Source organism: Ranitomeya imitator, chromosome 7 (genome assembly GCF_032444005.1).
Source record: "Ranitomeya imitator isolate aRanImi1 chromosome 7, aRanImi1.pri, whole genome shotgun sequence".
Taxonomy (NCBI): Eukaryota; Metazoa; Chordata; class Amphibia; order Anura; family Dendrobatidae; genus Ranitomeya; species Ranitomeya imitator.
Genome location: NC_091288.1, coordinates 169,702,554 through 169,846,732, shown reverse-complemented (window position 1 = coordinate 169,846,732; position 144,179 = coordinate 169,702,554). Strand labels below are relative to the sequence as shown.

General features: G+C 42.6%; 1 protein-coding gene across 1 annotated transcript; it reads left to right on the top strand.

Annotated features, from left to right (window-relative positions):
- The first annotated feature begins 72,778 nt into the window (after window positions 1–72,778).
- On the top strand, window positions 72,779–143,549 carry EMP2 (epithelial membrane protein 2). The gene is made up of 5 exons (XM_069734034.1): window positions 72,779–72,917; window positions 134,826–134,937; window positions 140,924–141,023; window positions 141,164–141,310; window positions 143,243–143,549. Exons 2-5 carry the CDS (start codon window positions 134,860–134,862, stop codon window positions 143,413–143,415), a joined length of 498 nt encoding a protein of 165 aa, XP_069590135.1. The 5' UTR covers window positions 72,779–72,917; window positions 134,826–134,859; the 3' UTR covers window positions 143,416–143,549.
- The last annotated feature ends 630 nt before the right edge of the window (window positions 143,550–144,179 follow it).

Here is a 144,179-nt window from a genome sequence, read left to right as displayed (position 1 = left end):
TTAGAAGCCAGGTTCTTGCAACAAGTGTTTAATTGGATGTTTTTGGTGGAAAGCCAAACCTTATTACCAGAAGCGATGTTTGAAACAGGCCGACAGTGTCTATCTTCACTTCTCGGCTCTTGCCAAAGCTGCTGCTAAATTGCATTGCACCTTAGTCTAAATATCACAAATGCCCTGAGAGACACTTTTCAGATCAGGGAGTACACTCTGATGAAATTATCAGATGAAGATGATGTTCATGACCACAGAGTGCCGCAAAGGGAGATTTTTGTAGAAGACAATGAAACTGAATTGTTCTGAGTGAATACAGTCCAAGGACTGTAGACATTTATCTCAATGGGAATTAGAGAAAATCCAAACATAATGGATTATATACATCGACTGATTAATCCTCTCAGCCCACTAATTTTCCCACTAATTTTCAGGTGCTAGTCAGAGGAGATGTATAAGGAAAGTTTTTGATTTTTGCAGAGTGGAAGAAAAAAGACATTTTTAAAAAACGGTCCACCTCCACCCAGATTGTAAAAAAGCATTGTGCCTTAGGAAGATCTGTAACAAATTCCATAGGAATCGTAGACCAGTTTTTGCGGAATAGTTAGAGGCCGAAGGGGATCAAGGGGTGTTTGATGTGAAGATTTCAACAGAGCCACAGAGGACAAGATGTCACAAACTATTCGATCTCTTGTTTCCATTTAGGTCATTAATAGAAATTGGAAAGGAGTTCGGCAGGCTGTTTTTTCCAGGATGGCTAGAGAGTAGAAAAGAATAAGCTAAAGTTAAGATCTACCTGTGAAAGACCTATACAGATGAAGGCATGTCCTTTAGGTAGCGAATTTCACGCTCAGACATGCGTATGTCCGGCGGACAACACAGCATATAAGTACAAAGGGATGGATAAAAGGAGAGGAAGGCCCTAACGGTCGGAAGATGGGACGCCTCCTGACACCAACCTGTGCCTGTACATAAGCATTTCTAATGCCCTATGAGGGTCCTTCCCCCCGCCTCCATCATATGCCTAGTTCCTGACTGTCACCTCTACTATCCCTGGCTAGTGCACTGGCCGTAAGGACGCTAGCCTCACCACTGTAGATGTTATAATACAGGGGAGAGACAAACAAGGGACAGACAAAAAGGATACTACTCAGCTCAGAATCTGCTGCTAAGCTCCGCAGCAGCAGCAGAGTAAACGGCACAGGATATCAGAACTCCAACAGCGGCAATACCACCGACACAGGAGAGCTCACACACCTAGCTGGTCTGCATAGAAGAAAACTCTTTAATTGACGATCAGCTGATGTATGATGTAACTATTTAAATTGAGGTTGGAGTCATTATCAACCAACATCAGCTGACCAGCCTAGAAGAAACTGTCAGCAAGAGACTGACATTTACTCTTACTGGACCAAAGGAAAAAAGCAACATTTAAATTCTAGCAGACCCACAGCGGCCACTAATCCCTTAAGAATTTGTGACAGTGAATTAGCAGATGGAGAAATACAGCAGAGGCAAGAATAAGTTCAGTCTCCATTACATGTGAGGGTATGTTTTCATTAGAGCAATAGTAAACCTTCCATGTAGTCCTCATGATTCATGAGCTGTGTATTACCATGCCAATACCATTGATTGACATCTTTCTGTGTACACTGTGCATAAGCAGGAAGCCACCAATCTATGGCGTGGAGTTAGGGTATGTGCACACGTTGCGGATTTGTCTGCGGATTTTTCCTCACTGAATCCGCACCTCTTTGCAGAAAACGCACCTGCGTATTTCATGCATTTTTTGGTGTGCTTTTTGCATGGTTTTGATGCTTTTTTTTGCTGTGGATTTGTATGCGTTTTTGAAAGCTTAATAAAAAATCTTTGATTGAACAAAAAAGATTTGTGACGTCATTTCTTGTCCAACCTCCTCTTTTACATTTGTCCAACCCACACTCCATTACACATAGATAGACAGAAAGATAGATAGATAATAGATAGAAGGAATGAGATAGATAGATAGATAGATAGATAGAAGGAATGAGATAGATAGAAGGTAGATAGATATATGTATAGTTAGATAGATATATGGATAGATATATCTATGTATCTATAGATATATCTGTCTATCTATAAATATATCTATAGATAGATAGATCTATAGATAGATACATATATAGATAGATCTATAGATTGATATATCTATAGATAGATATATCCATATTTATCTCTATACATATATCCATGGATATACACAGAGATATATTCAAAGATATCCATCTATAGATATATCCATAAATATCCATCTATAGATATATAGATATATCCATAGGTATACCAATAGATATATAATAGCAAGACCGATGCTTATTAATGAACAATATGTTTCATTTTCATAAAAAAAGGGAAAAAAAAATGTTGTGGGCTCCCATGCAATTTTCTGCACCAGAAGGGGAAAGCCGACGGCCGTGGGCCTTATATTTGTAACCTGGGAATGGGGTAATACCAATGGCCCCTTCCCAGGCTATGAATATCAGCACACAGCTGTCTGAATAGACTTTGCTGGCTATTAAAATAGGGGAACCCCAAAAAAATTATGTGGGGTCCCCCTATATTTTATAGCCAGAAAGGCTACGCAGACACCTGCGGGCTGATATTCATATCCTACAGAGGGGTCATGGATATTGGCCCCCCTGGCTACAAATACCAGCACGCAGCCGCCTCAGAAATGGCGCATCTCTAAGATGCGCCAATTCTGGCACTTAGCCCCTTTCTTCCCACTCCCGTGTAGCGGTGGGATATGGGGTAATAAGGGGTTAATGTCACCTTTGTATTGTAAGGTGATATTAAGCCCGGTTAATAATGGAGAGGCGTCAATAAGATGCCTATCCATTACTAATCCTATAGTAGTGAAAGAGTTAAAAAAGGACACAGCCAGAAAAAAGCATTTTAATATTCTTAATTTCACCATGCTTACCATACTCGATTGCCTGCAAAAAATTAAAAATAACAAACCAACTGTATACTCCCTGTCTGACGCAGTCCAATTAATAGCAAGTGTCCCACCACGATCTCCCCTATTGAACAGTCACATCAGATGATGTCACTGCTCTATAGGGCCTCCCAGTGATGAACTGACAGGAGACAATTACTGTAGAGGTTACTGTAGTTAATTGCTCTCACTTTATGGCAATGCTGTGTGTGAATTTTCCCACGCAGCACTGCCACAAGTGAGAGTATGAACTATACTCACAGCGGTGGAGGGATACAGTGCCGAAGGATACCTTCCATCATTGCATCCCGGAGCCCCTGGAGAGGTCACATCAGCTGGAGCCACTGGAGATTATCGTGGGACACTCAAATTAATTGGATTTCTGTGGATCAGGCAGTATAATGTTTGTCTATTATTTTAATATTTTTTACAGGTGATCAATGGCTTCGGGATCAAGGTGATTGGTGAGTATGTACTCTGTTGTATGTACTGTATGTTTATATGTGTGTACTGTATGTCTATATGTATGCTGTATGTACTGTATGTTGTATGTACTGTATGTCTATATGTGTGTACTGTATATACTGTATGTTGTATGCAGTATGTACTGTATGTAGTATGTACTGTATGTACTGTATGTTGTATGTACTGTATGTTGTATGTACTGTATGTTGTATGTAGTATGTACTGTATGTAGTATGTACTATATGTTGTATGTACTGTATGTTGTATGTACAGTATGTTGTATGTACTGTATGTTGTATGGTGTATGTAATATATGTTGTATGTACTGTATGTTGTATGTAGTATGTACTGTATGTTGTATGTACTGTATGTTGTATGTACTGTATGTTGTATGTTGTATGTACTGTATGTTGTATGGTGTATGTACTGTATGTTGTATGTATTGTATGCTGTATGTTATATGTACTGTATGTTGTATGTTGTGTATACTGTATGTTGCATTTACTGAATTTACTGTATGTTGTATGTACTGTATGTTGTGTGTACTGTGTGTTGTATGTACTGTATGTACTGTATGTTGTATGTATTGTATGTTGTATGTAGTATGTACTGTAGGTGGTATGTTGTATCTACTGTATGTTGTATGTACTGTATGTTTTATGTACTGTATGTTGTATGTACTGTTTGTTGTATGTAGTATGTACTGTATGTTGTATGTACTGTATGTTGTATGTTGTATGTACTGTATTTTGTATATAGTATGCGCTGTGTGTTGTATGTACTGTATGTTGTATGTATTGTATGCTGTATGTTGTATGTATTGCATGTTGTATGTACTGTATGTTGTATTTACTGTATTTACTGTATGTTGTATGTACTGTATGTTGTATGTTGTATGTACTGTATGCACTGTATGCTGTATGTAATGTATGTTGTATGTAGTATGTAATGTATGTTGTATGTAGTATGTACTGTATGTAGTATGTTGTATTTACTGTATGTTGTAAGTACTGTATGTTGTATATTGTATGTACTGTATGTTGTATGTACTGTATGTACTGTATGTTGTATGTACTGTATGTACTGTATGTTGTATGTACTGTATGTTGTATGTACTGTATGTTTTATGTTGTATGTACTGTATGTTGTATATTGTATGTACTGTATGTTGTATGTATTGTATGATGTATGTTGTATGTATTGTATGGTGTATGTACTGTATGTTGTATTTACTGTATTTACTGTATGTTGTATGTACTTTATGTACTGTATGTTGTATATACTGTGTTTTGTATGTACTCTCTGGTGTATGTTGTATGTACTGTGTGTTGTATGTACTGTATGTTGTATGTACTGTATGTTGTATGTACTGTATGTTGTATGTAGTATATAATGTATGTTGTATGTTGTATGTACTGTATGTTCTATGTGTTGTATGCTCTATGTTGCATGTACTGTATGTTGTATTTACTGTAGGTTGTATGTACTGTATGTTGTATGTTGTATGCACTGTATGTTGTATGTACTGTATGTAGTATGTACTGTAGTATGTAGTATGTACTGTTTGTTGTATGTAGTATGTACTGTATGTAGTATGTACTGTATGTTGTATGTTGTATGTACTGTATGTTGTATGTTGTATGTACTGTATGTTGTATGTACTGTATGCTTTATGTTGTATGTACTGTATGTTGTATATTGTATGTACTGTATGTTGTATGTATTGTATGCTGTATGTTGTATGTATTGTATGCTGTATGTTGTATGTATTGTATGTTGTATGTACTGTATATAGTATTTACTGTATTTACTGTATGTTGTATGTACTTTATGTACTGTATGTTGTATATACTGTGTTTTGTATGCACTGTCTGGTGTATGTTGTATGTACTGTGTGTTGTATGTACTGTATGTTGTATGTACTGTATGTTGTATGTAGTATATAATGTATGTTGTATGTTGTATGTACTGTATGTTCTATGTATTGTATGCTCTATGTTGTATGTACTGTATGTTGTATTTACTGTATGTTGTATGTACTGTATGTTGTATGCACTGTATGTTGTATGTATTGTATGTAGTATGCACTGTAGTATGTAGTATGTAATGTATGTTGTATGTACTGTATGTTGTATGTAATGCATGTTGTATGTACTGCATGCTGTATGTAGTATGTTCTGTATGTTGTATGTATTGTATGCTGTCTGTTATATGTACTCTATGTTGTATTTACTGTATCTATTGTATGTTGTATGTACTGTATGTTGTATGTACTGTATGTTGTATGTACTGTATGTTGTTTGTACTGTAGTATGTAGTATGTACTGTATGTTGTATGTTGTATGTACTGTTTGCTGTATGTAGTATGTACTGTATGTTGTATGCACTGTATGTTGTATGATGTATGTACTGTATGTTGTATGTACTGTATGTTGTATGTAGTGTATTCTGTATGTTATATGTACTGTATGTTGTATGTAGTATGCACTGTTTGTTGTATGTACTGTTTGCTTTATGTAGTATGTACTGTATGTTGTATGTACTGTATGTTGTATGTTGTATGTACTGTATGTTGTATGTATTGTATGCTGTATGTTATATGTACTGTATGTTGTGTGTACTGTGTGTTGTATGTACTGTATGTTGTATGTACTGTATATTGTATGTTATATGTACTGTATGTTGTATGTACTGTATGTACTGTATGTTGTATGTAGTATGTACTGTATGTTGTATGTACTGTATGCTGTATGTTGTATGTATTGTATGTTGTATGCATGTTTTATGCACTGTATGTTATATGTACTGTTTGTTGTATGTAGTATGTACTGTATGTACTGTATGTTGTATGTACTGCATGTTGTATATAGTATGTACTGTATGCAGTATGTACTGTATGTAGTATGTACTGTATGTTGTATGTTGTGTACTGTATGTTGTATTTAGTATGTACTGTATGTAGTATGTACTGTATGTTGTATGTAGTGTGTACTGTATGTTGTATGCTGTATGTTGTACAGTATGTACAGTATGTTGCATGTTGTATGTACTGTATGTTGTATGTAGTATGTACTGTATGTTGTATGTACTGTATGTTCTGTATGTTGTATGTTGTATGTAGTATGTATTGTATGTTGTATGTTGTATGTACTGTATGTACTGTATGTTGTATGCACTGTGTGTGCTGTATGTTGTATGTACTGTTTGTTGTATGTACTGTATGTTGTATGTACTGTATTTACTGTATGTTGTATGTACTGTATGTTGTATGTAGTATGTACTGTATGTTGTATGTATTGTATGTTGTATGTACTGTATGTTGTATGTATTTACTGTATGTTGTATGTACTTTATGTTGTATGTACTGTATGTACTGTATGTTGTATGTACTGTATTTTGTATGTACTGTATGGTGTATGTTGTTTGTGCTGTATGTTGTCTGTAGTATGTACTGTATGTTGTATGTTGTATGTACTGTATGTTGTATGTTGCATGCACTGTATGTACTGTATGTTGTATGTTGTTTGCGTGCGTTTTTTCCTCAGCATGTGCACATCGGATTTGGTTTTCCATAGGTTTACATGGTACTGTACACCGCATGGAAAACTGCTGCAGGGTAAATCCGCAACGTGTGCACACAGCCTTACTGTATACGGAGCTCATCATTCAGAGGACTGGTACTGGTAGATCTACAGCAGATAAAACATGATTTTATCAAAAATACAACCCAACAACATTGCTGGAATTGGGGCCTCAAAATAGGAAGCAAAACCCTGGTGACAGATTCCATTTAAAAGGACTTGAATCAAGACGTCAGAGAGGTATGCCAAGCTACCACAATAATCCGAGGCAGACTGGCACAGAGGGAGGCGAATATAGGGGATGAACGGAAGAGTTCTTGGTGCCAGAAGTGGGATAGGTAAGTAACAACATCCAAATTGGAATGTCAATATAGATCCTTCTCCACTTCTAGCCAAGGAAACTGGACTGGCATTATCAGTGCAGATCCACTCACTGACCAGCCAACTGGGAATCTGAATGGATGGGCAGATCACCAGTTTGGACTTGGATAGAACTGGATTTCTAAGCTAACTGGTTCCCTTTAAATTATGACCTTGCTTTTATTCTCAGCCAGTTCTAAAGTAGGTCACATGTTAGATATGCTTCCATGATGCCTTCATGGGAATTATTAAAAAAAAAGACTTTTTACAGCCCGGAACCAACTATTTCCTTTATGGAAAAACAATGCCAGAGTTTCTCACTTGGATACATGTAAGCTCTTTTCCTGAATATGTGAGTGTTTCACTAATGGAAGCTTGCTGGAAATTGCCGACAGCATATCCTACATATGGTATACACAAAAGTTTCTAGAAGCATGATGTAATGCTTTCATTTGTGTGTAATATAATGACATATATTATTATTATTATTATTATTATTATTATCTTATATGGCTTAAAATCCTACCAGACAGTTAAAGTTTCAACAAATGTCTGAGTGGTGCATGCCAGGTAAGAGCTGGCATAAGGAAAAGAAGCTTGGCTAACAAACAGCATGCACTATGCTGACAGATTTAGCATAGTTTCTACTCATTTTAGTCTAGTTTTTTTTGTAAGTATTAAAAGGAATCTGTCAGCAGGTATTTGCCATGTAATCTGACAATATAATAATGTTAGGGGCTAAGACACTGATTTCAGCCATGTATCACTTATTAGGCAGTGTACTGTTGTTTCAATACTATCAGTGTTTTAACAGCAGGAGATTATCACTGCTGGACTAGCTGCTCCTGTGCCTCCTGATCCAACCACACCCCCAGCACTGATTAGCAGCTTACAGTCAATTTACAATTTACACAGAAAGTTGCTATCCAGCCAACCTTAAGATGTGTTTCATCCACAGTGCAGCCTCCAACCAGTGAGCTGTAGACCAAATGTCCCTCTCAGAGACGCTGAGTTCACTGATTGACAGCCATGCGGTCGATGTCAGCGCTGCAGTCAAATGTGGACATAGGAATAAACAAAAAAACCCTGTTTGGGAGATAAGAACAGACAAAACGCTGCGCCCTAAGTGCGTAAATACAATATATATTAGTCTTTGATGGGTGAACAACTTCATGCACTTACCTGGTGGAAGACTGATATGGCTTTAGATCGTGTATCCTCAAAAAATTTCTCTGGGATACTTTTCAAAAAATTCCTCTGGGATACTTTTCAAAAAATTCCTCTGGGATACTTTTCAAAAAATTCCTCTGGGATACTTTTCAATGGACAGAGCTTGCAGCTTGCATCGGCTGGATCCAAGTGAAAGAGCCAAACATAGGCTTATACAGGACAAGTAAATCAAAACGAACACATCCAGCCCATGAACGGCAGCGCTTTCCAGGACTCACATCCAAAAATGATATTTTGAATTTTTTTCTTTTTTATTTATTTATAGACGATACAACACGTTTCAATCAATTGATTGAATTTTTACTAGTAGGAATTGTATTGTGTTTTTATGATACCTGAAGAAGGATATATACTGTATCCGAAACGCGTTGTATCTTCAAATATCGATTAATAAAAAAGAAAAAAATCAAAATATCATCTTTGAATTGTGGACATAGGGAATGGAGCAGCACAGATGTTTTTATGAGAAACTAGAGCCAGGGATGAAGATCTTTTGAAAGTAGACAAACCCTTTAAGAACCTCCTGAGTCATGAACACAAGACCGGCTAAAGGTATCTTCATTCCAAACCTGGACAATCTTTTCAAGTCAATGTAATCAAAAAAGGCCTGTACCCTAAGAAAATGATGGGTAAATTATGACAGATCCATGAAAAAAAATTATTTTGACACATGCTTTTTGGTTTTACATAGTTGAACAGAAAAGTTGCAAAAAGAAAAACCATCCATTCAGATCAACACTGTTTATCCTAAGGAAGGTGAGTGACCTAAAGGAGAGCTACCTGCTATATATCTTTTGCAGGTCTGATATAGTATATCTTTCACTTAGTGGGCATCCGAGTTTGTGTGCCGTTTTAGTCATATAGTACTGCACAAAGAAATGTAGGCAAGAGACAAAAAAATGCGGCAAAGTAGAAATGCTTTCAAAATTGAAGTATTTTATAAAGTTACAGTTAAATGTCTTATTTTTTATCAAGTGACAAAATGAAAAGTGAATGAACAAAAGAGAAATCTAAATCACATCAATAGTTGGCGTGACAGCCCTTTGCCTTCTAAGTAGCATCAATTCTTCTAGGTACACTTGAACAAAGTTTTTGAAGAAAAAAGGAAGGGATGGAGTTCTAAACATCTTTGCAAACTGGTCATAGATTTCTGTCAATGTAGACTTGTGCAAGTCCTTTTTTTCCTCATTTAATTCCAGTCAGTCTCAATGATGTTGAGATCAGGGCTCTCATATCACCATCACTTCCAGAACTTTGTTCTTCTTTCCTGCTTCAGGTCATATACCACTGAGCACAGCAACAGGACAAAAGGTACTGCATCAGGTTGAAAAAAAAATTAAAGCAGACTGGGGTTTTAAGATGGGCTGCTCAAACTGTTTTGAAGAAGCACCAATAACTGTTTAATTTGAGGACCGTAGATGCAGTGGTCAGCCAAGGAAATTTAGAGCAGCAGATAAAAGACACTTCATGCTTACTTACCTGGACTTACTTACAGATGTCCAGCAGTACCATCATCTTAAAACTGGCAGCCACCAGTGGGACCCAGGTACATTATTATTATTATTATTATTTATTTATATAGCACCATTAATGCCATGGGGCTGTACATGAGAAGGGGTTACATCAAAATACAAATATCACTTACAGTCCTAATACACCACAGGAAGAACACAGTCACTATGTCCCATAAAATATAAACCTTTATTCAATATATATATAAAACACAGAACATCAGAACAGGCACATTCAGTAAAAATGGGGCTGGTAAAACCAACAAAATTGCAACACCACTATACACAAAAAGGGCTACATGGTGCCCCCCATAGCAACAGCGCACAGAAGATAATGATAGTAGTAAAGTAGTTAATAGTACATAGTATATATGGGAATATAGGCCTAAATGCTAGTATCTCATAAGAATAGCCAATAGGGATCAGCGATGAACATAAACACAAAGTATACTGTTAATGCAGGTGGGCACAAGCGCCCAATATGTCCACAGTTAATCCCATGCAAACGCCTGTATATAAAGAAATGGCCACATATATAACCCAGATATTTACCTGGTAGTGCGCCAGCAAGGGGGGATCCAGAGCCCACCCCGACGCGCGTTTCGGAGCGCTACAACGGCTCCTTCCTCAGGGGGTGTGAAGGGTAGATGTCCATAGCGGTTTTATGTGCCATGGCGCCGGAAGTAGTCACCGGCGCATGCGCACCTACCGCGGACACCGCCAACCAAGACGCCGCCGCCATCCGGAACCGGAAACACGCAGGCCCACGTGTTTCCGGTTCCGGATGGCGGCGGCGTCTTGGTTGGCGGTGTCCGCGGTAGGTGCGCATGCGCCGGTGACTACTTCCGGCGCCATGGCACATAAAACCACTATGGACATCTACCCTTCACACCCCCTGAGGAAGGAGCCGTTGTAGCGCTCCGAAACGCGCGTCGGGGTGGGCTCTGGATCCCCCCTTGCGGGCGCACTACCAGGTAAATATCTGGGTTATATATGTGGCCATTTCTTTATATACAGGCGTTTGCATGGGATTAACTGTGGACATATTGGGTGCTTGTGCCCACCTGCATTAACAGTATACTTTGTGTTTATGTTCATCGCTGATCCCTATTGGCTATTCTTATGAGATACTAGCATTTAGGCCTATATTCCCATATATACTATGTATTATTAACTACTTTACTACTATCATTATCTTCTGTGCGCTGTTGCTATGGGGGGCACCATGCAGCCCTTTTTGTGTATAGTGGTGTTGCAATTTTGTTGGTTTTACCAGCCCCATTTTTACTGAATGTGCCTGTTCTGATGTTCTGTATTTTATATATATATTGAATAAAGGTTTATATTTTATGGGACATAGTGACTGTGTTCTTCCTGTGGTGTATTAGGATTCCTGGTTTACAGTTGTCCCTGTTACTTTGGTCCTTACATGCACACGTACCACATTACACTCCGCTGATGATATTAATTATTGGTATTCTCTGCATGTGATCTATGTGTGTAATATGTGTACTACAATTTCATTACCAAATATCACGTACAGTGAACAAAACAAACAATGACAGACTGATACAGAGGGGGGAGGACCCTGCCCTTGCGGGCTTATATTCTACAGGATTATGGGGAAGGAGACAGTAGGTCGAGGGTTGCAGTAGCTCCAATGGTGTTGAGGTGGCCGTGTGGTCTTTATAGGTTGTAAGCTTCTTGAAGAGGTGGGTTTTCAGGTTTCTTTTGAAGGATCCAAAAGTAGTGGATAACCGGATGTGTTGGGGCACTGAATTCCAGAGGATGGGTGATATTCGGGAGAAGTCTTGGAGGCGATTGGGTGAGGAGCAAATAAGCGTAGAGGAGAGGAGGAGGTCTTGGGAGGACCGCAGATTACGTGAGGGAAGATATTGAGAGATTAGTGTGGAAATATATGGAGGAGAAAGATTATAGATGGCTTTGAAGGTCAGTGTTAGTAATTTAAGCTGGATACGCTGGGAAATTGGGAGCCAGTGAAGGGATTTGCAATGAGGGGCAGCAGGAGTGTAGCGAGGAGAGAGATTAATTAGTCGGGCAGCAGAGTTAAGGATGGACTGGAGGGGTGCGAGAGTGTTAGAAGGTAGGCCACAGAGGAGTATGTTGCAGTAGTCCAGGCAGGAGATGATTAGGACATGCACGAGCAATTTGGTAAGAGTGTGGGTTGAGGAAAGGACGGATTCTGGAAATATTTTTGAGCTGGAGGCGACAGGAGGTGGCGAGAGCTTGGATGTGCGGTTTGAAGGACAGGGCAGAGTCAAGGGTTACTCTGAGGCAGCGGATTTTGAGGACAGGGGAAAGTGTGATTTCATTTATTTTGATAGATAGATCAAGTAGGGAAGATATGCGAGATGGAGGAAAGATAATGAGTTCAGATTTGTCCACATTGAGCTTGAGGAAGCGAGAGGAGAAGAATGAGGATATGGCCAACAGACACTCTGGGATTCTGGAGAGCAGAGAGGATTACATCTGGGCCGTAGATCTGAGTGTCATCGGCATATAGATGGAACTGGAAGCCATAGGACCTTATGAGTTGTCCCAGGCCGAGTGTATAGATTGAGAAGAGTAAGGGTCCTAGGACAGAGCCTTGGGGGACTCCAACAGAGAGGGGGCGAGATGAAGAGGTAGTAAGGGAGTAGGAAACACTAAATGTGCGGTTGGAAAGTTATGAGGAGATCAAAGATAGGGCAAGGTCTTTGACCCCAAAGGAAGAGAGGATCTGTAGTAGGAGGCAGTGGTCACTGTGTCGAAGGTAGAGGACAGGTCTAGGAGGAGGAGTATAGAGAATTGTCTGTTAGCTTTGGCTGTAAGTAAGTCGTTAGTAATTTTGGTCAGGGCAGTCTCAGTGGAATGGTGGGGATGGAAGCCAGATTGTAGGTTGTCAAAGAGAGAGTTAGATGCAAAGTGAGAGGAAAGTTCAGCATGGATGTGCTGCTCAAGGAGTTTGGAAGCAAATGGGAGCAAAGATATGGTGCGATATTTGGACATACCACTTGGGTCAAGAGATGGCTTTTTGAGGATAGGTGTGATTGTGGCATGTTTGAAGGCAGAGGGGAAGGTACCAGAAGTTAGTGAAAGGTTGAAGATATGGGTTAGGGATGGGATTAGTGTGGTGGTGAGGTTGGGGAGGAGGTGGGATGGGATGGGGTCAAGTGTACAAGTGGTGAGGTGTGATTTGGAGAGAAGATGAGCAAGCTCCCCTTCAGAGATTTTGGAGAGTGAAGTTATGGGGTTTGGGCATTGGTCTCTCATACAAAGGGGTTGTGGTGGTTGGCCAACAAAGACTTGCCTTGTTTGGTCTATCTTATTTTTGAAGTGCGTGGCAAAGTCCTCAGCAACGATTAGGGAACTCGGAGGGGGCAGTGGTGGGCGGAGGAGGAAGTTAAAAGTGTTGAACAGTTGTTTGGGGTTGTGGGATAAGGAAGATACGAGGGTTGTGAAGTAGGCCTGTTTAGCAGAGGAGAGAGCTGATTCAAATGCCAGTGTTGCTTGTTTGAGTGCTGTGAAATCTTCTTGTGAATGCGTTTTCTTCCAACGCCGTTCTGCAATTCTGGATACTTGCCGAAGCATTTTAGTGATGTTATTGTGCCAGGGTTGTCTATTGGTTCGTCGCACTCTGCTATGCATGACAGGGGTGACCGTGTCAATAGCTGATGCAAGAGTGGCATTGTAGAAAGCAGTGGCAGTGTCTGTTGTGGAGTGAGGATATAGAGGACAGTGGTAAGATAGAGTCAGAAAGTGTGTGGGTGTCTAGGTGTGTGAGGTTCCTGCGAGGGTGCACATGGTGCTGGACATGGGTGAGGAGGACAGGGATGAGAAAGTGAGTAGATGGTGGTCAGATAGAGGGAGAGGGGAGGTTGTGAAGTTAGATAGGGAGCATAAACGGGTGAAGACCAGGTCTAATGTGTGTCCATCTGTGTGGGTGGCTGAGGAGGACCACAGAGTAAGTCCAAAGGATGAAGTAAGGGACAGGAGTTTGGAGGCTGCTGACTGGTGGGTGTCAATGGGGATGTTGAAGTCACCCATGATGATGGTGGGAATGTCAGCAGACAGAAAGTGAAGGAGCCAGGTGGAGAATTGGTCATTAAAGGCAGTGGCTTGGCCCGGAGGTCGGTATATGATGGCCATTTGGAGGTTGTAGGGGGAGTAGATGCGGACAGAGTGGACTTCAAAAGAGGGGAGAATAAGAGAGGGTAGAGGTGGGATTGGGTTAAAGGTACAGTTGGAAGAAAGGAGAAGGCCCACTCCTCCACCATGTTTGTTGCCAGGGTGAGGAGTGTGGGTGAAGTGGAGGCCACCGTAACATAGTGCAGCAGGGGAGGCTGTGTCAGAGGGTGTCAGCCATGTTTCGGTGATGTCCAGAAAGAAAAGATCACAGAAAGAAAAGATCACTTTACATCACTTTACTGTTCGGAGAAGTCTTGCCAGAAGTGGTCTTAATTGAAAAACTATGGTCAAAAAGCCTTATCTTTGACACAGAAATATGAATTTGAAAATGGAGTGCGATGATGTGTCTTTTATGTGCTGACCAAGTTTACTAGGACCAAAGGTCTTAAGTTCTCAATAATGCACATTTCTTTGTGTCATCGATGCTAAGAATTACAGGCAGATGCTTATCCATAAGTACCATAATGGAGGTATCTGATTAGCTCTAAATTTAGTTTGAAGAAGGAGTAGTGGAATTGATGATATGACCCCCATGGAGCTGTCACAATCCATTTTTGGATGCGTGGCAGCTCTGGTTTCACTATGATTTCAATGTAGCTTTTTCCTTTCAGGCCAGCAGGGGTTAATGTCAGTTTCCCTTGCTGGCAGTGTACTGCAATTGCAGAGTTGCTAGGTCAGCTGATGTGGGTTGTGACCACTCCCACTATCCTTTATCTAGTCACCTGATACATCAGCTGACTGTCAATGATAGAACCATCTATGCTGCAGTGGTGAATCTGCTGGTTTCATGGAGTTCGTGGTCTGGGTGCCTTTCTTCTCCTGTGCATTGCTTTGCAGCAGAGAAGGCTATTAAGCTACACTTGCTATTTTTACCTTGTCTGTCTCGTGTTTGTCACTGTCCCCTGTGTTGTACTATCTGCAGTGGTGAGGCTAGCGCCCTTGATGGCCAGTGCACTTGCCAGGGCAGTGCCAGGTGACAGCAAGGGACAAGGTTCCTGACGGTGATGAGGGGAAGGACTCACTTAGGACGTTAGGGCCAGTGCAGGGACAGGCTCAGGTTGGAGCTCAGGAGGTGTCCATTCCTTATTCCCTCCCCATTTCCATCCCGTTGTGTGTGTCGTGCCTTCCGCTAACCGACCCCCTGGCAGAGTCGTGACAGGAGCTCTTATATCTACACTATTACGTATGTCTTGAATTATATGAAGAAACAGAAGGATTTTAACAAATCTGCATCCACAGAAGATCTAAAAATCTATGGTTAGTTCTCCAAGATCTTTGGAACTACATCCATAACAAGTTCCTTCAAAAACTGTATTCGAGTGTACCTTGAAGAATTGATGCTTTGTTGCTGTCTTCAAGGCAAAGGGCAATCACATCAAATATTGATTTGATTTAGATTTTGCTATTGCTCATATACGTACGAAGCAGCACTTTTCCACATCTGCCATATACTGTACTTTTGCCCTGCACTATATATATGCGGTATACAGTATATACATACACATATGAGTTGGTGTACCATGTAGGGCAGCACGGTGGCACAGTGGTTAGCACTGCAGCCTTGCAGCGCTGGAGTCCTGGGTTCTAATCCCACCCTGGACAACATCTGCAAAGAGTTTGTATGTTCTCTCCGTGTTTGCGTGGGTTTCCTCCGGGTACTCCACTTTCCTCCCACATTCCAAAGACATACTGATAGGGAATTTAGATTGTGAGACAATGTCTCTGAATTTCCAAGCAATAAATTTTGTATTTTTTCTGAAAAAGAAAAATGGTCAAAATTAAAAAAAAAACATTGCTTTCAGACCTCAAATAATGCAAAGAAGACAAGTTCATAATCACTTAGAAACAACAATACTAATGTTTTAACTCAGAAAGAGTTCAGAAATCCATATTTTGTGGAATAACCATGATTTATAATCACAGCTTTCACTGCTTTTGGTGCAAAAATTTAAGCAGTTCTTCTTTCTTTGATGGCTTGTGACTATCCATCATCCTCTTGATTACATTCCACAGGTTTTCAATGGGGTCCAGGTCTGGAGATTGGGCTGCCCATGAGAGGGTTTTGATGTGATGATCTCTTAATTTTTGCCAGAGCTGTATATATATATATATATATATAAATATATACAGGTCCTTCTCAAAAAATTAGCATATAGTGTTAAATTTCATTATTTACCATAATGTAATGATTACAATTAAACTTTCATATATTATAGATTCATTATCCACCAACTGAAATTTGTCAGGTCTTTTATTGTTTTAATACTGATGATTTTGGCATACAACTCCTGATAACCCAAAAAACCTGTCTCAATAAATTAGCATATTTCACCCATCCAATCAAATAAAAGTGTTTTTTAATAACAAACAAAAAAACCAACAAATAATAATGTTCAGTTATGCACTCAATACTTGGTCGGGAATCCTTTGGCAGAAATGACTGCTTCAATGCGGCGTGGCATGGAGGCAATCAGCCTGTGACACTGCTGAGATGTTATGGAGGCCCAGGATGCTTCAATAGCGGCCTTAAGCTCATCCAGAGTGTTGGGTCTTGCGTCTCTCAACTTTCTCTTCACAATATCCCACAGATTCTCTATGGGGTTCAGGTCAGGAGAGTTGGCAGGCCAATTGAGCACAGTAATACCATGGTCAGTAAACCATTTACCAGTGGTTTTGGCACTGTGAGCAGGTGCCAGGTCGTGCTGAAAAATGAAATCTTCATCTCCATAAAGCATTTCAGCCGATGGAAGCATGAAGTGCTCCAAAATCTCCTGATAGCTAGCTGCATTGACCCTGCCCTTGATGAAACACAGTGGACCAACACCAGCAGCTGACATGGCACCCCACACCTTCACTGACTGTGGGTACTTGACACTGGACTTCAGGCATTTTGGCATTTCCTTCTCCCCAGTCTTCTTCCAGACTCTGGCACCTTGATTTCCGAATGACATGCAAAATTTGCTTTCATCAGAAAAAAGTACTTGGGACCACTTAGCAACAGTCCAGTGCTGCTTCTCTGTAGCCCAGGTCAGGCGCCTCTGCCGCTGTTTATGGTTCAAAAGTGGCTTTACCTGGGGAATGCGGCACCTGTAGCCCATTTCCTGCACACGCCTGTGCACGGTGGCTCTGGATGTTTCCACACCAGACTCAGTCCACTGCTTCCTCAGGTTCCCCAAGGTCTGGAATCGGTCCTTCTCCACAATCTTCCTCAGGGTCCGGTCTCCTCTTCTCGTTGTACAGCGTTTTCTGCCACATTGTTTCCTTCCAACAGACTTACCATTGAGGTGCCTTGATACAGCACTCTGGGAACAGCCTATTTGTTGAGAAATTTCTTTCTGGGTCTTACCCTCTTGCTTGAGGTCTGTCAGGTCGCTAGTCTTACCCATGATGGGGGTTTTGAGTAATGAACCAGGCAGGGAGTTTATAAAAGCCTCAGGTATCTTTTGCATGTGTTTAGAGTTAATTAGTTGATTCAGAAGATTAGGGTAATAGGTCGTTTAGAGAACCTTTTCTTGATATGCTAATTTATTGAGACAGGTTTTTTGGGTTATCAGGAGTTGTATGCCAAAATCATCAGTATTAAAACAATAAAAGACCTGACAAATTTCAGTTGGTGGATAATGAATCTATAATATATGAAAGTTTAATTGTAATCATTACATTATGGTAAATAATGAAATTTAACACTATATGCTAATTTTTTGAGAAGGACCTGTATATACATATACTGTATAGTCAGGAAATACTGGTGGCACAGCACGGAAACTGCGCATGGGACGTACTTGGACGTTCCAACACGACAACGATGCAAAACACAAGGCCAGGTTGATCTGTCATTAGCTACAGCAGAAGTGAGGGTTCTGGAGTGTCCATCTGAATCTCCGGACCTTAATATCTTTGAGCGACTCTGGGGAGTTCTCAAGCGCGCAGTTCATGCTAGACAGCCCAGGAATTTACAGGAACTGGAGGCTTTTTGCCAAGAGAAGTGGGGGCAGCTTTACCATCTGAGAAAATAAAGAACCTCATCCACAACTACCATAAAAGACTTCAAGCTGTCATTGATAGAGGGGGCAATGCACAGTATTAAGAAATGGGGTATGTGAACTTTTGATCGGGGTCATTTGGATGTATTGGGACGTCATTATGATTTAAAAAGAGAAACCACAGTAGTTTGACAATAAATGGCTTCACCCAACCACTAACCAAGAGTGGAGAGAAAATTTTAGGCCATGTTCACACTTTGCGGTTTTTACCGCGGAACCGCGGCGATTTTGCGGGTCCGCTGCAGTTTCCATTGCGTTTACAGTAACATGTAAACCCTATGGAAACCGCAAACCACTGTGCACATGCTGCGGGAAAAACCGCGGTTTACAATCCGCAGCATGTCACTTCTTTGTGCAGAATCACAGCGATTCTGCACCCATAGGAATGCATTGATCCGCTTACTTCCCGCATGGGGCTGTGCCCACCATGCGGGAAGTAATGCGGATAATGTACGGTTGCTACCTGGGGTGGAGGAGAGGAGACTCTCCTCCAGGCCCTGGGAACCATATTTGTGTAAAAAAAATAATTAAAATAAAAAATAATGATATACTCACCTCCCAGCGCTGTACGCGGCTGTCCGGTCTCAGGTTGCTATGCGAGCAGGGCCTGCGGTGACGTCGCGGTCACATGACGTGACGTCACGAAGGTCCTTCTCGCATAGCATCTTTGGAACCGGACCGCCGCGTGCAGCGCCGAGGAGATCGGGACGTCAGAGGGTGAGTATATCATTATTTTTATTATTTTTAACATTACTATTGATGCTGCATATGCAGCATCAATAGTAAAACAAGTGCAGGATTAAACCCGCAACGGAACCCGCAACACAAACCGCGATAAATCTGCAGGGATAATCGCAGCGGGTTTGCCCTGTAGATTTATCAAATCCGCTGCGGGAAAACCCGCGGGAGAACCCGCAGCCCCCTTCCTACGTGTGCACATAGCCTTAGTGTTATCATTCATATTCTCTGAAAAAATGCCAAGAACGCAAAAATTATACCGGGGTATGTAAACTTTTGAGCACTATATATATATATATATATATATATATATATATATATACTGTATATATACCGTATATATATACCACATCCACCACATCAAAACCCTGTCATGGGCATAATCAAGAGGATGATGGATAGTCAGAAGCCATCAAAGAACTGCTTAAATTTTTGCGCCAGAAGCAGTGTGAAAGACTGGTGGAAAGCATGCCAGGACGCATGAAAGCTGTGATTAAAAATCATGGTTATTCCACAAAATATTCATTTCTGAACTCTTCCTGAGTTAAAACATTAATATTGTTGTTTCTAAATGATTATGAACTTGTTTTCTTTGCATTATTTGAGGTCTGAAAGCACGGTTTTTTTTTTTTTTTAATTTTGACCATTTCTCATTTTCATAAAAAAAAAAAATTGCTTTGAAATTTGGAGACATGTTGTCAGAAGTTTGTAGAATTAAAGAACAATTTACATTTTACTCAAAAATATACTTATAATGAGAAAAATCAGACAAACTGAACTTTTTGCAGTAGTCTCTTAATTTTTGCCAGAGCTGTATATATAAGCAGTGCCTTGGAAAAGTATTTATACCCAGTGAACTTTTCCACATTTTTTCACGTTACACCCACATAATTAAATTTACTTTATTGGGAGTTTATGTGGTATACCAACACAAAGTAGCAATATTTGTGTGAAGTGTAAAGGAAATGACATTGTTTCATAATTATTTCAAAAATATAAATCTAAAAACTTGTAACATGCATTTGTATTCAGCCACCTGTAGTCTGGTACCTCTAAATAAAATCTTGAGTGACCAATTGCCCCCAGAAGTCACATAATTAGTACATTTAGTCAACCTGTGTGTAATTTATTCTCAGTATAACTACATCTGTCCTGTGAATGCTTCCTAGGTTTGTTTGAGAACATTAGAGATCAACCAGCCTCATGAAAACCAAGGAACAAAATAGACAGGTCAGGGATAAATTTTTGGATGAGAGTAAAGCAGGGTTTGGTTATTAAAAAATACATGCGACTTGTATGAGCATGTTCATACTGGCCATTAAATAGTCAAAACCTAAGGCAACTTTCACACTTGCATCGTTTGGCCTCCGTCACAATGCGTCGTTCTGTGCAAAAAACGCATCCTGCAAAGTTGCTCGCAGGATGTGTTTTTGCCCAAAGACTTGTATTGCCGACGGATCGCGACGTCGTGCACTGGATGCGTTGTGTTTTGGCAGACTGTCGTATCGAAAAAACATTCAAGGGAACGTTTTTACGTACGTCGGATCCTGCATTTCCTACCGCGCATGCGGGGCCGGAATTCCACCCCCTCCTCCCCAGGAATTTACAATGGGCAGTGGATGCATTGAAAAACTGCATCCGCTGCCCACGTTGTGCCAAATTTTCACAACGTCCGTCGGTATGTCGCGCCGACACTTTGCGACGGCCCCGTACCGACGGAAACGTGAAAGCAGCCTTAGATAGAAACTTGGGCTCAGAAAAAGGAAAACACGATTGCCCATTACATGAAGGCTCTGAAAGAATTAACAACTCACATCACTGTAAAAAATGAAGGTCATTATAGGAGAATAGGCTCCCTGAATGAAGTATTACGGGACTAGCTAGCTATGGGCCTAAGAGACACCTACCTGAGGCAGGCCTTGAAAGAATGTCTATGCTACAATCCTAACATGAGCTTCCACAAGTTCAGAGCAGAAGCTAGTGTAACACCCCAGGTAACCTGTTGCTACAGTGATGTTGCCTTCCTTTTGGGAGGGCGATATTATTCTTGGAGGCAAGGAGGATTCCCTTTACCAGGTAAAGCTCCTACATGCAACACATTCTATATCCAGGCCAGAAAGAGGGAGCTCTGAATCCGGATTCAGTTTAGCTTCCCCAGCTTTATGTATTCTGGTCTGGAGGAGGAGTTAGACAGTTGTTTGGAGACAGAGGAAGAGAGAGGACTGAGAGCAGAGAGTGGGGCCGTGCAGCCACGTGTGAGCTGCAGCTCCAGGAATGGAAGATAACCTGAAGGGTTGGAATGTTAGTGAGCATCTGAGGGAAGGAGCAAAGGAGAAAGAATGGGCTTAGAGGGGAACTGTGACTGCACACCTTCTGAGCTGAAGCGCAGGAACCGGGCACCGGGAGCCCGAGGTTGTGTTGAACTCCAGGTCGCACAGCAGAATCGGAGGCAAAGGAATTTATGTAGTTTGCCTCTAACCACACCTGAAGGTGAAGCAGTACACAAAGAGCCTAGGTCGTGATAGAGACCCTATAATAAGGCTCGCACTGCCCACCATACGGGTAACTGTCACAGGACAGGAGAGGACTTTGTCAGGAATCCAAAGGCAGCAAGAACCTCGCATACGAGCGTGAGCAGGAAGGCTTATGGACCTCACCTGGGAGAGGGATCCACCATTGCCTCCAGGCCGGCTGGACCACATCACCACCTGTTGCTGGTACCCTGGACTGTGGCCTGATTCAAACAGTATACCAGGTAAAGATGTTACAAACCTGTGTCCTCCACTTATTTGCCGGCACACACCATCCCTGCCCAGCACAGAGGGAGCCCTGGGGACCCAGCTTCCCCTGTGGGAATCGTCACTATCTTTGGTGCAGTAACATCACCCCAGAGGACCCCTTTAAGCAGCGTCGGTCCCCTCTGACCGAGAACCACAGGCGGCATCACAAACACAAACTTTATTACAACTCCCTTAAAAGACTTTTCCCCTTTTACTTGGGCGCCTACCCCTTTAATTGCAACCTGACCCGGTACCGAGTATCCCCTAGCCCTGGAGGGCAACTCACTAGAGTCCAAGAACAAGAGGCACTGACTGTGGCGGGTATGGTTTAAAGCCATGAAGTAACGGTAGTATCAAACCAGACTGGGCCCGTGAATGACAGCAGGAAATGTGAGAGATCAGGGGGTAGCTACAATTATTACAATTACAATATGAAAGGAGAGAAAGTCAAAAAACGATTCCAAAAATTCCCCTAAAAACACATTGTATTGTACAAATATTAAAAATATCCGAAAAAAAACTAAAATATATATAAGGTGCTATAAAAACAAACAAATCTTTCCCTAAGGGCAAGTCCTACCTTAGTGGTGGAGGTTGACACCCTCAGATCCTGACAGTGGTGCCCCCGCTCGTCAACGACTGACCCCTATGAGCCCTAAGCTATCTATCACTAGGTTATAACCAAGGCCACCTGTCGAAAGTACATGCAAAATGACACGAAAAAAAGAGTGAATGGCCTCCTGATAAACCTAATACCATAAAAGGGAAACACATTGAGGCACACCATGTGGACAGTTAAGTTACTTTTGACTCATCCATTGTGAATTTGTTGAAGGAACAAGGATTGTTATTTAGACATGTGGACTTGATTTATCTATAGGACATTTGTTCTATGTTTTCTATGTTAATATATAGGAGAGTTTCCTGCCTTCCAAGAAGCTTCTGCTGTGTATAGTGTGATGATCCAGATTATGTAATCACACACTATACCATACCCTTTTGTTGACCCTACACATGGGGTATACCATTAGTTGCACTAATTTTTTGCATAATTTTGCATATGTTTTGGATTGGAGGCATTGGTAATAACCTCCGCGGCTTAGGTAGGAGTTACCCATAGGGAAAGATTTACTTTTTATGGGTCCAATTAAGGCCTAATCCCTTATGCTCTGAAAATGCCTCTCCTGACATCCTCTGTGCTGCTGTGGCAGGCTCTCCTGACATCCTCAGTTCTGCAATGGCTGCCTCTCCTGACATCTTCTGTGCTGATGTGGCTGAGTCTCTGGAGGAGGCTGTGTACTTATGATTGGTTGATGTAGATGGTACATAGTGAGATAAAAGAGAAAGCAAGCTCACAAAGAGTCCAGCTGACATAGGAGTCCCTGTATTGCCAGCAAGGCAATTCGCAGCTTCAGTACTGTGCAGCTCAGATTTAAATCAACTTATTACAGGGACCTGAGCACTCAAGCACTGCACGATACTCAGCACTGCTTGGTACTGTACTCATTCAAGCACCAAAATGCCCGACCGAGTATCGATCAATGCCGAATATGCTCGCTCAATACTAAGTACGACCCGAGGGAGAAGATGAGGCACCAGGATGAGTGCTGCACTGCAACATGATCTGTCCCTGTCTGAAGGGGAGAGAGTGGCTGAACCCCCACCCCCCGAAAGAACAGAGGAATACGGCATCAAGGAGGTCTCTGGATAAGGATGAATGATGGGTAGTACCTGCAGTGTAAGGGGAAGTGACACTACCATTCCAGGTTGATCCAGAGAATAAGTCAGAAGCTGAACCCACTGGAGGAGTGCCAGAAGGCCATAGAGTTTCCGAAGAGATAAACAAAGAGGGGCATCGTAGAACTGAGCGTGTTTCATTTTTTACTATTTGCATTATTTCCTGATATTATACCAAAGCCACTTTTTAATTTTGTTCATCGAATAAATAGTTGTTGGTTTAACCCCTTAACGACCGCCGATACGCCTTTTAACGGCGGCAGTTAAGGCTACTTAAACCACAGCGCCGTTAATTAACGGCGCTGTGGAAAAAGTGAATAGCGCCCCCCAGAGTCGGATTTTCTTTGGGGTCTTGGTTGACGGAGGTAGCCGAGACCCCAGAGAACATGATTCGGGGTTTTTTTACCGACCCCCGAGTTGCGATCACTGGTAATTAACCGTTTACCGGCGGTCGTAAAAAACCCGCGATTTCCCATTTAATTTCTCTGTCCTCCGATGTGATCGCACATCAGAGGACAGAGAAATGCGGTCCCTGATAGCCCCCCGATACTCACCTGTCTCCCCCAGTGCTCCTCGTGGCTCCCGATGGGCGCCGCCATCTTGTTCCGGCCAAAAAATGGCGGGCGCATGCGCAGTGCGCCCGCCGGCCGACATCGGGAAGATCTTCGGGCTCTCGGCTGCCAGGGGTAGCCGAGACCCCAAAGAACATGATCGGAGTCGGCTTTTACCAACCCCCTGTTTTGCGATCGCTGGTAATTAACTGTTTACCGGCGGCCGCAAAAAAAACAAAAAAAAAGCTATGTGTCATTGTCTGTCCTCTGATGTGATCGCACATCAGAGGACAGAGAAATAGGGGGATTCGAGGACCCTGTTATACTTACAGGTGTCCCTGGGTCCTCCTGCGTCCCCTCCTGTCCGCCAGCTTCTTCATCCGGTAAGAAAATGGCGGGTGCATGCGCAGTGCGCCCGCCATGATCTGCCGGCCAGCAGCTAGAGGAATTGGGGCTAAATTTCGGGTTAGGGTTGTGCCTGTGCCCTGCAATAGCAATCCCAAAGCAAAGGAATGGCTCAGAGAATAAGGTAACAGGACCCCTAATGCACATCCCCTCTTCCCCTCCAATGGGTTAGATAGCCAAATCTGATGCCACTTCAACTAGAATTGTTACCTTTTTTTTTACAAATAAGTCTACAAATAAGTTAACAAAAAACTAAAAGAGTTGTGTATTTTAGGGATGTGACTTAGCAGGGAATGCAATTTCAAAGTTAGATACAGAATCAAAAAATTTTTGCAGACCTTTTACACAATACAGGGGAAAAAATAGCTATATTCATCCCTCACATCCTATATTTTAAATGTAGAACCCAAGGTACCCAGTGTAGAGTGGGTACAGTGTTGTGAATTCTGTGGCTGAATTCACTTCTGTGGTCACAAGTGGTATTGCAGTCTCTGGGCTTCCTCCCTCAGGTGTTTTGGTGAGCTCGTTGGCTGCCTTGCTATTTAGCTCCACCTGAGTCTGTCTTCCTTGCTCCTTGTCAATGTTCCAGTGTTGGATCTGAGCTACTGCATCTTTCCTTGGGCCTGCTGCTCTGCTAGATAAGTGCTTCTAGTTTGTTTTCTGTTTTTTTTCTGTCCAGCTTGCTATTAACTTTTGCTGGAAGCTCTGAGAAGCAAAGGGGTGCACCGCCGTGCTGTTAGTTCGGCACGGTGGGTCTTTTTGCCCCTTTGCGTGGTTTTCGTTTTAGGGTTTTTTGTAGACTGCATAGTTCTCTTTGCTATCCTCGCTCTGTCTAGAATATCGGGCCTCACTTTGCTGAATCTATTTCATTCCTACGTTTGTCTTTTCATCTTGCTAACAGTCATTATATGTGGGGGGCTGCCTATTCCTTTGGGGTATTTCTCTGAGGTAAGTCAGGCTTGTATTTCTATCTTCAGGCTAGTCAGCTCCTCAGGCAGTGTCGAGTTGCATAGGTAGTGATAGGCGCAATCCACTGCTGCTTATAGTTGTGTGAGGATAGATCAGGTACTGCAGTCTACAGAGATTCCACGTCTCAGAGCTCGTCCTATTGTTTTTGGTTATTGCCAGATCTCTGTATGTGCGCTGATTACTGCACGCTGTGTTGCCTGATTGCCGGCCATAACAGTACAAGGAGCCATCCAATGATTCCCAATAGAGGGAAAAAAGAAATCCTGACATCATTTTTTTTTCTTAGCTCTGTCTTCAGTCTTTTTTTTCCCCTAGACATTAGAGTGCTTCAGGACACAGCTGTGGACATGGATATTCAGGCTCTGTGCTCCTCAATGGATAATCTCGTTGTAAATGTACAAAAGATTCAAGATACTATTGATCAGAAATCGATGCTAGAACCAAGAATTCCGATTCCTGATTTGTTTTTTGGTGACAGAACTAAGTTCCTGAGCTTCAGAAATAATTGTAAGCTATTTTTGGCCTTGAAACCTCATTCTTCTGGTAATCCTATTCAACAGGTTTTGATTATTATTTCTTTTTTGCGCGGCGACCCACAGGACTGGGCGTTTTCTCTTGCACCAGGAGATTCTGCATTGAGTAATGTTGATGCATTTTTCCAGGCGCTGGGATTGCTTTACGATGAGCCTAATTCAGTGGATCAGGCTGAGAAAAATCTGCTGGCTTTATGCCAGGGTCAGGATGATGTAGACGTATATTGTCAGAAATTTAGGAAGTGGTCAGTACTCACTCTGTGGAATGAATCTGCACTAGCGGCTTTGTTCAGAAAGGGTCTCTCTGAAGCTCTTAAGGATGTAATGGTGGGATTTCCTATGCCTGCTGGTTTGAATGAGTCTATGTCCTTGGCCATTCAGATCGGTCGTCGCTTGCGCGAGCGTAAATCTGTGCACCATCTGGCGGTATTGTCTGAGAGTAAACCTGAGCCTATGCAGTGCGACAGGACTATGACTAAAGTAGAACGGCAAGAACACAGACGTCTGAACAGACTGTGTTTCTATTGTGGTGATTCTACTCATGCTATTTCTAATTGTCCTAAACGCACTAGGCGGTTCGATAGCTCTGCCGTTATTGGTACTGTACAGTCAAAATTCCTTTTGTCCATTACCTTAATGTGCTCTTTGTCATCGTATTCTGTCATGGCGTTTGTGGATTCAGGCGCTGCCCTGAATCTGATGGATTTGGATTATGCTAAACGTTGTGGATTTTTCTTGGAGCCTTTGCGGTGTCCTATTCCGTTGAGAGGAATTGATGCTACACCTTTGGCCAAGAATAAGCCTCAGTACTGGGCCCAGCTGACCATGTGCATGGCTCCTGCACATCAGGAAGTTATTCGCTTTCTGGTACTGCATAATTTGCATGATGTGGTCGTGTTGGGGTTGCCATGGCTACAAACCCATAATCCAGTATTGGATTGGAACTCTATGTCGGTAACCAGCTGGGGTTGTCAGGGAGTACATGGTGATGTTCCATTTTTGTCTATTTCGTCATCCATTCCTTCTGACATCCCAGAGTTCTTGTCGGACTTTCAGGATGTATTTGAAGAGTCCAAGTCTGATGCCCTACCTCCGCATAGGGATTGTGATTGTGCTATCGATTTGATTCCTGGTAGTAAATTCCCTAAGGGTCGTTTATTTAATTTGTCCGTACCTGAACACACCGCTATGCGCAGTTATGTGAAGGAGTCCCTGGAGAAGGGACATATTCGCCCATCGTCGTCACCATTGGGAGCAGGGTTCTTTTTTGTAGCCAAGAAGGATGGTTCGCTAAGACCGTGTATTGATTACCGCCTTCTTAATAAGATCACTGTTAAGTTTCAGTATCCCTTGCCATTGATTTCTGACTTGTTTGCTCGGATTAAGGGGGCTAGTTGGTTTACTAAGATTGATCTTCGTGGTGCGTATAATCTGGTGAGAATCAGGCAGGGAGATGAATGGAAAACGGCATTTAATACGCCCGAGGGTCATTTTGAGTATCTGGTGATGCCGTTCGGACTTGCCAATGCTCCATCTGTTTTTCAGTCTTTTATGCATGACATTTTCCGTGAGTATCTGGATAAATTCTTGATTGTTTACTTGGATGACATTTTGATCTTCTCAGATGATTGGGAGTCTCATGTGAAGCAAGTCAGAATGGTTTTCCAGGTACTGCGTGCTAATTCCTTGTTCGTGAAGGGATCAAAGTGTCTCTTCGGTGTGCAGAAAGTTTCATTTTTGGGGTTCATCTTTTCCCCTTCTACTATCGAGATGGATCCGGTTAAGGTTCAGGCCATCCAGGATTGGACCCAGCCGACATCTCTAAAAAGTCTGCAGAAATTCCTGGGCTTTGCTAATTTTTATCGTCGCTTCATCTGTAATTTTTCTAGCATTGCCAGACCATTGACCGATTTGACCAAGAAGGGTGCTGATTTGGTTAATTGGTCTTCTGCTGCCGTGGAAGCTTTTCAGGAGTTGAAGCGTCGTTTTTGCTGTGCCCCTGTGTTGTGTCAACCTGATGTTTCTCTTCCGTTCCAGGTCGAGGTTGATGCTTCTGAGATTGGTGCAGGGGCGGTTTTGTCACAGAGAGGTTCTGGTTGCTCAGTGTTCAAACCATGTGCTTTCTTTTCCAGGAAATTTTCTGCTGCTGAGCGTAATTATGATGTGGGCAACCGAGAGTTGCTGGCCATGAAGTGGGCATTCGAGGAGTGGCGTCATTGGCTTGAGGGTGCTAAGCATCGCGTGGTGGTTTTGACTGATCATAAGAACCTTACTTATCTTGAGTCTGCCAAGCGCTTGAATCCTAGACAGGCCCGTTGGTCGTTATTTTTTGCTCGTTTTGATTTTGTGATTTCATACCTTCCGGGCTCTAAAAATGTGAAGGCGGATGCTCTGTCTAGGAGTTTTGTGCCCGACTCTCCGGGGTTATCTGAGCCGGCGAGTATCCTCAAGGAAGGAGTCATTGTGTCTGCCATCTCTCCTGATTTGCGGAGAGTGTTGCAGAAATTTCAGGCTAATAAACCTGATCGTTGTCCGGCCGAGAAACTGTTCGTCCCTGATAGGTGGACTAGTAAAGTTATCTCTGAACTTCATTGTTCGGTGCTGGCCGGTCATCCAGGAATCTTTGGTACCAGGGAGTTGGTTGCTAGATCCTTCTGGTGGCCGTCTCTGTCGCGGGATGTGCGTGCTTTTGTGCAGTCCTGTGGAATTTGTGCTAGGGCTAAGCCCTGCTGTTCACGTGCCAGTGGGTTGCTTTTGCCCTTGCCGGTCCCGAAGAGGCCTTGGACACATATTTCGATGGATTTCATTTCTGACCTTCCCGTTTCTCAAAAGATGTCGGTCATTTGGGTGGTCTGTGATCGCTTTTCTAAAATGGTCCATCTGGTGCCCTTGGTTAAATTGCCTTCCTCCTCTGATTTGGTGCCTTTGTTCTTCCAGCATGTGGTTCGTTTACATGGCATTCCTGAGAATATTGTTTCTGACAGAGGTTCCCAGTTTGTCTCGAGGTTCTGGCGAGCCTTTTGTGGTAGGATGGGCATTGACCTATCTTTCTCCTCGGCCTTCCATCCTCAGACTAATGGCCAGACCGAACGAACCAATCAGACCTTGGAAACATATCTGAGATGTTTTGTTTCCGCTGACCAGGATGATTGGGTGTCATTTTTGCCGTTGGCTGAGTTCGCCCTTAATAATCGGGCCAGCTCGGCTACCTTGGTCTCTCCATTTTTCTGCAATTCTGGGTTCCATCCTCGTTTCTCTTCAGGACAGGTTGAGTCTTCGGACTGTCCTGGTGTGGATTCTGTGGTGGACAGGTTGCAGCAGATCTGGACTCAGGTAGTGGACAATTTGACCTTGTCCCAGGAGAAGGCTCAGCTTTTCGCTAATCGCAGACGCCGTGTGGGACCCCGACTTCGTGTTGGGGATCTGGTTTGGTTATCTTCTCGTCATATTCCTATGAAGGTTTCCTCTCCTAAATTTAAACCTCGTTTTATTGGTCCGTATAGGATTTCTGAGATTCTCAATCCGGTGTCTTTTCGTCTGACCCTCCCAGACTCCTTTTCCATACATAATGTATTCCATAGGTCGTTGTTGAGGAGATACGTGGCACCTATGGTTCCATCTGTGGAGCCTCCTGCCCCTGTTTTGGTGGAGGGGGAATTGGAGTATATTGTGGAGAAGATTTTGGATTCTCGTGTCTCTAGACGGAAACTCCAGTATCTGGTCAAATGGAAGGGTTATGCTCAGGAAGATAATTCCTGGGTTTTTGCCTCTGATGTCCATGCCCCAGATCTTGTTCGTGCCTTTCATGTGGCTCATCCTGGTCGGCCTGGGGGTTCTGGTGAGGGTTCGGTGACCCCTCCTCAGGGGGGGGTACTGTTGTGAATTCTGTGGCTGAATTCACTTCTGTGGTCACAAGTGGTATTGCAGTCTCTGGGCTTCCTCCCTCAGGTGTTTTGGTGAGCTCGTTGGCTGCCTTGCTATTTAGCTCCACCTGAGTCTGTCTTCCTTGCTCCTTGTCAATGTTCCAGTGTTGGATCTGAGCTACTGCATCTTTCCTTGGGCCTGCTGCTCTGCTAGATAAGTGCTTCTAGTTTGTTTTCTGTTTTTTTTCTGTCCAGCTTGCTATTAACTTTTGCTGGAAGCTCTGAGAAGCAAAGGGGTGCACCGCCGTGCTGTTAGTTCGGCACGGTGGGTCTTTTTGCCCCTTTGCGTGGTTTTCGTTTTAGGGTTTTTTGTAGACTGCATAGTTCTCTTTGCTATCCTCGCTCTGTCTAGAATATCGGGCCTCACTTTGCTGAATCTATTTCATTCCTACGTTTGTCTTTTCATCTTGCTAACAGTCATTATATGTGGGGGGCTGCCTATTCCTTTGGGGTATTTCTCTGAGGTAAGTCAGGCTTGTATTTCTATCTTCAGGCTAGTCAGCTCCTCAGGCAGTGTCGAGTTGCATAGGTAGTGATAGGCGCAATCCACTGCTGCTTATAGTTGTGTGAGGATAGATCAGGTACTGCAGTCTACAGAGATTCCACGTCTCAGAGCTCGTCCTATTGTTTTTGGTTATTGCCAGATCTCTGTATGTGCGCTGATTACTGCACGCTGTGTTGCCTGATTGCCGGCCATAACAGTACAGAAAGTATTCAGACCCCTTTAAATTTTTCACTCTTTGTTTCATTGCAGCCATTTGGCAAATTCAAAACTGTTCAGAACCTGTGCAGAAATTCTGCTGTAATATTGGCCAAATCTGTGCCTTGCAACAATTCTGTCTCTGAGCTCCTTGGCTAGTCCCTTTGACCTCATGATTCTCATTTTCAATTTACTAAATGGCTGCAATGAATCAAAGAGTGAAACATTTAAAGGGGTCTAAATACTTTCTGTACTCACTGTAACTGTAATCAGGGTTGTTTGGTTTCAATTAAGGTGCTCAGAATTTGGCAAATTCCCTAATGGAAAATAAATAGACCCCCATTATAAATACAGGGATGCATCTGATGGTTTTGTGTCCGTCATGAGACAAGCACACCTTTTCACAAAACTGATGGTGGTTCTGGTGATGTATTCCTGTTTTGGTGATATATTCAGGTAGTGACGGTTGCTCTGGTGTTGGTGTATTCATATAGTGATGATAATTCTGGTGATATATTCATCACCAGAACCATCATCAATACATGAACATGAAGTCAAAATCATCATCAGTATATAATTAGAGCACCAGAGACATACAGTGGGGCAAAAAAGTATTTAGTCAGTCAGCAATAGTGCAAGTTCCACCACTTAAAAAGATGAGAGGCGTCTGTAATTTACATCATAGGTAGACCTCAACTATGGGAGACAAACTGAGAAAAAAAAATCCAGAAAATCACATTGTCTGTTTTTTTATCATTTTTTTTCCATATTATGGTGGAAAATAAGTATTTGGTCAGAAGCAAAATTTCATCTCAATACTTTGTAATATATCCTTTGTTGGCAATGACAGAGGTCAAACGTTTTCTGTAAGTCTTCACAAGGTTGCCACACACTGTTGTTGGTATGTTGGCCCATTCCTCCATGCAGATCTCCTCTAGAGCAGTGATGTTTTTGGCTTTTCGCTTGGCAACACGGACTTTCAACTCCCTCCAAAGGTTTTCTATAGGGTTGAGATCTGGAGACTGGCTAGGCCACTCCAGGACCTTGAAATGCTTCTTACGAAGCCACTCCTTCGTTGCCCTGGCGGTGTGCTTTGGATCATTGTCATGTTGAAAGACCCAGCCACGTTTCATCTTCAATGCCCTTGCTGATGGAAGGAGGTTTGCACTCAAAATCTCACGATACATGGCCCCATTCATTCTTTCATGTACCCGGATCAGTCGTCCTGGCCCCTTTGCAGAAAAACAGCCCCAAAGCATGATGTTTCCACCACCATGCTTTACAGTAGGTATGGTGTTTGATGGATGCAACTCAGTATTCTTTTTCCTCCAAACACGACAAGTTGTGTTTCTACCAAACAGTTCCAGTTTGGTTTCATCAGACCATAGGACATTCTCCCAAAACTCCTCTGGATCATCCAAATGCTCTCTAGCAAACTTCAGACGGGCCCGGACATGTACTGGCTTAAGCAGTGGGACACATCTGGCACTGCAGGATCTGAGTCCATGGTGGCGTAGTGTGTAACTTATGGTAGGCCTTGTTACATTGGTCCCAGCTCTCTGCAGTTCATTCACTAGGTCCCCCCGCGTGGTTCTGGGATTTTTGCTCACCGTTCTTGTGATCATTCTGACCCCACGGGGTGGGATTTTGCATGGAGCCCCAGATCGAGGGAGATTATCAGTGGTCTTGTATGTCTTCCATTTTCTAATTATTGCTCCCACTGTTGATTTCTTCACTCCAAGCTGGTTGGCTATTGCAGATTCAGTCTTCCCAGCCTGGTGCAGGGCTACAATTTTGTTTCTGGTGTCCTTTGACAGCTCTTTGGTCTTCACCATAGTGGAGTTTGGAGTCAGACTGTTTGAGGGTGTGCACAGGTGTCTTTTTATACTGATAACAAGTTTAAACAGGTGCCATTAGTACAGGTAATGAGTGGAGGAAAGAGGATACTCTTAAAGAAGAAGTTACAGGTCTGTGAGAGACAGAAATCTTGATTGTTTGTTTCTGACCAAATACTTATTTTCCACCATAATATGCAAAAAAAATGTTAAAAAAACAGACAATGTGATTTTCTGGATTTTTTTTTTCTCAGTTTGTCTCCCATAGTTGAGGTCTACCTATGATGTAAATTACAGATGCCTCTCATCTTTTTAAGTGGTGGAACTTGCACTATTGCTGACTGACTAAATACTTTTTTGCCCCACTGTAAATAGTGCATGAATATGGCACAAGAAACATAATCAGTAAATAAATACATCAATAGTACCATCAACATATGAATGTTACAAAAACTACCATAGTACATGAATATGTCACCAGAGCCACCATTACTACATGACTGCATCACTAGATCCACCATCAGTACATGAATACATCAACAGGTCACCATCAGTACTTGACTATGTCACAAGAAACATCATCAGTAAAGTAATACGTCACAAGAACCTCCATCAGCACATAAATACATCACCAGAACCATCATAGGCAAAAGAATACATGACAAGAACCAATAGTGCTTGAATAAAAGAACAAAGCTTAGTACATCAATCAATGATGACTGTTAGTAATCAAGTATGAGAATTAGTTAGTACTACAAATAAGTATTTACATCCAGGTACCTTATATATTACATACATTACATCGTCTTTGGAGTCATGTCTTTCTTTTTATCTCAATCTTGTCTAGATGCCATGATGACTTTTCACATCCACAGCTGCTTTCTGCAAATCTCCCTCTTCTCCGATCTTTTGCAGCACATCACCACACAGAGCCCTTAAAAATAAGTGTTATTAAAATGCCTTCTGCATAAACATATCTGTCCATATTATGCCCCTAAATAAGCCTCCCGTTGTACATGACCTCCAGACTCTCTACCATTATCAGCTATAACCACCACACCATCCGCCCTCATGAACCACGACCTACACCATAGGTGTCACATCTCTAATTTTCCATTACTCTTTCTATATCTCCACACTGTTCCCTGCCATGTAACCTTTTCCCCATATTGTGCCTCCAATTCTTGCTGTACCCTGTCCATATCCAATCTGTGCCCCTTATCACACAGGCACCCATACGGTGTGATATCCACAACAACCCCCAATATATAGTATGGTCACCATCACAGCCCCCCATATATAGTATGTTGTCCACCACAGACCCCCCAAAATAGTATGATGTCCAAAACAGCCCCAATGTACACTACGGTATGATGGCACCCACAACACCCCATATAAGTATTATGGCCCACAAACAACACTCCAAACAGTATTATATTCACCACAGCCCCGTATCCAGCATGGTCATCACAGCCCTCAGTATAATTACCTCCACAGTCCCATATACACCGTGTTCCAAATTATTATGCAAATTGGATTTAAGTGTCATAAAGATTTAATTGTTTTGTTTTTCAAATAAACTCATGGATGGTATTGTGTTCAGGGCTCAATGGATCACTGAAATCAATCTTAAACACATGTGATAATTAGTTTTCCAGGTGATTTTAATTAAAGGAAAACTACTTAAAAATGATGCTCCACATTATTAAGCAGGCCACAGTTTTCAAGTAACATGGGAAAGAAAAAGGATCTCTCTGCTGCCGAAAAGCATCAAATAGTGCAATGCCTTGGTCAAGGGATGAAAACATTAGATATTTCACGAAAACATAAGAGTGATCATCATAATGTGAAGAGATTTGTGACTGAAACAGAGCACAGTCAGAGTTCGTGCAGATAAAGGCATAATGAGGAAGGTTTCTGCCAGACAAATTCATTGGATTAAGAGAGCAGCTGCCAAAATACCATTACAAAGCAGCAAACAGTTATTTGAAGCTGCTGGTGCCTCTGGAGTCCCTCGAACCTCAAGGTGTAGGATCCTTCAAAGGCTTGCTGTGGTGCATAAACCTACTATTTGGCCACCCCTAAACAGTGCTAATTTCGAAACAGTCTTGTTTACTGATGAGTGTCGAGCAACCCTGGATGATCCAGATGGATGGAGTAGTGAATGGTTGGTGAATAGCCACCATGTCCCAACAAGGCTGCGACATCAGTAAGGAGGTGGAAGAGTCATGTTTTGGGACGGAATCATGGGGAACCAGCTGGTAAGTCCCTTTAGGGTTCCCGAAGGTGTGAAAATTACCTCTGCACAGTATATAGAGTTTCTGACTGACAACTTTCTTCTATGGTATAAAAAGCAGAAACGTGCTTCAGGAGCAAAATCATCTTCATGCATGACAATGCCCCATCTCATGCTGCAAATAATACCTCTGAGTCATTGGCTGATATGGGCATAAAAGGAGATAAACTCATGGTGTGGCCACCATCTTCACCTGACCTCAACCCTATAGAGAACCTTTGGAGTATCATCAAGCAAAAGATCTATGAGGGTGGGAGGCAGTTCACATCAAAACAGTGGCTCTGGGAGGCTATTCTGACTTCATGCAAAGAAATACAAGAAGAAACTCTCCAAAAACGCACAAGTTTAATGGATGCAAGAATTGTGAAGGTGATATCAAAGAAGAGGTCCTATGTTAACATGTAACTTGGCCTGTTAGGATGTTTTGGAGTTAAATAGCTTTTTTGATCAATGAATGTGACCTTCTAATGCTGCAAATTCCACAAATGAGAATTTTCAGTTCTTTAAAACATATCAAATGTTTAGAAATTCTACTGTGCCTAATAAATTGCAACAGTGCATTTTGAGTTTTTATTCATTTTGGAGATTATACTGTTATCATTGGGAGGTTTCTTCAATAAAATTCGATGTATACTCTAATGGGTGATAACTTTTATTAGACTGACTGTCATTTGCACCGACCACTTAGGAAAATCAGAGAAAAATATCATTTGCATAATAATTTGGAACACGGTGCATAGATTGGTCACCACAGCTCCTCCAATGCTTTGTTGTGCCCCCTTCCCAGCCCCTCATTTCATAGCCTAAATGCACATCCCCTCATTTCAAAGACCCCTGCACAGCCCCTCATTTCATGGTCCACTCACACTGCCTCTCAGTTCATGCCCCCTGCACAGCCCCTCATTTCATGCCTTTCTGCACAGCCCCTCATTTTATTCTCCCTTGCTGCACAGCTCTCAATTTATTCCCCCATCTGCACAGCCTTCAGTTTATTCCCCCCATCTGCACAGCCCCACATTTTATCCCCCCATTGCACACCCCCTCAGTTTATTCCCCCATCTGCACAGACCCTCTGTTTATTTTCCCCATCTGCACAGCCTTCAGTTTATTCCCCCCATCTGCACAGCCCCACATTTTATCCCCCCATTGCACACCCCCTCAGTTTATTCCCCCATCTGCACAGACCCTCTGTTTATTTTCCCCATCTGCACAGCCTTCAGTTTATTCCCCCCATCTGCACAGCCCCACATTTTATCCCCCCATTGCACACCCCCTCAGTTTATTCCCCCATCTGCACAGACCCTCTGTTTATTTTCCCCATCTGCACAGCCTCTTATTTTATTCCCCCATCTGCACAGCCCCTCATTTCATTCATCACCACTGAACAGCCCCTCAGCTTATTAGCCCATCTGCCCAGCCCGTCAGTTTATTCCCCATCTGCACAGCTCATCAGTTTATTCCCCCAACTGCCCTGCTCCTCTGTTTATTCACCCCATCTGCACAGCACTTAATTTTATCCCCCCTCTGCACAGCCCCTCAGCTTATTCCCCCATCTGTACAATCCATCAGTTTATTCCCCCATCTGCACAGCCCCACATTTTATCACCCCATTGCACAGCCCCTTAATTTATTCCCCCGTCTGCACAGACCCTCTGTTTATGCCCCACATCTGCACAGCCCCTGATTTTATTCCCCCATCTGCACAGACCCTGATTTTATTCCCATATCTGCACAGCCCCTGATTTTATTCCCCCATCTGCACAGACCCTCATTTTATTCACCACCACTGAACAGCCCCTCAGCTTATTAGCCCATCTGCACAGCTCCTCAGTTTATTCCCCCATCTGCACAGCTCATCAGTTTATTCCCCCAACTGCCCTGCTCCTCTGTTTATTCACCCCATCTGCACAGCACTTAATTTTATCCCCCCTCTGCACAGCCCCTCAGCTTATTCCCCCATCTGTACAATCCATCAGTTTATTCCCCCATCTGCACAGCCCCACATTTTATCACCCCATTGCACAGCCCCTCAATTTATTCCCCCGTCTGCACAGACCCTCTGTTTATGCCCCACATCTGCACAGCCCCTGATTTTATTCCCCCATCTGCACAGACCCTGATTTTATTCCCATATCTGCACAGCCCCTGATTTTATTCCCCCATCTGCACAGACCCTCATTTTATTCACCACCACTGAACAGCCCCTCAGCTTATTAGCCCATCTGCACAGCTCCTCAGTTTATTCCCCCATCTGCACAGCTCATCAGTTTATTCCCCCAACTGCCCTGCTCCTCTGTTTATTCACCCCATCCGCACAGCACTTAATTTTATCCCGCCTCTGCACAGCCCATCAGTTTATTCTCCCCATCTGCACAGTCTCTGTTTATTCACCCATCTATGCAGCCCCTCATTTTATTCTGCCCCCTCTACACAGTCCCTCATTTTATTTCCCCTCCTCTACGCAGCCCCTCATTTTATTCCCCCTAGTCTGCAGTCTGCCATTTTGTTCCCCCTCCTCTGCACAGCCCCTCAATTTATTTCCCCATGTGTACTACCTATTTTATTCCATCTCCCCTGCATAGCCCCTTATTTTGTTCCACTCCTCTTCAAAGCCCCTCAGTTTATTCCCCCTCAGCACAGCCCCTCAGTTTATTCCCCCATCAGCACAGTCCCTCAATTTATTCCCCCATCTGCACAGCCCCTCAGTTTATTCCCCCATCTGCACAGCCCTTCATTTTATTCCCCAGCAACACAACCTCTCCCCTCATTTTAATTCCCTATCTGCACAGCTCCTTGAACCACTTTATTCCCTCATCAGCAAAGCCCCTCACCTCCTTTTATTCCCTCCGTAAGGACAGCCCCTCCCATAATTTTATTCTTGTCCATCAGCACAGCCTATTCCATCACTTTATTCCTCCATTAGCACCACCCCTCACCTCATTTTATTCCCTACAACAGCACAGCCCCTCCCCTCATTTTATTCCCCCCAAATGAGCACAGCCCCTCCCCTCCCCATCTGCACATCCACTCATTTTATGCCGCCCTGCATAGTGATATAAGAATTTAAAAAAGCTCATACTCACACAATCCCGGCTCCCGTCAACTGTCTCCTCTTCTATGAAGTGCAACAGTGGACGCCGGAAGGCGTGATGTCAACCAACAATGTAGTGGCATGCGTCTTGCGGGAGATCCCAGCAGAGCAGGAGAGAAGACTGCTCCTATGCTTCTGTTCTTGGCGACGCACACAGCAATTGTATCCATGCCATTTGTGTCTGATAGTTGCGAATGCAATTGAAAGCAGGGAAGGAACGATGGCCAGGATGCAGATAGAGAGAGGTTTGAGCTGTGTCAGTGACTAATGTTGCTCTTTTCCGTGTCTGTGCCCCGGCTGTCACAAAGGTATCAGGCAACCACAAACAGTCAGCAATTTTTTTTACAAAGCGTTCCTCCCTCGGGTAGGCATATGGTAGCACCCTAGGCAGTTGACTACCTTACCTACCCCTTGTCCCAGTTCTGGTAAGCATGACCAAAAATTAAGAAAATATATGGCTAGTTAATTTTACCCATAGGAAGCAAGGATTTACAGTGCCTTTGCGGCTCCCTGGAACTTTTCAACCTTTTCCCACATATCATGCTTCAAATATAAAGATACCAAATGTAAATTTTTGGTGAAGAATCAACAACAAGTGGAATACAATTGTGAAGTTGAACAAAATTTATTGGTTATTTTAAATTTTTGTGGAAATTCAAAAACTGAAAGGTGAGGCGTGCAATATTATTCGGCCCCTTTAACTTAATACTTTGTTGCGCCACCTTTTGCTGCGATTACAGCTGCAAGTCACTTGGGGTATGTCTCTATCAGTTTTGCACATCACGAGACTAAAATTCTTGCTCATTCTTCCTTGGCAAACAGCTCGAGCTCAGTGGGGTTTGATGGAGATCGTTTCTGAACAGCAGTTTTCAGCTCTTTCCACAGATTCTCAATTGGGTTGAGGTCTGGACTTTGACTTGGCCATTCTAAGACCTGGATACGTTTATTTGTGAGCCATTCCATTGTAGATTTTGCTTTATGTTTGGGATCACTGTCTTGTTGGAAGACAAATCTCCGTCCCAGTCTCAAGGCCTTTGCAGACTCCAACAGGTTTTCTTCAAGAATGGTCCTGTATTTTTCTCCATCCATCTTCCCATCAATTTTAACCATCTTCCCTGTCCCTGCTGAAGAAAATCAGGCCCAAACTATGATGCTGCCACCACCATGTTTGACAGTGGGGATGGTGTGTTCATCGTGATGAGCTATGTTGCCTTTACGCCAAACATATCTTTTGTCATTGTTGCCAAAAAGTTCGATTTTGGTTTCATCTGACTAGAGCACCTTCTTCCACATGTTTGGTGTGTCTCTCAGGTGGCTTGTTGCAAACTTAAAGCAACACTTTTCATGGATATCTTTGAGAAATGGCTTTCTTCTTGCCACTCTTCCATAAAGGCCAGATTTGTGCAGTGTACGACTGATTGGTGTCCTATGGACAGACTGTCACACCGCAGCTGTGGATCTCTGCAGTTCATCCAGAGTGATCATGGGTCTCTTGGCTGCATCTCTGATCAGTCTTCTCCTTGTTTGAGATGAAAGTTTAGAGGGACGGCCGGGTCTTGGTAGATTTGCAGTGGTATGATACTCCTTCCATTTCAATATGATCGCTTGCACAGTGCTCATTGAGATGTTTAAAGTTTTGGAAATCATTTTGTATCCAAATCCAGCTTTAAACTTCTCCACAACAGTATCACAGACCTGCCTGTTGTGTTCCTTGGTCTTCATGATGCTCTCTGTGCTTCAAACAGAACCCTGTGACTATCACAGAGCAGGTGCATTTATACGGAGACTTGATTACACACAGGTGGATTATATTTATCATCATTGGGCATTTAGGACAACATTGGATCATTCAGAGATCCACAATGAACTTCTGGAGTGAGTTTGCTGCACTGAAAGTAAAGGGGCCGAATAGTATTGCACGCCCCACTTTTTAGTTTTTGATTTTCCACAAAAATTTAAAATAACCAATACATTTTGTTCAACTTCACAATTGTGATCCACTTGTTGTTGATTCTTCACCAAAAATTTACATTTGGTATCTTTATGTTTGAAGCATGATATGTGGGAAAAGGTTGAAAAGTTTCAGGGAGACGAATACTTTCGCACGGCACTGTACATTTAATCCTATTGATTAAACTGTACTTCAACTCTGACTCGGTTTTCAAGACCACAATTATCATTTTTATAACCTTAGGTACATCAGATATGTTTATTTTCCTGACCTTAAAATTGAAGCATAAGGTGTCGTACATAGACCACATGAAAACAAATAAGGAATACTGCTCCTTTATCTATGCAAATGTCATCTGGCATCTGTATTGAGTGCAAGCCAAGGAACAAATTATATTGCATGCAGACAGGATTGTGTGGATGTGGCTTTATGAGCAAACAGACTGAAATAACACAAAGGAAGGAATTCCTCGTCTGAAGTTACTTTGTCATTCGTGAAGAACTTTTACCATAGTGTAAGGATATATGAGCAAGGAAAGAGAGAAGGTTTTATATATCAGGACAATCAGCTCTGTAGCATTTACATACTGAGGTACAATTGTACAATACTTGGGCTGGGCTTTCACAAAACTATTTAGATCAAAGTAAAATGTATAATTAGAGATGAGCGAACTTTTCAAGGTTCGATCCCGCTATGTTTGCCGAACTTCACGATGTTCCCGAACATGTTGCGAAACAGTTCACGAACATAGCCAAACACCATTCAATTCAATGGGATGCAAAATCAAAACACATAGACAACACCTTCAGGGTAGGGGTGGGCAGGGCAAAATCTGCCAAAACAGCTCAAATTAATGGCAGACACCAGGAAAAGTGGCATCAATTGACCCATCAATTGCGCTATACATATATAATTTTAAAAAAAATTAATGTGGGTTCCCCTGTATTTTTGATAACCAGCCAGGCAAAACTGACAGCTGCAGGCTGCAACCCTCAGCTGTCAGCATTAGTAAGGCTGGTTGCCAAGAATAGAGGGGCCTTACATGCTGTTTTTTAAATTGTTTAAATAAATTCAAAAACAGCATGGGTTCCCCCCCCATTTTTGACAACCAGCCAAGCTAAAGCTAACAGCTGGGGGCTGGTATTCTTAGGCTGGTAAGGGGCCATGGATATGGCCCCCCTCCCTGCCTAACAATAGCAGCCTGCAGTGCCTAGAAATGGCACACCTATTAAATGCACCAATTTTGGTGCTTTGCCCAACTCTTCCCATTTGCCCTGTGATGGTGGCAAGTGGGGTTTATATTTGTGGGGTTGATATCACCTGTGTATTGTCTGCTAACATCAAGCCCATGCCTTAGTAATGGAGAGGTGTCTAGAAGACACCTCTCCATTACTAATCCTATAGTTATATTGTAAATATATGCACAGCCAGAATAAAGTCCTTTATCTGAAATAAAAACAAAACACACTTTCTTTTTTATTTAAAAATAACAAACACAGTTATATTCACCTATCCTTCATTCCATTCATTCCATTGAATCCCTCGTCTCCTTTAATAGAACAAAAATAAAAACAACCAACCCAGCCAGACCCCTGAACTGCAGTGACCTCAGCAGCGTGAGAAAAAGTTGGTGAGTTAACCGCAGTTCAAGTTCAGTGAGTTCATCACTGTGAAGAACTCACTAAGCTGAATTGCGGTAAAGTCACTGAGTAGAACTGCGGTGAACTTACTTTTCATCACGGTGCTGAAGTCATCACAGTTCAGGGACCCAGCTGGGAACACAGCCTCTGTGACTGTCAGTAACCTCGATGACGTCACTGCTAATCACTGACACTGCGCTTGTAGGAGGTCATTCCTCAGTGGTTCTCAGCCTGGATGGTCACATCTTGGCACCATCCGAGTTGAAAACTGCTTATACCCAGACATGGATTACAATGTGTGACAGAACGACAGTCAGGTGAGGAATATGTTTTTTTATTTATTTTTGTTTTGTTACACTAGATAAAGGCTTCAATGGAATGGGCGTTAGGTGAGTATAACTGTGTTTGCAATTTTTAATGAATAATGAAAAGCGTTATTTGTTTTTATTTTAAATAAAGGACTTTACTCTTGCTGTGTGATTATTTACAATATAACTATAGGGTTAGTAATGGATAAATGTCTTATAGACGCCTCTTCATTACAAAGCCATGGGCTTGATGTTACCAGACAATACAAAGGTGACATCAACCCCACAAATATGAATCCCATTTGCCACTGCTACAGGGCAAGCCTGAGGATATCAGCACACAGCTGTCTGCTTTAACTTGATGGTTTTCAAAAATGGGGGGACACCATGCCTTTTTTTAAATTACCGTATATACTCGAGTATAAGCCGAGATTTTCAGCCCAAAATTTTGGGCTGAAAGTGCCCCTCTCGGCTTATACTCGAGTCACGGTGGGCGGTGGGGTCGGCAGGTGAGGGGGAGAGGGCGCTGAGGCATACTCACCTAGTCCCGGCGATCCTGGCGCTCCCCCTACCCGTCACACGGTCTTCGGTGCTGCATTTCTTCTCCTCTTCAGCGGTCACGTGGGACCGCTCATTAGAGAAATGAATATGTGGCTCCACCTCCCATAGGGGTGGAGCCGCATATTAATTTCTCTAATCAGCGGTGCCGGTGACCGCTGATAGAGGAAGAGGCTGCGGCACCGAAGACCGTGTGTCAGGCAGAGGGAGCGGGACGCCGGGAGCAGGTAAGTATGTAATATTCACCTGTCCGCGTTCCACCCGCCGGGCGCCGCTCTGTCTTCGCGTCCTCTTGCTCTGACTGTTCAGGTCAGAGGGCGCGATGACGCATATAGTGTGCGCGGCACCCTCTGCCTGATCAGTCAGAGCGGAGAGACGCCGGGACCGGACGCTGGGAGCTGCGGCAGCGAGGTGAGTATGGCATTTTTTTTTTATTGCAGCAGCAGCGGCGGCACAGCTTTTTATGGCACAGCTATGGGGCAGGAATGGACGGCGCAGAGCACTATATGGCAGCTATGGGGCAGGAATGAACGGTGCAGAGCACTATATGGCAGCTATGGGGCAGGAATGAACGGCGCAGAGCACTATATGGCAGCTATGGGGCAGGAATGAACGGCGCAGAGCACTATATGGTAGAGCTATGGGGCAGGAATGAACGGCGCAGAGCACTATATGGCAGCTATGGGGCAATAATGAACGGTGCAGAGCACTATATGGCAGCTATAGGGCAGGAATGAACGGTGCAGAGCACTATATGGCACAGCTATGGGACAGGAATGAACGGTGCAGAGCACTATATGGCACAGCTATGGGGCAATGATGAATGGCGCAGACCACTATATGGCACAGCTATGGGGCAATGATGAACGGTGCAGAGCACTATATGGCAGCTATGGGGCAATGATGAACGGCGCAGAGCACTATATGGCACAGCTATGGGGCAATGATGAACGGTGCAGAGCACTATATGGCACAGCTATGGGGCAATGATGAACGGTGCAGAGTACTATATGGCACAGCTATGGGGCAATGATGAGCGGTGCAGAGCACTATATGGCAGCTATGGGGCAATAATGAACATGCAGAGCACTATATGGCACAGCTATGGGGCAATAATGAACAGTGCAGGGCACTATATGGCACAGCTATGGGGCAATAATGAACAGTGCAGAGCACTATATGGCACAGCTATGGGGCAGGAATGAACGGTGCAGAGCACTATATGGCACAGCTATGGGGCAGGAATGAACGGTGCAGAGCACTATATGGCATAGCTATGGGGCAGGAATGAACGGTGCAGAGCACTATATGGCACAGCCATGGGGCAATAATGAACGGCGCAGAGCACTATATGGCAGCTATGGGGCAATGATGAACGGTGCAGAGCACTATATGGCAGCTATGGGGCAGGAATGAACGGTGCAGAGCACTATATGGCAGCTATGGGGCAATAATGAACGGTGCAGAGCACTATATGGCAGCTATGGGGCAATAATGAACGGTGCAGAGCACTATATGGCAGCTATGGGGCAATGATGAACGGTGCAGAGCACTATATGGCACAGCTATGGGGCAGGAATGAACGGTGCAGAGCACTATATGGCACATCTATGGGGCAATAATGAACAGTATGGAGCATTATATATGGCACAGCTTTATACAGAGCATCTATGGGGCAATAATGAACGGTATGCAGCATTATATGTGGCACAGCTTTATATGGAGCATCTTATGGGGCAATAATGAACGGTATGGAGCATCTATTTTTATTTTTGAAATTCAGCGGTAGCTGCTGCATTTTCCACCCTAGGCTTATACTCGAGTCAATAAGTTTTCCCAGTTTTTTGTGGCAAAATTAGGGGGGTCGGCTTATACTCGGGTCGGCTTATACTCGAGTATATACGGTATTTACTTACATAATTAAAAAACACAGGGTGGGGAACCATCTATTCTTGATAACTAGCCTTACTGACGCTGACAGCTGAGGGTTGCATCCCACAGCTATCAGTTTTGCCTGGTTGGTTGTCAAAAATACAGAGGAACCCTACGTCATTTAAAAAAATATATATTTATTTTAAGTGCAGCCATCGCCTGCTCTCGAGCAGGGGACAGTGATGTGAGCTGTCATCACTTCAGCACCCAGCGCCAGAGAAAAGCGTGAACAGTACTGCTGATTCCCAGGTGCCGGTACATGTCACACTGATGACACACGCATGCCATCAGTGTGCACATGTGTGGGATGTTTTCCAGCTTGTACTGCTACCGGAAGCACCGACGTCTGAAAGAGGCCTTAGTGAAATCAATCATTAACCGAACTTTTGCTAATTTTTAGGGATAAAGCTCGGAATCTGAACACAAATCCGAATGTGCAGCGTTCATTCCGAATTTAAGATTGGCAAACATTTTACAAACAAGTTCACTCATCTCTATTTATCATTAGGTTTATATTAAACATATTGATATTTGGTGTATACAAAACTTTTATTTAAAGGATTTACATAATTGCAGATAAAACTATCCAATTTACTTAATGTATTCAATCAGAAGTAAAACTACTACTATGTCTGGTTGAACCTACCATTTAAGATCCTAAAAGCTTCTGTAAGCCGCATTTGCCACTAGGCACCAGAGCTCTATTGCCTGGGGTGGCATATTGAAAGAAAAAAAAATATTGTCTTTAGTCTTCCTTCCCCTTCAACAAACCAAATAACCAAATGACATCATTCCGATTGAAAGGGGGGGGGGGGACTATAGATTCCCTGAATTTATTTGCATTTGGGTCTTTAAGGAGAAAATATTAATGTGGTTACGAGCACGACAACGTTTCTGGGGTCAGAAGAGCACCAGTCAGTTTCCCACTCAGTACACCAGTCAGATTAAGGTTCAGGTGCCAAAGAGTGATAACTCTGACATCACTGTAGTGCGATGAGGTCACCTCATCACGTTGCTCATGTTGCTGTAGGGTCGCATTGGCAGCGAAAATGCAGAAACAAGGAGAACGTAAAAGCTCCTTTAAGCTGAAGATGTTAGAGACTGTTACTATAGAAGCATGGGTACAGAGGGTCAGTATGCAGATTGAGAGACATTGTGAGGGCACAGTTTAAGTAAGGGATAGAATGAGGGGACAGTGTGAACAGGGGGCATAGAATGAAGAGAGGGCCGCATGAAGTGGAGACAGTATGAAGAAGGACAGTGTGAAGAGGGGGCACAGCATGGAAGAGGGCAGCATGGCGAGGCAGTGTAGAGACAAAGAGAATGAAGTGGGGGGAGTGTGGAGGCCATAGTTCATCAAGGAGGATGGTGTGGTGAACATAATTCATAAGGTGGGTGGTGTGGTGGTTATAGTTCATAAGGAGTATGGTGTGGAGGCATTATTTTAAAGGAGAGGACAGTATGAAGGCCATGTATCTTAAGAAGGACAGTATGGAAGTCATTCTTTTTTGCAGGGATCGCATAGAGGGGCAATTATTTATCCAGGGATACAATGAATGGTGACTAGGGTTGAGCGAAACGGGTCGAACATTTTCAAAAGTCGCCGACTTTTGACAAAGTCGGGTTTCATGAAACCCGATCCGACCCCTGTGCGGTGTCGGCCATGCGGTACGCGACTTTCGCGCCAAAGTCGCGTTTCAATGACGCGAAAAGCGCCATTTCTCAGCCAATGAAGGTAAACGCAGAGTGTGGGCAGCGTGATGACATAGGTCCTGGTCCCCACCATCTTAGAGAAGGGCATTGCAGTGATTGGCTTGCTGTCTGCGGCGTCACAGGGGCTATAAAGGGGCGTTCCCGCCGACCGCCATGTTACTGCTGCTGATCTGAGCTTAGGGAGAGGTTGCTGCCGCTTCGTCAGAAGCAGGGATAGCGTTAGGCAGGGTCCATTAACCACCAAACCGCTTGTGCTGTAGCGATTTCCACTGCCCAACACCACCTTCAGTGTGCAGGGACAGTGGAAGCTACATTTTTTTTTTTTCCCCCTCAGCGCTGTAGCTCATTGGGCTGCCCTAGAAGGCTCCCTGATAGCTGCATTGCTGTGTGTACGCCGCTGTGCAAACCAACTGCTTTTTTCAAAGCACAAATCCTCTTGTTCCTTCCTTTCTGCACAGCTATCTTGTTTGTTTGTCCACACTTTTTATTTAATTTGTGCATCAGTCCACTCCTTATTGCTGCCTGCCATACCTGGCTGAGATTACTGCAGGGAGATAGTAATTGAAGGACACTCCCTGTTTTTTTTTTTTTTTTGTGGGAGATTAAGATTGACATTTCTGCTAGAGTGCCATCCCTGTCTGTGTCATCTCTCACTCAGTGGGCCATAGAAAGCCTATTTATTTTTTTGCTTGATTTGGGTTATAAAATCTACCTGAAAAAATCACTACATCAATCAGTGGGAGAAAAATATTGGCCTCAGGGCTTGTGTGCCACTCTTGACTCCTGTGTGCATCATCACTCACTCAGTGGGCCATAGAAAGCCTATTTATTTTTTTGCTTGATTTTGGTTCTAAAATCTACCTGAAAAAATCACTACATCAATCAGTGGGAGAAAAATATTGGCCTCAGGGCTTGTGTGCCACTCCTGACTCCTGTGTGCATCATCACTCACTCAGTGGGCCATAGAAAGCCCTTTTTTTTTTTTTTTTTGCTTTATTTGGGTTCTAAATTCTACCTGAAAAAATCAATAAATCAATCAGTGGGAGATTAATATTGGCCTTTGGGCTTGTGTGCCAGTCCTAAGCGTGCCATCTCTCTCTCTCAGATAGTGGGCCATAGAAAGCCTTTTTTTTTTTTTTTTTTTAATGGGTTTATAAATTTTCCCTGGAAAAAAAAAAAAAAGTGGGAGATTAATATTGGCCTCTGGGCTTGTGTGCCAGTCCTGAGCGTGCCATCTCTCTCACAAATAGTGGGCCATAGAAAGCCTATTTATTTTTTTTTTTTTGGTTTTATAAATTCTCCCTTAAAAAAAAGGGAGATTAATATTGGCCTTTGGGCTTGTGTGCCAGTCCTAAGCGTGCCATCTCTCTCTCTCAGATAGTGGGCCATAGAAAGCCTATTTATTTATTTTTTTTTTTAATGGGTTTATAAATTTTCCCTGGAAAAAAAAAAAAAAAGCGGGAGATTAATATTGGCCTCTGGGCTTGTGTGCCAGTCCTGAGCGTGCCATCTCTCTCACAAATAGTGGGCCATAGAAAGCCTATTTATTTATTTTTTTTTGGTTTTATAAATTCTCCCTTAAAAAAAAAGGGAGATTAATATTGGCCTTTGGGCTTGTGTGCCAGTCCTAAGCGTGCCATCTCTCTCTGTCTCTCAGATAGTGGGCCATAGAAAGCCTATTTATTATTTTTTTTATTGGGTTTATAAATTTTCCCTGGAACAAAAAAAAAAAATTGGGAGATAAATATTGGCCTCTGGGCTTGTGTGCCACTCCTGACTCCTGTGTGCGTCATCTCTCACTCAGTGGGCCATAGAAAGCCTTTTTTTGTTTTATTTGTTTTCTAAATTCTCCCTGAAAAAATCATTTTATTTTCTTTGGTTTCTAAATTCTTCCTGAAAAAATCATTTTATTCTATTTTTTTTTTCCTAAAGTCTCCCTGAAAAAAAAAAAAAAAAAAAAATCAGTGGGAGATTAATATTGCCCTTTCTGCTTGTGTGCCAGTCTTGACTCCTGGGTGTGCCATCTCTCTCTCTCTCTCTCCAATTGTGGGCCATAGAAAGCCTATTATTTTTTTAGCTTGATTTGGGTTCCAAAATCTACCTGAAAAAATCACTACATCAATCAGTGGGAGATAAATATTGGCCTCTGGGCTTGTGTGCCACTCCTGACTCCTGTGTGCGTCATCTCTCACTCAGTGGGCCATAGAAAGCCTTTTTTTGTTTTATTTGTTTTCTAAATTCTCCCTGAAAAAATCATTTTATTTTCTTTGGTTTCTAAATTCTTCCTGAAAAAATCATTTTATTCTATTTTTTTTTTCCTAAAGTCTCCCTGAAAAAAAAAAAAAAAAACAACAAATCAGTGGGAGATTAATATTGCCCTTTCTGCTTGTGTGCCAGTCTTGACTCCTGGGTGTGCCATCTCTCTCTCTCTCTCCAATTGTGGGCCATAGAAAGCCTATTATTTTTTTTAGCTTGATTTGGGTTCCAAAATCTACCTGAAAAAATCACTACATCAATCAGTGGGAGATAAATATTGGCCTCTGGGCTTGTGTGCCACTCCTGACTCCTGTGTGCGTCATCTCTCACTCAGTGGGCCATAGAAAGCCTTTTTTTGTTTTATTTGTTTTCTAAATTCTCCCTGAAAAAATCATTTTATTTTATTTGGTTTCTAAATTCTTCCTGAAAAAATCATTTTATTCTATTATTTTTTTTTCCTAAAGTCTCCCTTAAAAAAAAAAAAAAATCAAATCAGTGGGAGATTAATATTTACATTTGTGCTTCAGTGACAGTCCTGCGTGTGTGGCATCTCTCTCATTTGTTGCCACCAACAACAGAGTGTGTAACATTGTGCCTGATTTTCGTTGTGGTCTCACTCACCTGTAAAGGGGTAGCTAAATCATACTGAAGTTATAGCTCACCGTGTAATTTGTGTGACAGCAACATATACCGTTAGTTTGTTTACGTTTTTAAAACAATGAGGAACTATGGTGGAAGAGGTCGTGGCCGGGGGCGTTCATTGTCAGCTGGTAATGAGGGTAGTGGTAGTGGTGGAGCATCAGCTGGTCGTGGGAAAAAAAATATTGCACCTAAGTCTGGAGCTGTGGAGCCAGGTTCGTCGTCTGGCTACACAAGGCCTCGAACGCTCCCTTTTCTGGGAGTAGGAAAACCGCTTTTAAAGCCGGAGCAGCAAGAGCAAGTTTTGGCTTATCTTGCTGACTCAGCCTCTAGCTCTTTTGCCTCCTCTCGTGAAACTGGTAAATGTCAAAGCAGCGCGTCGTTAGTGGATGTTCACGGTCAGGGACAAGTCGCTTCCTTGTCCTCTTCAGCAAAAACAACAACAGAGAAGAATGCAGCAGGCGACACAACGGGTTACTCCATGGAGCTCTTTACACATACCGTCCCTGGCTTAGAAAGTGAAGCAGTTAACAGTCCATGCCCATTACAAGTTGAATCTGACATGGAGTGCACTGATGCACAGCCACAGCCAGACTACTATGCTGGTCCTTTGACTCAGACCACAACATTGCCCTCGCAGGGTGCTGATCAAGAATCAGACCCTGATGAGACTATGTTGCCCCATCACGAACGCTATACCACCGACCGACATGGTGACACAGACGAAGTTGCACACGAGCTACAAGAAGAGGTAATAGATGACCCAGTTCTTGACCTCGATTGGCAGCCATTGGGGGAACAGGGTGCAGGCGGCAGCAGTTCTGAAGCGGAGGAGGAGGGGCCGCAGCAGGCATCAACATCGCAACAGGTTCCATCTGCCGGGCCCGTATCTTGCCCAAAACGCGTGGCAAAGCCAAAACCTGTTGGAGGACAGCGTGGCCATCCGGTTAAAGCTCAGTCTGCAATGCCTGAAAAGGTATCCGATGCTAGAAAGAGTGCAGTCTGGCATTTTTTTAAACAACATCCAATTGATCAGCGCAAAGTCATCTGTCAAAAATGTTCAACTACCTTAAGCAGAGGACAGAATCTGAAAAGTCTCAATACAAGTTGCATGCATAGACATTTAACCACCATGCATTTGCAAGCCTGGACTAACTACCAAACGTCCCTTAAGGTTGTAGCACCCTCGGCCAATGAAGCTAGTCAGCAACGCAACATCCCTTCCGGCAGTGTAGGGCCACCATTTTCCGCACCACCTGCAGTATCTGTGCAGGTTTCTTTGCCAGGCCAAAGCAGTCAGGGTCAGGGAATCACCAGTTTCGTAGTAGGAAACACTGCATCTAGGGCACCGGTGGCAACAATACCATCTCCCACTGTCTCTCAGTCTGCCATGTCCACCGGCACCCCCGCTAGTTCCACGATCTCCAGCTCTCCAGTCCAGCTCACCCTACATGAGACTATGGTTAGAAAAAGGAAGTACTTAGCCTCGCATCCGCGTACACAGGGTTTGAACGCACACATAGCTAGACTAATCTCGTTAGAGATGATGCCCTACCGGTTAGTTGAAAGCGAAGCTTTCAAAGCCCTGATGGACTACGCTGTACCACGCTATGAGCTACCCAGTCGACACTTTTTTTCCAGAAAAGCCATCCCAGCCCTCCACCAGCATGTTAAAGAGTGCATCGTCCATGCACTCAGGCAATCTGTGAGCACAAAGGTGCACCTGACAACAGATGCATGGACCAGTAGGCATGGCCAGGGACGTTACGTGTCCATCACGGCACACTGGGTAAATGTGGTGGATGCAGGGTCCACAGGGGACAGCAAGTTTGGGACAGTTCTGCCTAGCCCACGGTCTAGGAAACAATTGGCTGTAGCCGTTCGCACCCCCTCCTCCTCCTCTTCGTCCTCCTGCAGAAGCGAGAGCTCGTCCACAGACCGCAGTCGCACAACCACTCCATCCGCAGCTGCCACTGTTGCACACCAGGTCTCCCATTATGGGGCAGCTACTGGCAAACGTCAGCAGGCTGTATTGGCTATGAAGTGTTTGGGCGACAACAGACACACCGCGGAAGTTCTGTCCGAGTTCTTGCAGAAAGAAACGCAGTCGTGGCTGGGCACTGTAGATCTTGAGGCAGGCAAGGTAGTGAGTGATAACGGAAGGAATTTCATGGCTGCCATCTCCCTTTCCCAACTGAAACACATTCCTTGCCTGGCTCACACCTTAAACCTGGTGGTGCAGTGCTTCCTGAAAAGTTATCCGGGGTTATCCGACCTGCTCCTCAAAGTGCGTGGACTTTGCTCACATATCCGCCGTTCGCCCGTACACTCCAGCCGTATGCAGACCTATCAGCGTTCTTTGAACCTTCCCCAGCATCGCCTAATCATAGACGTTGCAACAAGGTGGAACTCAACACTGCACATGCTTCAGAGACTGTGCGAACAGAGGCGGGCTGTTATGTTTTTGTGGGAGGATACACATACACGGGCAGGCAGTAGGATGGCAGACATGGAGTTGTCAGGTGTGCAGTGGTCGAAGATTCAAGACATGTGTCAAGTCCTTCAGTGTTTTGAGGAATGCACACGGCTGGTTAGTGCAGACAACGCCATAATAAGCATGAGCATCCCCCTAATGCGTCTGCTGATGCAAAGTTTGACGCACATAAAGGATCAGGCGTCTGCAGCTGAGGAAGAGGAAAGCCTTGATGACAGTCAGCCATTGTCTGGCCAGGGCAGTGTACAGGACGAGGTAGCGGGCGAACAGGAGGAGGAGGACGAGGAGGATGATGGGGATGATTATATTTTTAATGAGGAAGCTTTTCCGGGGCCACTGGAAATTGGTGGCGCGGCAAGGCCGGGTTCTGTTTTTTTGAGGGACACAAGTGACGTGGATTTGCCTGAAACTGCCCCTCAACCAAGCACAACCGCAGATTTGAGAACTGGAACTTTGGCCCACATGGCGGATTATGCCTTACGTATCCTCAAAAGGGACACACGCATAACTAAAATGATGAATGATGACGATTACTGGTTGGCCTGCCTCCTTGATCCTCGCTAAAAAGGCAAATTGTAAAATATAATGCCACATGAGAACTTGGAACTAATATTAGCAACCAAACAATCAACTCTTGTTGACCGTTTGCTTCTGGCATTCCCTGCACACAGCGCCCGTGATCGTTCTCACACGAGCTGCAGGGGCCAGCAGACCAGAGGAGTTAGAGGGGCAGAAATCAGAAGTGGCGTTGGCCAGAGGGGTTTTCTGACCAGGTTGTGGAGTGATTTTGCTATGACCGCAGACAGGACAGGTACTGCAGCATCAATTCAAAGTGACAGGAGACAACATTTGTCCAGTATGGTTACAAACTATTTTTCATCCCTTATCGATGTTCTCCCTCAACCGTCATTCCCATTTGATTACTGGGCATCAAAATTAGACACCTGGCCAGAATTGGCAGAATATGCATTGCAGGAGCTTGCTTGCCCGGCAGCTAGTGTCCTATCAGAAAGAGTATTCAGTGCTGCAGGTTCAATACTAACAGAAAAAAGGACTCGTCTGGCTACCCAAAATGTAGATGATCTAACCTTCATTAAAATGAACCACAACTGGATTTCGAAATCTTTTGCCCCACCTTGCCCGGCTGACACCTAGCTTTCCTATGAAAAGGTCTTGCCTGTGGACTATTCTGAATGCCTTTTCCAATCTCGTAATTTTCTGCACCTGATTGTCCAGCATACGACATGTTTACACCTCACTAAATGGCCAAACTCCCCACACGGGGCCGTGGTATCGACACTTGGCGACAGCACCCGTGAGAGTGCAGTTTGTCTGAAGAGGTGGGTGAGCCCGCTTTTGGTCGACGGCACTGCCACTGGGTCCCTCCTAGTACAATAAAGTGTCTCTGGCGGTGGTGGTGCGCACCCAACGTCAGACACACCGTTGTAATATGAGGGGCCCTGGGCCTGTACCGCCGGCCACAAGACAGTTTCCCCCCACCCCAGCTCAAACAGTGCTCTACCACTTGCAAAATTATCTCACAGCTCCACCAATGTTTAGTCTATGCGCTGACATCCTTCAATGCCTGCCACTGACAATACCATTGTATTGACATTTTTGTTATGTTAGGCCTTCGATGCCTGTCTGTGGTCACTCCTTCCACTAGGCCTCCACTGACCACACCACTGCTGCCCGTGTACCCCTGTAACCAATTTAAAATTGCCTACAGCCATGTGTTATTATTTTAGGCCTTCGATGCCTGTCTGCAGTGACTCCTTCCACTAGGCCTCCACTGACCACACCACTGCTGCCCGTGTACCCCTGGAACCAATTTAAAATTGCCTACAGCCATGTGTTATTATTTTAAGCCTTCGATGCCTGTCTGCGGTCACTCCTTCCATAGGCCTCCACTGACCACAGCACTGCTGCCCGTGTACCCCTGGAACCAATTTAAAATTGCCTACAGCCATGTGTTATTATTTTAGGCCTTCGATGCCTGTCTGCGGTGACTCCTTCCACTAGGCCTCCACTGACCACACCACTGCTGCCCGTGTACCCCTGGAACCAATTTAAAATTGCCTACAGCCATGTGTTATTATTTTAGGCCTTCGATGCCTGTCTGCGGTGACTCCTTCCACTAGGCCTCCACTGACCACACCACTGCTGCCCGTGTACCCCTGGAACCAATTTAAAATTGCCTACAGCCATGTGTTATTATTTTAGGCCTTCGATGCCTGTCTGCGGTCACTCCTTCCACTAGGCCTCCACTGACCACACCACTGCTGCCCGTGTACCCCTGGAACCAATTTAAAATTGCCTACAGCCATGTGTTATTATTTTAGGCCTTCGATGCCTGTCTGCGGTCACTCCTTCCACTAGGCCTCCACTGACCACACCACTGCTGCCCGTGTACCCCTGGAACCAATTTAAAATTGCCTACAGCCATGTGTTATTATTTTAGGCCTTCGATGCCTGTCTGCGGTCACTCCTTCCACTAGGCCTCCACTGACCACACCACTGCTGCCCGTGTACCCCTGGAACCAACATCAGAAAATATAAAAATAAGTATTTTGCTTATAAAAAAGAAAATACTGGAGAGATATCAAATGCAGACATTTTAACATTAAAAACAAACACATACAACAAAAATCTGGTACAGTACTAAAAATGGCCACCAGCTACAATAACTTTCTCCTGCAAGTAGTTAACTGAAAGGTTTTTTCAATTTTAAACACAGATATGGCATCCACCGAGTGTTGTCCTGTCGCGTCTTCTTTATATTATTGCCAAGAAGATGCAAAACAATGAAAATAATAAAATCATTATTTACCAAAAAAATAGAGTAAGTCAAAACCACATTGCAAATAAACATTCATTACAAATAAAGAAGCAGGGCGCGTCCGAGGGTGAGTATATACCTAATAAGAATATAATCACCCTCGGACGCGCCCTGCTTCTTTCCGACAGCCTTCCTTCCTAAGAATCAGCCCTTCCGTGGTGTAGAGAGAGGGTTTGTTACACTCCAAGGTGTTCCCCAGGTTGCCTTTCCTGAGCTTCGATCTTCCGGCTCTCGTTTAGTAGTTGTTGGAAACTACACTGCATTGGGCCTACAAATTGGGTATGGGGTGTAGAGAGATGGTGTGTTCCACTCCAAGGTGTTCCCCAGGTTTCCTCTCCATTGCTTCGATCTTCATGCTCTCGTTTAGTAGTTGTTGGAAACTACGCTGCATTAGGCCTACAAATTGGGTATGGGGTGTAGAGAGATGGTGTGTTACACTCCAAGGTGTTCCCCAGGTTTCCTCTCCATTGCTTCGATCTTCCGGCTCTCGTTTAGTAGTTGTTGGAAACTACGCTGCATTAGGCCTACAAATTGGGTATGGGGTGTAGAGAGATGGTGTGTTACACTCCAAGGTGTTCCCCAGGTTTCCTCTCCATTGCTTCGATCTTCCGGCTCTCGTTTAGTAGTTGTTGGAAACTACGCTGCATTAGGCCTACAAATTGGGTATGGGGTGTAGAGAGATGGTGTGTTACACTCCAAGGTGTTCCCCAGGTTTCCTCTCCATTGCTTCGATCTTCCGGCTCTCGTTTAGTAGTTGTTGGAAACTACGCTGCATTGGGCCTACAAATTGGGTATGGGGTGTAGAGAGATGGTGTGTTCCACTCCAAGGTGTTCTCCAGGTTGCCTTTCCTGAGCTTCGATCTTCCGGCTCTCGTTTAGTAGTTGTTGGAAACTACGCTGCATTAGGCCTACAAATTGGGTATGGGGTGTAGAGAGATGGTGTGTTCCACTGTAGAGAGATGGTGTGTTCCACTCCAAGGTGTTCCCCAGGTTTCCTCGCCAATGCTTCACTCATCATGCTCTCGTTTAGTAGTTGTTGGAAACTACGCTGCATTAGGCCTACAAATTGGGTATGGGGTGTAGAGAGATGGTGTGTTACACTCCAAGGTGTTCCCCAGGTTTCCTCTCCATTGCTTCGATCTTCCGGCTCTCGTTTAGTAGTTGTTGGAAACTACGCTGCATTGGGCCTACAAATTGGGTATGGGGTGTAGAGAGATGGTGTGTTCCACTCCAAGGTGTTCCCCAGGTTTCCTCTCCATTGCTTCGATCTTCATGCTCTCGTTTAGTAGTTGTTGGAAACTACGCTGCATTAGGCCTACAAATTGGGTATGGGGTGTAGAGAGATGGTGTGTTACACTCCAAGGTGTTCCCCAGGTTTCCTCTCCATTGCTTCGATCTTCCGGCTCTCGTTTAGTAGTTGTTGGAAACTACGCTGCATTAGGCCTACAAATTGGGTATGGGGTGTAGAGAGATGGTGTGTTACACTCCAAGGTGTTCCCCAGGTTTCCTCTCCATTGCTTCGATCTTCCGGCTCTCGTTTAGTAGTTGTTGGAAACTACGCTGCATTAGGCCTACAAATTGGGTATGGGGTGTAGAGAGATGGTGTGTTACACTCCAAGGTGTTCCCCAGGTTTCCTCTCCATTGCTTCGATCTTCCGGCTCTCGTTTAGTAGTTGTTGGAAACTACGCTGCATTAGGCCTACAAATTGGGTATGGGGTGTAGAGAGATGGTGTGTTCCACTGTAGAGAGATGGTGTGTTCCACTCCAAGGTGTTCCCCAGGTTTCCTCGCCAATGCTTCGCTCATCATGCTCTCGTTTAGTAGTTGTTGGAAACTACGCTGCATTAGGCCTACAAATTGGGTATGGGGTGTAGAGAGATGGTGTGTTACACTCCAAGGTGTTCCCCAGGTTTCCTCTCCATTGCTTCGATCTTCCGGCTCTCGTTTAGTAGTTGTTGGAAACTACGCTGCATTGGGCCTACAAATTGGGTATGGGGTGTAGAGAGATGGTGTGTTCCACTCCAAGGTGTTCTCCAGGTTGCCTTTCCTGAGCTTCGATCTTCCGGCTCTCGTTTAGTAGTTGTTGGAAACTACGCTGCATTAGGCCTACAAATTGGGTATGGCGTGTAGAGAGATGGTGTGTTCCACTGTAGAGAGATGGTGTGTTCCACTCCAAGGTGTTCCCCAGGTTTCCTCGCCAATGCTTCGCTCATCATGCTCTCGTTTAGTAGTTGTTGGAAACTACGCTGCATTAGGCCTACAAATTGGGTATGGGGTGTAGAGAGATGGTGTGTTACACTCCAAGGTGTTCCCCAGGTTTCCTCTCCATTGCTTCGATCTTCCGGCTCTCGTTTAGTAGTTGTTGGAAACTACGCTGCATTGGGCCTACAAATTGGGTATGGGGTGTAGAGAGATGGTGTGTTCCACTCCAAGGTGTTCTCCAGGTTGCCTTTCCTGAGCTTCGATCTTCCGGCTCTCGTTTAGTAGTTGTTGGAAACTACGCTGCATTAGGCCTACAAATTGGGTATGGGGTGTAGAGAGATGGTGTGTTCCACTGTAGAGAGATGGTGTGTTCCACTCCAAGGTGTTCCCCAGGTTTCCTCACCAATGCTTCGATCATCATGCTCTCGTTTAGTAGTTGTTGGAAACTACGCTGCATTAGGCCTACAAATTGGGTATGGGGTGTAGAGAGATGGTGTGTTCCACTCCAAGGTTTTCCCGAGGTTTCCTCGCCAATGCTTCGATCATCATGCTCTCGTTTAGTAGTTGTTGGAAACTACGCTGCATTAGACCTACAAATTGGGTATGGGGTGTAGAGAGATGGTGTGTTCCACTCCAAGGTGTTCTCCAGGTTGCCTTTCCTGAACTTCTATCTTCAGGCTCTCATTAAATTGTGGTTAAACGGAACAACTGCATTTGGCGTACTAGTTGGTTTGGGGCCTACTATCGGTGTCTGCCGCTCCTTGCTGTTCTCCTGGTTTCCTGTCCTGAAATTCCGTTTTCAGGCGCTCGTTAAGTAGTTGTTAATGTTAGACTGCATTTGGCCTACTAGTTGGGTTGGGGCCTACTATCGGTGTCTGCCACTCCTTGCTGTTCTCCTCCACTGAACAAAGCTGTGCCGCCTGTTTACTACTGTTGCCAATTTTGAACTGCATTTCGACTACTTACTGATTTGGGCCTACTCTCTGTGTCAGCCTCTCATTCCAGTTGTCCTCCACTGCAATGCCCCCTGATTAGTCCTGTGTTACCAATTTTGAACTGCATTTAGCCCACTTTATTCTTTGGGTCTATATCTGTGTTTCCTCCTCATCCTGCCCATTGCCCAGCCAGTGATAGATGAGTCTGCTGGTACATTGACCCATAACGCAACATTTCCCGTGCACGCTACACTGCAAGATTGTGACCCTGCTGAAAGTCAGGTCCCCCTTCCCGCATACCATACCACCTTACACGGGGACAAACAGGAAGGTGCAGATGAAAGTGCAGGTTCCTTCATCAGGTGGGGGGAGGAATACTAGTTGGCGACATCACTGGCACAGGGCCTCTCATGGTACGCAAAAGTGTTGCTGCCGGTGGGAGGCGCCCCCGCCGTGCAAACACACCGCTGTACTTTGAGGGGCCCTGTGCCAGTGCCAATGCCAACGAGTGGGCCCCCCCTGCTTGCTCAGGTTCACAGCACTTGCAAAGTTGAAATACTTACCTCTCCCTGCTCCACTGCCGTGACGTGGTCCAGATTTCCTGGGCCCACTAATTACTTGAACCAGCCCTACCCCCCACAACTTTAGCCAAATGACCCCCAATTTCAAATGCCTTCCAATTATTATAAGGTAAATTACGCTTGACAAGCTTCATTAAGAAGAATGGATGGTTTTGACATTAAAATGGGCACTCTAGGTGTTTTCCTGGCCCCCACTCACTGCCGACTATGCTGCCCCATTGACTTGCATTGGGTTTTGTGTTTCGGTCGATCCCGACTTTACGTCATAATCGGCCGATTTCACTCGACCCGACTTTTGAGATAGTCGGGTTTCGCGAAACCCGGCTCGACTCTAAAAAGGTCAAGGTCGCTCAACTCTAGTTTCCATCTTTTGGCTTCAGTTGGAACTTCATGTCGACAGCACTGCAGCCAATCACTGAGCTCAGCGGCTCATGTTGGCTTCAAGCGTATAGGCACTGAGTTTAATGATTGGCTGCAGCAATGTCAAAATGACATCACGGCTGCAGCCAAATAATAGAAATGGGTTCTCTAGTAGCACTGGACCCTTAGTAGGCTAGTAATGCGTAGTTTGTTTTTTCAGCAACAAACTGTATGAATAGGGAAAATTTTTCTGAAAGGGGACAAATCCTTTAAGGAAATGATAAAGGAAACGTGTCATCACCAAATAACTTTTTGGCTTGATTAGGCTTTTTAGGTATATAAATTTTTAGGAATTTTCATAGGAGTAACATGTCTATCGACACTGTGATTTCCATACCTCCACAACATTTCCTTCCTGGTGCTGCAATTTCAATGTTGAGTGTATCATAGCATGATATGGTATTGCTAAATACCAATATTTTAAATTTTTTACTTTTCCATGAATCCCATAGCTCTTTACATACATTATCATTACTGTCAGCATTGAGGCTCACAATCAAAAATTGCTTATCAGTATGTCTTTGGAGTGTGGGAGGAAAACATAGAACCCAGAGGAAACCCACTCAAACACGGGGAGAACATATAAACTCCTTGCAGATGTTGTCCTTGGTGGGATTTCAACCCAGGACCCCAGCGCTGCAATGCTAACCTCTGATCCAACATGTTACTGCAAGAAATACATAGATCTCTCAAATTTGTAATTCATATTTAATAGGTATACAATATACCGTTAATCTCCTTTGCTGTATCACCAGCATAATCTCATACATCATTTGTACCATTATCAGGTATCGTCCATACTGCACCTTCCCCTTCTATTCTGTTAGTTGACGGCCAGTCTAGCTATAGCCAAACACTCAATCCATACTGTATTTAGGGATGACTCTATTCTTCCTCTATTCTTTCTTTATTGTTTCGAGTCAGCAAACATTTACATCAATAATGCAACACTTACAATGGAAGCAGTTGTGCATGTAGCCATGGACAAAGCTTATTTTGACATTGAAGTTATATCGTGTTCAACACGTTGACAGTTTGTCTCCATATTTCATGTATCAAGTTATTTCTCCCAGATTTACAAAGGAAACCAGTGTAAAATGATCTTTCAGTGATTTAGGCATCATAAAATACCTTGGAGTCAGAACCATATTGTACAAGATACTATACGCACTCTATGACATTGATGTTCGGTGATATAGGACATGAAGGACATTTATTGCACTCAAGGTAAGAAACTTTGTTACTACCATTGTGAAAAATATTTAGGCTCTGTACACATCTGTCAGAAGATGTAATCGGTCTCCACTGCAGTTTCCATCAGGTTTGACAGACTGAGTTAATTATTCTCCCTGTTAAAACTATGGAAACCACAATAATTCCATTGTTAGTCAACAATGGTCTATTTCATTCCATTGTGTGATAAATGTGTATTACTGTTTTCTTTGCATGAACCATTATAGAAACCATGAGGCATAATCCATGGTCATTAGTGTTGAGCATTCCGATACTGCAAGTATCAGGTATCGGCCGATACTTGCTGTATCGGAATTCCGATACCGAGTTCCGATATTTTTGTGATATCGGAAATTGGTGCGTTGGTGAGTGTGCGGTGCGTATGGTTCCAAGGGTCTGGAGGAGAGGAAACTCTCCTTCAGGCCCTGGGATCCATATTAATGTAAAGAATAAAATTAAAAAATATGGCTATACTCACCCCTCCGAAGGACCCTGGCTGTCACCGCTGCAAGCGTCCGCCTCCGTTCCTGAGAATGTAGGGAGTGAAGGACCTTCGATGACGTCGCGGTCACGTGAGCGGTCACTTGAGCAGTCAGGTGACCGGTCACCTGAGCGCGACGTCATCGAAGGTCCTTCACTCTCTGCAATTCTCAGGAACGGAGGCGGACGCTTGCAGCGGTGAAAGCCAGGGTTCTTCGGAGGGGTGAATATAGCCATATTTTTTATTTTTATTCTTTATTTTGTACATTAATATGGATCCCAGGGCCTGAAGGAGAGTTTCCTCTCCTTCAGACTCTGGGAACCATCGAGGATACATTCCAATATTTGTGTCCCATTGACTTGTATTGGTATCGGATATCGGTATCGGCGAGATCCGATATTTTGCCGGTGTCGGCCGATACCATCTGATACCGATACTTTCAAATATCGGAAGGTATCGCTCAACACTAATGGTCATAAAATAATGGGTCCTGCAAACTCAAGACATGGAGAAGTAGCCGTGTTACCTTCTCTAAGAAAATAATCCCAAAGCTTCAAAGGGTTTGTACAAAGTTTAAATGTTATCACCTATCCAAGTGATAGGTAATAACCTGCTAATCAAAAGGTGGTCTCAATGACCATTGGGTTTTAGAGTGTTTAGCCTGTAGATCCAGAAGATTTCTTTTCTTTTCAGATGCGGAATGACAAAAGTTAAGAAGCTCAAAATGTTTGTTGTAAAGGTGCTTGACTATTCAAAGTGCATATTGTGCTTTTTATAGTACTCCAACAGACAAACATCAGAACTTGCAAAAACAATTTGTTTAAACATGAATACCTGTCGCTGAATGAGCTGCCACTGCCAACGGTGGAGTCCCTCTGCCCCGACCCGCGTTTTTGCTTCGCTTCTTCGGGAGGTTGTATCATGCGACCCACATACTGTTTATCACATGGACATTCAATTATATAGATGACAAAATTAGTTAGACAGGTCAGATGTTATTTGATCAGGAAGGCAGTGTTCAGACTATTAGAAGTAATCAATGAAGATCCATGGCACATAGATGAGCAGTAAAGACAGTTTTTAGTGCTGCACTTGAAAATCCCACATGGTAAGGAATTAGGATCCAAAGTATTGCTGGTAAAAGATTGTAACCTACTTGGGGCTATAATGATCTTAATTGTAGGCGACTTTTAAACGCGAGAGCTAGATTTTTTTTTTTTTATTCACTAAGAATGGGGTCATTCAGCAAAATGTGCTAATGGTCACTCAAAATCTTCCTTATTTATTTGTGGTGCATACTATAGGTTGTGAAGAAGTTGAGTTCATAACTATTCTGCTAAGTATCATTCTTACGAGCTTCAATTAGAGTTTTTGATCATATTTCTTGCTGTTGAGGAAAGCCTGTTAAATTAGTTTATTATGATATTTTTGTTGCTCAAATCTTTCTTTTAAAATCAGGGATTCTTCATTAAAGTCAAAATTTAGTGAACAATTATTTCTAATCCTAAACTGATTTTGTGGAATATTGTCCAGCCATTTATTATAGTGACCACTATTGTAATGGATGTAACTTTTAGAATGGACTTTGTGAAGAAGGTTTTGGTTTGAATGCAGTCAATTGATATAAAGAGTGTAATGTCCAAGAAATCTATACATTGTGCGTTGATGGTGGGAGAAAAAGAGAGACCTCAATTGTTGCTATTAATTTCATGGAGAAAAAAATGGATGATTTTTTTAGAATCATCCCAAATAATGAAGAGCTCATAAAGATATCTTTTGTACATGATGATATTGTCCTTATGGTTGCTTTGATATACATATATATAATTCCTCAAGATAGCCCATTAAGCGATTTGAGTACGTGGATGCGACTTTAGACCTCATCACAGTCCCCCATACTTGATGGTATGTTAAACCTTGGAATGTGAAGAAATTGTTACAAAGAATAAAAGAAAGGCCATCATATATGAACCATTTTTCGTCTGAAGGGAGTCTAGTGTCATTCTCAAAATATTTTACGAAGCATAGGAGACCAATGTCATGCATGATATTTGAATATAGAGAGGCCACATCGAGGGTTACAAAAATACAAGAAGGTTTCCTGCAGACAATTTAAATGGGTGGAATTCCTAAGATAACTAGTGAGGTTGGGAACGTGAAACTGCATAATCCTATATCTATATATTCTGAGAGATTATATGAGAGATGCTATACCGGGAATTATAGGTCTCCCGGGTGGATCTATCAGGCTTTTGTGTATCTTAGGTAGATAGTAGAAAAAAGGGGATAAGACCCTATAGCGCTTTTCTCTCTTCCATAGTACCTAATCCAGGATCCTGACCCATCCACCTACAAAGCGCTGATGCACGCACAAGACGTCAGAGTCTCAACACGTCGCGATTACATCCCACTGGGACTCTGATGATCTCTGCCTGCATAGGCACTTCGGCCACTGGATCACCCTGCCAGTCTGTAGATCAAAGATCTACAGAACGGAGCGCGGAAGTACAGCGAGATCACATCTCCCTGCTCTATGGCACAGCTTAACTCACACGCCGTTACTGTTAAGGGAGTGGAAGCTCCAGGTGGGTCCCTCTGAGCTAAGGGCCCGGGGCAACCATCTCCTTTGCACCCCCAGTAGCTGCACTACTAGATAGATAGATAGATAGATAGATAGATAGATAGATAGATAGATAGATAGATAGATAGATTCCCATAAATTGTAGGCTAAAACCGGGAAAGACATGAGTGTTCATTTAACTGTAGGTTGATAGCCCGAGAGTGGCATATACAGTAGAACAGGGACCCATCAGAGGGAGGTCACCTTGCCGTGGTGGATGGGCACACATGAATTGGTCAATTTATTCGCTAAGAACCTTCATTTTCATTCATTTTTGTAAGTACATTTTTTTGAGTTGTAAAATCTGGATTCAATTTTTTTAATGTTTTTAATGTTATTCAGTGTTTTCACATGGCTTATACTTATACATAGTGGTGCGCCTGCTATGTTATTCTTTTTCCATATAATGCAGTCTCGCACATGTTCACACTTAGGAGGTGCTGATCAGATTTTTTCTGATAGATAGATAGACATAGAGACAGACAGATTGGTTTATACAAATGTCTTCAACCAGTTTTATTCTTGCACTCGGTGGTGTACTGAGCACACTTTTATCTGCCAGCTACTGGGAGCGACAGGCAGAACCACTGGATGAAGAAGAGAAGGATGTAGATTGATTGGATTTATTTACTTGTCACCGCCTGGGGTAAAGAAATCATCAACTCCACATGATGATTTATACACGTATCTAAAATGAAAACACACTACTAGACTTTAGGCAATATAAATCAATTAAGTAATGAAAATTGGCAGAGGGTTCCACATACAAAAGACACCAAGAAAGTTGTGATGTGATGAGAATACTCTGTAATGTGAAGCTTCAGCTACAGCACTTCTCAGGGTATACTGCAGTCTGCCTATATGATGGCACACTTCTGCAGTTGATCTTTACAAAGGTGATGATAAGCATTGCTCACCATGTTGTTCTACACCACTGAGACGAAGGAACACAACTTAATCTGGAAATATAATGAATAGGGATCCTGTGCATTTAACATAAAAGCTTCTTAAAGGGGTTTTATCATGCAATGCCATCAATTTCTGATCAGTAGGGGTCCAACTTCTGAGTCCCCCACAAATCCTGAGGATTTAGAGACCACATGATCATTTCAGGGAAATGTCCTCTTATCATGTGTACCTGAAGTGACTCACTTGAGGGCAGCTATACAGGGGCAAGACAATTAAATGGATCACAGTGCTACAGCTGAACTGCAAGCCCTTCATTCTGAGGTCTGGGGAGAGTCTAAAATATATTATCTATACCTTAACTTTAAAATATTGGAAAACCCGTATAATTTCCAGAGCATGGAGGTGTAACAACTCTGCTGGCATCACAGCATGGCCTCACATCTCTCACACAATCTTACCCACTGCTCCAGACCATGATGTGGTTCCTATTTCATGCCAGCTCCATGTTCTGTGTCTCTGCTCTCTGCAAGCCTCATGGCTATGTGTATAGGAGGCCGGCGCCTGAACTCTCTGGTTCTTATAGGAATCAGGTGCATCTGTCTAATCAGTTCCTGACCAATTACCAAGCGGCCTCCTGTATATAGTGCAGGTCCACCCTGTGGTCTGGGCCTGTGCAACGTGTTAGCTCAGTTAGTGTTTAGCTGCTGAGTTTGCCTGGCCTTGCTCTGAGTTACTCCCTCTCTGGAGGCTTTTCTCTGTGCTATTGCCTTGATCTTGTAGTCCGCCCTCCAGGAGGCAGAATATCCTGGTCCCTGTGTCTTTGTCCCTGTGTCTTGTTCCATTGCCTTGTCTGTACTTTGTCTTTTCTCGGTCTCCTTGTCTGTGGCTTCCTTCCCTGCTTTCTTTCCTTGTGTTCTCAGTCTGCTTACACTCCGCACTCTTGCGGCTCTGCACTTAGACCTTGCTTCGCACTCTCTGGCTTTGCTCTGTGGCTCCGCTCTTTGCGGTTCTATCTGGCTCCGCTCTTTGCGGTTCTATCTGGCTCCGCCTCCTGTGTTTCTGCACTTGGCTCCGTCTCTGCTCTTGGCTCCGCCTCCAGCGTCTCCGCTCTTGGCGTTACCTCCAGCGTCTCCGCTCTTGGCTCCGCCTCCAGCGTCTCCGCTCTTGGCTCCGCCTCTAGCATCTCCGCTCTTGGCTCCGCCTCCAGCATCTCCGCTCTTGGCTCCGCCTCCAGCGTCTCCGCTCTTGGCTCCGCCTCCAGCATCTCTGCTCTTGGCTCCGCCTCCAGCATCTCTGCTCTTGGCTCCGCCTCCAGCATCTCTGCTCTTGGCTCCGCCTCCAGCATCTCTGCTCTTGGCTCCGCCTCCAGCGTCTCCGCTCTTGGCTCTGCCTCCAGCATCTCCGCTCTTGGCTCCGCCTCCAGCGTCTCCGCCCTTGGCTCCGCCTCTTGCGGATCCGCCCTCGGCTCCGCCTTCTCCTTCTCTTCTCTTAGTTCCACCTTCTACTTGTTACTTAGTCCTCCTGTCTGAACAGGTTCCAACCTGTTTCACATACCTGCCTGCAGACCGGTCCCTACCGTTCCTTCCTATGTTCCAGCCATACCCGCCTGCCTACCAGAGAGCCAGCCGTGTCCGCCTGCCCACCAGTGTCTGTTGTACCCGTCTGCCTGCCTGTGTCCCAGCCGTGCCCGCCTGTCAGCCAGAGTGCCAGCCGTGCCCGCTCCGTTCCTTAGTGGGATCAGCAGCCACAGCCAGACATCACCCTGGAGTGGCACCTGGTAGCTTCCTATTGCACAAGTCTGACCTCACCATCAGAGGCTCCAGCGAACACCTAGGAAGCTACTTAGTTACGCCCCTTCCAGGGAAGTTTGGTCTGTGGTCCAGTGGGGCCACACCCCCGTATGCCTGCGCCAACCAGTCTGGGCGCGTGCGTGACAGGAGGATTTTATAAGTCCATCTAACAAATGTGAGAGCTCACGAGTCCAAGTGTATTTGATCTCCATACACCCAGGCTAATTGACAGCTGCAGCTTGTAATGGACCAGTGTGAGATTTCAGGCACCACAGGGAGGAGGAACACTGAGGAACTGCAAGGAGGAGGAACACTGAGGAACGGTCAATCAGACTAGGGGCACAAAGATTGAGTTTAATGTTTTAAAAAGGATTGTACAGAAACTATGAGATGTTTAATTGTTTATGCAATTTACATAGTGAAATCTGATGACAGATCTGCTTTAACCCCTTTACCCCAAGGGTGGTTTGCACGTTAATGACCAGGCCAATTTTTACAATTCTGACCACTGTCCCTTTATGATGTTATAACTCTGGAACGCTTCAACAGATCCTGGTGATTCTGACAAAGTTTTCTCGTGACATATTGTACTTCATGATAGTGGTAAAATTTCTTAGATAATACCTGCGTTTATTTGTGAAAAAAATGGAAATTTGGCAAAAATTTTGAAAATTTCGCAATTTTCTAACTTTGAATTTTTATGCAATTAAATCACAGAGATATGTCACACAAAATACTTAATAACTAACATTTCCCACATGTCTACTTTACATCAGCACAATTTTGGAACCAAAATTTTTTTGTTAGGGAGTTATAAGGGTTAAAAGTTGACCAGCAATTTCTCATTTTTACAACACCATTTTTTTTTAGGGACCACATCTCATTTGAAGTCATTTTGAGGGGTCTATATTATAGAAAATACCCAAGTGTGACACCATTCTAAAAACTGCACCCCTCAAGGTGCTCAAAACCACATTCAAGAAGTTTATTAACCCTTCAGGTGTTTCACAGGAATTTTTGGAATGTTTAAATAAAAATGAACATTTAACTTTTTTTCACAAAAAATTTACTTCAGCTCCAATTTGTTTTATTTTACCAAAGGAAACAGGAGAAAGTGGACCCCAAAAGTTGTTGTACAATTTGTCCTGAGTACGCTGATACCCCAAATGTGGGGGTAAACCACTGTTTGGGCGCATGGGAGAGCTCGGAAGGGAAGGAGCGCCGTTTGACCTTTCAATGCAAAATTGACTGGAATTGAGATGGGACGCCATGTTGCATTTGGAGAACCACTGATGTGCCTAAACATTGAAACCCCCCACAAGTGACACCATTTTGGAAAGGGGACCACCGTTTGGCTGCATGGGAGAGCTCGGAAGGGAAGGAGCGCCATTTGGAATGCAGACTTAGATGGAATGGTCTGCAGGCGTCACATTGTGTTTGCAGAGCCCCTAATGTACCTAAACATTAGAAACTCCCCACAAGTGACCCCATATTGGAAACTAGACCCCCCAAGGAACTTATCTAGATGTGTTGTGAGAACTTTGAACCCCCAAGTGTTTCACTACAGTTTATAACGCAGAGCTGTGAAAATAAAAAACCCAGACACACCCCTAACCCTAATCCCAACCCTATTCCCAACCGTAAATGTAATCCAAACCCTAACCCTAACTTTAGCCCCAACCCTAACTGTAGCCTTAACCCTAGCCCCAACCCTAGCCCCAACCCTAACCCTAGCCCCAACCCTAACCCTAGCCCTAACCCTAACCCTAATGGGAAAATGGAAATAAATACATTTTTTTAAATTTTTCTCTAACTAAGGGGGTGATGAAGGGGGGGTTTGATTTACTTTTATAGCGGGTTATTTAGTGGATTTTTATGATTGGCAGCCGTCACACACTGAAAGACGCTTTTTATTGCAAAAAATATTTTTTGCGTTACCACATTTTGAGAGCTATAATTTTTCCATATTGGAGTCCACAGAGTCATGTGAGGTCTTGTTTTTTGCGGGACGAGTTGACGTTTTTTATTGGTAACATTTTCGTGCATGTGACATTTTTTGATCGCTTTTTATTCCGATTTTTGTGAGGCAGAATGATCAAAAACCAGCTATTCATGAATTTCTTTTGGGGGAGGTGTTTATACCGTTCCGTGTTTGGCAAAATTGATAAAGCAGTTTTATTCTTCGGGTCAGTACGAATACAGCGATATCTCATTTATATCATTTTTTTATGTTTTGGCGCTTTTATATGATAAAAACCATTTTATAGAAAAAATAATTATTTTTGCATCGCTTTATTCTGAGAACTATAACTTTTTTATTTTTTTGCTGATGATGCTGTATGGTGGCTCGTTTTTTGCGGGACAAGATGACGTTTTCAGCAGTACCATGGTTATTTATATCTGTCTTTTTGATCGCTTGTTATTCCACTTTTTGTTTGGCGGTATGATAATAAAGCGTTGTTTTTTTGCCTCGTTTTTTTTTTTTCTTACGGTGTTTACTGAAGGGGTTAACTAGTGGGGCAGTTTTATAGGTGGGGTCATTACGGACGCGGCGATACTAAATATGTGTACTTTTATTGTTTGTTTTTTTATTTAGATAAAGAAATATATTTATGGGAATAATATATATATTTTTTTCTTTATTTAGGATTTTTTTTTATATATATATATATATATATATATATATTACACATGAGGAAATTTTTTTTTTTAACTTTTTTACTTTGTCCCGGGGAGAACATCACAGATTTGCACAGCACTCTGTCAGATCAGCGATCTGATTTACAGCGCTGCAGGCTTACCAAGCATCTGCTCTGAGCAGACACTTGGTAAGCCACCTCCCTCCCTGCAGGATCCGGATGCCGTGGCCATTTTGGATCCAGGCCTGCAGCGAGGAAGGAAGGTAAGAGACCCTCGCAGCAACGCGATCATATCGCGTTGCTGCGGGGGTCTCAGGGAAGCCCGCAGGGAGCCCCCTCCCTGCGCGATGCTTCCCTATACCGCCGGCACACCGCGATCATGTTTGATCGTGGTGTGCCGGGGGTTAATGTGCCGGGGGCGGTCCGTGACCGTTCCTGGCACATAGTGCCGGATGTCAGCTGCGATAGGCAGCTGACACCCGTCCGCGATCGGCCGCGCTCCCCCCGTGAGCGCGGCCGATCGCGTATGACGTACTATCCCGTCGGTGGTCATACGGGCCCACCTCGACGGGATAGTACGTCATATGTCAGAAAGGGGTTAACCAGGACTGTGAACTCGGAGTCGGAGTCGTGGAGTCGGAGCCCATTTTGGTGGAGTCGGAGTTGGAGTCGGGGTCATGGAAGTTGAGGAGTTGGAGTAGGAGGTTTGGCTTACCGACTCCACAGCCCTGGCTTTAACTGATTTAATAATTTGCAACATCCCAAAAATGTATTGATTGGAAGATATTAACAGAGATTGGGACCTGTGCAAGTACAGTATAATCCTATGTGCAAATTTGATGATAATGGGGTGCTATCCATCAATGAAAGTATTTGTGCCTCTCCACAAATTCCCTTACTGCTGTCCCAAGTTTGTTTATGCCATTAAATTCGTCTTTATAGGAAAACTGTGTCTACTGGTATTTTTTCAAGTAGCAATGCCCCACTTGCTGCAGGGCCCCTGTACAGCTGCACATATATTTGACCAAAAATCCACATACACGTTAGACGTTAAAGAAGGAGAGGACACCGACAGATTTGGGCCCCTGTGCAAGAAGAGTGTCTGGGTCCCTATGTTTTTATGGCGACAAAGCTACAGATTATATATATTCTATGTAAATGTCTATAAATACTTATGGGCGAAGTCTCATCATCTTTGAGTCATTTTTTATTATTTCTTCTCCATCTAGTCAGACCTTCATGTTGATGTCTTCCAGCCACGTGTTGTCACACTGATCAGCTCAAACCTGAAAATAATAAGGTCACATACAGTGGGGCAAAAAAGTATTTAGTCAGTCAGCAATAGTGCAAGTTCCACCACTTAAAAAGATGAGAGGCGTCTGTAATTTACATCATAGGTAGACCTCAACTATGGGAGACAAACTGAGAAAAAAAAATCCAGAAAATCACATTGTCTGTTTTTTTATCATTTTTTTTTGCATATTATGGTGGAAAATAAGTATTTGGTCAGAAACAAACAATCAAGATTTCTGGCTCTCACAGACCTGTAACTTCTTCTTTAAGAGTCTCCTCTTTCCTCCACTCATTACCTGTAGTAATGGCACCTGTTTAAACATGTTATCAGTATAAAAAGACACCTGTGCACACCCTCAAACAGTCTGACTCCAAACCCCACTATGGTGAAGACCAAAGAGCTGTCAAAGGACACCAGAAACAAAATTGTAGCCCTGCACCAGGCTGGGAAGACTGAATCTGCAATAGCCAACCAGCTTGGAGTGAAGAAATCAACAGTGGGAGCAATAATTGGAAAATGGAAGACATACAAGACCACTGATAATCTCCCTCGATCTGGGGCTCCACGCAAAATCCCACCCCGTGGGGTCAGAATGATCACAAGAACTGTGAGCAAAAATCCCAGAACCACGCGGGGGGACCTAGTGAATGAACTGCAGAGAGCTGGGACCAATGTAACAAGGCCTACCATAAGTAACACACTACGCCACCATGGACTCAGATCCTGCAGTGCCAGACGTGTCCCACTGCTTAAGCCAGTACATGTCCGGGCCCATCTGAAGTTTGCTAGAGAGCATTTGGATGATCCAGAGGAGTTTTGGGAGAATGTCCTATGGTCTGATGAAACCAAACTGGAACTGTTTGGTAGAAACACAACTTGTCGTGTTTGGAGGAAAAAGAATACTGAGTTGCATCCATCAAACACTATACCTACTGTAAAGCATGGTGGTGGAAACATCATGCTTTGGGGCTGTTTCTCTGCAAAGGGGCCAGAACGACTGATCCGGGTACATGAAAGAATGAATGGGTCCATGTATCGTGAGATTTTGAGTGCAAACCTCCTTCCATCAGCAAGGGCATTGAAGATGAAACGTGGCTGGGTCTTTCAACATGACAATGATCCAAAGCACACCGCCAGGGCAACAAAGGAGTGGCTTCATAAGAAGCATTTCAGGGTCCTGGAGTGGCCTAGTCAGTCTCCAGATCTCAACCCTATAGAAAACCTTTGGAGGGAGTTGAAAGTCCGTGTTGCCAAGCGAAAAGCCAAAAACATCACTGCTCTAGAGGAGATCTGAATGGAGGAATGGGCCAACATACCAACAACAGTGTGTGGCAACCTTGTGAAGACTTACAGAAAACGTTTGACCTCTGTCATTGGCAACAAAGGATATATTACAAAGTATTGAGATGAAATTTTGTTTCTGACCAAATACTTATTTTCCACCATAATATGCAAATAAAATGTTAAAAAAACAGACAATGTGATTTTCTGGATTTTTTTTTCTCAGTTTGTGTCCCATAGTTGAGGTCTACCTATGATGTAAATTACAGACGCCTCTCATCTTTTTAAGTGGTGGAACTTGCACTATTGCTGACTGACTAAATACTTTTTTGCCCCACTGTAAATTGTATACATGCATTTGTCTTCTGAACAAAAAAATCCCCCACGGTTCACCCCCTGAACACAACTATGGACCCCAACGATATACAATCTTCCACATACAATTCATAATATACATTGATAAGCAGCGCCGTGTTCCCAACAGCTATAATTAGCCATTTTTCCACCACACAATAAATAAATATACATTAGCCACTGTGACTCTCCCTCAAAATTAATTACAAATCCCTGTCCTGTGTCCTTTCTCTCAACCCCCAGTAGTAAGTCTCTCTCCCAGGGCATGTATTGTGGGATGTACACAGAAATTATGCCCCTAATGAAGCCCCTTTGCATTTTTACCCACAATATCCCTTTGGTATAATGCTGCCAAAAATGTCCACCCCCCCACATGGAGTGTAAGTTAATACAGTGAATCCCCCCCCCACACACAGTGTATGTTATTACAGTGAATCCCCCCCACACACAAAATTTTACCCTATAGCCCCTCCACACAAACATTATGATGACTCCATAGGGACTCTAGCAAAGTATAAAACTCCTAAAAGTGAACTCAACACAGTATAACACTAGTATAATACCCAAACAGCATAATCCCCTAAAGTTCCCCCAAACAGTATAATGTGCTTATAGTCCCCCCACACATTATGGTGGCCCTACTCAGTGTGATGGCTCCCACAAATCAACCAACAAACCAACACTCAGTATGAGGGCCTCACACAGAAGAATTAAAAATTGGATAGCACACGTCCAATTTTACGCATGTCTGGGTCATTCAGAAGTCCACGCAAATCGGACCGATCATGGACTGCAATCCACGGACTGGTCATGGCTGTCCCGGCCTGAGCGTGAAAGCTTCATAGAAATATATGAAGGTGTCATGCTACATTCATGAGACTTTTGGACAGCCCGTGCGTTGCAGCCCATGATCGGTCCGGTTTGCATAGACTTCTGAATGAACCCTTAGGGCTCATTTAGATGAGGGTACAAATTGGACGTGTGGTACCCTAATTTAAATCAGACAGTACACTGACCCATGCAATACAAAATTGCTTTTCAGATCTTATTCATTCAAGTCTATGGGGATGTAAAAAAACCAGGTCTGACGTAGAAGATCAGCGTTGCTTATGATTTTTACAGATGCATATCTATTATGAACCTAGGAAACTGTATTTGATCTTGTACATTTTTAATGCAGTTGTATGAAAACGGATTGCACACGGATAGGTCGTGAATGTAAAAAACGAACACACAGATGACATATGGATGAACATTTGAAAAAATAAATCACCCATATTTATGGATGAAGCTTGGACAATTTTCCAAACACAGATAGCTGCATATGCTGCAAAGATGTTTCTTGAGGGAGTCTATACTTCGAAGAAACTTTTGCAAAATGTACAGTTGATATTCCATCCTGAAAGCACAACCGCCTCTCTATCTACTACGTGGCGGAGATTTTCTTCATAAACGTTCAGCATCTCTGTAGGTGGCAGTGAAAGAACAAAAACAAATACTTGAGCCTCCTGACTGGAGACTGGATATGTGTGTGTGTTTTTCGCTCCATCTGTTTTGCTTTGCTAGGGTGGAGTTATTTGGATACATAGTGATCCTGCGAGTTTATCATTGAAAGATTGGTCTGGGTGCATTTTTTAAATTTGAACTCCGCTGCAGGGTGGGTAAAGATCTTCTTGCAAGGTTTTTTTTTTTTTAATGTGTAGCTTGCTTTATATAGAGAGAGTGGATTCTATATTTCTTTTTTTTTTTCTCCACACCCATCTTACGTGTGATCTCATAATCCAGGCATAGGAGAGAAGGGGAGGGAACTGGTGTGGTGCGAGGGAGAGGTTCAAAACAAGTTCCAGATTCATACAAACTAGCAGCTGTACTTTACTTCTAGAGTCGCCTGTGCTGCAATAACTGCAAGGACTTATCTCCTGGAAGTTCCTCCTAAGAGTACAGGTGAGTAAAACTCCATTTTAGCAAAGAAAGTAGCAGCAAAAGCCACTTATGTAGTTAGTAAAGTCTGAGTGAACATCTGCTTGTTTGCTCCTGGTAGAATGTTTACTTAGGCTGTAAGTAAAGTTGCAGAACAAGATTACCATGGGGACCTTTCTTTTTCTTGTCACATTGTCCTACACGTATTACATTGTGATTTATTTTACTTTTATAGGTATTGTGTTACATAGTTGAGAATAAAAAGCACATTCAAATATTTTAGTGTAAGTTTAAAGTTGGTTGCAAGACACCGGTATGTCCTGTCTTCTACAAGTAACTGATTATACAGGGTTAGTAAACAAAAAGATACTGTTCTGTGTAAGGTATGAGATGCAGGCAGGGTCCGGTAAAGTAAGCACATGTTAAGCTCTGGGGTCTTTTTTTGTCTTTCCGCACGTGCACGTTTAGAGATCACCTTCAGTAGTTTACTGTTGTTGAAGTACACTTAAAGGGAACCTGTCACCTGAATTTGGCGGGACTGGTTTTGGGTCATATGGGCGGAGTTTTCAGGTGTTTGATTCACCCTTTCCTTACCCGCTGGCTGCATGCAGGCTGCAATATTGGATTGAAGTTCATTCTCTGTCCTCCATAGTACACGACTGCACAAGGCAAGATTGCTTTGCGCAGGCGTGTACTATGGAGGACAGAGAATGAACTTCAATCCAATATTGCAGCCAGCATGCAGCCAGCGGGTAAGGAAAGGGTGAATCAAACACCTGAAAACTCCGCCCATATGACCCAAAACCAGTCCCGCCAAATTCAGGTGACAGAGTCCCTTTAATGATCTATCTCCTCCGATGCCTCAGGGGCTCAGGGCGGGGTGATTGCCTAATGAGGAATGTGCCTCAGGATGGATATGGTCACTTCATTTTAAAAAGTGAAGTCAAATTCTTTTAACTCTTCGAGGTGTGAGTTTAAAAGCGACGCGTCGGGGACAGTACGACGCTGCAGACAAAACCTGAAAGAGAAAATCAATTGTTTTTATATCTAACGCTCGTCTTGTTTATTTTTTAAAAATGTCCTAAGCTCCCTCCATCTCCGTCATATAGGTGTGGCTGTTCTCTCTCACTTTTTTTTCCCCCTTTTTATTTTAAATTGAGGAAAATGTTCCACCTAGTGGTGTAATGTTTTACCCATCGGTTACCAAATATTGGAAACTAAGCAAAATACAGGGTAAATTAAAAGAAAAAAAATCTAAAATTCTACTCAGACCCAATGAATGTTAAGGTGTAAAATTAATGCATTATTTAGAGAAACTGAAATGAGTTCATACCGTTTCTCTTAAACTAGGGCTATGCCTATACTTTCAGTCACACTTCAAAAATAACAAAAAATTGCAGTGATATCGCTATCCACAGCAATGCACTAAGTAGCTTGGAAATCTCTTCAAGATCACTGCAATAGTTATTGAATTTTTTTTTTTATGTACACATGCAATTTAAAAAAAAAATAGTATTTTTTTCCTTTAAGAAGTATAACAAAAATTGCTTCAAAACTTCTTGCAGTTTGCTCATAAATCCCTAGTTAAGCCAGAGTCACGCTTGCGAGTGTAATGCGAGAAACTCGCGCCTCAATACCTGGCAGTAGAAATACATGCAGCCGCACGCTCCGGTCCCGAGTGCTGGCGGCAGTTCCGGGTATTGAGGCGTGAGACTCGTGCGAGTTTCTCGCATAGCACTCGTAAGTGTGACCCCGGCCTTAGATAGTAGATATTTTGCTACGAAAAGTCCTAGTGTAATGTTGACTTTGTTCATGACTATACCTGTGATTTCCAAGCATGGTTCTCTACAACGTTGGGTTTTCTGAAAACCTAGTCAGTGTTTCCTCATAAGAAAACAGTAATAATAATAATCTTTATTATTATTATTAACATATTCCACAGCACAGAATTATCATCACTGTCCCCGATGGGGCTCACGATCTAAATTCCCTATGAGTATGTTTTTGGACTGTGGGAGGAAGCCCACGCAAACGCGGGGAGAACATACAAACTCTTTGCAGATGTTGTCCTTGGTGGGATTTGAACCCAGGACTCCAGCGCTGCAAAGCTGCTGTGCTAACCACTAAGCCACCATGCTGCCCCACTAAAGAAACCACAGCAGTCACATGTAAACCAGAGATGGAAAATTCAGCCTGTTCATGGATTCTTGCTGTAGGCATGGGCATGTATGATCTACCAAGAGGTTCTGCAGAAACACGTTTCCTATATTGCCAGGCTATACATACAATGACACATTTCAGACCTTTATGTTCCAAATGTGATGTGAGAACCTATTCAATCTACTTTTTTTTTAAATAAATGGCAAAATGTACCTTAGAGGGAATGTAGATCCAAAGTAATGCCTTGCTACAAAGTTTCCAAATGGACATTTCCTACTGGACATGGTCATGCAAACCTTGGAGCCAGGAAGCAATTTGTGTTCTCATTGTAAGAATTCCTTTTTTTTTTTTAAACCAAACTTGTGAGCAGGTTTAAGCACATGAGTAACATGACTCCTCGGATTTGCAGGCTACAGAATTGTTGATTCGGCACAAAAGATTGAAATAATGTGAGACACATCCTAATGACCTGACACCTTGTGCGAGTTTTCCAGCTGGAGGTGGCCCTATCCATGTCTCATGTAATAAATATATTAGGACAGTTGTTTACCAGGTAATAAAGACACTAAACACTTGTTTCTTCCAGTTGAACAAGGTTGATTGAAGTCAGACATTTCCCAACACACTGGTTGTGTTGGGTAGATGTATGCTAGGTTTACCTGTACCGACAAGTTTGGAAATACTTGGAGGTGGAGGAGAGGTTTGCCATTCTCTTATATATTCGCTGCGTGAATACATCTGCTCGACATGACGCATCATGTTTCCGATGATTGTCTTGCTAAATGACTCCGTAAACTGAAGCTGTTTGTTTGGGATTTGGGCTTTGTCGAGAACTGTGACATAACAGTTAAGTATATGGACATGTCTAAAGTACAGCAAGCACACAGAGATTGCAGAGGTTGTATTATCACAAACCCCTTTCATATGATATCTGCTGCAGTGATCAGTTGATGGCTGCAGGTTCGGTTGCTATCAGTAGCTGGTTTCCACATGCAGCAGTCAACCGGATGGTGTCCACATCAAACACGAGCAGATTTAGTTTACCAAGCAACATCTGCTGCTTGTTAGCGGCACCCAGCTCTGCGTAAAAGAAGGAGGTCCAGTAGGAAGCTCCCCGTTCCACCCCCCAATGATGCCTACATACTTTTTAGTCTGGAGCCATGAAGAAGGGTTGTTAAGATAACAGACTGTACCCGATTTATATGGTGGAGTTTGTTAGCTTTCCTTTTGGACAGTGGTTCATGGTTAGCACTTCTTCCATGGATACAGTGTAGACAGATATGAGACTATGAAAAAAAGGAGGACTTAAGTTGGACATATCTGTCTTCCCCATGAGCTCATTCCCAATAATGCACCAATATCCTGGAGTTTGTATAGTGTGCCATATTATCTATGTAACTACAGTATATCTATAACCAAGTCACAATGTCCTTTATCTTAGCTCCAATATATAACTGTAGATCTAGAATAACAAATTCCCTTTAAAATGAGTGAATGGTGCGCTGCATATCCCTAATATTCATATTGGTATATCTACTATGAAGAAAATCATTGGACACTGCTTCAGGGTCAGACTGGCCCACCAGAGTACAAGATCTGCTTAGATGTGATGGGCCAGCAGAAGCATTTTCCTTTGTGGGCTCAATGAACCCCTCTGTGATGCTTCCACAATATTCCCATTCAGTCCAAAGTAATGTACATATATATTAGTAACTAATACAGAAACTTAGTGGACATTGTAGAAACATCACCTTTGTCTTTAACCTGGTCATCTTTCCAAATGAGGTCTACTATTACAGCTCTTAAACTTCCAAGGTCAAAAGTCATCGGATTAGGAAATTGTTTACCTGTTGACGCCACCAGGTATTAGAAAGTACTTGACTGGGTGGCACTTAATTGATCTATTAACTCTTGAAAGCAACAGGAGAAAGTATCTATAATTGCTCATGGCTTCTACAGAGCGGCTTTAATATTTTTAATCAGATTAGCTCCAATTTTGCTAGGATTTATGCTGGTTCTTTAAATCAGTTTTGATGGTATTCTTAGTAATATACGTATATCTGGTCATTGAATGCATTGACAACACTGCTTTGGGGCTTATGCACATGGGTGTATTACAACTCTTTACAGGCTCCTTATTGTATGGAGTGTCATTATGGAAGCCATAGAAGTCAACTTGACCATAATGTACCTCCGTATTTTTCTGAATTTATATACAACGTAAATGCCATAAATGACATAAAGATAGATTCTAGGAGAAAGTCTCTCAATATTATCATGCCATACTCGGGTACAATATAGCTGCATGGTTCCTTAAGGCTCCAATACACATTAGGTTCAAGTTGTCCGCATTCACCGATATCGGATCAGCCTACCATCTAATGTTTATGGAGGTCTCCTAACTCTTTCCCAACAGATTATGTCAGTAGAGTTAAAAGAGGTTTTCCACCTTAAATTTTCTACCCTCTATTGGCCTCTGCTGTGCAAAAATACTAAAATCAGATGGTTCTCACCATCCCTGGGTCCAGCGCTGACTCTCTGCTACTGGTTGGGTTTATGTTTATTGACATCACAACAATAGTGCACAGCTGCAGTCAATCACTGAGCTCTGCTGATGTAGACGGTATGAGTCCCTGCGCTCAGTGATTGACTGCAGCGGTGTTGTGTGTTGTTATCATGATATCAGTGCTGCAGTCAATACATAGAGACTGAAACAGCAGTGGGGAGCAAGTGCTGGACCCTGGGAGGCAAATAGATTTGAAAAACCTGTTGGTAAAAACAAGTTAATAGGTATTTTGAATGCAAGTGTCGTATCTTTTTGTTTTCTTGGCAGAAGAGCCATTGCCAGGCATGTCTGGCAGCCAACTTTTACTCTCTCCCCCATTGAAAACGCATGAAAGCTTGTACCAGCCCTGTGTTCATGTGTAGAGGGGAGTTGGATCAGATAACAGACGGCTGACATCTATCTAAGGTGTATTGCACTCTTAGGCCAGGGTCACATGAGCGTATAATCTCTCATCAGAGAGCATCGGGTTGATTATGATAATCACACTCTGATCAAACTCCAATCAGAGTGTAATCATACTGTGATTCGATTCTCTCGAATGAGGAGTAGATGGAGAAAAAATGTCTCCATCTTCTCCATTCTGTCAGTCTGTGGAAATCGGGCTGCACTGACATGTCATCCAAGTGCAGTACGATGGTTTCCATTGGATCATTGACATACATGGCAGAGTGCGATACGAAAATCGGATCAAACTGCATGCCGCAATGTGATATTTTTTTTCCAGTATGATTAACAGCAAAGCGACAAAAAGAGTAATTAGAATTTCCCCAAAAATTCAAAAATTAACACAGCAAAAAAGGGTTTACCTGCCCAGGTCTCAGGACTAATGCACTATCAGGATGCAGCAAATCCATGTAGTAAAGATGGCGGCAACACAGGTACAAAATACTGATGAGACCACTCACAGCCTACCAATTTATGGCGGGGGTAATTGCTTAGTATTAAAACTGCACTACAAAAAAGGCTTGTATAGTGCGCTGGTCACACACAGGTAATGCACAGCCTGTGATGCCCATACTATTAGATCAGATGGGCTGCTCAGCCCTATGTAAGTGCACCCCATGAGAACAGACACTCTAGTTTACAAGGCCAACATTGATGGGCCCGGCTGCACCCCAAACACAAACAAAGTGCAAAAAATATATGCAATATACTGTATATGAGATATTGGTCAGTATTTTAGCCAAAATGCCAGCTCGCAACCCGGGTCAAGGATCCTCACACCTGCGAGTCCCTACACTAAAATGAAAAGCAAAGCCACGAAAAGAGGAATTAGAATTACTCCACTTTTTTTTCAGACATGTGCACGGGACCATAGAAAAACATTGGTCCAATTGCGATCCAGTGTTTTGTCGGATCACACGTGTGTGAGCCATTAGACTGATTTTTAATGGATCCTATAACGGGTTCAAGTTGACAAAATTGTGCAAAACAGGCTGCGTTACTCCTAATGAAAGTGACTCTTAAATATAAAGAAAAAGAGAAAAAAACTATATAGAAAAACAGAATAGATTCCGTATTGGAATGGTTATGTTGGTATGTTGTGATGCTTCACACTTTTCAGCATGCTTTTGCTGATCTACACATGTAACTTGTAGTAGTGAGTCACAGCAGTGTAGGGGAAGTTATGAATGAACAGTCATGAGAGTGATTAGCCGTAGATTCCCCCCTTGGCTTAGCAATGAACGTGGGTATATCCTTAGAGGTTAGTGGAATTTTATCACAATTCCTCTTGGCATCTATTCAAGTATGAGTGATGAATCCCAGCCTCATTCATCTCTACATTTTTTTCCCTTGTGCTCAGATTTCCTCAAGCATGTAGATGTACCTTGAAGGATTTAGAAAAATCCTAGAAAGATGATATTCAGCCTCCCACTACTGCTGCATATTATTTCTGCTTTGTTTAATGTGTCAAATTACATGAGGAAATTCAGTTCCCTGAAACTTTACAGATGTATCCTTCCTTATCTTTCCTCTCGTCTCAACATATCCTGAGATGAGTGTTGAGAGGTGACCAAGCTTGGATAAAAACTAAACTTAATGTTGTGATGCGGTCGGGAGTTGTTTTTGCTATAGGTGTCTGTTCGCGTGGCCATTCAGTGGTTGTGATGTAAGATGTTGTGCGGCACAAAGAAACTTCTAATCTGTAAATATTTACCAATCGTCAGTCACTCGACCTCTTCACCCCAGGGTCATTTTCCTTTTTTGCGTATGTTTTTTGCTCCCCTTCTTACCAGAGCCATAACTTTTATATTTTTCCATCAAGATGACAATGTGAGGGCAGGACAAGTTGTACTTTTGAACGACATCATTGGTTTTATCATTTAGTGTACTGGGAAAAAGGGAAAAATATTCCAAGTTGGGTGAAATTTTAAAAAAATGCAATTCCACATTTGTTTTTTTTTTTTTTTTTTTACCATGTTCACCAAATGCTAAAACTGACCTGCCAATATGATTCTCCAGGTCATTACAAGCGTGCAGATACCAAACATATGTAGCTATTTTTTTATTTAAGTGCTCAAAAAAAAAATCCAAAATTTATTTAGAAAAAAAAAAAAAAATGCCATTTTCCAAGACCTGTAGTGTCTCCATTTTTCATGAACCGGGGCTGGGTGAGGGCTCATTTTGTGTGTGTTGAGCGGACATTTCTATCAATACTATCTTGGCATAGATTCAATGTTTTGAACGCCTATTATTGCATTTTATTGCAATGCTGTGGCTACCAAAAAAAACATAATTCTGGTGTTTCTTTTTTTTCCCGTTATGTTGCCTACCGATCTGCTTAATTCTTTTTATATATCGATAGATCGGGCGGTTCTGAATCTGGCAATATCAAATATGCATATTTTTTTTTTTTGGTTTGTTTTATTTTGAATGGGCCAAAGGGGGTGATTTGAACTTTTATATTTTTTAATTTGTTTTATATTTTTCAAAACTTTTTTTTTTCACTTTTCATTTGCTTCAATAGCCTCCATGGGAGACTTGAAGCTGCGAACTTCTGATTGCTCTGTGTAGCAGAAATGCTCATCTGCTATGAACGCCAGCCACTGGGCGGCCCTCATAGCAGATTGGCTATGATAACCACAGGGGTCTTAAGCAGACCCGTGTTGTCATGCCAACGCATCGGCGCCCCGCTATCATGTGACAGGGGTGCTAATAGGTGTGGTTTGTGACGCGCTTCCAGGATGATGCGCTGCCGAGAATGATGACCTTTTGTGCAAACCAGAAAGGTCATTTTACCCGATGAATGAACCATTTGCCCATACGCCAGGTATCAGTACTCTGTCTAGATTGTACGATTATCATGTAACGAGCGTTCCTAGGATAATCGTGCAGTGTGAATGGACCTTTACTAACACATTGCAATAATGTACTGATTTTTTATTGTGATTGTGGAAAATGAGATGTTCTAATTAGAGATGAATGGCTAGTTTTACCCAGCTCTATTCAGGTCAGTAATCTCTGGTCATAGAGAGGAGCTGTGTGAATATCCTTACCCTTCAAGATCCCAGGCTCTACATATGATTAACCAGGCTAGTGTGATGACGTCTGTGCACTGCACGTCACACACATGATGTCACAGCAGGACAACGAATCAAATAGAACATGGAAGCTCAGGAAATTTGTGCAGTTCCTGTGCGTAGGCAGAGAGCACTGACCTGGACCATGGACCAGGGTTGCACTAAGCAATCTGCTCATCTACTGTTCAAATTTATGTCATGATATGTGAAGTGTGATCCTAGTGATGATTATTTTGTAATGTGCAGTGCAAGGCCTGATTGGGCAGTCGATGATACTGAGATTCTTTCTGTGGCACACGCTACCCCCTCAGTCCCTGCACTGGGCATAACACTGTGGACACTGACTTGGAGGTTTGGGGTTAAAAACTATGATTTGAGGACCACTAACTAACAGCAGTTCTTTTTAAAGAGTTTATTGTCATACACATGAGCAGCAATATTTAGGGCTCATGCAGACGAATGTATAAGGCCGGGGTCACATTTGCGAGTGCAATGCGATAAACTCGCGTGATTCTCTCGCATCAATTCCTGGTGGAGAAACTTTTTCTTCCCCCCTCTGAGAAAATCGGATCACACTCTGATCAAGCTCAGATCAAACTCTCATCAGAGTCTGATCAGAGCATAATTAGCATGATTGGACCCATTGTCTCTGATGTGGAGAAAACGGTCATGTAACCCTAGCCTTACCGAAAGTTTTTCTAGGTTATAACCAGGAGTGTAACTACAACAGGTGCAGGGGTTGCAATCGCACCCGGGCCCTGGAGTTTAGGGGGTCCTAATAGTCCCTTTGGCCTATAGAAAAAGACTATTGCTATTAAAGATTTAAAATATTTGGGCGCCCCATTGGTGCTTTCGCATCGGGGCCCATGAGTTTCAAGTTACGCCACTGGTTATAACCCTAATGGTCCACCTCTGTTGTACATTCTGTATATTATATTAGTTTTTTTCTACTTTTCTATCAATTCATTACCTTGAAGCCAATATGTTTCTTACCATTATTATTAGAGATGTATTTTAGGTGAATTTTGGGGGTAAATGAGTAAAAAAAATTCTGATTTATTTCCCTTTGTATAACTAAAAAGTTATGACAGCAACCAGGGATTCTTCAGAAAGGTGTAACAAAATATGAAAAAAGTGTTAGAAATTGTACAATTCCCTGACTAAATATGTGGTCCTTGTCAAGTTTTTCAAATATCTGATCGATTTAAAAAATACCCGATGTAGTCACAACTTTTTAGTTTTCCAAGTGAGTAACCCTTATGGATTCATGCATTTCGTCAAACTTGCATCCAACTGGTTTTTATGTTGGCAAACAATTGCTTCTATTTCCTGGGTCTTGCCATCTTCGCAAATATGGTTGATAGACAAGATGATGAAAATCAGGAAACCAAAGCCATGAATGCTGTGCAAACCGTTGGTCAGTTCAAAATGGAAGTCAACTTGACTTTCTTCGCTCAGATTTATCCTTTAGGTTCAGGATTGTTTCTCTAGTGTTATGTAACACCAGGAAATGTTTATAAAAGTACTGCAAAGTAATGGAAGGTTATGACGGTTTTAGTTATTCTTGGAAGCTGGCTGTTAAAATTTCCATTATGGGTTTGTGTTTTGATTTACGGCTTCTTCAAACTTTAATGCTTTCCGCATATTGTTCTGATTGGTTTGTTCACTTTCACTCCACGGGAAGGAAATATGGTGAACACTTATTATGGATAGATTTGTTTAGGTTAAATGAAATTTGCCATATCCTGCTCTTTTAGTCTTGTAAGAAAAAATCAGAGCTCAGCTTATATGCCTCTTGAAGGGTCATTTTAAATAACAAACTTCTCCTGTGAAAATAATGCTCCACTTGAGATGGCAGCTATGAGTGTCTAGAACAGTCTGGAAAAGGAAAATATAATTACCATGTCTATTATCTTCTCACATTAGTTGGAAAATTAATACTGGTGTTTAGAATACATGTCGAGGCCAGTGCATAACAAACCTTGAAGATGCTTGACATTGAGGATAATATTTATGGATTCTTCTATAATTTTGAGTTTTGAAGTTTAATGTTGAGTTAACATATTATTTTGCAGATGTTTTCATCATTTTGTTTTAACCTGTCATCCACTGACCCATATTAATAAAGAATATGGGGAAATTGAATAAATTGCCAATTTTATATGTTGTTTGGACACATGATTGCAATGACCAATCACCGTCTGCTGAAGTGAACTCGAAAAGTTAGTGCCGTGCCCTCAATTAGCCGTCATATTCATATGTTGGGACATTACATCATCCATTCAGCTGTGCAAATAATAATTTTCTAATGGACTGGAGACCTTAAATATGATTTTTCTTCAACACATATGCTTTGGGGAAGTATATAATGTTACAATAAGAGACCTAGAGGTGCTTCTCACAGAATTAGAATGCCATAAAATAGCTAATTTATTTCAGCTCTTCAATACAAAAAGTAAACCACATATATTGTATAGAGTCATTACAAACAGAGTGATCTATATGAAGTGTTTATTTCTGTTAATGTTGATGATTATGGCTTACAGCCAATGAAAACCCAAAAGTCATTATCTCAGTAAAATTAAAATACTTTATAACACCAGCTTGAAAAATGATTTTAAAATCTGAAATGTTGGCCTACTGAAATGTATGTTCAGTAAGTGCACTCAATACTTGGTCGGGGCTCCTTTTGCATCAATTACTGCATCATTGCGGCGTGGCATGGAGGCAATCAGCAGGTGGGACTGCTGAGGTGTTATGGAAGCCCAGGTTGCTATGATAGCAGCCTTCAGCTCAGCTGCATTGTTGGGTCTGGTGTTTCTCATCTTCCTCTTGACAATGCCACATAGATTCTCTATGGGATTAAGGTCAGGCGAGTTTGCTGGCCAATCAAGCACAGTGATACTGTTGTTTTTAAACAAGGTATTGGTACTTTTGGCAGTGTGGACAGGTGCCAAGTTCTGCTGGAAAATGAAATTTCCATCCCCATTAAATTTTTGAATGACCTATTCATAACAATCTTTTCAAGGCTGCGGTTATCCCGGTTGCTTGTGCGCCTTTTTCTACCACACTTTTTCCTTCCACTCAACTTAACATGGTTGGATACAGCACTCTGTGAACAGCCAGCTTCTTTAGCAATGACTTTTGTGGCTTACCCTCTTTGTGGAGTGTGTCAATAACTGCCTTCTGGACATCTGTCAAGTCAGCAGTCTTCCCCATGATTGTGGAGCCTACTGAAACAGACTAAGGGACTTTTTTAAACACTTAGGAAGCCTTTGCATGTGTGTTTTTGTTAATTATTCTAATTTACTGATATAACGACATCCAGGTTTTCATTGGCTCTAAGTCATTATCATCAACATTAACTAAGTCATAATCATCAACATTAACAGAAATATACACTTGAAATAGATCCCTTAATTTGTAATGGCTCTATAAAATATATGAGTTTCACTTGTATTGAAGAACTGAAATAAATTAACTTTTTGAGGATATTCTAATTTTGTGAAATGCACCTGTATTTAAAATGGTTGTCCACCACTCTTCAACCTCACATCCCAGACTGGCACTGGTCCTTTGATATCATAATTATGGATGTCCTCTTCAAATTTTGTTTTACACTTATAATACTAACTCACCCGCCATTATCTTGTAGTGTAATTTTCTTCATCTGAGTATTTTTACATACATACATTTTGTACTTTTTTTTTGTTATGGACAGCTGTGTTATACCAGTTTGGCCAACAGTTTGACACCTGTTTTCAAGTGGAGCCAGGAGTTTAGTGACTTCCTGTGAACTACAGGATGATATAATTTACCAAATGCCTCCTGGTAGCTTTCCAAACTTCCACCTCCCTACTAGCCTCTTTTTCATCTGGATGTCCTCTCTCTGTATGTCCTCTGATTAGTATTAAACTCCCCTGACATTCTGGCTGTCAACAATATCTTTAAGTGCTGTGTGCAAAATCTCCAGCTTATTCTATGAAATGAAGAACCACTTCACACTGATCTTCTCTGCCTCCTGCTTGTAAGGGCTCACAGGGAGAAGCTTATCACAAGCAGGAGACAGGAAAGACAAGCTGAGATTTTAGGAACAGCAGGAACAGGGCATGTATTGGGTATATTTTGAAAAGGAGGTGAGGTCTATCAAATGGAGTTATGTTTGTGCCAAAAGAAAACAGTTTATAAAAGTTAACAAGTTAGTTTAAGGTTTTGCTGCCAAAATAATTAAGTAAATACTACTGGGCTATTACTGTCCACTTCGTGTCACCTGTGCTGAAAAGCTTTTTTAGTGTTCACATTTCTTTGCCTACTTGCACGTTATTTACATTGTAGCAGTGGTGGTGGGTATTGCAACCTTGTCCTGTTGACTTCAAAGCTGGCATTCCACCAGTCTGATATTGATGGCCTACAGACAGCAGTTGGGCTGGTTATAACATGGTAAATTCCTTCAACCATAATTACTTAAATCCATAAAAGTACAATACTTTATTCCATGAAGAGCATAAATACAACATCCCTGCTGTATGGTTTCTTGCAGTCTCATTAGTTTTAAATGTTACATGTAATTTCCTTCCATCTTAATTGCATTTGCAGAGGTGTGGCGATGACATCTTTTGTACAGAAGTTCTAATTAGTACATGAAACACTTTGCATGCTAAGATATACTTTTTTTAAATTTTATTTCATAAAGTTTCTTCAAATCTGGGTGTGACTGTTTCACACTATTCCCAGTGGCCCACTGACCACAAGGCTTGTTTTGTTTCTTGTGATTCAATATAGCACAGCTGGAATCTGTATAAATGAACAGAGATGTCTGTTAAACACATGAACTTAATCTGTTTCTCAGATGTCTGGAGTTAGAAACCAAAGGCGGGTAGGAAACACAATCACTGCTTTTGTGATTTAACTATAAAGTATAGAACTTTCTCAGAGAATTTGTGCTTTGTGAGAAAATACTTTTTGCATAATTTACTGCTCCAGGGAACAGCATCACAGGCCAATCTCTTCAGAGACATACAGTATTTACTGCCAAACTAATAAAGCATATGTTTAAATTATTTTGTGTTATTATTAGACAGAATTATTCAAAAATATGTATTTTATACATTTTCACTATAATCTGTTTGACATAATATAAATATTTATTAAAGAAAAGCAATACATATACTGATAGCATAAGAAAATCCATTATTGGTGACTGTGCACATACATTCTTGTCCAAAAGTGTTGGCACCCTTGAAATTGTTTAAAAAAAATGAAGAATTTCTCACAAAAATTTTTATTGCACACGTTTTGTTATAGACATGTTTATTTCCTTTGTGTGTATTGGAACAACACAAAAAAAAAACAGAAAAAAGGCAAATTGGACAAAATTTCACACAAAATCCCAAAAATGAGCTGAACAAAATTGTTGGCACCTTCAACTTAATATTTGGTTGCACACTCTTGGGATTAAATAACTACAATCAATCGCTTCACACAGTGAAGACATTTTTGAATCTCCACCATATTTGACTGTAGGTACTGTGTTCTTTTCTTTGTAGGGTTCATTCCATTTTCGATAAACAGTACTGTAGAATGATATGCTTTACCAAAAAGCTCTATCTTGGTCTCATCTGTCCACAAGATGCTTTCCCAGAAAGATTTTGGATACTCATGTACATTTTTGCAAACTGCTGTTTAGCTTTTTTTATGTCTTTGTGTCAACAGTGGGGTCCTTCTGGGTTTCCTGCCATAGAGTTTCATTTCATTCAAATGTCTACAGATAGTTTGCGATAACACTGATGGCTCCCTAAGCCTGCAGGACAGCTTCAATACCTTAGGAACTTGATTGGGGATTAGCCATCATGCAGAATATCCTGTGTTGCAACTTTCATCAATTTTTCTCTGTCATCCACGTTCACAGAAATTAGCTACAGTGCCATGGGTTGTAAACTTCTTGATTATGTTGCGCATCTCTGGAGATGGACTTGTAACCTTAAGATTGTTGATATTTTTCCACAACTTTGGTTCTCAAGTCCTTAGATAGTTCACTTCTCCTTTTTCTCTTCTCCGTGCTTAGTGTGGCACGCACAAACACACAATGCAAAGATTGAGTCAAATTCTCCCCTTTTTATCTGGTTTCAGGTTTGATTTTCATATTGCTCATACCTGTTACTTGCCACAGGTGAGTTTGAATGAGCATTACATGCTTGAAACAAAGTGGTTTACCCACAATTTTCGAAAGATGCCAACAATTTTGTTTCTGCCATTTTTATGGTTTTATGTGAAATTATGTCCAGTTTGCCAGTTTTTTCTCTTCTTTTGCTTTGTTCTAAAAGGCACAAAGGAAATAAACATGTGTATTACAAACCATGTGCAATTGAAATAAATTTTCTGGGAGAAATACTTCATTTTATGGACAAATTCAAGGGTGCCAACACTTTCGGCCATGACTGTATGTATATATGTAAATCCGTAACCCTGTAGCTTTTATATGCATCACATGCACTTGCAAAGCAAAAGAACTGCACCACAACATTTTCAATTTATCGTAAGCTTTCTGCACACTAACACTACACATATAGGCATGCTAAACATCTGCTGGTCAAAATAATGACTAATAAAGGGTATACAAACCAATGGAGCCCATTATCAGCTAGCATTGGTCCTTATCAATAGTATGAGCATATGCAACAAATATAACAAACTTGGGTCCGTAAAAGTAGCAGAGGTCAGATTTAGGAACTGGTCCTAATTCTCTTTTAGGCTATGTGCATACAGCGTGTTTTACAGCTAGATTCCGACAGAAAAAGTGTTGCAAAACCAACACAAAAATGAACATAATGCACAGCAATGTAAAAACAACATTGCTGTGCACATGTTCTGTCCTCCATAACTTTTTTTTAGTCTGGTATCCTTGAATTGATTTAAAAGAGGTGACTTGTTTATTCTTTGGATGGTTTGAGATAGCTGCACACTGGCGGTAGAGCTCCCGTAAAAAAATCCATCAAAACTGCCAATGAAGAAGAGAAAGGAGAAAGACCACTCACTTTTCCCTAAAGCGAAAATCATTGGCGGGTCCACCAGCATCTTAAAAATGTCATGAGCATATACCGTTATAAGGAATAGGTATAGATAATGTTTTCTATCCTTACAAGACATTGCAGTTCTGTAAACCCGCACCAGAAGTTAGGTCTGATTGCTCTCTGACTGATATCACGTCTTCGGTGATTATACAATATGGGGAGTGTCATTGCTATAGTTTGATGTTTTTTTGTTCACTATGTCAAATTCATCAGATTGAAATTAGGGCACCATGTGAAGTAGTCCTTTAGTGATTACCCCTTGCTGATAAAACAGTGATTTTATCATAACTAGAGCAAGCAGCCCAGTAAGTGACACATCACTGTAATCAGGGTCTCTGTCTCTACATTATGCTGCTCTCAGATCAGGTGGCAAAAGCCTGCTGATAGATTCCCTTTAAGAAATGAAGGAAGCGTGACACTATGTTCTTCTGATAGAGGAAGCGTTATATGAAGGTTTCGCAGATACCATAGCTCCGTGTAACTGTTATATGAGAGCATACCTGAGCCCTAAAGTTTTAAGCTGTAGATACCAGCTAAAATAGGAGACAATGTTCAGTTGATCACAATGTGAAGATGATCTGCAGTAAAATTTGTTCCATGGAAGTGAAATAAAGGTCCATGACGCAGCAACTAATAAATTGAGCAATAAATGCTGCCAATACACAAGGCTTCAATTATGCATTTATCTTGTGGTTACACAGTTATTTGTCCTGGTTACTCGCCGACAGGTTGTAGTTCATGGTGTAGGAATTAATCCCATCTGGAAAAGAGAGGTTGTGATCGGTGTGTTTCTTGACCAGAACATTTTTCACTTAGGGAGGATTACACATCTCAGGTCTCCTTACAACAGATCCGGGTATAGAGATGATAGGAAGGCTGCCACTAGGTGCTGGCATAAGTAACACAACAAAAATGAACATGAATCTGAAAAACTAAAAGACGTCTTTTATACAGGCAAAATGCTTCTTAAAATGTCAAGGGCAGAAATACAAGAATGTGTTCAAGTGGCTCTTTTCGTAAATGTTTCTGACATTCCAGGCCTGGCATTTCCATTTCATTGTGTGAATTAGAAACAGCGCGATTTAAGAATGTCACACAAGTAGAATCACATAAAAACTCATAGTCTTCAGAAGCAATGTGAAGGTCTGTGTCCGCAGAAGATATGTATGCATAAACGAATAATAAAATAATACTATAAATATGGATGGATGGATGCAGGAGCTTAATATCTACTATCTTAAAGACATGCAATCAATATAGAAGTCCTCGAGAACTCCTTCAAATTTACATCGGGACCCAATAAAGATGTACACACGTGGTCAAAATTGTTGGTGCCCCTCGTTTAATGACAGAAAAACCCACAATGGTCACAGAAATAACTTGTATCTGACAAAAGTAAGAATAAATAAAAAAACTATGAAAATGAACAAATGAAAGTCAGACATTGCTTTTCAACCATGCTTCCACAGAATTTAAAAAAAGTAAAACTCATGAAATAGGCCTGGACAGAAATTATGGTACCTTAACATAATATTTTGTTGCACAACCTTTTGATGCAATCATTGCAATCAAACGATTCCTGTAACTGTCAATGAGACTTCTGCGCCTCTCGACAGGTATTTTGGCCACTCCTCAAGAGCAAACTGCTCCAGTTGTCTCGTGTTTGAAGGTTGCCTTTTCCAGATGGCATGTTTCAGCTCTTTCCAAAGATGCTCAATAGGATTTAGGTCAGGGCTCATAGAAGGCCACTTCAGAATAGTCCAATGTTTTCCTTTTAGCCATTCTTGGTGGTTTTTAGCTGTGCGTTTTGGGTCATTATCCTGTTGCAAGACCCATGACCTGTGACTGAGACCAAGCTTTCTGACACTGGGCAGCACATCACTCTCTAGAATCCCTTGATAGTCTTGAGATTTCATTGTACCCTGCACAGATTCTAGACACCCTGTGCCAGATGCAGCAAAGCAGCCCCAGAACATAACAGAACCTCCTCCATGTTTCACAGTAGGGACAGTGTTCTTTTCTTGATATGCTTCATTTTTCCGTCTGTGAACATATAGCTGATGTGCCTTGCCAAAAAGTTAAATTTTTGCTTCATCTGTCCATAGGACATTCTCCCAGAAGCTTTGTGTCTTGTCAACATGTAGTTTGGCAAATTCCAGTCTGGCTTTTTTATGATTTTTTTCAACAATGGTGTCCTCCTTGGTCATCTCCCATGAAGTCCCTTTGGCTCATACAACGATGGATGGTGCGATCTGACACTGATGTTCATTGAGCTTGAAGTTCACCTTTAATCTGTTTAGAAGTTTTTTCCTGGCTCTTTTGTTACCATTCGTATTATCTGTCTCTTTGATTAGTCATCAATTTTCCTCCTGCGGCCACATCCAGGGAGGTTGGTTGCTACAGTCCCATGGATCTTAAATTTCTGAATAATATGTGAAACTGTAGTCACAGGAACATCAAGCAGCTTGGAGATGGTCTTATAACTTTTACCTTTAACATGTTTGGCTATAATTTTCTTTCTAATCTCCTGAGACAACTCTTTCCTTCTCTTCCTCTGGTCCATGTTGAATGTAATACACACCATGACACCAAACAGCACAGTGAGTATCTGTAGCCCTGTATACAGGCCCACTCACTGATTCCAAGACTGTAGACACCTGTGATGCTAGTTAGTGGACACACCTTGATTTAACATGTCCCTTTTGTCACATTATTTTCAGGGGTACCATCATTTCTGTCCAGGCCTATTTCATGAGTTTTATTTTTTTTTTTTATTCTGTGGAAGCATGGCTGAAAAGCAATGTCTGACTTTCATATGTTCATTTTCATAGATCTTTTATTTATTATTACGTTTGTCAAATTCAAGTTATTTCTGGGACCATTGTGGGTTTTTCTGTCATTAAACGAGGGTTACCAACAACTTTGACCACGTGTGTACAATGCAGTGTGAAAATCGAGGGCATTTAATGGCATTGTTTGGTCACGGATATGATATTGTCCATAGCTCAACAATTTCACTCCATGCTCAATAGTGCCTAACTTAGGTGACAGCCTTTGATTTTGGAAGCTTAATACTATAGATGGCAGTGGTTCTTGATTAAAAGAGAACTTATTAAAACAGTAATTGAGGGGGTTAGAAAACTAAAGTTCATCTATATACATAATTGTCTAAGGGGTACTTCCGTCTGTCTGTCTGTCCTTCTGTCACGGTTATTCGTTCGTTGATTGGTCTCGGCAGCTGCCTGTCATGGCTGCCGCGACCAATCAGCGACGGGCACAGTCCGATTAGTCCCTCCCCTACTCCCCTGCACTCACTGCCTGGTGCTCGCTCCATAATCCCCTCCACTCACCGCTCACACAGGGTTAATGGCAGCGGTAACGGCCCGCGGTGTAATGCGCTCCGTTACCGCTGCTATTAACCCTGTGTGTCCCCAACTATTTATTATTGATGCTGCCTATGCGGCATCAATAGTAAAAATATGTCATATTAAAAATAATTTAAAAAAAACAAAAAACCTGCTATACTCACCCTCTGCCGCCTTTCTTGCTCCTCTCCATGCTCCCGGGATCGCTCCATTGTAAGCGGCAGGTTCCGCTCCCGTCCCAGGGCTGGTGTGGGACAAGGACCTGCCGTGACGTCACGGTCGGTCATGTGACCGCGACGTCATCATAGGTCCTGCTCACACCAGCCCTGGGACGGGACCCCGCAAGCTGCCGCTTGCAATGGAGCGATCCCGGGAGCGTGGAGAGGAGCGAGAAAGGCGGCGGATGGTAAGTATAGCAGGACTTCAACGGGCTATAGGTGAGTATATGTTTTTTGTTTTTTTTTAAGTCTCTATACTACGTGGCTCTGTGCTGGGCAATATACTACGTGGCTCTGCTATATACTATGTGGCTGGGCAATACGTGGCTGGGCAATATACTACGACGCTGGGCAATATACTACGTGGCTGGGCAATATACTACGTGGCTGGGCAATATAATAATAATAATAATCTTTATTTATATAGCGCCAACATATTCCGCAGCGCTTTACAGTTTAACAGTTTCAAACACAACAGTCATAGGTAACAATGTTAACAATACAGTAATAAAGCAAAATAAGACAAAATAAGACGACCCTGCTCGTGAGAGCTTACAATCTACAATGAGGTGGGGGAGATACAAAGCACAGGTGTGTATTTACAATGGTGTATTTACAATGATGGTCCAGCCATCTTCATGGAGTGGGGGGTAGATGGAGATACTGAATGGGCTACACACACACACAAACATATACTACATGGTTGGGCAATATACTACGTGGCTGGGCAATATACTACGTGGCTCTGTGCTGGGCAATATACTATGTGGCTGGGCAATATACTATGTGGCTGGGCAATATACTACATGGCTGGGCAATATACTACATGGCTGGGCAATATACTACATGACTGGGCAATATACTATGTGGCTCTGTGCTGGGCAATATACTACGTGGCTGGGCAATATACTACATCGCTGGGCAATATACTACGTGGACATGCATATTCTAGAATACCCGATGCGTTACCTGCTATTAACCCTGTGTGTCCCCAACTATTTATTATTGATGCTGCCTATGCGGCATCAATAGTAAAAATATGTCATGTTAAAAATAAAAAAACAAAAAACCTGCTATACTCACCATCCGCCGCCTTTCCCGCTCCTCGCCACACTAACCGGAACTGCTCCATTGCAAGTGGCAGCTTCCGGTCCCGTCCCAGGGCTGGTGTGCGACAAGGACCTGCCGTGACGTCACGGTCATGTGATCGCGACGTCATCATAGGTCCTGCTCACACCAGCCCTGGGACCGAAAGCTGCTGCTTGCAATGGAGCGGTCCTTGGAGCGTCGCGAGGAGCGCGAAAGGCGGCGGATGGTGAGTATAGCAGGATTTCAACGGGCCTTCGGAAGCTGAGTATATGTTTATTTTTTTTTTAAGTATCTATACTACGTGGCTCTGTGCAATATACTCCGTCACTGTGCAATATACTACGTGGCTGGGCAATATACTACGTGGCTGGGCAATGTAGTACGTGGCAGGGCAATGTACTACGTGGCTGGGCAATATACTACGTGGCTGGGCAATATACTACGTGGCTGGGCAATATACTACGTCGCTGGGCAATATACTAGGTGGACATGCATATTCTAGAATACCCGATGCGTTAGAATTGGTCCACCATCTAGTGTTAAATAAATACCTAGAATAATTAAACTTTTATTTTTTTTATTTTTTTATAATTTTGTCCAGCATGGAAAGTTATGAATCTTTGAAAATTATTTTTATTAGCAGATATGTCTTCATTCCTGTAAAAAAAAACAAAAAAACCTGTGCATAAGTGACTTCTAAACCTTTGGTTTTCTCAAGTCTATTTGGCTGCCTTCATCTGCATTGATACAACATGCTCATTTGGAGCACAGATGATAGCAGCAATAGGTTGGCACTGATGTCCTCCACTGAGCATCCTGCTTATTATGAAAATCTTCTTCAGCAGCTCATACCCAGAGTTAGTGAGACACAGGTCCTGAGCTGAGCCATCATTGCTATCATCTGTACTCCAAATGAGCATGTTCTGATATTAATGCAGCTGGAAGCAGGAAAATAGACTGGGGAAAAGAAGGGGCTTGAAAGTCACATACATGATTTTTTTTAATTACAAAATTAAGACAAATTTCCTAATAAAGTTATTTGCAAAGTTTCATAACTTTCCATGCAGGACAAACAAAAAGAAATGTTTACTTACTCTTATTTTTTACGTACTCTATGTATTCGCCCATTTGGGATTTGGGATATATTTTAGGTTGGGTTTCCATGTACGGTAATTATGCCATCTGTATCAATTTGCTTGTACCTCAAATGATGTCAAAACTACATCAGTTGTCATCAGGCTTTTTCATCAGCTTATAATGTAAAAGTAAGTAGCTGCAACAGTAGTCACAACTCTAATTCTAAGACTGTGCAAATCGAGACTAGACAGTCTTAAAATGTGTCAAATTGATCAATGAATTGCATGCGGTTTGTTAAATTAACTGTCTAGTCTATGTTTATACCACCTATTAGTTGGCTTAATTTGTGGCGGAAATGTGCCACAATGTTGGTGCGTTTTTTGGCACATTGTGTTGCATGTTAAGCCATGCCCCTTTTCGGATGAGCCTTGTCTTTTTGTTGAGGCCATGTCCCCTAGTTGGGTTGGACAAGACATAAAAAGCATCTAAAACCAAAAAATAAATATGGAGCAAATAATGAAAGACGGGGTTTGTTTGGTTGAAGTTTAGCTGAATAAATATGTCTACTAGAATTTTCTGACCCGACTCTTTGGAAACTATAGAATTAGTTCTTACATCAGTTTCCCTTCAGCAAGTCAATGCTACACCATAGCGGAAAACGTCAGATAAGTGGAAACAAGGTCTTAAAAGTGCTGTCATACATCATGATGGCTATAAACACTGCACTAATCTAGCCAATAATTGACCACTGAATTGTACCGGTGTATGTTCAAGATATTGACCTTAGGACACGTCATCGATAACAGATTGGTGGGGGTGCTGCACGTGGCATCCCCATTGTGCACCGGCGGCCAGATATAAACCTTCAATGTGTAGCAGCTGTTGTCGTGTACTGCAGACTAGCTACTACACTATGTTCTATACAACAGGATAGTAGCAGTTCTGCAGTACAGGTCAGCCGCTGCTATACATTGAATAAAGCTGTGCACTGTAGTTCCATTCAATCTATTTGTATCCAGTCACCACTGGAGAAAAGAAGCTAATGGGTGGAGGTTCCAAGTGTCTTTCACGCACCAATCTGCAATTCATGAACTATCCTGTGGATGGATCATCTCTTTTATGACCGGAAAACCCCTTTAAGCAATATCAAGCCCAATTTTTGAAAGGTATCCTGTTATCATCTCTGAGAAGTCTATTGATGAGCTTTTTGGGAAATTCACTTCAGCAAAATTGACATTTAGCGGTACCTCCAAATTAAGGTAACCGCATAATATGTCCCCAGATGGAATCATAACCTACGGCCGTTGCATAACCAGAGATGAACAATACCTGAAGAATACAGGATAAAGTTACTTCCATTCCCCAGAATGTTCCATACAACTAGAAATTGTCATGTTACTAACTCTAGGCCATCACCATTCCAAATGGGCTTTAGATCAGACATTATTGGTTGCCCTTTTATTGACCCATGACATTTTTTATTGTATCAACTCTAATTCAAAAGTAATTATTGCCTAAGAATATAAAAAAGTCAAGCTTAACAATTTTTGTAAACTGACTGGACAAAATCCAAATTACTAATGTAGGAAAAACCAAAAGGTAAAAAACCCCTTAAAATGGAATTTCTATGCTTACTGTCAGTGGCCATTACATATTTTTCACTTTACCAGTCTAACCACATATGAGTAATGAATACAGGTCCCCACCCTTTTACTCATTGTGGAGGTTGCTTATTTCCTTAGGGCAGTATGCAGTATTGATGCTTTTTTTTCTTAAAGAATCCTTCCCATCTATATTTTTTTAAATAAATGTGTGTATATCTGCACGTAATGTAGTGTAGTTTACATTTTAGTTTTTTTCTCCCCTTCTTCCCAGAGCTATAACTTTTTTTTATTTTTCGGTCAATATGGCCATGTGAGGGCTTGTTTTTTTGTGGGACAAGTTGTACTTTTGAACGACACCATTGGTTTTAACATATCGTGTACTGGAAAAAAATTCAAAGCGCGGTGAAATTGCAAAAAAGTGTAATACCACAATTGTTTTTTGTTTTGCTTTTTTAATATGTTCACTAAATGCTAAAACTGACCTGCCATTTCGATTCTCCAGGTCATTAAGAGTTCATAGACACCAAACATGTCTAGGTTCTTTATCTAAGTGGTAAAAAAAAATTCCAAACTTTGTTCAAATCAAAAATTGCGCCATTTTCCGATACCTGTAGCGTCTCCATTTTTCGTGATCTTGGGTTGGTTGAGGGCTTATTTTTTGCGTGCTGAGCTGACATTTTAAAACATACCATTTTAGTGCAGATAAGTTCTTTTGATCGCGCGTTATTGCATTTTAATGCAATGTTGCGGCGACCAAGAAAACGTAATTTTGTTGTTTTGACGTTTTTTCTCATTATCCCGTTTAGCGATCAGGTTAATCCTTTTTTTATTGATAGATCAGGTGATTCTGAAAGTAGCGATTCCAAAAATGTGTATGCTTGTTTTTTGAATTTTATTTTGAATGGGACAAAAGGGGTGATTTAAAATTTTATATATATACTAGCTGAAGAGCCCGGCGTTGCCTGGGCATAGTAAATATCTGTGGTTAGTTATAGCACCTCACTTCTCTTATTTTCCCATCATGCCTCTCATTTTCCCAATCACATCTTTCATTTTCCCCCTCACATCACTCATTTTCTCCCTCACACCTCTCATTTTCTCCCTCACTCCTCTCATTCCCCCCTAACACTTGTCATTTCAACCTCACATCTGTCATTTTCTGATCACTCCACTATTTTTCCTCACTCCTCTCATTTTGCACTCACACCTTTTCATTTTCACCTCACACCCCTCATTTTCACCTCATCACCTCAGTATATACATGTTTGTCATCTCCCTTATATATGGTATACATCTGTATGTCATCTCCTGTATATAGTATATACCTGTATGTCATCTCCCCTGTATATAATATATACCTGCTGTGTGTCATCTCCCCTATATATAGTATATACCTGAATGTCATCTCCTTCTATATATAGTATATACCTGTATGTCATCTCCTCCTGTATATAGTATATACCTGTGTGTCATCTCCCCTGTATATAGTATATATCTGTGTGTCATCTCCTCCTGTATATAGTATATACCTGCATGTCATCTTCTATATATAGCATATACCTGTATGTCATCTCCTCCTGTATATAGTATATACCTGTAGGTCATCTGCTCCTGTATATAGTATATAACTGTGTGTCATCTCCTCCTGTATATAGTATATACCTGTATGTCATCTCCTCCTGTATATATATGTACCTGTATGTCATCTCCTCCTCTATATAGTATATACCTGAGTGTCATCTCTCCTGTATATAGTATATATATTTGTGTCATCTCCCCTGTATATAGTATATACCTGTGTGTCATTTCCTCCTGTATTAGATCTCGTTCACACGTTATTTGCTCAGTATTTTTACCTCAGTATTTGTAAGCTAAATTGGCAGCCTGATAAATCCCCAGCCAACAGGAAGCCCTCCCCCCTGGCAGTATATATTAGCTCACACATACACATAATAGACAGGTCATGTGACTGACAGCTGCCGTATTTCCTATATGGTACATTTGTTGTAGTTTGTCTGCTTATTAATCAGATTTTTATTTTTGAAGGATAATACCAGACTTGTGTGTGTTTTAGGGCGAGTTTCGTTTGTCAAGTTGTGTGTGTTGAGTTGCGTGTGGCGACATGCATGTAGTGACTTTTGTGAGATGAGTTGTGTGGCAACATGCGTGTAGCAACTTTTTGTGTGTCGAGTTGCATGTGACAGGTTAGTGTAGCAAGTTGTGTGCAGCAAGTTTTGCGCATGGCAAGTTTTGCGCGTGGCGAGTTTTATGTGTGGTGCCTTTTGAGTATGTGCAAGTTTTGTGTGAGGCAACTTTTGCATGTGTTGCAACTTTTGTGCATGTGGCAATTTTTCCGCGTGTGCAAGTTTTGCATGTGGCGAGTTTTCCATGAGGTGAGTTTTGCACTTGTGGCGAGTTTTGCAAGAGCCTAGTTTTTGCATGTGGCGAGTTCTGCGCGTGGCGAGTTTTGAGCGGCAAATTTTGTGTTTCGACTTTTATGTGGCGAGGTTGGTGTTTTTGTGGTGAAATGTGTGCTGAGGGTAATATGTGTTCAAGCACGTGGTAGTGTGTGGCGCATTTTGTGTGTGTGTTCATATCCCCGTGTGTGGTGAGTATCCCATGTCGGTGCCCCACCTTAGCAACTGTACGGTATATACTCTTTGGCGCCATCGCTCTCATTCTTTAAGTCCCCCTTGTTTACATCTGGCAGCTGTCAATTTGCCTCCTACACTTTTCCTTTCATTTTTTCCCATTATGTAGATAGGGGCAAAATTGTTTGGTGAATTGGAAAGTGCGGGGTTAAAATTTCACCTCACAACATAGCCTATGATGCTCTCGGGGTCCAGACGTGTGACTGTGCAAAATTTTGTGGCTGTAGCTGCGACGCCTCCAACACTTTTCCTTTCACTTTTTCCCCATTATGTAGATAGGGGCAAAATTGTTTGGTGAATTGGAATGCGCGGGGTTAAAATTTCGCCTCACAACATAGCCTATGATGCTCTCGGGGTCCAGACGTGTGACTGTGCAAAATTTTGTGGCTGTAGCTGCGACGGTGCAGATGCCAATCCCGGACATACATACATACACACACATACACACACACACACACACACACACACACACACACACACACATACACACACACATTCAGCTTTATATATTAGATTTTTTTAAATATTTTGAAAACATATTTTTTACTTTTGGCATGCTTCAATAGTCTCCATGAGAGACTAGAAGCTGCAATAACCCGATTACCTCTGCTACATACAGGTGATGATCAGATCGCCTGTATGTAGCAGAATTGCTGACTTGCTATGAGCACCGACCAATGGGCAGCGCTTATAGCATTCCCGCAGTGACAACCATAGAGGTCTGCTGGAGACCTCTGGTTGTCATGCCAACCCATTGGCGACCCGCGGTCATGTGACACGGGCACCAATTGGCAAGATTTCCGGCGCGCTTGCTGGAAGCGCGTGTTAAATGCCGCTGTCAGAGTTTAACTGCAGCTATTAGCGGCACATGTCAGCAGTTCAAAACAAAAGGGTTTATGCCAAGTCCTAACTTAAGTTGATATCACCTCCTGATAGGATAGGTGATAACTTGCTGATCTCTGCAGGTACTGAATCCCTACTGAACCCAAGAGCGCTGCTCATTTTAATATTGTGGCATTTGAGCAAGTGCACCACCTCTACATTTATAGGGACTGCAGAAAATAGGTGAGCATTCTACTTGCAGTAATGATACAATTAATGAAGCCCAGGCTCAACTGCCACCCTGTCCTCTGGATCTATGGGAGCCCAATAGTGAGATCACCCAGGAGGACTACATACCAATTAATATTCATAGGTTCTTCCTAGACTATTGAAACAGTGAGGCTGAATTTATATTCTACATTTTAAGGAAATCCGACTTGTGATTTAATTCTGCACAATAGAGTTGAGAACAAAATCTAAACACTTCGGGACATTTATTCTCAGAAATGATTTGTAGAGATGAATCAAATTTTTACAGAACAAACGATCGATACTCATTTTTGTTTCCTCTAATTGGGGATAGTCTGGATGATCTATAGACCTTACATTGTTTGAACCCCCCCTTCCCAATTGTCTAGTTTTGAAGACTTAAATTTGATGTGTATGAGAATGTAACTCACTAAAGATATCTGTTGATGAATAATTGACTGATTTGATTTCTAATGGCTTTTGTATGAAATCAGTATATGGGGCCATACTGTACTCTATGATGTAATTGCAGTATTATGGCTCTGGTACATTTCATAGGCTGTGTTTGAACATAATAAGGCAGTTTACAGAAGGGAAATGACTCAGTTAAAAATGACAATTTTCCCCAATACTTGCTCTGTCTTCAAGTCAATTCTTTTTAACAATTCTGCATTTGTTATATTTCTATTCAGCCCATATTCACCCACTGTTTTTTAACTATAGTTGTGTTTAATGCCAATCTGTTTGATGACCCAGTCCTTGGTGTTGAGCAGTTTAATGTCCTATCCCTGTAGTCCAGCTTAAAAAGGTTCTCAAGCCTTAGGCTACATGTCTGCAATCACTCTGTGTGACTGCAGACTTGTGAATCCTCACATCTCGCAGACTGCACACTATGAGGATTCTCCCATACAGGCCTAAAACCAGGCAATACCTTTAAGCTCTTAAGTTAGTATCTTTGATGCACAAATTCCTAGTGTCCACTGGTACGATCCTCAGCAGAGATTTAACTAAAAACTCATAAAAAGAATTTGTAACAAGGGTGTCCGAAGTAATACATGCTGTTTATTGAACTCGTGTCCAGTTATGTAACATTGCAACTCTAGGTCCACTTTGGCAGTGCACCCAAGAACACACCCTCTGCAACTTGTGTCCATGGTGCATATTCTTTGTCATCCAGAAGTTTCCTACCCAAGTCTCTGCCTGGTATTCTGCCATTTAATATTACATTACATATATTGTCATAGAGAAAAAATAAACATCCATGCAGACTTCTCTAGAGAGGGGACATATCACCCTCACATTGAACATATGGGATTAATTATAGCTGGGGAAGAGAGAAACTAATTATAACTGGGGAAGTGAGATATGACATGTCAACCTCCATTGAAGTAGGGGCCTCCTGCAGTTAGCAGATATTTGCCACAGGAGATTTGCTCTAAGAGCCAAACCCTAAGACTGGGATCTGTTTACACAGAGGTGGGGAAAGTACATGTCCCAGGTTAGAGTTTCCTCTGAGAAAAGGATTTTGATTTTTCGGAGACATTTTGTAGCTAATGGTCAGTGATGAATATTGGGGTTTGCATCTATCCAGTATTTATGGGAGATATATTTTCGGCATCATAGTGAAAGGATGAAAATAACACAATCAGTCACTTCAACGTAAGGCCATTCAAATGCCTCCAACTTAATAACAGTCTGATGGATGATGCAATCCAGGCCATGTTTCATCGCTATATAAAGGTAAAATCGTAATAGGAAACATAACATTAAATATCTACTGCCTGGGACCTCCAGGGGAAAAGATATCCTGCAAGCTGGGGATCTTATAAAATTCTGAAAGAGCCAGTACTTCCCATTACTAGCCCTGCATATGAGCTCACCAAGGGTAGGTTTGTGGGCATAACCCTGATTGTCATGATTCCAATGGCAGGGAATCACAAAAGGACAAGCACCAACGAGCTCTAGGGTGATGGAACCTGAGCTGACCGCGACTCTAAACCTGAACACACAAATAACAATAGCCGGGGAACGTGCCTACGTTGATCCTAGACGTCTCGCACCAGCCGAAGATCTAACTTCCCCTATTAGAAGAAACACAGACCTCTCTTGCCTCCAGAGAAATACCCCACAGAAATAGCAGCCCCCCACATATAATGACGGTGAAATGAGAGGAAGGCACATACACAGTATGAAAACAGATTTAGCAAAATGAGGCCCGCTAAAACTAGATAGCAGAGGATACAAAAGTAAACTGCGCGGTCAGCAAAAAACCCTTCAAAAAACCATCCTGTAATTACTTGAACTCATGTTCCAACTCATGGAACATGAGGAGCAATTACAGCCCACTAGAGCAACCAGCAGCAAAGAAACAATTACATGCAAGCTGGACAAGACAAAAATAAAGCAAAACGAGAAACAAGAAAATCAAAAACTTAGCTTGTCCTGAAGATTACTGAAGCCAGAAGCTGAGGTAACAAAACACTCTGATAACCTTGATAGCCGGCGGGGAAATGACAAGAAAGCCCGGTTAAATAGGAAACTCCCAAATCCTAATAGAACAGGTGGACACCAGAGACAGCAGAACACAAATCACCCAGTACCATCAGTAACCACCAGAGGGAGCCCAAAAACAGAACTCACAACAGTACCCCCCCCTTGAGGAGGGGTCACCGAACCCTCACGAGAACCACCAGGGCGACCAGGATGAGCCCTATGAAAAGCGCGGACCAAATCATCAGCATGAACATCAGAGGCAACCACCCAAGAATTATCCTCCTGACCATAACCCTTCCACTTGACCAAATATTGGAGTTTCCGTCTGGAAACACGAGAATCCAAGATCTTCTCCACAACATACTCCAATTCTCCCTCCACCAGCACTGGAGCAGGATGCTCAGGCGAAGGAACAACAGGTACCTCATACCTCCGCAACAACGACCGATGGAACACATTATGAATAGCAAACGATGCCGGGAGATCCAAACGAAACGACACAGGGTTAAGAATTTCCAAGATCCTATAAGGACCGATGAACCGAGGCTTGAACTTAGGAGAAGAGACCTTCATAGGAACAAAACGAGAAGACAACCACACCAAGTCCCCAACACGAAGTCGAGGACCCACGCGGCGATGGCGATTAGCAAACTGCTGAGCCTTCTCCTGGGACAACTTCAAATTGTCCACCACATGACTCCAAATCCGATGCAACCCATCCACCACCATGTCCACTCCAGGACAATCAGAAGGCTCCACCTGACCAGAGGAAAAACGAGGATGAAACCCCGAATTACAAAAGAAAGGAGAAACCAAGGTAGCAGAACTAGCCCGATTATTAAGGGCAAACTCGGCCAGCGGCAAAAAGGTAACCCAGTCATCCTGATCAGCAGAAACAAAACACCTCAAATAAGTTTCCAAGGTCTGATTAGTTCGCTCCGTCTGGCCATTCGTCTGAGGGTGGAATGCAGACGAAAAGGACAAATCAATGCCCATCTTAGCACAGAACGTCCGCCAAAATCTAGACACAAACTGGGATCCCCTGTCAGAAACGATGTTCTCCGGAATCCCATGCAAACGAACCACGTTCTGGAAAAACAGAGGGACCAACTCAGAGGAGGAAGGCAACTTAGGCAAGGGTACAAGATGAACCATTTTAGAAAAGTGGTCACACACAACCCAGATGACGGACATTTTTTGAGAGACAGGGAGATCCGAAATAAAGTCCATGGAAATGTGCGTCCAAGGCCTCTTCGGGATAGGCAAAGGTGACAACAATCCACTGGCTCGAGAACAGCAAGGCTTAGCCCGAGCACAAACCTCACAAGACTGCACAAAAGAACGCACATCCCTCGACAAGGAAGGCCACCAAAAAGACCTGGCCACCAAGTCTCTAGTACCAAATATTCCAGGATGACCTGCCAACGCAGAAGAATGGACCTCGGAGATGACTCTACTGGTCCAACTATCCGGAACAAACAGTCTCTCAGGCGGACAACGATCAGGTTTACCCGCCTGAAACTCCTGCAAAGCACGTCGCAAGTCTGGGAAGACGGCCGACAAAATCACCCCATCCCTAAGGATACCAGTGGGCTCAGAATTTCCAGGGGAGTCAGGCACAAAACTCCTAGAAAGAGCATCCGCCTTCACATTCTTTGAACCTGGCAGGTATGAAACCACAAAATTGAAACGAGAGAAAAACAGTGACCAACGAGCCTGTCTAGGATTCAGACGCCTGGCAGACTCAAGGTAAATCAGATTTTTGTGATCAGTCAAGACCACCACACGATGTCTAGCACCCTCCAGCCAATGACGCCACTCCTCAAATGCCCACTTCATGGCCAAAAGTTCCCGATTACCCACATCATAATTCCGCTCAGCGGGCGAAAATTTTCTAGAAAAGAACGCACATGGCTTCATCACCGAGCATTCGGAGCTTCTCTGTGACAAAACCGCCCCCGCTCCAATCTCGGAAGCATCAACCTCAACTTGGAAAGGAAGCGAAACATCAGGCTGACGCAACACAGGAGCAGAAGAAAACCGGCGTTTAAGTTCCTGAAAGGCCTCCACAGCCGCAGGAGACCAATCAGCAACATCAGCACCCTTCTTAGTCAAATCCGTCAAAGGCTTAACAACACTAGAAAAATTAGTTATAAAACGATGATAGAAATTAGCAAAGCCGAAGAACTTCTGCAGACTCTTAAGAGATGCAGGCTGCGTCCAGTCACAAATAGCCCGAACCTTGACGGGATCCATCTCAATAGTAGAAGGGGAAAAAATATACCCCAAGAAAGAAATCTTCTGGACTCCAAAGAGACACTTTGAGCCCTTTACAAACAAGGAATTAGCCCGCAGGACCTGAAACACCTTCCTGACCTGCTGAACATGAGACTCCCAGTCATCAGAAAAAACCAAAATATCATCCAAATACACAATCATAAATTTATCAAGATATTCACGGAAAATATCGTGCATAAAGGACTGGAAGACTGAAGGAGCATTAGAAAGTCCGAAAGGCATTACCAAATATTCAAAATGGCCCTCAGGCGTATTAAATGCGGTTTTCCACTCATCACCTTGCTTTATTCGTATAAGATTATACGCACACCGAAGATCAATCTTAGTGAACCATTTAGCCCCCTTAATGCGAGCAAACAAATCAGTCAACAAAGGCAAAGGATACTGATATTTTACGGTAATCTTATTCAAAAGACGATAATCTATACAAGGCCTCAAGGACTCATCTTTTTTGGCCACGAAAAAAAAACCTGCTCCCAAAGGGGACGAAGATGGACGGATATGTCCCTTTTCCAAGGACTCCTTAACATAATCCCGCATAGCAGTATGCTCTGGCACTGACAGATTGAACAAACGACCTTTAGGAAATTTACTACCAGGAATTAAATCTATAGCACAATCGCAATCCCTGTGAGGAGGAAGCGAACTGAGCTTAGGCTCCTCAAAAACATCCCGATAATCAGACAAAAATACAGGAACCTCAGAAGGAGTAGATGAAGCGATAGAAATCGGAGGTGCATCATCATGAACCCCCTGACATCCCCAGCTTAACACAGACATTGTTTTCCAGTCAAGGACTGGATTATGAGTTTGTAACCATGGCAGACCAAGTACTAGAACATCATGTAAATTATACAATACCAGGAAGCGAATCACCTCCTGATGAACGGGAGTCATACGCATGGTCACTTGTGTCCAGTACTGAGGTTTATTCATAGCCAAAGGTGTAGAGTCAACTCCCTTCAAAGGAATAGGGACTTCCAGAGGCTCAAGACTAAACCCACATCGCTTGGCAAATGACCAATCCATAAGACTCAGGGCAGCACCTGAATCTACATAGGCATCGACGGAAATGGATGATAATGAGCAAATCAGAGTCACAGACAGAATGAAATTAGACTGTAACGTACTAATGGCAACAGACTTATCAACCTTTTTTGTGCGTTTAGAGCATGCTGATATAACATGAGCTGAATCACCACAATAAAAGCACAACCCATTTTTCCGCCTATAGTTTTGCCGTTCACTTCTAGACTGAACTCTATCACATTGCATTGTCTCAAGTGCCTGTTCAGAAGACACCGCCAAATGGTGCACAGGTTTGCGCTCCCGTAAACGCTGATCAATCTGAATAGCCATAGTCATAGACTCATTCAGACCTGTAGGCGCAGGGAACCCCACCATAACATCTTTAATGGCCTCAGAAAGGCCATCTCTGAACTTTGCAGCCAGGGCGCACTCATTCCACTGAGTAAGCACTGACCATTTCCGAAATTTTTGACAATATATTTCTGCTTCATCTTGCCCCTGAGAGAGAGCTAATAAAGCTTTTTCAGCCTGAATCTCCTGGTTAGGTTCCTCATAGAGCAAACCCAATGCCAGAAAAAACGCATCCACATTAAGCAACGCAGGATCCCCTGGTGCCAATGCAAATGCCCAATTTTGAGGGTCACCCCGCAGGAAAGATATAATAATCTTAACCTGCTGAGCAGGGTCTCCAGAAGAGCGAAATTTCAAAGAAAGGAACAACTTGCAATTGTTCCTAAAATTCAGAAAACTAGATCTATCTCCAGCAAAGAACTCTGGAATAGGAATTCTAGGTTCAGACATAGGAGCATGTACAACAAAATCTTGTATATTTTGAACCTTAGCAGCAAGATTATTCAAGCTGGAAGCTAAACTCTGGACGTCCATGATAAACAGCTAAGGTCAGAGCCATTCAAGGATTAAGAGGAGGAAAAAAAAAAAATCAACCAGGCTGCAATTAAGGCTAGGCAGCAACCTCAGAGGAGAGAAAAAAAAAAAAATTCCTCAGACTACTTTTCCTCCTACTTCAGCCCAAACATTTTTGGCCGGCTATACTGTCATGATTCCAATGGCAGGGAATCACAAAAGGACAAGCACCAACGAGCTCTAGGGTGATGGAACCTGAGCTGACCGCGACCCTAAACCTGAACACACAAATAACAATAGCCGGGGAACGTGCCTACGTTGATCCTAGACGTCTCGCACCAGCCGAAGATCTAACTTCCCCTATTAGAAGAAACACAGACCTCTCTTGCCTCCAGAGAAATACCCCACAGAAATAGCAGCCCCCCACATATAATGACGGTGAAATGAGAGGAAGGCACATACACAGTATGAAAACAGATTTAGCAAAATGAGGCCCGCTAAAACTAGATAGCAGAGGATACAAAAGTAAACTGCGTGGTCAGCAAAAAACCCTTCAAAAAAACCATCCTGTAATTACTTGAACTCATGTTCCAACTCATGGAACATGAGGAGCAATTACAGCCCACTAGAGCAACCAGCAGCAAAGAAACAATTACATGCAAGCTGGACAAGACAAAAATAAAGCAAAACGAGAAACAAGAAAATCAAAAACTTAGCTTGTCCTGAAGATTACTGAAGCCAGAAGCTGAGGTAACAAAACACTCTGATAACCTTGATAGCCGGCGGGGAAATGACAAGAAAGCCCGGTTAAATAGGAAACTCCCAAATTCTAATAGAACAGGTGGACACCAGAGACAGCAGAACACAAATCACCCAGTACCATCAGTAACCACCAGAGGGAGCCCAAAAACAGAACTCACAACACCTGATCTAATAAAAAGCAGAATTTGGGATTGGTCAGTTGTCATCTCTGGAAGGTACAGCTTGCTGTGGGTTCTGTCCATTTTCCTAAGGAGTACCTCACTCCACTAAGCTCTAAGCCATTTCCATTACATCAGGTTTAGTAATTATCTCTTGTTATTCCTTTTTATCCTATGTGATTGTATATGCCTTAGTGTTTTGTTCCCATTATGTAGCATCTTTGTAATTTTTTTTAATAAAATCTGCCTACCTTTTCGGAATGAATATTTAAATTTTAATAGCTCTGTTCCTTTTGCTCTGTAAACCGCACCCCTGAAGTCACATGCTACCTTGTAATGGTGTGCAATCAGGCTGTATAAACAATTGGTGGCAGTTAGTGGTTTCTTTTTGTTATTGCGGAGTTGGCAGTTACCGTACAGGGGTATATATATTCCGTGTGTTGGAATCAGAGGTGTATATATCATACACTCACCGTGAGTTCCCCAATAACCAGCCTAGCAGTGGAAGCAGCCACGGCCACATCCATCATTCGTCAGTCAATAGTGTAATTTTCCTGACAATTGGAGACAGCGGAGTTCCATTCCCTTGACAAATTGGTGTGAGCGGTGGGATTTATGTGACCCCTCAGCTGTTATCCTTGACATAAATAATTAAAATAACTACCATTGATACTTTACCTTATAGCATCAGTAAACTGAACAGTCAAGGTCAGCTATTGTTTCTCAAGCAGGGAGCAGTTAAGTATATTTGACATGAATATATCTTCCAATGTTTGCAAAGCAGGCGTTATTGACACAGAAATGTCCATACGATCTTCCATATTAAGTGATTCATTTGAAATTCCAGTTCTGAAGTTCTTTGTATATTCATGTATTTGTGAGAAAAGACTCAACATGAATTACATAGTAAAGGTGAAAAAGTGGAAATCCTAAAAAAGTGAAACTGTTAGAATGTATTACCGCCATTGGCACCGTATCCACTCTTATACTCTTGTATAGTAATGGTGAAAAACTGCAGGGGAGAAATATTTGGGATTGTTGTCTGTAGCTACTGGAACGGGCATGAATTTTTATTATTAAGTTTAAGGAACAAAATCTGAACTGTGATTGTTTGCTATCACAGCAAGTTAAATTTGTATACAATTTTTTTTTAGATGAATTGCTTTATGTGTATGCTAAGGACTGCAACACAAGGCTGGCTTCAGAAGTGGAGATTTAGTTCTTACTGCCCAGGCAAGAATGCAAAATTGATATACATATCCTCACTCACTAAAGGAAGGAATACCATGCAGCACCTAATGCACCAGAACCAATTAATTTGAGTATAAAGGAAAATGTAAAGTTCAAGTTGTCTATTGTTTAGGCTTACCGTATATACTCGAGTATAAGCCGAGATTTTCAGCCCAAATTTTTGGGCTGAAAGTGCCCCTCTCGGCTTATACTCGAGTCAATGTGGGTGGCAGGGTCGGCGGGTGAGGGGGTGAGGGCGCTGAGGTATACTTACCTAGTCCCAGCGATCCTCGCGCTGTCCCTGCCGTCCCACGGGCTTCTGTGCTGCAGCTTCTTCCCCTCTTCAGCGGTCACGTGGGACCGCTCATTAGAGATATGAATAAGCGGCTCCACCTCCCATAGGGGCGGAGCCGCCTATTCATTCCTCTAATCAGCGGTGCCGGTGACCGCTGACAGGAAGAGCTGCGGCACTGAAGACCAGGCAGAGGGACAGCGCGAGGATCGCCAGGACTAGGTAAGTATAGCATATTCACCTGTCCTCGTTCCAGCCGCCGGGCGCCGCTCCATCTTCCCGGCCGGCGCCTCCATCTTCCCGGCGTCTGCGCTCTGACTGTTCAGGCAGAGGGCGCGATGACGCATACAGTGTGCGCGGCGCCCTCTGCCTGATCAGTCAGAGCAGAGACGCCGGGAAGATGGAGGCGCCGGAACGAGACGCCGGGAGCTGCAATCAAGGGAGGTGAGTATGTGGTTTGTTTTTTTATTGCAGCAGCGGCGGCAGAGATTTCTATGGGGCACAATGAACGGTGCAGAGCACCGTATATGGCACAGCAATGGGGCACAATGAACGGTGCAAAGCACCGTATATGGCACAGCAATGGGGCACAATGAACGGTGCAGAGCACCGTATATGGGCACAGATATGGGGCACAATGAACGGTGCAGAGCACCGTATATGGCACAGCAATGGGGCACAATGAACGGAGCAGAGCACTGTATATGGGCACAGATATGGGGCACAATGAACGGTGCAGAGCACTGTATATGGCACATCTATGGGGCACAATGAACGGTGCAGAGCACTGTATATGGCACAGCTATGGGGCACAGTGAACGGTGCAGAGCACCGTATATGGGCACAGCTATGGGGCACAATGAACGGTGCAGAGCACCGTATATGGCACAGCAATGGGGCACAATGAACGGTGCAGAGCACCGTATATGGCACAGCAATGGGGCACAATGAACGGTGCAGAGCACCGTATATGGCACAGCAATGGGGCACAATGAACGGTGCAGAGCACCGTATATGGCACAGCTATGGGGCACAATGAACGGTGCAGAGCACTATATGGGGCACAGCTATGGGGAAATAATGAACGGTGTAGAGCACTATATGGCACAGCTATGGGGAAATAATGATCTATTTTTATTTTTGAAATTCACCGGTAAATGCTGCATTTCCACCCTAGGCTTATACTCGAGTCAATAAGTTTTCCCAGTTTTTTGTGGCAAAATTAGGGGGGTCGGCTTATACTCGGGTCGGCTTATACTCGAGTATATACGGTAGCTATATTTTTCTTTGAACCCCCCTTTAAAGCACCAATCCAGAATTTTTTTGTTATGGCAGCAATGGAGTGGTGCTACTAACACAAGATCCCCATGTCCGTATAACTGTTTTTTCCAAGGTGTCTTTTATTATTAGAGTAAAATAAACAACATAAATAAAAACAAATAATATTAATAAATATATCAAAATGGATAATAATCTAATAGAGTCAGCAAATTCTCTTATTAAACCTGCCTCTAGCTCGTGCCTCCTCCACCTCCCATTTCCAAAGAAATTTGGCAGTTGACAATTGTTATTGATATTTTATGGCCTATAAAAAGGTGTCTCATAACCAAGGTTTCAAAACCAGTGATCTGTCTCAAGACCTTCGCAATCTTATTGTTGCAAAACATACTGATGGCATTGGTTACAGAAGATTTTCGAAACTCCTGAAGGTTCCAGTGAGCATTGTTGGAGCCGTAATCCGAAAGTTGAAAGAGCAGCAGTCACTGATAGATTTCAGCTGGTGTCATGACTTACCATGGCTTTTTACACCTCTCTTTCTTCATTTGTCCAATACTTTTTCCAGTGTCATTTCTCATTATTACACATAACTTAATGTATGTGGGTCGCCCACCAGGGCCTGGGGTACTTAGCATCGGGTCCGGTCACTTTTAAAGGGAATGTCACGGTGTCTGCGACCCGGTCTGGGCCCTGGGTGCCCAATTAAAGGGGAACGGTCTTTTAATGGGAATTGTGAAAGTCTATTTTCGTGATGACACCTGTGGTTCTCGGTCAGTAAGGCCAATGCTGCTTAAAGGGGTCCTCTGGGGTGATAGTATGGCGGCTAGATGGTGACGCTTCCGAAAGGTGAAGCGAGGGTCACCAGGGCTCCCAAGGTATTTGGCAGGGATGATGTGTTGTCGTAAATAACAGTGGACTCAGGGTTGCAGTCTTACCTGGTTTACTGTTGGTAGCAGGCCACAGTCCAAGGTTCTGGCAACAGGTACAGAAGGAGTCCAGGCTGCCCAGAAACAAGTGGAATTCCCCTTGGCAGGTCAGGTTGGGAGCCTTCCACATTGCGCTCACTATTAGTCCCTTGCTACCTGAAGTGTCCTAACAAGGTCCTCGTTCTTCCCTGTCCTTGGATAGTGCGTGTATGGAAGGCAGCTAGAGTCACTCCTTCTGGTGTCTCTGCATGGTGACTCCAGGCTCCAGGATGCTGCTGTACCACAGGTGTTGTATGGGCAGTTTACGTATAGTCCTATGCCCTCCCTGTCTGCCGTGTGACTTATAGTCTTCCACAACCTCAGGCTCCCAGTTACCAATTTCTGCGCTCTGGCTCACAGGAGGCCACTTGCAGCCTCCCTGAGCTCCTAATCTCTCCTCTGCTCCTTTCCCTTCACTCTCTGCTCCAGACTGAACTCACTCCTCCTCCAGACCAGGATCTTTATTCAGGGAAGCTGCCCTGAAACCGGGTTTAGAGCATCCCCTCCTGGCCTGGATTCAGAAGGTGTTGTGTGTGTGGTTACCTGCCAAAGAAATCCCTCTTGTTTCCAAGCATAGCACTACCCTCCCCGAGAGGAGGAGCCACTATTTATACGTGGGCACCCCTGTTCAAAATTACTATTATTGTGAACAGTTAAGCAAGCTGAAGATGAAAAGATCTCTAAAAGGGATAAAGTTAAAGATGACACATTTCCTTTATATTTTGGGCATCCTTTGACATTATATATATATACAGTACAGACCAAAAGTTTGGACACACCTGCCCATTTAAAGATTTTTCTGTATTTTCATGACTATGAAAATTGTACATTCACACTGAAGGCATCAAAACTATGAATTAACACATGTGGAATTACATACTTAACAAAAAAGTGTGAAACAACTGAAATTATGTCTTATATTCTAGGTTCTTCAAAGTAACCACCTTTTGCTTTGATGACTGCTTTGCACACTCCTGGCATTCTCTTGATGAGCTTCAAGAGGTAGTCACCGGGAATAGTATTCAAATCACAGGTGTGTCCTTTCAGGTATAATAAGTGGGATTGCTTGCCTTATAAATGGGGTTGGGACCATCAGTTGTGTTGTGCGGAAGACTGGTGGATACACAGCTGATAGTCCTACTGAATAGACTGTTAGAATTTGTATTATAGCAAGAAAAAAGCAGCTAAGTAAAGAAAAATGAGTGGCCATCATTACTTTAAGAAATGAAGGTCAGTCAGTACGAAAAATTGGGAAAACTTTGAAAGTGTCCCCAAGTGCAGCAGCAAAAACCATCAAGTGCTACAAAGAAACTGGCTCACATAAGGACCGCCCCAGGAAAGGAAGACCAAGAGTCACCTCTGCTTCTGAGGATAAGTTTATCCAAGTCACCAGCCTCAGAAATTGCAGGTTAACAGATTAGAGACCAGGTCAATGCCACACAGAGTTCTAGCAGCAGAAACATCTCTACAACAACTTTTAAGAGGAGACTTTGTGCAGCAGGCCTTCACGGTAAAATAGCTCCTAGGAAACCACTGCTAAGGAAAGGCAACAAGCAGAGGAGACTTGTTTGGGCTAAAGAACACAAGGAATGGACATTAGACCAGTGGAAATCTGTGCTTTGGTCTGATGAGTCAAAATTTGAGATCTTTGGTTCCAACCACCGTGTCTTTGTGCGACGCAGAAAAGGTGAACGGATGGACTCTACATGCCTGGTTCCCACCGTGAAGCATGGAGGAGGAGGTGTGATGGTGTGGGGGTGCTTTGCTGGTGACACTGTTGGGGATTTGTTCAAAATTGAAGGCATACTAAACCAGCATGGCTACCACCGCATCTTGCAGCGGCATGCTATTCCATCCGGTTTGCGTTTAGTTGGACCATCATTTATTTTTCAACAGGACAATGACCCCAAACACACCTCCAGGCTGTGTAAGGGCTATTTGACCAAGAAGGAGAGTGATGGGGTGCTACGCCAGATGACCTGGCCTCCACAGTCACCAGACCTGAACCCAATCGAGATGGTTTGGGGTGAGCTGGACCGCAGAGTGAAGGCAAAAGGGCCAACAAGTGCTAAGCATCTCTGGGAACTCCTTTAAGATTGTTGGAAGACCATTCCCAGTGACTACCTCTTGAAGCTCATCAAGAGAACATCAACAGTGTGCAAAGCAGTCATCAAAGCAAAAAGTGGCTACTTTGAAGAACCTAGAATATAAGACATAATTTCAGTCGTTTCACACTTTTTTGTTAAGTATATAATTCCACATGTGTTAATTCATAGTTTTGATGCCTTCAGTGTGAATGTACAATTTTCATAGTCATGAAAATACAGAAAAATCTTTAAATGTGAGAGTGTGTCCAAACTTTTGGTTTGTACTGTGTATATATATATATATTTATATATATATATATACAGTATATATATGTATGTATATACATATACACACATAGTGTGTATTGATATGTATTATATAGTGACCGTAGCTCTTTATACAAAGGCCCGGCCTGGAGTTAAATAGTCCTTCAGTAATCTCTAACTGCTTGTTGCCAAACATAAATATTTTTGGTGCTTCTAGGTATTTTTAATTTTGTGAGGTACATTCTAAATAAAGCTGAGGTTTGGAGCCCACAGTGACCCTTCTATAATGGGAACAGTATTAGCACAGTAAATATTATGATGCTTGGAACCGAGTTTAGAAACGAATATGCTAGGTGATATAGTAAAAAGGCTACATTAGAAAACAGAAGTTTTATACTAGTTTAGGAATGTTTACCTTTTTTCATTTGATTTCAATAAAATATTTGTCAGTTTACACAGATTGGAAATTGACTGTTTTTTTTTTAATTGAAAATCTGTACATGTCAGGGAATGCATAGTCACTTTGGATGCTAAGTGGCCACTGGCATCATGCAGTTATGAGCTGCGTTGGGTTTTGGTTTGGAAGATTGTTTTTTCTATGTCAATTCCTGATCAACAGTTATGGTACCTTCACACTGAACGATATCGCTAGCGATCTGTGACGTTGCAGCGTCCTGGCTAGCGATATCGTTCAGTTTGACAGGCAGCAGCGATCAGGATCCTGCTGTGATGTCGTTGGTCGCTGCAGAAAGTCCAGAACTTTATTTCGTCGCTGGATCTCCCTGCAGACATTGCTGAATCGGCGTGTGTGACGCCGATTCAGCGATGTCTTCACTGGTAACCAGGGTAAACATCGGGTTACTAAGCGCAGGGCCACGCTTAGTAACCCGATGTTTACCCTGGTTACCAGCATAAAAGTAAAAAAAAACAAACACTACATACTTACCTTTGCTGTCTGTCCCCGGCGCTGTGCTTCTCTGCACTGACTGTGAGCGCCGGCCAGCCGGAAAGCACAGCGGTGACGTCACCGCTCTGCTTTCCGGCCTCTGTGCTCACAGTCAGTGCAGGGAAGCAGAACGCCGGGGACAGACAGTGAAGGTAAGTATGTAGTGTTTGTTTTTTTTACTTTTACGATTGTAACCAGGGTAAACATCGGGTTACTAAGTGCGGCCCTGCGCTTAGTAACCCGATGTTTACCCTGGTTACCGGCATCGTTGGTCGCTGGAGAACTGTCTGTGTGACAGCTCTCCAGCGACCAAACAGCGACGCTGCAGCGATCGACATCGTTGTCGGTATCGCTGCAGCGTCGCTTAGTGTGAAGGTACCTTTACTGTAGTTCTTCCATTTGAAAACTGACAGATCTTTAATCAAGGATGTAAAGGAAGTTTATGTGCATAAGGTAAAGGATCTCTGCAATGTTATGGTAACAGAAAACAGATTGATAATCCAGATTGATAATGCTTTTGGCTTGTAAACTGGAACTAGTGACATCACCATACCAGCAAAGTGATAAATTGCATGTCCATGTGTTTTTTTAAATATACTTTAGGGCTATCTATATCTAAGTCAAGTTGCTTAAGTATCCAGTGCTACACTGGGCTCTTGGTGCCCATTAGAGATCCTAAGTGCCCACCTGCCATTTACACAGAACATTTACATGTAGACTTTGAAATAGTTTGGTTTTGTGGTAGCTATCACCGTACACACATGATAATAAAAATGTTGTTTTTTTTAAATAAATAATCCCATCTCAAGTTGTTGGCTCCAAATGGGTTGTCTTCTACTATTTCATTGGAATCCATTATTCTGCCATAGCCAATTCCCTTGGTGGACCAGTACTACACCCGTGTTTTTAACATGGTGAGACATTTCATGAGTTAGATGTATAATTTAATCGAATTTGTTTAATATTGATTTCAAACCTAAAGGGAACCTATCAACTGATTCATGTTTGCACAACTGCAGCCAGGTATGTTTTACTCTGAAATGCTCCAGTGCTTCAAAGAAAATATGTTTAAAAGGAAAACCTATCAATCACCTTCAACGGTGCAGGTGCTGGAAAAAGTAAGCCAGGGGTGGCAAAGGACTAGTCTCATCTCCGGCTATGGCACCAAGCTGGGCTTTCTAACTATATTTTCTCGGAAATGCCGGAGTGTTTCAGAGAAAAGTAAAATTGGCTGAAATCGTGTAGCCAGGGTCTGATTCATGGTGCTCATGGTGTGTAATATGAACCAGTTGACAGATTCACTTGTAACTATAGGGGTGCAGAGATTACCAACATACATCTACCCAAGTGTCTGTATCTGAGGAGATCTAATTGCTCCTTCCAACAACACTTATGCAAATATTATGTAATAGTTTTTTTGCAGTTTTTGGATTAGAGGCCAAGTCATTCCTTTGGTGGGCTATGTGACGAAGAAGAGTGATCTGCAGTTTCACAGTGAATTGACTAAAAGGTATGTATGTCCTTTCACAGTTGAACAATTGCTTTGCTCTATCCAACCTACATGGCATCTCCTGCTCTGTATTTGAGCATGTGGGAAGTCACTATCGACAAAGCCAAAGATCCAGGAACCAAGGCACCAGATGCTTTCCTCTTGTTTAACAATTTATTAGTAACTTATGGCTTTAAAAAGGCCCTGGTGACATGAAATGTTGCATGCAATTTTAATCTGTGCATACTGTTACTACTAAACTATTCAACTGGACGAGAGCATCTACTGTCTTGGAACCTGAATCTTTGCATACGCTGACAACGCTGTAGAGGGTTGTACCAAGTTTGCATGGACTACAGAGTAGTGCACCGGAATACATCATTTTTACATGTTCAGAGAATCACAAATGGGCTTGTTTGAATGAACAGAAAATATAGATGTTCCTTGTTCTCCCAGTACAAAGAAGAATATGCAAAGTCCCTGACCAGCTTCCCTGCCACTGCTGAAGAAGAGAATCTCCACAGCATGATACTGCCACCACCTTGATTGACAGTGGGGATGGTATTTTTAGGGTGATGTGCAGTGTTCATGTTCATAGCACTTTGCATTTAGCACAAAAAAGTTCTACTTTTGTCTCATTTGAGCAGAGCACCTTCTTCCACATGCCTTGTAGGGGACATAGATAACATGTGGAAGAAGCTGTGCTCTCTCTTTGGGGTGACATCTATGTCTATAAATCTAAGAACATTTTTGGTAATAATTGTGCACTTTCACTGGGTCACAGTAATGCTTTGTACCTGTGATAAATGATTATTCATGTGTCTTGTATGTTCAGTAGTAATTTTCGAGTAGGAGATTCCTGTGCGTGGGCTTGGCTTTTTGCATGGAATTGGTAATTAAGTTTGGGGCTTGGCTCTGAATTTATGGAGACTTGTGAACGGAAGATCCTTGTGTGATTGGGTTTGTCATGACCTGTAATATGTGTAAGTGGCCTGAGGGACTGCACATTTGACTTTACATGTGCATTGTGGAGACACTCAAGGCACAAGTCTACTAAAAGGATTGTCATTGTTTCTGAAAATATCTTGTGAGTAGATCTTTAGTTTATTGTGGGAGGAAAGTAATTACGCTGCGAACACCTATATTTTGGAGGGTGCTTCCATTTAAGAAGCATACAAGCTATAGCATTGCTATGACACCTTATACTTATATCCGTCTAGGGCTGTAACTTTTATGTTTCAATTTACCTGTGCACACATTAGGTGGAATTAATTTAAGCAGGTCGCCACTTAGTAGGGTTCAATGATTTATATATATACTAGATGGTGGCCCGATTCTAAGGTATCGGGTATTCTAGAATATGTAGGTAGTATATAGCACAGGCTACGTACTATATTGCACAGTGACGTAGTATATAACACAACCGACGTAGTATATAACAGAGCTACGTAGTATGTAACACAGCATACGTAGTATATAGCAGAGCTACGTAGTATATAACACAGCCACGTAGTATATAACATAGCCACGTAGTGTATTGCACAGTTAAGTAGTGTATTGCACAGGTACGTAGTATATTGGTTAGCCACATAGTATATAGCAGAGCCACGTAGTATATTGTAGAGCCACGTAGTATATTGCACAGGCACATAGTATATTGCACAGCCCAAGTAGTATATAACAGTCACCTAGTGTATTGCACAGCTACGTAGTGTATAACAGAGCCCACGCAGTATGTAACACAGCCCACATAGTATATAGCAATGTGGGCACTATATGCGTGGTTAAAAAAGACTTAAAATAAAAAATAAACATATACTCACCTCCCGAAGGCCTCTTGAAGTCCTGGCGCCTGTGTGTGGTGCACGCGCAGCTTACGGTCCCAGGGTTGGTATGAGCGCAGGACATGTGATGACGTCGCGGTCAGATGACCCTGATGTCATGGCAGGTCCTTCTCGCATAGCATCCTTAACACCACAGCCTGCCGCTTGCACTGCCGAGGACAGCACGCCACATCGGAGGGTGAGAATAACCTTTTATTGGTTATTATTATTTGTCACAGTAGATCTTTTTACTATTGATGCTGCAAAAGTTGGTCACACAGGGTTAATAGCTGCGTTAAGGGAGTGCGTTACACCATGGCATAATGCGGTCCGTTAACGCTGCCATTAACCCTGTGTGAGGGCTGACTGGGGGGGGAGTATGGAGTGGGCACTGACTGCGGGGAGGAAAGAGCGGCCATTTTGCCGCCGGAATGTGCCCGTCGCTGATTGGTCGAGGCAATGGTCATGGGCGTTTTGCCTCGACCAATCAGCGACTTGGATTTCCATGACAGACAGAGGCCGCGACCAATGAATATCCACGACAGACAGAAGGACAGACGGAAGTGACCCTTAGACAATTATATAGTAGATGTTGTTGACTGCATCTTGCTGCCCGATACCATTTCCACTTGGCTTTGGTTGCTGCTCCTGGCTATATGTAAACACAGAAATGTTCCTTGCTGAATGTTATTTGTTTTTTATTGTTACAATTAAAGATATATTTTAACTATTCCTGTGTTTATGCCTCCTTGTCCCTGTAAATTTCATAAGGGATTTTGTTTTATATATAATGCTATGTATTCTGAAGACAGCAGGAGATAGGGGCTCTTTCAAAACAGAATTCACAGAAGTGTCACTTATCAGTGTTGTCAGTGGGTGCTGTTGTTTACTAACTGGTGAAAGATTTATCCCTGAGAGGTTAACATTGCTGGACTAGTCCAGCAAGGCCCATCCTGTGATGAGCACCCCACTGTCTATGGCCTTTGTACATACAGAGCCTGGTGTGGGCGGGGTTAGCTGTGTTGTGGGCGGGGTTAGCTTTCTCAGCTCTGCTTCATTCTATATTTAAAAGCTCTGATTGAGTCAGAACGGCTGTACCCTGTAAACAAAGTCAAACATCATTAGATTCGGCTTCTCTTTACCTATATCATGCTGCTCTCAGATGAGGTAGCAAGAACCTGCTGACAAATTCCCTTTATGGTCCCCATTCAGACATTTAGGTAGGGAGATCTAATGTATATGGAGGTCTCCCCATTCTCCCCTGACAGATGATGACAGGGTAGAGAAGGATCATCATCAGTTGGAATGCTCAATTCTTTTTTTCCAGACGAAACAAGCCGCCAGCAGAGAAGTCTGGCACCGGCTTTATTTCTTGGAAACACATTACCTCAGGCAAGCCAAGCACTCATTTGTATGTGGAAATCAGGAAAGATAATTGTTTGCCAAATGAACGTTCATCGAGGGTTATCCCATGTGTATGGCCAGCTTTAGAGTGTATTTCTATGCAGCCGCACACTTCGGTCCCGAGTGCTGGCAGCAGTGCGGGTATTGATGCGAGTTTCTCACACTGCACTTGTAAGTGTGACACCGGCCTTAAGGACATGTGATCTGTTACATGCCTGGAAGAAATGTAGCTGAGTTGTGTGTGTGTTGCAGTTGAGCTGTGTGTGCAGATGTAGCTGCTCTGTGTGTGCGTGTACTGTGCATGCAGCAGTGTTGTGTATAAGTGTGATCTTCAGAGAGGTTAAAATCTAATCTTAAGAGGAATTACTAGCTAATATAGGGGAGTCTGAAAAGCCCAGCATATCTGTGAGCTTACAGCTTCAAGGGAGCCTGTCATGTCCCCAAATGCTATGAACGTGCAGATATAGGCTTAATCTTCATGTACCGTCAATAGAATCCCAATGCTTCCCGGCTGCGAAACTGAATGAAGTTATTCCTTCTTGTAGCCGCCGGCTTTCAGTCATAGAGACAGTGCTGTATTCATGGTCCTGGCGCTTTGACAGCTCCTTTTGCACAGATGCACTGCAGAGTGAGCTGTCCGCGTTCTGGAGCGTGCTTACACTTACACTTACTGTGTACTCACCCTACCTGTGCCCTCCTCTCCGCTAATGACCTCAGGTTAGCATCCTCAATAATCAGAACCTCCCATTCCCGCCTCCAAGACTTTACACGTGCTGCGCCGATTCTTTGGAATGCACTACCTAGGTTAATACGATTAATCCCCAATCCCCACAGTTTTAAGTGTGCCCTAAAAACTCATTTGTTCAGATTGGCCTACCGCCTCAACGCATTAACCTAACGATCCCTGTGTGGCCCATTCAAAAAAACAAAAACATTATCAGGTTCCTCGCAACATGTTCTCATACACTTTATGCAGTTAATAGCCCTCTGTGTCTGTACTGCTACATACTTAGGCTGTTAACTGGTTCATGCAGCTTTACATGATCACCTCAGCCTTACACTATGGCCGGTCCGAATAACTAAAGCAATTGTTACCATCCACCTCTCGTGTCTCCCCTTTTCCCCATAGATTGTAAGCTTGCGAGCAGGGCCCTCATTCCTCCTGGTATCTGTTTTGAACTGTGATTTCTGTTATGCTGTAATGTCTATTGTCTGTATAAGTCCCCTCTATAATTTGTAAAGCGCTGCGGAATATGTTGGTGCTATATAAATAAAATTATTATTATCATTATTATTATTATTAGTATTACTGAGCGGTGACGGCAGCTGCTCTGGCACTCCTCTATGACTGAAAGTCGGCGGTTTCTGGGAAGAGTAAGGCTAATTTTCTTCCACTACCCGCACATTCTATAAGGCACCCAGACAGCATGGTAATGCTACTAGCCTGCAGATTAACCCTGTATCTACAGAGTAATAGCTTTTGGGAACATGACAGGCTCCCTTTAAAGCTTTGTTTTCAGTGGAAACTTTGTAATGCTTTGTCCTATTTTGGCCGTAGAGGAAAGCCAAACTCTTATTGCCAGATTCCTTCATGAAGGGTCACCACAACTTTCCTGGGTGCCTCAATGTATTTTAACAGCCCTAAATGTATAGGTTCTTATATACCTTCCAGTTTCAAAGTAAGGCCTTGTCGAAACTCCTGTTACGTCTTGTGACGACACGTCAGATCTCCCTGTGGGGGCTCTGGACTCTGACTAGACGTAACAAACACGTGACCTTTTCTGTGTTGGCTAGTGGTACTCTAGGTTCTGTCACCACTTCTAAGCATGCAAAATATAAAAACACTTTTTGTGTCGCATGTTCAGAAGCCATAACATGCGTCTCCACTAACCCTGAACCCTCAATCTTTGTTATATGCATGCACCATCACACTCAGTGTGAATGGAGGGGAAGCCAAAGTAACCACTACAAATAACAGAGCTGAATCCTGGGGATGGGAAATGTCACAGAGAAGACGGAAAAAGCTAAGACAGCGATGGAGTAGGTAGCGGGGGGTGATCATAGGAATAACCGAAAGGCATTTGGGATTTCATGAGTATTTTTTGCTGATAATAAGGAGGGAACTATTGTCATTTGGTTAATAGAATAAGTCACACATCATCAAAAGCAGGACTCTTTGCATAAGTTGTGTCTTGTGGTTTTACCTTGGCTTACGCCTATCTTGCGAAGAAAAGGAAGGCCCTCTTGTCCTCTCCTCCAACTTTGTAGCCACCTATAGAATGCTTTTCCAATCTCTAGTGAGTTTCCATACATATGGTTTGGGTCACGCGCCTGTGGAGGTGACTGAGTCGTCTTACGTAACATTAAACACTCCTTCCATCTTTGTCAGATGGCTCTTACACCGCCCGGAGCAGTGTTTTGGGTTATGTCCTGCTGAAGTTAATTGGCAGCTAAGTGAAAACCAGACAAAGCAGTTAGTTGCTGCAGAACATTGTAGGAGGTATAGTGGTAACATGGACTTCAATTATAATGCAGGTACATGCTATAAATTGTCTGAGGGATTTATTATTATTTATGGCACACAATTGGACATACTGTATATGAGCCAAAGATGCATCATAGTTAATGCAATACTGTATGAAACACCAGGTTTAGTAATTCTCTTCATTGGCTATTGCTTCATACTTTCCGAGCCTCATAAGGTTACAACAATTCTAACCAAAAATCGTAAATTTGGACTCATCAGACCAATAAAAAAAAGTGGTGTCTGATTTTCACTGCCAGTGATTTTCGTGTAAATTGCCGTCACGGACAGCAATGTATTGGAATCTATTCCAAATCCAATGAATTATAACAGAAATATAAAGTTTAAAATAAAGTCCCCCTTTGATAAAAAAATATATAAAATGTTTTCTTTTAAAATACTTAATTTTTTATACTTGTCTAAGAAATTACTCAGGATTTTGGCTGCATTTTGCTTTTTAATTCTGTTACATGGTTTTAGTAATAATTACATAATGTCTCATTACGTCCTGGGCTTGGGATCCAAGGTTTTTGGGTCATGGTACACAGCAGTGAAATCTTGTTCCATCGCACTGGATGATCACAAGCATGTTGGTTTTGCAGTTGTCAGCTAACAGGAGGAGGGGCCAGGATTAATAACTGCCCAGGAGGAGCTGTCGCTGTCTTGCGTACATTACTGAACTGATAAGAGGGGTAAGAAGAGTGAATACAAGGGAGTGGCCTTGCAGAAAAAGACACAGGCCCCAATTCATCAAAGCTTTTACTTAAAAAAAACTGGAATAAAAAACTTTGAAAAGTGGCAACATTTTTGTATGTTGTGAGGCTGCGTTCTGGGGTAGGTAAGCTTTGGGAAGTCTATGTGGGCTGTGAATAATGGCAGCCTTGTTGGGAGCCAAGAAGCCTTAGGTTACAATAGACTTCATGAATGTGGGAAGATTTAATGAGATCAGGCAGTTGTGTGTCACCTTAGGAGGAACCAGTGACTAGTGTCCACAGGAATGTCGAATGCCATGTGAATGCCATGTTCAGAGCCATTAACGCATGAAATGGAGTGCTAGAAGGGATTTTCATAAGGGTACATGGGGCAGGTATGTGGGTAAACCCTCATCCTGGAAAGTTGAATTGGTAACAGTGCACCCAGCACCGACCCGTGTTCTTTAAACATTGACCAGTGTTTAAGTCATATTTCCTAGTCGAGATTGAAAGTTGAGTTGAGTAAAATCAAGGTGAAATTGCTTTACAAAGTATTTGTTTCTTACCACCCAGAGGGGTCAGCAACCATCAAGCATACTATGCCTTTCTTTGTGATCTATAACCACTAAGCGTCCTGGACTCTGCACAAAGTAAAGATGTTTATTTTACTAACACACTCTGCAAGTGTTACTCTGAAAGCAAATGCTTAACTGACTTGTACAAATGTTCACATAACTACTAGGTGGGGCAGTCTGAGATCTGAGTACCAAAGGGTATTTGCCCCTGGGTCCAAAAATAGAAAACCAGCCTAGTTTGTGGGGCTTATAATCCAAATATTTTGCATATTTTCATTGTTTTCTCATACTAGCAGTCTACATCTTTGTGCTCTTGGCAATCGTTCGCGTTTACTTACAGTAGTGGCTGCAATGTGCAGAATTCGAATTGAAGAACTAGATTGACAAGATAATTGTTTGGTGCAGCCTAGAGTTTACCTCTAAGGTAAAGAATAGAAGATGTAAAACCCTTTTTGACATGCCAGCCTCTAGACAAGGCTTATTTTACCCATGGTATTTGAAAAAAAAATACGTCTTTTCTCTTCCAATCCCACATCTGCCCCAGAAGCAGCATTGCAAATTGAGTTTTGTTTGTCAATATATTTTAAGTTTTCCCTCTTTTTTCCAAATCCTAACCCTCTGCCATTTAGTTTTTTTGAAAGTTGACAGGACTTCATTTGTATCAGTGACCCTTCAGCAGGATGCTCCCTCCCAACCACTCCAAAGACTCAGTTCACCCATTGCAAAATATATGTCAGTCCCCGCTTAACCGCATATCATATATCATTTACAATATTGATCCATTTTTGCATCCATTATGTTAGGGGTTCACAACTCCAGTCCTCAAGGGCCACCAGCAGATCATGTTTTCAGGAGTTCTTCAGTATTGTACAGGTGATAATTCAATCACCTGCAGAGGTGATGATTCCAACATCTTGTGCAATGCTAAGGAAATCCTGAAAACATTGTTGGTGGCCCTTGAAAACTGGAGTTATGCATCCCTGCTCCTGGTGAGTGATCTGACACCAGACCAAATAGGGGTCACGGGATATCCTGTGCCTCGATTGGAAGGGGCCCCAGGAGTGTATAGGCAATAAGTTTTGATTCTGCGAACACACTGGCTCCTGTATCCATCCATATGTAATAGCATCCTAAACAAGGGCCACCTAGAAACAGAATTTTACCCCTTAACTTTGGCTATACAGAGAATTTGGAGCCATTTATTCGGTTCGTTGATATTGGGTGAATCTGTCTAAATTTAGTGGGTGTTCATAAAGAAAATTTTCATACAGTGCCTAAATGATGCGATACAGTATATACAGGGTGGGCAATTTATATGGATAAACCTGGGTGGGCCATTTAGAAAGTTACATCCAAAATGGCCGACTACAAAATGGCCACCATGGTCACCACACATCTTGAAAAGTTTTCCCCCCTCCCATATACTAATGTGCCACAAATAGGAAGTTGATATCACCAACCATTCCCATTTTATTTAGGTGTATCCATATACATGGCCCACCCAGGTGTACCCATATTTGGTACATGGCCCACCCAGGTTTATCCCCATATATGGCCCACTCTGTACATCAAAATATGTAGGCAATATAGCACGTACAAGAAATGCTGCCGAATCAGCCTTGGGACACATTTTTCTAGACAAACAAGTTTGTTCATAGCTCTGTATGTAGTGGTCTGACGGAAATAAATTACATATGTGATAGTTTAAGGTTGTTTTGAGGTTGCATTACATCTCTGGTGGTCTAGGGTCAATTAGGGGTTTGAAATTAATATTTTTGGTGGTCTGGGAGATGAAAGGGTAAGACATAAATGTCATTGCTCAGACCAATAAATTTGTATCTATGTAGATAACATGAAAAAACATGAAGCTGTTTTTACAGTGCAGTTGATCAGCCCTTCTGATGACTCACTCGGCAAGCAGCGCTGCCGCTTCCATAGTCAGTCTTCTGGTAGAACCCACAAGAACGTCTCAAGGGAGACTGATAATGCGTTGAAGATTTTGGATGGGTTTTAATGATCTTGAGTCACATTGTCCACATTGTCCTTCATTTGCTTTCAGGCCATGGGAAGAGGAGAATAGTTGATAATACCACAGTACACAACTAGTAGAGTTTTAATATTAGTTTCTTTAACCCTGAGTGACCAAACCCAATTGTTCAAACATCTACAATATTTCAATAAACCCCAGTGATTCTGCGCTTCTGTTTTTCCTGATACATTGTACTTCATGTTAATGGTAAATTTAGGTTGACCCGTTTTCCATTTATTAAAATATGAGAAATGTAATGAAAATTTTGAAAGCAAATTTTTCAACTTGATATTTTTAATCCAGATAATCATATCACACAAAAAAGCGAATAAAGAACATTTCCCATATGTCTATTTTAAATCAATATCATTATTTATTTGCCCTTTTATTTTGTTAGTATGTTAGAAAGGTTAAAACTTTAGTCACAATTTTTTATTTAATCAAGGACATTTATATATATATATTTTTTAAGAACATAGGAAGTGAATTAAGGGTGTCTATATACTGGAATATCCCCAAAAGTGATACCATTTTAAAAACCGCACATCTCAAAGTATTCAAAACTGGTATCAGGAAGTATGTTTGCCTTTTGGTCCTTCCTTTCACAGGAATTAAAGAAGTTATAAGGGATTATTTAATTTTTTCTCACGGGTAGTTGCTGCCCAGAGCTGATTTTTGCTGGCTCAGAGCGGTCATGAACCACTACTGCCATTTATTTTGTGACTTGATGTCATGTTGACAGAGCAGCGGCTTCTCATCCGCTTTGCTTTATTGGTGGTGCGTGACTGGCGACGTCATGCTGATTGACAGCCGGCTCCCCTGTCAATCAGCATGACGTCGGCAATCACACCCTGTCGACAGGGCAGTCCGGAAGAGGTGCCGATCAGAACACGCAGGTAGTAGTCTACCAACTGCCTGTCAGTTCTTAGCTCAATAGGAAAGAATTACAATAGTCCCAGAAAACCCTTTAACACAAAGTAGAATGAAAAATTGTAAAATTATTTGTTTACTGCTCGTAACAGGCCACCATAGCTGGCTGACCCAAAAGTCATTACCTGGCTTTGGGTTACCATGATGACAATCGAAACCACACGAGTGTACTCTCAAGGTGCGAATAGGATTAACCTTGGGAAGATGCCGCTTTTGCTATTGCCAGCAGCACTTAGGCAGCTAAATGACCACAATTGATGCTCACGGTGGTCGTGGTCGGGTTTCAGCTATAGTATACAGCTGACCCTTGTTGCATTTTCATTCATCAATGGGTCATTATTCTATTGTTCCTCAAGTCAGTAAAAAGATGTATTGGCAGTATGTGGTGAATGCTAGCACTATTTCTGTATTATTTTAACCAGTTACAATATATATGGACTTCAGGATGACTTGACACGCTAGTGAAATTAATCAGCAATATATTTTGGGCATAGAAACAAAATGATATTCATAGTTGTAGGTACATTTCAATAATTTTAACTGAGAACTCAAAAACTCTTTGAACGACACCTACTTTGACTGTTATCAATGTGCAGTGTCATGATGGAGATCGTGTATAGATTCATTGTCCCCACAGATCAGAAAGGTAGTGACACAGTGTTTCCCCAGCATAGAGTTGGAATCACGCTATTGTATGGCATCCTATGCGAGAGAATCGGATTCGAAATGCTAATGACCCTCGGCTCCTGCGTGAGCCGAGTGTCAATGCACTGATCCTCTCTCATGAGAAAATCGCAGCACAGGTGCGGAGGAGACGGAGAAAGTAATTTCTCCATCTCCTCCATTGTCTGTTTTGGCGCATATCGGACTGCACTGGGATGACATCTGACTGCAGTCCGACTGTGTAGGCTTGTATGGGTGCGTGTGACCCAAGTCTCGCTGCCCATTGCAGCATGCTGTGATTGTTATCTCATGCCGAAAAAATAATGAGAAAATAATGACAGATCTGCGCTGCCCCATAGAGTAACAGTGGGCCGAGTGCTAGGCGATGTTTTATCCCATTGCACTCGGCCGTGTTATACGGTAGTGTGACTCCGGCCTAATAGTAATGAATAAAAAATGATATTTGAAATGTGCACTAAGGGTTTTTCATAAATGTTTTCTTATAGTCCCGTAGACTAAAAAAAATAACCGGTCCATCAACTTCAACATTTCAAGCAAGATATCCAGTTTTAAATTATTCAGGAATTTGTTATCTTTGGTGTGTAAAGTTTCTACGTTGTTTCATCAGTGTTACTTTGTTACAACATGCAAATAGTCATGCAAGTGATACTGTATATTAATGCAAAGGAGGTGTGCCAATAACAATTTATCCATGATGTGGTGGGCAGCAAGTTTTGCAAAGCTACCAATTGCCCTGAAAACATGTGTGTAAGACTCTGAGGACTCCTAGGACTGTATTAAACACTTTAATGTTCACCAGTAATGTCCGAATGACCTCAACATAATTGGCTATGGGTAAATGGATGTTAGCTGCTTTCACTGCTGTCCTGTCAAACACTTTCTGTAATGTTTATTCAGTGTTTTAAAGCTTCCCCTCCTTATCTCTGCTGCTAAGCTGTGCACTGTAATTTTCTCTCACTATCCAGAGTCACTACAAAAGCAGCTTCTGCATTCCCTGCCTCAGCTTTTATACAAGAAGAGATAAACCCTCCTGATTGGCTTTGCTATTCCATGTGATGCACTAACTGCAAGGCATTGTGGGAAAATCCATATTGCTTTGCCTGGGGTCATGCAAGCCTTCAGTGGCTTCAATCCTTTGCTTTGTGTAAAATTGAAATTGTCACTTTTTGGCGATTCATGCAAATTGATTTCCAAATCGTTAAAATTCGCCTGGTCAAGTGAATTCCCTAAAATTTGACACAAATTCTATTAGCATAGAATTGATTTGCCCATTTCTAATATTTATGTATTTTTGTTACTTTTTGGCTACTGCATTAGTATGTAAAGTGAACCACATGTTTCTGCATCAGGTCTGGTAATTGACTCCAGTGTGTGAATAAGCAGCAAGCAGATAAGACGTATTGTGAAAGTCAGCCATTCTCTAATATCTTATTATCAGACATGCTCCATTAATGTGATAGGTTGCAAGTAATATCAAACGCTTTAGATTTGCCCTACAATACAAGAGCACATTGGTGGCTAATTATTGCCGGACTGACAAAATGCATGTATTTCTTTTTCAAAATCAGGACTGAATCTTCAAGAGAGGAAACGTATAGGATAAAGGACACCATACATGAGAGATAAAGTTCAGCAGAGTGTTCATGTGAACATACTGTACACTCATTGTCATTGAGACCCCCATATGCTACTCTAGTAGCAGTAGTCATTTGTGGGGTGTTTTTAGTACTCTACTCTCACCTTCTACTTAACAATAGATTACAGATGATTAAAGAGATTCCTATGACCCTAGTCTAGTGGCCATTTCAGTAGTCCATAGCTGCGCGACTACAGCCATGCAAACCTCCTACTACCTGTCTCACTGACGTACTCATGATGTGGTGCCAGTCCAACTAACCAGAAGAGGAGTTGGGGATTACTGGAGATAGGAAGTGGACCGCTGGATACCAGGTTTATTGGCCATGGACCGTTATTGTGGCTGCTGATGGTGGTGAACCTTCTGCAGATCTGTCTTATATGTAGCCTGCTGTAAGTTATGCTTTCCAGAGGAATGACCTTATTATCCTGGCAGTGTCTACATTGTATTCATACTAAAGGTGCCGTCACATTTAGCGACGCTGCAGCGGTCTAGACAACGATGCCGATCGCTGCAGCGTCACTGTGTGGTTGCTGAAGAGCTGTCACACAGACAGCTCTCCAGCGACCAACTATGCAAAGTCCCCTGGTAACCAGGGTAAACATCGGGTTACTAAGCGCAGGGCCGCGCTTAGTAACCCGATGTTTACCCTGGTTACCAGTGCTTATGTAAAAAAACAAACACTACATACTTACATTCCGGTGTCTGTCCCCCGCCGCTGTGCTTTCCTGCACTGACTGTGAGCGCCGGCTGGCCGTAAAGCACAGCGATGACGTCACCGCTGTAATCTGCTTTACGGCTGGCCGTGCAGGGAAGCAGAACGCCGAGGGACGCGACAGACACCGGAATGTAAGTATGTAGTGTTTTGTTTTTTTTTTACATTTACACTGGTAACCAGGGTAAATATCGGGTTACTAAGTGCGGCCCTGCACTTAGTAACCCGATGTTTACCCTGGTTACCAGTGAAGACATCGCTGAATCGGCGTCACACACGCCGATTCAGCGATGTCAGCGGGTGATCCAGCGATGAAATAAAGTTCTGGACTTTCTGCTCCGACCAACGATGTCACAGCAGGATCCAGATTCCTGCTACGTGTCAAACACAACGATATCGCTATCCACGACGCTGCAACGTCGCGGATCGCTAGCGATATTGTTGTGAAGTTGGTCAGTGTGAAGATACCTTTATTCAAGTCTGGAATTTTAATCTAAAAAGAAACAAAGAAACAAAAGAAACAAAGAACTAATTAGCTCCTGCTAACAGAATGAAGCAAGTGTGAACAGGTGCCATCTGCTGTGTCTGCATAATATACCGTATTTTCCAGACTGTAAGATGCACTTCTTTCCCGAAAAATTTTGGAGGAAAATGGGGTCCGACTTATAGTCTGGATGTACTTACGAGGAGTCTCATCCCAGGCTGATGCGTGGCAGTTTCACAGATGCTTGGTGGTGTGGGGGCTCTGCCGACATTTTGTGAAATCCTGGAGCCCTCACAAATCCATCCCAGGCTGGTGCGTGGCAGTTTTCAAGATGCTCGGTGGTGCAAGAGCTCTGCCAACATTTTGTGAAATCCTGGAGCCCCCACAGATCCATCCCAGGCTGGTGCGCTGCAGTTTTGGAGATGCTCGGCGATGCGGGGGCTCCACCGACAGTTTGTGAAAGCCCGCAGCCCCCGTACTTCCATTGCTGTAATGCGTTGGCCTTGAGGAAAATGGCCGCCTGAGGCGGTGCATGTGTAAATTGAGATCTCGGGAGACGAGATCTCGGCAGCAAGATCTCATCTGCTGGGATCTCAGCACCGAGTTCTCATCTCACAAGAACTCATTCTGCTCATGTGACGCCTCTGGCGGAGCCTCCGCACCACTGAGCATCTCCAAAACTGCAGCGCACCTGCCTAGGATGGATATGTGGGGGCTCCGGAATTTCTCAAAATGTCAGCGGAGCCCCCACACCACCAAGCATCTGCGAAACTGGTGCGCATCAGCCTGGGATGGATGTGTGAGGGCTTTCACAAAATGGTAGAGACCCCACACCACCGAACCTGCCGCACCAGTCTGGGATGAGTTAGATCATCGCCAGACCACCGAACACTTCCTGTGACCCTGCTCCATCAACGCTCCCAATTACACCCTACCCCCCTGGTAAGCTGAATAATTTGGACTGTAAGACGGACCTTCATTTGACGCATTAGTTTTTTTTTCACTATTTTTCTTCTGAAAATTTGGGGTGCGTCTTATGGTCCGGTGTGTCTTATAGTTCGAAAAATACGGTACAAACCAAAGGGTGCAGCAGCATGCTGGGTAAGCTAAGATAAATGCAAATATAGAATCTGTGAAATATGAACTGCATTACTGCTATATAGAAATAAACTTATAAAACTAAAGTACTAAGTACAAAAATTGACCAAATCCTGTGTGCCCACCAGCCACATCGAGGCGACCATTCTCTGATGGGACCTGCGCCATTTCTATCACACGTCTTTCCCAGGAAAAAAGCTTACAAATGTAAAGGTTTCTTTGTACTATAGCATTGTAAGTGGTGACTGCCTTCATATTTTTCAGTGCTTTCCTCTTACTAGTGTATGGCTGCTTTTAATTAGCATTGGATCCTACCTGCCGTTTAAATTTGTAGGTTTTTGACCCAGGAGAGGCATGCATGATCGAAATGGTTACAGTCCCTTTAAAAGAAAATTGAATCACATATATATGCGCACTAATGGAGATTGAATGGCCTGGGAACGGCATAGTTAAATAATCAAATCTGTCAGAGAGAGGTCATTTATTGGGGCTTTGTTCCTTAGGATTTCATTAACAGAAAGGTGCATCTTGTCCACCTTGTGACTCGTGGGGAAAAAGTAAATTGTTGTGGCAGATGGACTCTCATGAATTGCCCAATTTATGCGCTAAGTAACTTCATTTTAGAAGTCTATTCTATATAGCAGTAAATAGTATTCTATATAGCAGTTTTCTGTTCACATATTCCATGTTTGCATACACCTTAGCATATGCAGAGTGCGCAGTATGCTTTGTTTTGTGTGACAATTTATTTTGACCTGTCTCTTTACTTCACGTCCTCCTCATTTCCGTGCCATCGTGTTCTGATGTAGTACAATGTCTATGGGATACAGTATCCCCAGCAACGCTTACAGTTTAGTCATATTTAATAAATGTTTGTTTGGAGAAAGCAGAAGTCTGTTTTATTGCCCTGGAATAAGGCACAGGAAAGGAGTGGCTGCCATGCGGAGGTTTGGACAGGAAAATACATTTTCTGTTTTGCAATTGATTCTTTTGTGAATTTTGTGAACATTGCTGTAGCCTTTATTCACGGAGACGGTCGTAAAATAAAATAAAGCATATTTTCGTTATCTACAGTGTCAATCTAGTCACAGCCTGTTGCTTCATGCCGAATATATGTAGACATCATAAGTGGGTGGATCATTCACAATTTTGGATGTCGTTATAGCTGTAGCTCATTGTTTGCTCAAGATTTTGGATAAATGCCTCTGAGTCCCATTATGCACACTCACCGCCACCCTCCTAGATGAAAGGGTCACCAAAGGGACCTGGTTAGCTCCCAAGTCCCAAGGTACTGCGTGACGGTCAATCAGAGCTTGTTAACTGGCCGTCTTATCCAGGCTGGTGGGAGCTGACAGTTAAAGGGGTTGTCTGGTCCAAATCAATAAGTCTGCAGTCACTCTGTGTGACTGCAGACTTATGAATCCCCCAACACAAGCACTGTGCGCTGCGGGGATTCGCCGGTATCATCTCATTTAGACAGGCACTGCAATTGATTTTTATATGATTTATATGCATGCCGATAGCATGGGACCGTATGAGTACAGAACAATCATATTAGTGACCGTCCTGTCACCATCACCATTTGATTGGCTTGTATTTACCCATAGGAAGTCGTTTAATAGTTGGGGTCAGACTGTCTGCACCACCCAATCTCCGGCATGCTTACATGGGCTGATAATTTGGAACGAGCCCCTTTAGGAAAGCTCATTTGCTAATCATCATGTTGTCTAAATCAGGGGTGTCAAACTGCATTCCTCGAGGGCTGCAAACAGGTCATGTTTTCAGGATTTCCTTGTACTGCACAGGTGATAATTTAATCACCTACACAAATAATGAGTTGGTGATTAAATTATCACCTGTGCAGTACAAGGAAATCCTGAAAACATGACCTGTTTGCAGCCCTCGAGGAATGCAGTTTGACACCCCTGGTCTAAATCCACCATTCGGGCATGTTTACATGAGGATTTTTTTTACTTTGTTGTTAGCGTGAAAAATATCATGGCAAAATATGCGTGTTTATTATTGCAGGTTTTGTGTTATGGACCTGGTGGTTAGGAGCACCCAGCACGACCTGATAGTTAAACTCACACAGGACAAGCTCTGGGATGTGGGAGCTCTGCTGACCGCAAGCCCTAATCCTATCACAACAACTAGAAATAGCAGTGGAGCGTTTCTGACACTCCCTAGACGCCTCTTCACAGCCTAAGAGCTAGCTAGCCCTAGAGATAGAAAATAAAGCCTACCTTGCCTCAGAGAAAGTCCCCAAAGGAAAAGGCAGCCCCCCACATATAATGACTGTGAGTAAAGATGAAAGTCACAAACGCAGAAATGAAACAGGTTTCAGCAAAGGGAGGCCAGACTTACTAAACAGACAGAGGATAGGAAAGGTATAATTGCGGTCAGCACAAAAACTACAAAAGACCACGCAGAGTGTGCAAAAAGACCTCCGCACTGACTCATGGTGCGGAGGTGCCACTCTGCATTCCAGAGCTTCCAGCTAGCAAGACAAAATCATGATAACCAGCTGGACAAGGAAACAATGAACAAATAATAACTATCAGGAACTTAGCTTCTGCTGGAGAAGACAGGTCACCAGAAAGATCCAAGAGCGAACTGAACCAATGCAGGAACATTGACAGCTGGCATGGAGTAATGATCTGAGTGGAGTTAAATAGAGCAGCCAACCAAAGGATAAACCATGTCACCTGTGTAAGGAACCTCAGAAGCAGCAGCTTCACTCATAGCCACCAGAGGGAGTCCATGGACAGAACTCGCCGAAGTACCATTCACGACCACAGGAGGGAGTTCGACAACAGAATTCACAACAGTTTTGATACCTTCTTTGTCAAGGTGTTTGGCAATTCCCCCCTCGAAAGAAAATCCCCCAAACACATTATATTGTAACCCCATATTCCAATTAAAAAATAATCAAAAACCACCCTGAAATTCTTTGTGTGGATTCCGCAGCGGCTTACACCTGCTCCTCAATAGGAATCCGCAGGTGTAAAACCGCAGGTGGAATCCGCACAAAAACCGCTGTAAATCCGCGGGTAATCTGCAGTGCGGTTTACCTGTGGATTTTGCAAAACCAGTGTGGAAAAATCCGCATACCAATCCTCAACGTGTACACATAGCCTGAAACTAGTCAGCCGATATTGCCAAAGGAATTTTCAGAGAGCCAAGTGTACGGGCAACCATTTCCTCCTGTACCTCAGTATTTGTAAGCCAAAACCAGGAGTGGTTGATAAATACAGCAGTGGTGACGTGTTTTTATTAGGCCACGATCACATGTTCAGTATTTGTTCAGTATTTTACCTCAGTATTTGTAAGCCAAAACCAGGAGTGGGTGATAAATACAGAAGTGGTGACGTATTTCTATTAGGCCACAATCACACTTTCAGTATTTGTTCAGTATTTTACCTCAGTATTTGTTCCTCTCCTGGTTTTGGCTTACAGTCAGAGGAAAAGTATAATAGAAACACGTCACCACTTCTGCATTTATCACCCACTCCTGGTTTTGCCTTACAAATACTGAGGTAAAATACTGACCAAATTCTAAACGCGTGAATGTGGCCTAATAGAAACACGTCACCACTTCTGTATTTTTCATCCACTCCTGATTTTGCACTTCAAATTCTGAGGTAAAAGACTGACCAAACACTGAACGTGTGAACATGGCTTAAAGATTTTCCAATCTTACACTGACGTTGTATAAATAGTGTGAGGGAATTTAAAAATGTGTCATCCTAAACTTTGGCTGCTAAATGAGCAACTCCTTGCTAAGGAAGGTTCAGGGAATAGTGTGTGCATGCTTATATAAACTAACCCTGCTGTAGACCTCCAAAGCTATATTTTAGATTGGTGGGCTTTATGAAATATCTATTTCAATAGCGCTTTTCACGAGGAACAGATTTCTAAATCACATCCAACCTAAATAATTCTCATTGTATACTGAATGCCATTTGCTCTTTGCTGTTAGCCATGACTAAAAGAAATTGTATATAGAGCTCTGCTGCCACCTAGTGGTAGTGATCGGTAATGCATGAAGATAATTTTTGTGACGTTTTTGCAAATAATGTGCACTAAAAAGATGTAAAAATGGCTTAGGACTGAGAAAACACTCCATTTTTTACTTTGCACAACCTTCATAAATTACATGTGGCATTCTGAATCTAGAGCAAAAAAAAAAAAAGTACAGTCAGTGAGTACGACAAGCCAAAAAAAGAAAAGTGACTTAAAAAATAACTGCAAATAATGAATCGGGTCCTTAGTGTTTTTAACGAGTTTTCCGGCAAAAAAATACCTTCGAGTGTGCTAAAGCTTTTGCGCAACTTGAAGTTACGCTACAATTTTGCAACTTTTGCTATTGCTACGCCAGTGCTGGCCAACTCCTTGGACTGAAATATAATTTCTGCACCTTTTATTAAATTAGACGCAGTTCACACCTGAGCCGATCCTATATCATTTTATACCTAATTTTAACCTTGATTGGAAAAAAGTCAAAGAGCGTTTGTCACCGGGTTATTGCTATGTAATCTGAGAGCAGCATGATGTAGGGGCAGAGACCCTGATCCCAGTAATGTGTCACTTACTGGGCTGCTTGCTGCAGTCCATAAAAAGCCTAGTATAGACGGGGTTAGCTTTGAGTGCTGGATATATGAATCTATATAACATGTCCACGGTATAATCCTCAATGTTTCCAGGTAGTACACTAGACCGGCTTCAGTGCGTCTATACGCTTGGATGTAGTTATTGCCACTAATCCATCGAACACATTTTGTCTTTCAGTTTCCTTTTGATCTAGAAGCGGAGAAGAGTGAAGATGTTGGTCGTGTTGGCTTTTATTATCATTTTCCACATAACCTCCATGGCATTGCTATTCATCTCTACAATAGACAACGTGAGTCACTCGCCGCGCTGCAGCCCCCTCATACCGTACAACTGCTTTGTCGTGACGAATCCCATTGTTGTGCAGACAGTACGCCATATGCACACCGCAGCGATGGGAACACGCTCACTAAAGACGGTACTACAGCTGAGCACAGGTCTCGGAGGTGCCTGCTTTGCCTAATACTCGCACCTCAGAAAACGAAAAATTCTATAGACGTAATTGTACAGCAGCAAACCATCCTGTTAGCACTAAACACAAATCCTTTCTTTTATTTTCAGACTCCTGATATGCATTTTGCAGACTGATTCAAGTTTTAGATTTTTTTTTCTTGTGGGACTGCTCCTCCCAATAGGTGGATGTGAGATCTGTGTGTATCCTGGGTGCCACTGTCTTCACTTGATGAATCAGCACATCTAAAATATAGTACTCCCCTCCCCTCCACATGCTTTCCTCCCTCTCTACAGCCTGTTTCCAGTGCACTCCTAGATATTTTCTCCATTGGTAAATTTGGAATAAAAACAAAACATTCCCAGTTCTATAGATGATAATATGCACAGCTCTGGTAAAAATTAAGAGACCACCACATCAAAACCCTGTCATGAGCAGCCCAATCTCCAGTCCTGAACCCCATTGAAAACCTCTGGAATGTAATCAAGAGGATAATGTATAGTCACAAGCCATCAAACAAAGAAAAACTGCTTACATTTTTGCACCAGAAACAGTGTGAAAGACTGGTGGAAAGCATGCCAAGACGCATGAAAGTTGTGATTAAAAATCATGGTTATTCCACAAAATATTGATTTCTGAACTCTTCCTGAGTTAAAACGTTAGTATTGTTATTTCTAAATGATTATGAACTTGTTTTCTTTCCATTATTTGAGGTCTGAAAGCACTGCGTTTTTTTTTTAAAAATTGACAATTTCTCCTTTTCAGAAAAAAATACAAAATGCATTGCTTGGAAATTCGGAGACATGTTGTCAGAAGTTTATAGACTAAGGGTATGTGGACACGTAGGAAAAGAGGTGCAGAATTTTCTGCACAAAATCCACATCTCCTGGCAGAATCCGCAGCCGTGGATTTGCCATGGCTTTTATGCGGATTTTGTGTGGTTTTTATGCGGAATTGCTGCGGATTTTGTGAGGATTTTCTGCGGATTTTGGCACTGCATATTTTTAACATGGAGGAGTGCAGGAACTCTGCAGATCCGCACAAACAAAGTGACATGCACTTCTTTGAAATTCGCAGCAATTCCGCACTGATTTTTCTGCACCATCTGCACAGCTATTTTTTGTTCCCATTGACTAACATTATACTGTACATCACAGTGCGGATCTACGTTTCTGCATGGAAAAAATCCGCTGTGGATCCGCAGCAAATCCACATCATGTGCACATAGCCTAAAAGAACAATTTACATTTTACTCAAAAGTATACCTATAAAGAGAAAAATCAAACTGAACTTTTTGCAGTGGTCTCTTAATTTTTGCCAGAGCTGTATATATATATATATATATATATATATATATAGACTAGATTGTGGCCCGATTCTAACGCATCGGGTATTCTAGAATATGCATGTGCCTGTAGTATATGGACAATGATGATTCCAGAATTCGCGGCAGATTGTGCCCGTCGCTGATTGGTCGAGGCAACCTTTATGACATCATCGTCACCATGGCAACCATTATGACATCTACGTCGATACTGGGCCCGTCACTGAATCAGAAACGCGGGATGTCTACGTCCTTTATGAGATCATCGTCGCTGTGCCAGTCGCTGAATCAGAAACGCGGAATGTCTACGTCCTTTATGAATCAGAGACGCGGGATTTCCAGGACAGACAGACAGACAGAAAGACAGACAGACAGACAGACGGAAAAACCCTTAGGCAATTATATATATAGACTAGATTGTGGCCCGATTCTAACGCATCGGGTATTCTAGAATATGCATGTGCCTGTAGTATATGGACAATGATGATTCCAGAATTCGCGGCAGATTGTGCCCGTCGCTGATTGGTCGAGGCAACCTTTATGACATCATCGTCGCCATGGCAACCATTATGACATCTACGTCGATACTGTGCCCGTCGCTGAATCAGAAACGTGGGATTTCTACGTCATTATGACATCATCGTCGCTGTGCCCGTTGCTGATTGGTCGAGGCCGCTAGGCCTCAACCAATCAGAGAAGCGGGATTTCTACGTCGATACTGTGCCCGTCGCAATCAGAGACGCGGGATTTCCAGGACAGACAGACAGACGGAAAAACTCTTAGACAATTATATATATATATATATATATATATATATATATATATATATATACATACTAGATTGTGGCCCGATTCTAACGCATCGGGTATTCTAGAATATGCATGTCCCCGTAGTATATGGACAATGATGATTCCAGAATTCGCGGCAGACTGTGCCCGTCGCTGATTGGTCGAGGCAACCTTTATGACATCATCGTCGCCATGGCAACCATTATGGCCTCGACCAATCAGAGAAGCGGGATTTCTACGTCGATACTGTGCCCGTCGCAATCAGAGACGCGGGATTTCCAGGACAGACAGACAGACGGAAAAACTCTTAGACAATTATATATATATATATATATATATATATATATATATATATATATATATATACATACTAGATTGTGGCCCGATTCTAACGCATCGGGTATTCTAGAATATGCATGTCCCCGTAGTATATGGACAATGATGATTCCAGAATTCGCGGCAGACTGTGCCCGTCGCTGATTGGTCGAGGCAACCTTTATGACATCATCGTCGCCATGGCAACCATTATGGCCTCGACCAATCAGAGACGCGGGATTTCTACGTCGATACCGTGCCCGTCGCTGATTGGTCGAGGCCTGGCGGCCTCGACCAATCAGAGATGCGGGATTTCCAGGACAGACAGACAGACAGACAGACAGAAAGACAGACAGACAGACGGAAAAACCCTTAGACAATTATATATATAGATACACATATTGAGTCTCTCTTACATGTTTCGGACTAAATCTCAGTCTTTACTCATGGATGAGTAAAGACTGAGATTTAGTCAGAAACATGTAGGGCAAGCTTATATATATTATATTTATTTATATATCTATATGGACATGGACCTTTATTTTAAACACGAGAAACAAAAAAAAAAAAAAAGGATTTATCATATCTTCTTTACAGCAAACGCTGCTGCAGGGAAGATATGAATCGCGGCTTCAGCACCAGTGGGGGGAACAGCGCTTACTGTAGCGCTGTCTCCTGCACGGCACACGGACTGCACACGGACAACGTCCGTGTGTGGTACGTGTTTTACACGGACCCATTGACTTTAATGGGTCCGTGTAATCCGTGCGCTCCCACGAACACTGACATGTCTCCGTGTTTGGCACACGGAGACACGGTCCGCAAAAAATCAATGACATCTGCACAGATGCATTGATTTCACTGTGTCTACGTGTGTCAGTGTCTCCGGTACGTGAGGAAACGGTCACCTCACGTACCGGAGCCACTGACATGTGAAACCGGCCTTACAGTGTAGATCTTCCACCCTGCTATGTTTAAGACCTCATCAGACGTCAATGATTTTTGTCGTGTGAAATATTACAGACCAATTTTCATCAGCGTTCTTTGATCATATTTTCATCAGTTTGCTTATCTTTTACCATGAGTCTTTCAGCAGTTTTCCTCCTATGGAGAGGTTTGCATGCTTCTCTTATCAAACAGTCAGTGAATAATGGACAGGGATGTCATTCATGTGCTGTCCACTATTTTCCTGGACCCATAGACTTGCATTGGTGACTTTGATGTGCGCTTCGGATTAAAACCAGAAAGATCTCCATGTTTTAGTACAGACAACTTGATTTGCAAATATACAGTCATGTGAACAGCGCCATTGACTATAAGAAGCATGAGTTCTATCCATGAAAACCGCAGAACGAACTCATGTGAAAAACTGAGTGAGCCCCAACACTGAGAGAAGGGAAGGGGAGAGCCAGAACCTGGAGCTCTGATGGGTTTGTAACATATCTTCAGATCAATCATCTGGATAGAAGATTTGAAACAATCTGCAGCAGTAAAATTACGGTATATACATTTTTTGTAATGACAACTATTAAGAAAGTTGCTTAGCTTTGCATATAGGAAGCAAATGTCAACGCCAAAAATTCTCTGCAAAGGTCTACACAGACTTTACTCAGTTCAAGACCAGACCATTTATCCTGATCTATTTTTTTTTTTAATTCATTCGGTTGAAAGAGCTGTAAAAAAAAAAAAATTGTATAATTTTTTTCATGACACTTGAGGCGTTATTTTTATGTTATTTTCATTGTGTTTTATCTTTTTTGTTGATATCAGTGGGAAAATAAAGAAAATATGTGTCTGTTTTTCACATTTTTTTGTTAACGTTTTAATGACCCCATAAAGGACCACTAAAATACATTTTAAAAATTGTTCCCCTTTCCATGGGAATTATTTCCTTATATCAGACGCACAATTTTTTTCCCGACGAGACTGCGATTTGGATTGGCAGCGGCTTTTTTTCCCAATTCCTTTCATTTACTTATTTATTTTTGCATTTTTTTCACATTGTCCCCATCACCATAAGGTTATAATCGACTTTTTTGTAATATTTCAACATTTAAATACTTGGTTAATTTTATTTCTCCTTTAACTTGGGCTGGTGTATTATCCCCAGTTACAATGGGAATGCAGTCTCCTGGCTGCATAGCAGAGCAGGCTGGATCTCCTAGGACCCAGTAGCTCCTGCTCCCTCCCTAATTACTACTACTAATAATAATACTAGTAATAATGATTACATGACTGCTAGGTCTGGAGGAAGAAGCTGTCAGTGCCTCCGAAGCTGTGTACACAGCACTCGTCTAGCGCTGTATGTACATCAATAGTGAAGGCAAAGATGGTAATAAACCACCTCTGCCTTCTCTATGGGGAATTTGGCTGTTGTTTGGAAACCGGCCCTCGCTCCTGTAGCTTCATGATGTTGTGTAGCTGCTAAACTGTGCAGTGATGCTTCACAATGTCACTGCAAAATATAACGCTTAAAGTCTATGGCCACGATTCATCAAAGCAGGTTTGCCAAATTTCTGGTGTGTATTGTTTCGAAAAGTTGTAAAGCTTTAAATTTTGCTGCGTTTACTGTTTTCACGCTAGTTTCTCCCAGCTGCGCCAGAATGGGCAGAGCTGGGACAGGACAAGGGCACGGCAAGGACGCAACGCTGCAACTCATTTATTTAATGATGAGCTGTGTGGCGTACTACCCTTTGCCAGAAATCTTACATTTCTGATGTAGCGCATGGAGGTACACAGTGCACCACTCGTCCGCCACTCCTAACTTTTCATGCATCAGGACTGTTTGACTCCATGGTGCCCCCTCATCAAGACTAATGAGAAAATCAACAGTCTTGATGAATCGGGGCCTATGGGCTGTCCAGAAGTAGTTAAAATGTACCTCCTGTTAGGCCTCATGCACAGGGAGCCAAAACGAGAAGTGAAAGATTAATGGAAATATCTGTATGTCTTCGATGGTGTGTACGAACACCGATTACAATCACAATTGTTTGATGTAATTTCTGTTCTTCTCTTCTGAGGAAACAAAAGATCAAGTCATTTATTCTCTGATCTTTCGCCAGTGGATGCATGTAGGTCCTGGTCCGTTTGCCAGTTTCAGTCAAATCTATTGTGTATGGTGGGCTTTTAAGGTTCTGGAGGTCTATCAATGGACTCTAGTGATATGCCATAACATTGTGATGGCAATATGCCCTGTTGGTGGGCTCATCTATTGTATGTATGCAGATGGCCTAAAGAAGTGATGACCACGTTCCTCTCAGGTTACCGAAAATGTAGATTGTTTGTTTAGACATAAAATGTTGTGAATAATAAGTAAATTAGTGACGTACAGCTAAGTGACATTGGAAGAAAAAAAAATTCAAATGTGATAGAAGCTTCTAACATCATTTCCATCCTCAGGCCTGGTGGGTCGGAGAAAACTATTATGTGGACATCTGGAGGACCTGTCTGAACTCTACTACAAACACAGTCTGTACAGAGATTACAAACAACAACAATTGTAAGTTCTGACACTTCTATAAGATTATTCGCTCTCCCCCCCAACAAAAAAGGAGAAAAGGGTTCAGACGGGGCAGACAAAGTACTTTGCTGGGGTACGAAGCGATGAGCATGTTAATAATCAGATATCTTAATTTTTAGCTTTTCAGGCTATCCAGACCATTCAGGCGACCATGATCCTGGCCACCATTCTGTGCTGCATTGGACTCTTGAGCTTTGTTTTCCAACTGTTTCGGCTTAAACAAGGAGAGCGATTTGTGTTGACTGCTATTATCCAGATGCTGTCATGTGAGTAGCGCAATTATTTTAGGTACTTTATATGTCAGTCAAGGCTTGGGTAGTTCTGTACTTTTATTACGCCTATCGTAACATACATATCACTGGTCTGTACTGTTTTTGTATTCAAAAGGAATTCAAGTAGAGGTCTTCATAAATATGGTAAATATTGGGGTCAAGCAAGGTGGTAAACCCAAACTACAAGGCGACCTTATCCCCTGATCCACTATGATTGGAATACCACCTCTCACGTTTTTACAACACATGGCTCTGCTATTCTGAAAAGTCATCAATCTCCTTAATTAGATCTTTTAATTGTTCATTATTGTAATTTCACAGTGAAATAAATGATTTCATTTAGTGACGATTATGAAACTATTAATTTTCTGGGTCACAGTTTTTTTAAAAAAAAATATTAATCCATTTGTTATATTAATTGAAGCCGCCTTGTATGGCCTAATTAACGAGATAAATTAAACTTTTGCTTATTTCTGTTTGTTTTTATCTTTATGGTAGATTATATTTTTCATCTACATTTTGTAAAGAAAAAATATATATATTTCTAATATGCCCAAACTGGCATTTAATGAGCTTGCTTCCTCTGTGCTGCTGCAAGGAAGCGGTGCGACAAAATTGTGATTGGTTGTGGACCTTGCGGTTTTGATTTACTTTACTCCCCTTCCATCGTGAAACAGCTCTAGTCTAGTCCATTGCCTATGCCTCGTATTGCAACTCATATCTATTTACAGTAATTGATTAGGTCTAATCTGAGGTATCAAACACAGCCTAAAACCGACCATACACATTAGATGACTGTCGGCCAATCATTTGGCCGACAGCCATTTTGGTAGTCCCTCCTATACATAGGAGCCCCATGCCGCTGTGTTCTCTATAAGACAGCCACTGAAAGACATCTTTTTCAGTGGCTTATCTCCAGGAGAACAAAAGGATTGACAGTCCGATATGGGACATGCTCAAGCGACATAAGTTACAATTTTTTTGGGAGATTAAATTGAAAGAAAAGTCATCAGCAACGTCATTAATTAAAAAAGTAAATAAAAAATGCAACTGCAGATCGCGGGTAATGATTATGATCAGTGACAAAGTCGAAATTCGTCAAGCCATTACCTACGTAATTTGGAGTTGTAGGGACCCAGCGTGTTGCCGAACCAAGTCCTTGCAAATCTCAGTGGGGCGTAAAATTTAACCAAGCTTTTGTAAGAACTTGCCGTTATATGGAGGTAACGTAGTGCTTCATTGCCTGCTTTGGGTGCTGTATTCTGGGTCTGCACAATTCAGGAGTCTTCATAGTAAAGCCAACCGTCAATCCATTTAAGTATCTTGCAATAGATTAACATCCATCCATCCATCCAACTAAGTCTGGGTTCACATTGCGTTGGGCGCATCCGTTAGACGGACTACGTTACACCGCGGCATTAACGTGGTGTAACATAGTCCGTTAAGGCCGCCATTAATTCCTATGTCGGACGCATCGCTAGCGCACGCCCACAATGGGCGTGCGCTAGGGATGTGACGTCATTGAGTGACGGACCCTGAGACGTGGGCTGCAGCGTTTCCGGGTCCGTCACTACTAGCGCAGATAGCGCTAGCAGATGCTCTATTTGCGCTAGCGTGCTGCCATACCGGCACTTGCGTTTACAGCAGCCCGTTACTGTATGTGTTGAACGGGCTGCTGTAAACACAATGTGAACCCAGCCTAAGCAAACGGTAATAATACTATCCCGTTTCTTGATAATACATCACCACTTTTTTTTTTTTTCGTTCACTTACTTAGTTTGTTTTTACGGATTAAGAAAAAGGTTAGACATGGCACCATCCCAGCATCTGCTGCCTTCCGGCACAGGTTCCCGTGCTTAATTACACATGTAGATCTATAGATATACATGTCGATTTTTATATATTTTTTTCCTTTTCATCTTCTAGGTTTGTGTGTTATGATCGCTGCTGCAATCTACGCTTCCATGCATGAAGACTTCCATCCGAATTTAGGACTAAAGGACGGCACATACGGATACTCCTTCATTCTAGCTTGGATTGCCTTTGCCTTCACCTTCATTAACAGCATCATGTACTTGATACTTAGAAAGCGTAAATAAGCCGTAACATCAGCGAGATGACTTCTCTCCCTACACAAACCCAAATGCAGATAACCATTTTGTATATAATCATTTTTAAGTGGTTGTGTAGTAAATGGTAATGTTTTCCTAAAGACGTACTGTTTTCTTAGCAGTGTTAACGCTAAGAATATGATGCATTATACATGTATCCTGGAACACTGACCCTTTGGTTAATGGGAAAGAATTAGAATATTACAATACATGTATAATGTTTGACAACTTGAACTTTTTTTTGTTTTATTTTATATAAATATATATATATATATTTTTGGGGAGGTTAGTAGATGTAGATTAAACAAGTTCATATTGTCCGGGGAAAAGGGAGGGAGGATTGGGTGGTTCTGAAATAACTAGCTTTCATAAAACATCTCAGTCATGATCTAAAAAAATATATATTCTCACCTTAAAATTGGTAAAGGTATAGGTTAATGTTTTATAAAGCACATAGAAGTCAGAGCACTATAAAAGATTATGTTTTTGTATTTGTTTTCCTGACTTATTTTTCTTGGTGTAGTCAGAGTCTCCCCCAACCACTCCCATTTTTAGAGTGTAGTGGAATGTTCCATAAAGATAACAGCTTTGGAACAGACCATTAAACACAAACAATAGGGATTCTGACTACGTTACAGTGATTCAGTTACGCTGTATGCACATTGGAGTTCGGAATTTTGCATTTTTGGTGCCATAGAAGCAGGAAAAAAGACATTTAAGCTGTGAAGGATCTGATAGCACGTGTTTGGGCC

Excerpts from the sequence above, each read along its gene's own strand:
- EMP2 (XM_069734034.1), top strand. The coding sequence starts at position 134,860 with ATGTTGGTCGTGTTGGCTTTTATTATCATTTTCCACATAACCTCCATG. Across the intron at positions 134,938-140,923 it reads TCATCTCTACAATAGACAAC|GCCTGGTGGGTCGGAGAAAA; the intron begins GTGAGTCACTCG and ends TTCCATCCTCAG. Across the intron at positions 141,311-143,242 it reads TATTATCCAGATGCTGTCAT|GTTTGTGTGTTATGATCGCT; the intron begins GTGAGTAGCGCA and ends TTCATCTTCTAG.